We start from the raw sequence: 122,717 nt of genomic DNA, 5'->3' as shown, positions 1-122,717 counted from the left end.
TTGTCCAGCCTAAGTATTTCAGGATATGATACATACTTGGCATATTCAGATATTGTCTGCCACCTACTTAGCCTACTATTCAGCTTCTGTCTAGAGAATAGGACAATACTCTGCCCAAATCACATCAACTTGAAAGACCTTATGAAAGTCTTTAGCCCTATTGCTGGCAGGAGGGCAGAAATTTAGGAGCTTGAAAACAAGAGAAAGTCAATTTATCACTCATTGAAAGATAGGGTTTTCTCATTCTCATCAGTATCTGCTCTTGACCCAAATTCTTAGAAGACATTTAAGGTTTTACTGCAAGTAATTGCAGGTAAACATGGAGTCTTATTTTCTCAATGCAATTCTGTTATTTACATAGAGTGCATGTGAAAACCTCTTTTCTTGAACACAGTGGGAATTGAATATAACTCAGTTTTTGGAATCACTGTTCCAAATACACTTCTGCACAATACCTGCTCCACAAACTTTTCCCTTTCAGACTCCTTTTTCCAGCTGTCTTGCCTTCTGGATCCAGTTAGCTGCTTCCCCTCATAAGCCAATCAGTAACTAGCCAGTGCATGTGTCTTATGTACACGAAAGTTCATTTTCTGATGGGCCTATGTACATGACTGATAATCCCAATCACTTCAGATATCTTGCATTAAAAAAAGGCTTTTAATTCCCTTTTATATTTTCCTTAATAGAGATCACTAAACTCTCCAGCTGCAACAAAGCTTTATCCAGACTCCATCAGTTCACCCAAACCAGGCTGCACGTGTCCTGGTTTCAGCTGGCAAAGAGTTAATTTTTCTTTCTAGCAATTGCTGTGAAGGGAATGTCAATAATACCTATTGGTTTTAGCTGTTGCTAAGTGATGTTTACACTATTCAAGGATTCTTTTTTAGCTTCCCATAGAAGCACAGACAGAAGGGTGGAATGGCTAATTCAGTATTCCATGCCATAGACATCATGCTTAGTTTTGCTGCATTTGCAGCAGCCTTTCTTCAGTCTGCCAGGGAAGTATAAGTTAATCAGCATGTAAAAATTCTGATCTATAACTATCCTCCAACTGACGGCATTAAATAGCACATGCACAGGATGGGAAGGTTTGCACCCATTTGTTTAAAAATTAACTCAGCACCTCTGGCTCCGCAGCTCCCTCCAACAGTAATTGTGGCAAAGTCTTCAGAAAAGTGACTTTAGGTCATCTCGCTCTTCCTGAAAAGGTAAATTTTCACAAAAGGAAAAAAAAACCACTACAGTCACATGAAAAGGCATTTACCTAGAAATTCAATGTGTGGAATTGCCACCAACATTTAAAGCATTCTGGAAAGAACTGTCAATCAAACCAGTGTCGGTCAACTCAAATTCTCACAAATCTTTTCCCTTTTAGAGTCTGCTGTTGGACTTAATCTGCCCCAACTCCACCCATGACACAACAGCACACACAGAACCCAAAAGTCAACAGACAATTCCTGCTTAGAAGATGCAGTCACCAGAAAAAAGACTGAACGTACAACTGCATTCTCCTGTGCAGCCTTTCAACCTCCTCAGGTAAGATGGCAGCCCCGAGACACACTGGCCACGTGAGCTGCAACAATCCGTTCTTATATTTTATGTCCTTACCTTGTCTTGCACATTTTCTGCCTGTTTCTTCAGCCATCTGCTCATCCCACTTTGTACTTCCAACACTTTATTGGAATAGGACCTTATTTCTTGTGCAGTGACCAAGTTCTTGATCTGCCTAATCCCTCACAATTTATTATTTGGCAAGGCCTTTTCATCACATTTGTCCAACCATTATTCTATAAAACACTGTAAGTGGTATACACATATATTCTTTGTTAGTTCTTAAAAGCCAAGGAGAAACCACTCAAAAAAAAAAAAGGGTACTTCAACTGTGTGTTTGTTTATTGGAAACTTTCACTGGGAAATTCACAAGTATTTTCACAATTAAGCACAATGGTCAAAGTATAACACTGCACATGACACAAATTATAAGGGTGATAAAAAAAAGAAAACCCACACAACAGTACTGCCGCATATATGTTGTTCTTTACATCTGTTGAATGACATAATAAAAATACACTGAAGTCTTCTCAAAATAAAGTTTAATATAAATACAAAGCTAACAGAATAAAAGACTAAGTTCTCTAAAATTCTAGACTAATTTCTGAAGTGTACTGCCTCTTCATTTACAGTTTGCATCTTAAAAAATTAAAAATAAAACAAGATGATTCCTCGAGCCTGCTGAATGGAAGAAATTATTAACTTGATACCAAAAGTCGCAGTCTCAGAAGACAGTTACACAAACACGCATTAGTATGTGAGCTAGTTTTTCCCCTCCACCCTAAAACACCCTTAAAAACAATTCTCTAAAAATATAAGTTAAAACAGCACTGTGACATGTGACTTGAAACAGTTACCCCAAGTCAGTAAAAGCATATTGCACATTACTTCTATTGCTGTCCTGAGAACCTTCAGAGAAAAGACAAACCAGGAGTACTGCCTTCAAACAAATTTACAATAGCTGTTGCATATATCAAAACTAAAGTTTCACCTTTGCCAAAGTCCATTTCTTGTAAATAGCTACATTAACAAAGAAAAAAGCCTATACAGTTTTTTGAACAATCATCCCTGGTTTCAGTTGAGAAAGCAGCTTTTGGATATGTGACAGTTGGTGTCTCTCTTATTGCAAATACACAAGACAATCTGCAATTTAACAGCTACATTTTCCAAAGAATGCTAAGATGGTATTTAAAAAACTAAGTCAGCATTGTCTAACACTGCCATCAAACTCTAATTTCACAGTAAATTGTGCCCCCATTAACACCCGTTCCACTGTCCTGAGCCTGAACTACTGCCACAAGTCATTGGGCCCAAAAGTTGAAATAACTGAAGGCAGTGAAACTTTCAAGAGTTTTTGCAAGAGGATTTCTTCAAGTAACATTAAATCCCTGATAAAGCTCATGAACAATTTTACTAACAATAATCTCCACTCTCAAAAGCAGCAGCACATTAAAGATCTAAGAGATGATTTAAGGTTTTGGCTTTGTTTCTAAAATACTTGAAGGAGAGTGATGTTCTGTTCAGCAGCACCACGTTTAGATTCCAAGAAAATTTTAAGTCAAAAATGATTTGATAGTCTTCTGGCCCATTTTTTCTTTTTTTTCCTTTTATCCTAAAGTTTTACTCCTGAACTATCACTCCTGCTCAGAGAAAATAGAAAGTGTTCTATGCATAGATTTCTGCATAAACAAAGTTCACATTTAACTGATACCAATTTCAGTACATTTTAGTAGAAGCTTCCAGTAGTATAAGCTGCCACTGTTCAAGCGACACATCACTGGGAGAGGAGAGCACGCTGTGTTTTCCATCACCCTCTAGGTACGTTGCTACTTGGCCAGAAATTCAACAAGCATTCCAGCTTGAAATAACTCTTCAACATAAGCTTTCAGCCAACTCTGACAAGTCACTAACTGAAGACTAGAAGGAAGTAATCTCCACAGGGTTTCTACGCAGATGCCTTTCAAAGTGACAAGGAGTGAGGTATATTAATGAATTTCTATTTCTCTCTGTTATTAAGAGCCAAAGGTACAACCCTTGGCAGAAAGGCACACAGGTTCCAGTGATGAGCAGATCCAGATCCTCTGAATGAGTGAGCCACAAGGATTCTGTTCCTTCATGGTTTTCATTCAGATACACATCTTGTATCACACACATGGTCTCTTCTTCAGCTTCTATCGTATCATCTTTTTCAGACATCAATATTTATCCATCAAAACACCCAGCTGCATATGAGTGATAACCACTGAAGTAACTACTGCTGTAAGCCGTGGAAATGGGCTCTGTTCCTAATGCCATCTGCAGGGCAATGGGCATTTGGATGGGCAGAGCCTGGGCAGACGGCCGAAGGCTGGCCTGAACAGCTGCGTAGGAGCGCAGTGAGCTGTCAGCACTGGCAGCAAGCAGGCTGCTGGGCCTGTGGGGCTGTAAGGAGTCACGATAAGCAGAGCACAAGTCTTGCACTGGCGACTGGAATTGGGAAAGCGTAGCTGAATGCTGGGCTAAAGGGTGATAACTAGATTGCTGGAAAAGAACTTGAGTGGTGGCTTGATGGCTCAAATTTCCCAATGCTTCCTGTTCTTGATATTGAATTGTTACTTGCTTTTTTACGTTACTGGCTTCTTTGATGTCATTCTCATAATATCTGAAACAAATTATAAGTAAGATTTATCAAAGAAAAGTTCAAAGGTATTGCATATATCCCAAACTTTTCAGCAGCCGCGCTACATCATCAGCTTTTTGGCCCTAGCTGTATATGGTCATCTTCAGTTGCTTTCACAATTAATTTCTAATTAACCTGCTGTGATCTTCACACACTAACAACAAGTTTATGGATAATTTTGCGTCATGAGTATGTTTTTACTGATGGACTGGTTATCTTGGAACCTTAAGTCTACAACATAAAGACATCGTGAAGTAGTCTCTGTAAGTATCTGCAGAGTATTAAAGTGCGTAGCAATAAGGGAACAAGGCAAATTCCTGTTAGATATTAGGAAGAAGCATTTTCACACTTTTGATTACCATGAGAATGATGAAACACTGCAACAAGTTGCCCAGAGAGGTTAGCAAGTCTCCATCCTTGGAGACAGTCAAAAACTTGACTAGACAACACCCCAAGCAGTCTGATTTATAACTTCAGTTGGCCCTGCTTTAAGTAGGGATTCAGAAGGTTCACCATCACTCCCAACCTAAAGCATGCTATTAAACTTTTTTTATTTTCTGTTAAGACTGTATGTGCTCACATACCCGACCAGTATTGATGCATCACAGTCAAGTCCTTTACTGGAGAAAAACCCAAGGAAACCAGTACAAGAAAACATAATGAACGCTAAATTGTGCACTCCATTCCACATTGCAAATATTGTTAAAATGTAGTGTTTAGCAAAGTGACCTGATTTTTTCCTTTTATTCCAACCCCCAAATTGAAGATGGAGATTACCAGTGTAATATCGTACTATTTTAATTCTAGCTAAACAATTACAAAAAAAAAAAAAAAAAGGAGTGGTAACATCTTCCTAAGAGCACAAACAGATTACTTTCTTTCTGATCTTACATGAACATCATTTCAATGCATTGGGCAAGATGTTCCCAGGAATAACATGTTAGCAATTCAAGCTGTGTTGTCCAGGCAGGAGAAATCTGCATACAGATACGTGAGGCGCACACACAAGCTGCAGCAATCAGAGATGGACGAAAACAGAGGAAAGTGTGATCTACAAAAGTAAAAACAAAAGGAAGAATTATACTCTTACTAGTCTCTGCAGTGAGCCTATTATGTGTATACATGGCAAACAGGACAAAATTAAATCCACAACTTTGTTCCACACATCTCAGAGTATTAGCTCGTGACCAGAAGTCTCTCAAAACTGGATGAAGCTTCCCTAAAGATCTCTGTACTACTTGTTTGCAACTACTATCAAGGCTTCACTATAGTTTCTTTCATTTCAGAAAAAGCCACAAAATAGACTATGCTGAAATTTGTAGACTGGTATCAAGTGAACCAAAGTTAGGTATTGACAATTACACACATCTTTACATTAGTGTTGAACCTGGCTTACAAGGATGCTGCAGTTCACTGCCTCTTACACAGGCAGATACTGGAAGTGATGCAGCAAACCAAATCATTAAAAAAAAAGATTCATACGTGAACTGCATAATATAATGTCTGCAACTGACAGTAGTTTATGCTCTGTGGCAGATCAAAACTTAGGCCCCATTTCTGACAGTCTTACCAATTAGTGTTCTAAGCTGAAGAAAAAAATAAATGATCTCATCTAGAGACTTCCAAAAAGAGACAAAAGGCTTATGCATAGTGCAGGGAAACCCTACCGTTTGCCATCTGAAGTAACTTCAAAGAGAAGCCATTCTGCACACAGTTTTGTGCAATCCGTATTATGACAAGTTTTAAAGCCCTTATCTCTTTCGGATTTTTGCCTTTTGCCAAATGTAAGATAGTTCTAGTGTAAAACTAAGCCTCTTACCTTGCACTGAGAAATCAAGGAAATAATACGCATATTTCTCCAGAAAATCTTTGATTTTGGTCAGTGAGGTGATTGGCCAGCCATTGTGAAGGTCATTCTCGCCAAGGGACACATAGAGGTAGTAGTCAATGTAGTGTGCTGGCGTTGGTAGACAGAGGTTCCAGTTAAAGTTTTCCAAAAGCAGCATTTCCATTCTAAGCAAATCTTTCTTGTTCAATACCACATTCACATTGCACAGGTATGCCAGGTTATTTAAGTGCTCCAGCTTTGGAACTTTATCTTCTTTTTCTTCAAATTTACCTGTCAAAAGAGATGGCTTTCAGATAAGATTTATCATTATGATTGAGTGTCCAAAAGCCAACAAAGAACACACTCCAAACCAGAAAGTCTAATGATAAAAGGTGCTTTTTAAAGAGGGATGGGAAAGTACAGTGACACAAGAAGGAGAGAAGCCAACAGACTGGTCAACATATTCCTATATGCTTTTTATGGGTTTGTTTGATTTTAATTATTTGTATAGTATTGATGCCAAAACCAAGATTATAAACTTATTAGGATTACAGATAGCTTTTCTGACAATAACCAGAAGCCGTTTGCTGAAGGGCATTCAGTCAAGTGTGAAGAAAGCAAGCAGTATAGGGAAAATAAGGCAAAGAAAGATCTAATACTGAGGGGAAAAAAACTCCTTTGGATATGGAAGCTAAATGCACATACTAAAAAAAAGGAAGATATTAAAAACCCACGGGCAACACCACCTTTGCCCTTGCCGCTTCAGAATTTCCTTTGTTCCTTCTTGTCTTGGGGGGCCGCATTAGCTAAGGTCACCGGAAGGCTAGGAGAAGTACCCTGTAACCAAGTGATTAACATAAATAATTTCTAGGGGGTTAGGAGAGAGCAAACATTTTCAGCGTCAAGATAGCTGAGCAAAGCTGCGCCTTTTTCTAAATTGTATTTACCAGCCTACGAAACAGCGGTAGTCTCTAGAATGACTCAGTTTTCAGTCGTAGCTACAAAGTGCTGTCATTTTGTACAGAAAAACAGGATCTCATTCTATTCACCCTTCTTTCATAAAAAGCACCCAATATCAGATTCGATTCCCAGGATTAGATCTATCAGTAATAGATTAACAGTGTTCCTTTGCTGCAAACTTAAGAAAGCAATTAAGTCTTAAATTCACACTGTTGGTTTATCAAGCCAAAAATGACGTATCTACCAGACACTCCTTGTTAAGAGCTAGCAACAAACAATAACTAGTAATAAGTTTCCAGTACAACTTAAAAAACATCCCTGCTGCAAAATAAGGTACCCATAGGTACTTAAAAGTAGTCTGTAGTTATTTTTCTCTATGTTCTTGAGGGCATATATTCCACAATTGATTCTTGCTTCAGTTACCCTTCCATTGCCTCTTAAAGAGTCCTCCTTTACCAACACAGACCAATTGACAAGATATTAGCATGTCACGTGGCTTCAGAGTATTCTTGTCAAATCTAAAAACAATTGAGTGTTGTGCTATAAAATTATTTTAAAAGTAAGTAAGATCTTGCTATCCATTTAGGATAACATTTCCATCGCAGCTGTCTCCAGTGTATTAAAAAGTGACAATTTTTGACACTATTAGCAGCTTAAGTGTCTTTTTACCACATTTAAAAATGGATTTTCCATCTTTGAGCCTGTTCAGGTACCGTGGATATGAAATGCATTTAAAGTGTAATATAGCAGCCAGCCCACCATAAAAGAGCATAACAATGAAAAACAAAATTCATCCATCATACGAAGTAGAACAGGAAAGGATTGTGGGCATGTTGTCAGTGGAAGAGCCCTTTAAAATTCAGGAGCCTGTATATGTGTTCATAAATCTCCATATCACCTGAATTTAGAACTGTTTAAGAAAAATGAAATTTGAGTTAACCCTTTGTTTCCCCCCCACAAGGTGATATCACAGCCTGATACAGAAATTTAAGGAGTATGCTAGCAGTAGGAGGAGAAATCACCGCTTGTCCAAGAAACTTAAGGACAAGATCTGTCATTCTGGCATCTGTAAGTTCGAGTTCCTTCCTTCTTCTCACTCAACCTTGGAAATTTCAAAGGGTCAGACTGTAGTCTGGAGAGCAGACTACCAGCACAGTAGTGTTGGGAAAGTATCATACCAACATGGGAGAAAAATGTTTGACTTGATCATTTTTCTTTTAAAGTTAAAAATATTTGAAATCAGCTAGATTTAGTGATTTAGATTACTAGTTATTTATTATTTTCCCCCTTCTGCTTTTCACCACACTAGTTCCTAGCTTTAGTGTTAGACAACAGTGGCCACTGCAGCAGATCGGAGACACCGAATACAGTTAGATAAGCTGAAGAAAGGCTCCAAAACTGAGTTGGAATGGGGTAGAGAAATCAACTCAGGAGTTTTGCTTCAAATAAACTATAAAATTTGAATGAGCTACTTTCCAAAGCAACATAAAAGCAACTTGATCATGTTTTCTTTCCCTACTCCACCTTGACCTAAACACTTTGCTTCCAAATTTAGCAAGTACTTCCCACCTATTTTTAAATTGTAATCTGGAGAACACAGCAAAAGTTAGTTCATTTCATGAAACCAAAGAGATCGGAGGCAAGCTGGGAAAGAATAAGTTTAAGATGTTTTCAAAACGCAGTGGGTCCTTTTCCAGTTTCCTAATTTCCCTAATTTAAAGATACCAGAATATACTATTCCTATTTTCATTCCTTCAGTTACACCAGAAACTGAGGTTCTGTGCACAGCATATTTATGCTGAGAGAACCAGGACCCCCGACACAGTTGCTGCAAGAATATTAAAGGCTCAGACAAGACAGCTGTAAGTCTAGTATTGACCAAACAAATAACACTGACTGGTTTAATCACCATCACACTTCGGGAAGAAAAACAAAGCTGTTTCAACTACATTATCACCTGGAGTCTGTAGTCTGAAGTTCATGAGAATTGTGCATGAGTCATTTGCATGCTTTTGAAATGCCACTGTAGACATCTCAAATTAAGAGTTTTCTATTGTGTTCTGAGCTCCAGTTACTAATAAAACCATTTAGTTGTCACTATTGCCCTCAGAAATAGTTTTGGTTTGAGGTAACAGAATCATAAGCCTTTAAAGCAATGCTTAATTTAAGTAGTAGATGGATACTGCAAATTTTTATACAAGGAAGCCTACTCAGGTCAATAGGATTAATAAAATAAGATGAACATATAATGTAGGGTTTACATTTGTGACCAACTTTTCTGTAAAATCTAAATAGATGGGGGCAACCATGGGACGTTTTTAAGAGTGTGTAGTATTACTGTAATTAACGATGCAAAGATTTTTCAAGTTACTTTAGGTCATGTTCTGTCCCACTCCAAGTTCTACAATCACATGCTGCCCCATAAAAAAAAGTGAATGCTTTTGATGTTAGATATTCACACTTTTGTTTTGATGAATGAAAGCCAGAGTAAGTCCTATTGTCAAGGGGATCAGTCCTGTTGTAAGTTGTCTTATGAAGAGTACATTTCATTAGTACATTTGTCACATTAGCAAAAGAGCCTATCAATCCACGCGAGCTTTTCACTATAAAAAACTAGAGGTCTCAGAGGGGCATCACTACTGTCAAATGTACCCTGAAGAACTGATTCATCCACTGCAGGAGGCAAGAGTCTCTATGTACACCTCACTATGCAGCACACAGATCTGACTGATTACTGGAGGCTAGGTAGATGATCTTCCCAGGGTTTTGTGTGGGTAGCAAGACAAAAGCAGGACATGCAGGCAATTTGTTTTATTACATTTTCAGAGTCCTTGAGAAGACCAAGGAACAAAAAGGACTGCCAATTTAAAGAGTTATTAAAGTGGAAGTACTTTTTGTCCCATAAACAATTAAAATAAATCCAAAAGAAGGATAAACCAGTCAAGCTCATCTAGCCCAGCATAAAGACAAGACCCACAGCTGCTTACACAGCTGAAGGGCTACTTTTCTTTATTCCTACATTGTTCCAGAAGGTGGTACAACAAGCTTCTGAGGCTCTCTCCCATGCCACCTACAGACACAAACACAGCTTCTAACTGTGCTCTAAGCAAGGCAAGAAAGAGGCAGGCTATTTTAGAGATAGCCTGCTTAATTCCTTTTTCTGCAGTGTCTTACAAAGTGAGCAGTCAGGGATTTTTCATCTGTCTGTACAATACCCAGCACACATGCAAACCACTTAGCTCCAGGCACCCGAGTTTTTAATGCCTTACTATAGTAAGGTTTAATTACTAAAGAAAATATTCTGTACATATTACAGCAACAGGGAAATATATAAAAAAAATAAGACTACAGACTACATTTTGCACTAATATATATTTTGGACTGACGCCCACTATTATCTTTTATTGGAAATAAGTAGCTCCGCTGTCTTTGTCAGAACAGTTACCTGCTCATGAAAGTGGGACAATAAATGGAGAATGGATCACAAAGCACAGTCCAACAGAAAAGCTGCCTGACATCTGACAACAGCTCCATGTAGACAGTGGGGAATTAGGTGATAAAGGATTACCTATGTCCTATGCTCAGCCCATTTAGCACAGGCATCTTTTCTTGCTGTAATTTCTTTTATTGTCCTGAGTTAAGTCAGCCACTGAGAATCCACTGGCAGATTAAGAAGCTGGGCAAAATGAAGCCAGGAAAACCACAAGAAGTACCCAGGTAGTCTGTGAAGCAATGCAGCACTGGATGTGCTGAACAGTCAGCTGGCCTTGCTTAAAACAATACTCAAATTTAAAAACTGTTGTCATGTCTCAATAGCAGCAGAACCCTCTTGAGGAAGAGGGGCCATAAGAACTAGAATTGCTGGAACATTCAAAGCCACTGAATGGCTGAGAGAGATGTTGCTTTTATCAGGTACCGAAGCACCTGCTATTGCAGAGGGTTTGCTCTTCAGAGAAAAAAGGAACAGCTTTTAAGACCCAGCTAGGATTTTACAGCAACAAGCAAAAGCTGCACTGCTTTAACTATATTGATACACCATGACACTACAGCCCCCGTATACCACAGTTACAAAACTCACAGAAGCAGCAGTTTAGGACTCACTGCCCAGGTGCTTGCTCTCTCCCCAGAGCTCACTGCTTCTGGGGCCGGACCATCTGAATGCGGTGTCAGTGCATCTCATTTACTTTGAGGCAGCTGGTTTGCACAGCTTTCAGCAGGCAGTTTGAGCCAAGTAGTGCTAAAGCACATCGGATATCTTTACACAATCCCTTTCTCTAACAGAGCACTTCGGGCTCCCGATGAAGACACAGTTTAGAACATTGCAATCTGCTGCTGCTCAACAGTGCTCCTCTACCAGGGGCTGCCCTCTCCCCTGTCAGGTGAGGTGAACTGAAGGTTCCTCAATTCCCCTTCAGGCAAAACATTAGTTAAACTAAATCAATCCACTTCCTGAAAGCATCAGCCAGCTGATTTTTTCTGGAGAAAAATCAGAGCTCACTCAAAGCATTGAGGTGCTTTCAGAGAAAAGGAAAGTAGTAACATTTTCAGTCGCTTATCTGTTTGCAAAAAGAGCATCCATCCGTAGCCAAGTGCGGAGACAGCAATCCTGGCTTCTGTGCAGCTCTACTGCTAACTACCCTGCTCTCGATCCAGCTGGCTTGTCTGAAGCCCACCAGTCCCAGCTGCCCAGCGTTATGTCTCACCAAAAGCCAGCATCTCCCTGACCTAACAGCAGTCAACCAGCCCAATTGCTTGAAGCAGTCTAGCGAGGGACAGATGGATTGTCTTGAGCAATTAAAACCACTGGACTTCGCTAATGCTCTTGCAGCAGCAGGAACCTACAGCCTCTTGTATTACCACAGCTGGACGTCAAAAGGAGGTCCTCTGTCTTCAAATAACATACCTGGCCAAAACATCCCATGTGGACCAGGTCTTTCTGTATTACAAAAACATGTTTAGTTTATGATTCTGATTTGATCATGAAGTTTCCCTTAATGCAAGTGAAAGAGACAGACTATTCTAAATACATTCCTAAAGTAACTGTGACATCAATTTTTCCAGCAACTTTTCCTTCCCTCTCCCAATCGATATCAGCTTACCTCTAGATCGCTGTGAACAATTTTTACCATTCTTTTTCAGAACTGATTCAGAGGAAATAATAACCATTGATGGCATCAGTAAACTTAAAAGCTTTTATAGCTCTTTTGAGGAGCTAAACTATCTGGCAGGAATTTCCAGAGGCCTTCTCCAATAATCACACTGTGCATACACTGCAAAGAAACATACATCTGGCTAGTGAACAACTGGATGATTCGATGGACACACACCCACATTCCCCTCAACTGCAGCAAGTTCAGGCTGAGCATGACTTGGCTGCTAGTGCTATTTGTTTGGAACACTATTATCGTCTCACTCCCTCATCAATTTCACAGTTATTACCAAAGTGGGAAGCACTATCTTCATCCAGTTCCCCCATCGGGGGAAACCGATGAGCCAGTCAAAATTAATTTCTAGAACACAGCAAGAGAAATTAGCTCCAGCTAACTAATGGACATCTGGCAAAATGCTGCGTTCTCCATCGCGACAGCATGGCTGTTGTGTGCTATCAAAAAACAGGCGATGGCAATGTTTGTAGGTAAAGGAAAAAAAGAGAGACAAGCTTTTGAGATCCTTTACATCCAAGATAGAAGCAACAAACTTCAAAGCTAAACACAAGTTTACAACAATTTCTCTGAGCTTAAAAATTGTCCTCAACTGGCATTTAGCTTAGAAGTTTGTTGCATCTCAAAGCTTCTCTATTATGCCCCTCCCAACCCCAAAAAACCCCACACAGTAATTTGTGGGAATAAGTAATTTTGCCTCTAACTGTACCTCATCTTGCTTGTGGTCTGCACAGTACTCAATCTCTTGCTCCTTTCTAAGGAAGCAATCAAGAACAAAACCCAGAGTTTCTCAAAGTGTGTTTGTAACAATTATTGAAAGACAGTCTGCATTAAACATCTTGATATGATGTAAACACCACAACTACTTAAAAATAAAAAAGATAGTTTTTGCTCTCTACAGTCTATCATTTTTTAAAAGTACAAGTGCGTTGCAACACAGCCTGAAGAGCACTTTTGCTGCAATCCTCTGCTGAAAAACTGTGCAACTTCCTACAGTAATGCTTTGCGGGAAGCTCTAATTACTGCATTTGCAGTAACAGACAAGGGACTAGTTTTATTCTTCTTTGCTACAATGAGAACTTTCAAGGTGACTTCAGGCTGATACTTCTGACTTAGAATCTTGTACTACAAAACATTTTTTAAAAGTCATAGTAAAAGTTTTCTTCCATTTCATATAATTCTGAAAGTAACAAACTAAACACAGGAATTCCCATTTACTGTAAAGTGGTTTTTCCTGACTTGACTCGCGTCACTTTGAACTACACATACCAAAAAAGAATATCCTTACTGCACAGTAAGATGGCCCAGACAGTAAACAACAGAGCTCACTATGGTCCCAAAAGTCTCCAAACTGGGCCCTAGCATTTTAAACCTTATCTATAGAAGTTAATTAGGCATTAATTTTGTGCAAAACTGCTTTGGTTCAACTGTTAATGTTTTGTTTCTACATGTTGGTAGGAAAGCTGCCTTTACAGTAAAAGACTTTTTCCCCTCCTTGTAAGGGATGATTTAATTCTGGATCAGAACGTATACATGCTACTGCATTGCTCTAATCTTAGTTATAAGAAGATTCTCACACTCATTTGCTCACTAGGCTTAGGCTTGCTCTTTTAAGTGAATTTTTTTTTTTTAAATAGGCAGAAGTTGCAAAACATTTCCCTCCAGTGTTATCATAGGGCAGTTTGTGAACTTCCTTTTGCTTCACAGTTGCATAGAGGTGGCCTAAAGTTGCATTTACATAAGGAAAAAATCTTTAAAGCTTTTTTGCTTTTTTTAAATCCTAGAAACTACCAAAGTCAGCTAGTCCAGCTCTCCCAATCTCATATAGTGAACCTCTGCCCAAGACCTTACCAGTGTACCAACACTGACAAGTCATACAAAGTTTGAGGGTACCATTTTCATCCTATCTGCATAGCACTGGAAATGTAAACTATAGCTATAAATTCTTCCTCTAAATCCAAATAAGAGGTTATTAGAACTGTTGAAGCATCACTTTTAAGCTGGGGAGAAATGGAGGAGGGGTATACTTAAAATTGTCAAATGTATCTACAGAAAATCCTAGTCTCTTTTCCTGAAGGTAACATTTATCCATGCACTTGGGAAAATAATTTAAAAAACCAAACCAAAACAACAAACTCAAAAAAACTAGCAATGCTGCAAGGCATCTTGTAGTTACGAGGTTACTAAAAAAAAAAAAAAAGAGATGGTGTGAAAGCTGAAGGAGTGCACCTCTGAGCAGGAATCAGCCTCCAGGCTACCTGAACCTGCTATTTCATTCACTCTGATGTGTTTGAAATTAAGGGTACACAAAAATTTTCATAACAATTTACAAACCAGCCCTAGCCCCAATCCCCTCCATTGCACCAGCAGATTTTCCTTTGGCCCCTGTTATAAGAAACCTGTGATCTGCAAGGAACTGATTACGCCCAGTGATCATAACAGAGGTACAGACTGTCCAAGGACGCGTCTCCAGGAGAGGCTGTGTGTTACACGGATGCCATTCCCTACTGCCAACTCTTCCTTGGAACTAACCTCTCCCAGTCTTGCCACTTTCTTCCCACCCCATCCCTCCCTGATCTTCATTGTCCCCTTCCGCTGACCCAGCTTCAGTTGCCAAAACTTTCTCTGCGCATTAAACAGCAGCATATAGATGTGTAATGCAAGCTATGCGGTTGAGCAGAGTTTATTAACAGACTGCTTTATGCCTTCACTTGGGACTTCATTAGGCCTTACCCTAAGTAGGTGGAAGCTGTTAACACAGTGAAAACAGCACATGATATATAAAGAAAACAACCATCTGCTCAGAAAAAAAAAAAGCACCTTAATAAACAGCAGGCAACTTACTTGCTAGGAGAAGACAGGCAAATGAGATGATGTGCAGCTGCTTGACAGTGATATCGTAGCGATCCATAAAGAGGTCCAATAAATAGATAGCGAGATGCCGGGCTGTAGGGCAGAGATTGCAACGGTTGCTGAGGACAGTCAAGAGATCAATGAAGTATCGGCGCATCCCAATCTGCGGTGAACGAGCCTTATACGCAGGCAACTTAAGTTCCTTTGGGGGAAAAAAAAAAGGGAGGGGGGGAGAGATGTACTGAAACAAATACCATTTCAGTGTCTGCAATCCCAAACCAACACCCACCACCTGCTATGGCAAATGCTCGGCACTGCGATTGACACACAAATCGGGGCTGGATTACTGCATGTTTCGGCAGTCAGTTAACCTCTAATACTTTGGTCATCCACCCACTTTCCTCACAAGCATTAAACACGTGGTCAAACGCTGCAACCCAGGAACAACCTGCTGTTGCTTTCTACAGAACTCCAAACTTCTTAGCCATGAAAATCATTCCTGAAGGATTCTGTTTTAAGTTTGTTCACCTAAAGTGGACTGTTAATTAAGGTTTTAACAGTTTCATAGGCAAGATACATTTCTCTGATATTGCCCCTTCATCAGTTGCCCAAGTTACTACATCTTGTGACAAAAAAAAATGCCTAGGTCTTTATAATAAATAACACCTATCTAACATTTAAAAAATTTCATATGGTGCATGGATACAGCAAGAAACAAAAGTAGACATTAAGAATCAAAAAAAAAACCCGAGAATGATTAGGCTTTTCTAATTATAGCAAATTCCAGTATTTTTTATAGTAACCTATTTCAGCATTATAAAACCTAATTATTGAACTGACAGACTGTATTTCACATGTAATATACAAATTTTCATTTTAGAGGCAGAATTATATATGGTTTTGGTCTACCTACGCTAGATCTTCACCTGCAAGGGTTTTTACACACAAGTTTGTAGCCATTATGCAAAGAGAAGGTTAAGGGAAGGAGTGAAGATCCTTGGGAATATCTGCAACAATCTAATGCCACTTAAAAGTTGACACTTTCTCCCTTTAGACATGGTCATATACTAACACAGTTACTACAGCCAGGCTAGAATTAAAATGGGCTGAATACATGTTGACAGGCATGGATTAGAAAAATACCATTTCAGCAAGGTGTATCTCTCAGTAATTTGTCATGGCAATATGTTGGGTTTGTATTACGTATACTTGAAAATAAGTTAGCAGTAGTACAGTGCTGCAAGATAAATGTATTTTATAGTGGAATACAAAGCAGTACATAGCAGTTAATTCTACTAAATAAATCAGGAGGTTTGGTTTTGGTGTTTTGGGTTTTTTTTAAAGAAAAAAAAAAGAAAAGAGTGTTCAGGGGAAGTGTCTGCACTGGCTACCCCATTTACAGAAGTAAGAGGCATCACCTTGCCCAGCTGGCGCGGTGGCTGCCCACTGTCCTTTCATCCCCTGGAAGGAGACATTCCACGAGGAGGTTCAACTTATCAGGAGAAAATAGCTGCACAGTCTGGCTCAGAGGGGCGCGTAACTGGGAACCAGGGCAGCTCCAGAACGAGAAGCAGCTTACAAAGACAGCAAACCGAGCGCTGTTACGGATGATTGCTTCCCAGGCCTTTTTTAAGAAAGTCAGTGGAAAAAAAACACATTCCGGACTGAACAGACACATGCTGTGGACAGGCAAACAGCCCTTTGAAACCTGGGACAGCCTTTACTGGGGGATTATAAAGAAATCGCCCACCAGTAACAATTTACAAAGCAGGGAGACAATGGAACGTGTTCCCCCCTGTTGTTTTATACTCAGAAAAAAACCATAAATTTGATTTTTCTATTGCCTTATGTACAGAGATTTCAATCCATCAGTACAATTGACATACACACGTTCAGAGCAGGAATTCACAGCATACCCATAACATAAATGTTCTGGCAGAAATGGTTTCAAGCTCAGTGCTTACATCAGTTAAAATAACTGCAATTTTTTTAATATGTCTACAAAAAGCCCAAGCTATCATGAGATCAGGTGGCAATTTTACCTCTGAAATATTTTGTTCTTCTAGGCGACTCACAGGAGCTTCAAGTTGTATTTTTTGAAAATAAGTATTTTTTCCTGTTTCAACAGCTAAGTCTCACAGAAAAATTACACTATATACTTTGAAGTCAGCGTACATATTTCATGTGAAATTTACTTTTTAGACCATAACAACAAATGCAAGAAATACACAGTAACTCCAGTTATACATCTAGTCAAAAAATCTGACATGTCTAAATGTTACAGTTCAGTGGGTGAGCATTAGAGGCTCAGAATGAAAGCAGAGATCCAGAGATTTGCATCCGAAACTGAGATGCTCAGAGGCCAGAACTACCCCTACACAGCCCATTGCACTAGAAAATTCAAAGACCAGTCAAAGCACTGAATTTAAGCCAATGGGATTATTCTGCTAGGGGTTTAACGCAGACACTTACTCTCCTGTAAAACATCTGCATTTTGTTGTTGTTGTTATTTTTTGGAAATCGGTTACTAGTAAAGGGTGTAAGTGAAAGGCATTCTCATTTTTTTTTTTTTTTCACCAAAAAACTGCACGTGGGGTTCTGTATAACAAGACTTGACAGCACAGACAAGGTTCAACTTCAGGATTAAGGTTAGGAGGAACAGAGACACATGCTGTGGCTTCTTATAAGATCAAATTCCTAGGTATTAATTGATCCAGGGTCATTATCTGTGTATAGGCAAGAGCCTTGCCCTGCACCACGTAGCATGAAGCAGCTACTGAGTAGTTCAATAGCACTGCTTTTACACTCACAGATCAGTCTGAAATGATGAGATTTTCTTTTATAGGAAAGCAAGTTGTACACAGTGTAACTAACGATCCCAGAGGTGAATAGCAGCCTTAGTTATCAAAACGGCTGTGGGTATGCGCCCGCTTCCATCAACCCCCCACAGGCTCCTTTAGCATAAGTTCATCAAGAGAAAAAAAAAAAAAAAAGACTGATTTCAAAAAATGCCGTTGCTGCTTTGGGGATAGTAATGCAGGATCAGCAAATACAACACTACGAAAAGAAAATGAACTTTTGGGGAGTAAGAATAAAATAAATCCTTTCCATTGCGTAATTTTTTCCTCTAAATTTTTTCCAGTAAAGCAACTGAAAAGAAACCGGGAGTCCTGCTGCCTGCTGGAACTGCCCTTTCACATGCTGCTTCTGCTTATCTTTGACCTGTTCATCCGTATCTACTTCAGCAACTTGGCTTCGGGCTACTGAGCAGTTCCCACATTGAAATGCTAAAAGCAGCAGCACGTAAGAGGCTCACAGGTGTCTTGGAAATTACTTAACAAGCTTTGCTCGACTTATTGATCGGTGTCTCTCCACAAAAAAGCCTCCAGAAAGTCAGAACCCAGCATTTAAAGGGATCATCACTTAATCTCAAAACCTGAAAAGTAAGGCTTGGACTGAGAGACAGTGTTAAGCTGTAGACAATTTTCAAGCTGCCACCTACCAGCTTCAAGACCTGACCTTCCAAAAGAAGGGAATCAGTGTAAACATTTTAAAGTGTTGTTAAAGACGACAAATCATCCTCAGCAATCACATCTGAAAGACAGCCAGGCTCCAGACATGAGCCATTCATTCACCGCAGAGACACAGCTCAACACCAGTAACCTGACCGGCACCATCCATTACCTGAGCTCAGGAGACAAGATTTGGTCTGGTTTGGATGGTTCTGTAACTGGGCTGAGCAAATGCACTTCAGAATCCATCCCTAAAGGAGACACTAGGCAGCAAGACTTAAACTAAAGCTTTTGAGCAAGCCCAGGAAGGTTAGGCTTTCACTGGCCATTTGAACTAAATCAGCCAAACAGCGATGAAAGTGGAGGAGAAGAAAACAGGATCACTTCCTCCAGCTCCGGGAAAGCCGCAGCTGGTACAGGCCACTCTACCCAGCACTTATCTTCATCAGAGTACCACATCAGATGGTTTGGTGTTCAACATGGCAAGAAATTCCACGGGTACATTTTTTTCTGTCCAATTTCTTTTCAGTAAAACTGTTCTCCCACTGATACAGCGCCAGTAATGAACTGACAAGCAGTCAGGAGGAAAAAGTTAGCAGTAGAAGAGTTAGCAAGTGATGTGACATTATGGTAATAAGTCACACAAAGGCAGTCAGTTCCCAGAACAAAAGTGGAATTCATCAAGGTATTTTAGAAAAACTTACAGGCTTTTTGACAAGGGAAATGAAACCCTGTAACAAAGTATGCCTTGGGTTCTGAAATTCGGGGAGATGCTAACTGAATCTGGTTTTCCACCATGTTGGTGGGCTTGGACTTCAGTCAGGATCTGTTCTGTGCCACGGGTCAAACACGCAGCATCTCCTGACTCCCCCCAACAGCTCCGGTGTTTCTTACTGCCCTCCTCCCTCTCTAAGCACCAGCCACCTCAGCTGCGAGGTACCAGCTGCTGCACACCAGCATCTCCAGAGAGCTACATCCTCTGTGGACCGCCAGGTAAATTACCCTCTCATCTTTGGAGCAAAATGAAGCACCTAAACCACAGCTACTCAGTAACAGTACAGCCTGTTCATCTAGAAACAGCTGTTGCAATACCCCCCTACACAGACACAGGTTTCATTTACTACTACGAACTTCACATTTCTCTCGTTATTATTCTTTTTAAATCTTACCTACTTCTGTTTCTGGGTATGTAAACAGAATGCAGCGTATGGTCCCTGCCACCAGGGCTCACAGATGTTCACCACTGATCCTAACCCAAAATCCGAAAAAGTTAGGATCCAGCTGATGAACAAAGATACACAGTGAAGTATAACTTAAATTTCAACAAGTTCTCCATGATTCTTATTAATCCAGTGGAAAAGTATATAAACCCAAGACACCACTTGTGTGGTGTCAATATAAAACACTAAAAAAAAAAAAAAGGGGGGGGCAGGGGCAGGCTACTGAGTATTTAAGTCAGAAAACCAGTAAAAAACCATGGTAACTTTGGCAATCATTTAGCCCTCTGTATGTTGTAAGTTCTGGAAAAATTGCGTGTACGTGACCTCCACCAGATTCTTAAAAAAAATCCTTAAGTAGGAATAAAAAATACTGCGAAGTTGTTGGCATTAGAACCAGAAAAAGAAATGCCTGTAGATGAAAAATAAAGGGAAAGCTTATCTAGCAGGCCATTAACACTTGTTCTTTGAAAGAGACAAACTCCTTCCTGTTTTGTGTTCTAAGCAAACAGTTTTCCAGCAGTGGAAGAAAGGTGACAAATTGATCTCTTCCATACGATTATTGCACCACACATGAGAAACCACTAAAAGCTAACCCCTCTATAATCCATTATTTATGCAGGCAAGAAGATGATATAGAAATAAAAATTTAGAATATACTATTTTTTTAATAGGAGTTTGAAAATTCAAAGCACTCTGCATGCTTCTTTGCATTAGACTAGGTAGCAGGCTACCAATTTAATTCTGCTGTCGATGCCACGCTATGCTCTCTCCCCCACAAAACCAATCCTTCTGCCTCTGCGCTGGCTGCAGCACTACGCCTTCCAGTAACAAAATCATTCATAGGAAACTTGCTGGTAAGCGTTTCTGTGCTTAGGCAGATGACTGCAGTTTAATTAATCGGTCAGAAAGGTAAGAGTTAGTGTGTTTGTGAACAGTCTGACAGCGAGTACAGCTGATGCGTTTAGCTTTTACTAATCTTCACGTTGGCCACAAAAACTCTAAGGGAAGGGCAAAGATAACTGACAGGGCAGTGCTCTTGGGGAACAGCCAGCGGGATGTGTTTCCTTGCAGAGCAGAAACGCATGGTCAGTCTCCAAAAACAGCCACGTCATCTGTGCAAGCACAAGCTACGCCGCCTTGTAACAGAGGCCCATGGTTATACCTGTTAGAAGATACAGCAATAATGGACAGTCTAGGATTCACTGCATGATCTATTACTCCTCTTTTCAGCCTTGCCATAACCATATCTCTCAGACTCCTGAAAGTTACAGCGTTTCCAATTACTTAAGCAACTTTTGGCTGTTTCAGACAAGTCTTAATCAGGTTTTAGAAGTGCCAGTCTTGCACAGCACCTGGCACTACGTAGGAGGAAGAGACAAACCTGACAGAACCACATTTCAAAAAGGATGTCATCAGACAGTTCCTCTCATTATTTCCAGTGAAAGTTTAAAATCAGAGATTTTCTAATAAGGAAGGGTACATGGGCAACATATCCTTTGTTTTCACCCTCAATCAACAGTGACCAATCAGGTAGAAGAGAAGCAGCTTAAACACACTCGTTACACTGCCTAGATCAGTGCTGCCAGCAGCTACCCTTACTGATTTATGATACATTCCACTGGTGCGTGAATGAAACAGCATAAATTAAGGATTTGTTCTGTTTTACCACTGTTCCTGGACATTCAAAAGGAGCAGCAAATTCAAGTGTATCTCCCACAAAGGACCAGAACTCTGGCCACGTAAAACAGAACCTCAAGTTCCAACCCATTCAATGACTTTGGTTTACACTGGGTTGTTTCACTTATTCTTGCAAAGAACCTTCAGTAGTTTTCCCCCCCTCTACCTAGGTTAAAGACCATCTCAGACTATATTTTGTGCTCTTCCTGCATCTCCCCTATCATCCACTTCTGTCTTTCAGAATATCTACAGATAAATACAGACTCCACTCCTTGAGATTTGAGTTAGTGTAGACACTTCAGGCATACTACTGAGATGTCACACAAAAATCCTGTAGCAGACCAAGACAGTATTTCAACTGTACGTAAAAGCTTTTTGTGTTTGAATCCACTCTACCCTTCAGCGTCCTCACAACAGTCCCAGGCATTCAAAATTTGCGGGAAAGTTGAACTAGTATTGTGCTTGAAAATCCACTACTTCACATGTTCCACTGTGGTATTTTATCAATTATTTCATTAAGTCCTTCTTACACACTTCAAAGCATTCAGAAGTTCAGCAGCTAATCTGAGAAAGATCAGAGAAAGGAGTGTGAAAATTGAAATTCCAACTTTAAGGAAAAAAGGAGAGAGATCATGAATAACCATGTACTTTATTAGGACACCTGTTCCTTTCAGCCCCATATGCATGCTGCCATCTACAACATACGCAAATTACAGCTAACAACCAGTAATGCTATCGTTGCTGATTTTCAGAAGCAAGGGGGTTTTGTGTGTGTTTTCCATTAAGTGAATGGATTATGCTTTTGCTGCTGGACTGCCAGTCTTGGATTAAAAAACCTGACATTAATACACCTCAAGGCATGTTACACCTACTTTCTTTTACAGCCAATTCAAACTGGAAGGATGCATCAGAATGAAAGGTTGATGTTTTATCCTCTCTATTAAATGAAATGGAAGAGAGCACAAAACCTTTTGCATGTCCACAGGTATCCGGGACCCCTGAAGTTCTCATCCAGATTTTGTTTTAAAAACAAAACCCAGAAGCAGCACCTACACTATCCTAACGCCATCCCTCTGCTCAGAATGTAACTGTTCTAGTCTGCGCCAATCTCCGTTTCACGCTGTACCAGGCAGATCTGACTATATCAGACTTACCATTTAATTAATTAAGCATTGGAGGGATGACCAGTTTTTAAAATAACAAGGGCAAGAGTGGACTTGCAGACTAACGGATAAAAGAGTACCTGTTACATCCAGACCTTCACGCTACCAGCGGGTCAAGTAAACCAGATGCTTTGGCCCAACTACAGAAAACAGAGGGACATATGCTGGGTGCAGGGAGAAGAGGAAGAAGCTGAACAAAGTTAGTAACAGGATGATTTAAAACTGCAAGAAATGCATTTATAGTGACAGTACTCAAATGCTAGTGAAGAAAACGGCCCCTCACAACAAACCCTGTATGGATTAATTATTCCTCCTTCAGAGACTGCAGTCCAAACTGACACCCATGGACGAAGCCGAGGGAAACACTGCACCTCAAAACGGAATGAAACACATCATGGTGGTAAACAGCATTTCCTCATTAAGATCTTTAAACCAAGAGGAGGTGGGGGACAGGTGGGGAGGAGCTTTCACGTTGAGGAAATCACTCAGACATTTTTACCACTTAACAGCAAAGGGCTGTTTGCTTTCAGCAGAAAGAGGATCAGCTCTCCTCACCTGGCTAAAAGCAACTGTGGACAGTAATTTGGACTACCTTTAAGAAGATCAAGTTACGATTATTAACCTTTTAAATTCATAAGCAACAAGTCCTGTAAAGTTTGGCCCTGCTCTGAGAAGTTATGCAAGAGATAAATAAAAAGGTAAATGCAAACAGCTCTAGTAATACTCATTAATTACAGGAAATGAACATATCCTGGAAGGAAACAACCCAACATAAGCACAAAAATGGGGGAGGAGTAGCAAACAGACATCACTTATTTCTGGGACACTCAGACAGCCTTCTAAAGCAAAGTATTTCCTCAACTTTTAACAACAAACAAACCCCAACACTGCCTTGTTCCTCAGCGTTCCACACTCGAGGAGTGTTCAGGGCTACTGAAGCAGCCAGAAGAGTTTTGCGTGGATGCTGCAGTAGTCCCACATCCATTCGGAGATGTCTCTGATTTTTGACGTGGAAGTCAGCTGTGTGGCACAGCCAGTACCTTTCCATTACCAGTATCGTAGGGCTGTTGTAGAAGTAGCTGAAGTACCAGAAAGTGTCAATGCATACGACACAACACCTTTGGTGTGAGATTCTTCTAGTACAAACAAGCACAGTATGATCCATTTTCCTTCCTGGCTCGGTCTTGCAACAGGTTTAATGTTCTGACCTAATCCAGGGGAATGCTTTAACCTTTCATTTAAAGTCTAAGGATGTGTGTAGCGCTTTTGGAATTTAAGTGTTTTGCTCCACTAGGTCAGCACGCTAAATAACTAACACAAAACAGTCCTGCTAAGCTTAACACTACATCCCAACAATCACAGCACAGATATTTTACTAGTCAGACAGTTCAGGGGCTAATAATTTCCTCCGCGTTGAGCTAGAGCCTTTGGGAAGTCACAAAGCCTCACAGCATCTTTCAGCCCTCTCCGAATTAGAAGCCAGGTATACTGCACGCATTCAGTATCTGCTCTCATGCAGAACATATCCATCAGATACAGCACACATCATCTGTCACAAAGGACACCAGCTTTCAGTGAGGTTAAGAAGGACTCCCAAATCCAGCTAGGGGGATGGGAAGAGTGGCATAACATTTTTTCCAGTTGTAAACCTGGGTTGTTTCATTGTAGGCATACATCTAGCATACATCTATGTTTGTGTGTTTAAATTATTTTAGAAAACAGTGTTTCTCACGTTCCTTTAGTTGTTTCAGGAAAAGAGTTATGTTATTTAAAAGGGACATTTTATTCCTTACCCTAAACCCAGACTTTAAGTGTGTTCTTCAAAAAAAGCAGAATAGCCTGCAACACACATTTCAACCCCTTAACATCTTTAACTTCCCTGTCAGATTCACGTGCTGGAACTAAGACCTGTTTCTTCTCACCCAAGACCAGAGACAGACACTGTTCCAGACTAGGACTCCTCAGCAAGTATCTTAAACCAGAGAGGTCATTTAGGCTTGAGGGTACCATTGCCTGAATTTTCCATATTCCAGTATTAGCATGTTAAAACACTAATAATGCACTAACACACTAATACCCTAGAATGGGGATACCACTATTGAAGCTTATTTTGTTCTACGCAAAGGCCACAGGCATCCCTAAAACTGGTCCATGCTCACAAAACTGAATTCTGTACTTCAAAACTACTTATCTTCCCAAACTTTGCTGAAGGATCCTTTTGAGGAGTTGCACGACATTCTACAGGAAATTCTGACGCTTTAGACTTAAAAAAAAGCAGACCTCAGCAACATAAATTTAAGAGTTGTTTCTGCAGACTATTACGTGGTGGGGAGGGGAACACAAAAAGTGAAACAAAGTAGTTTAAGGGGCTGTGATTATTTTTGCCTGATATATTTGCACTCTGGATTCTCATGTAGCCCTTCCTTCAAAAAGAAAGGTAATCCTTACAAGGCAAGCAGAATTAGGATTAAAATCGTCCAAGCAGGAAGAGTTGTAGACCTTCCTTGCAGCAGCCCAGAGACCCCTCTCCCTCTTTGCGGGTTCTTTGAATTCAAACAATTCTTGTCATTTCGGCTGGCCTAGGTTAGTATCCGCATGCAAAGACGTTTTAGCTATCTAGAGTCATCAGATGCATCCAGAAAGCAGGCTGAAGAATGAAAGAGTTGATTAAATGGTAGTGAATACATTAAAATATATACATATATATAATCACAGCTTCCCCTCACCTTTTAACACCCCATCAGCTGTATTCTCTCAGTTATTCCTCCCCCCACCACAGGGCCAGGAAGACCTGCCTCAGCTGGAGGACATGAGAACAAACCAAGCTCCTCGCAGAGATCTGATAACAATTAACTCACCTGACATAATTTATTGCTAAACGCCTGTAAAGAAAACAAAGGGAACAGAATGTCCAAAACGTTAACTTTGCTAGCTGTGACTTTAGTAACTGAAGAGTTACTAAACTGCATTTAGAACTTCCCCAAAGTTGGGAGCCTACCTAAGGAAATGTGAAAAGTAAATGAACAGCCTTAGTTCTACCTGCCCTCCGTACAAGTACGCACCAGTTCATCACACAGCAACCGGAGTATTTTGCTTATTGCAGGACATTTTACTGGTTTTCTACTCTGTGCATAAACGATTCACTAACTTCTAGAAAAGCCATTACAAGCCATGTCGGTACATCTTTTCGCTCCTCTACAGTCTGCCAGGGAATAGAATCCTGCCTTTTCCTCAAACTTTAGCATTTATCTGTTGAAAAAGCAGCAACGATTTTTCTCCAGATCCTACAAGACGCGGGTCACCATCAGCATCCTTTTTGGAATTAATGCAATGGGTCATCACTACCCCGCCTAAGTGGAAGCTACTGAAAAGTTTCAGGCAGATATTTTTTAGGTAGCAGCTTTCACAGGTTGGGTTTTGAACAAGTCTGGATCAAAAGGCAGAGCACACGGAAGAGCTCTGGGCAAACCTGCGCCTTTGAGACCTGCCGAGGGCGAGATTTCCCACACCAAGCCTCAGCCCGGGCGGTTCAACGGCCCTTCCCTCCCCGAGGGCCGGTGCCCGGGCTCTTCTGCGGGGGAGGAAAGCGCCGCGAGGAGGAGGAGGAAAGGAATAAAGCGTGACCCAACCTTCGTCCTCAAGGTCTGATGGACGTCTGCTGCCAGCTCCCCTTTCCACCACTGCTCCTCCATCCTTTTTCTTCCCATCCAGACAAAGGTCTGGAAGAGACGGGGCCGCTCTGCTGGGAGGGAGAACAAACCGGACAAGTCGCCCGCAGCCCCGCGGCTGTTTCCGCTGGCCCCCGCCCGCCGCACCGGCCCCCGCCCGCCTCCCGCGCCCGGCTAATAATCATCACTTAACGCCGTTGATTTATTTACTACCTTCGAGGCGCTGCTAAACGCCCCCTCCGCGGGTCGCCCCTGCCCGCCGGCAGCAGCCCCTCATCGCCCGGCGTGGCGTGTGCGGGGGACACGGCCCGGCGGTGCCGGCGGGAGCGCTGCCCGCAGCCTCCGCGGGGCGAGGAGGGGGGGAGCGGAAAGGGGAGGAGGACGCGGCTACCCCCTCTGCCGCTGTGTCTCTTAGGTTAATTGGCGCTAATTAACAGCTGGCTGCCCCAGGCAGGGGCAGTTCTTTTCCTCTCCGGGAGCGCCTGTGCGCGGACCCTGCAGCCCCTCGGCGTGGCGTGGCGTGGGAGAGCCCCCTCCCCGCAGCCGCCGAACTGGGGGGCTTTCGGGCAAAACGGCAACACCCGGACACGGCTGTACTTGGGTCTGCTGCATGTAGTTGTCTTCTGTAGTGCAGGCAAAATTGCCGGAGAAAATGAAATATAAAGCTTGTCGCAGTAATGAAGGCTCCGCATACTCAATAAATACGCTCATTATTAACAGAAGAGATGGACTTTCTCCTTGTTTTACAGTTCCCCCTACGAGATGCCTTATCTTAAGCTGCCAGAACCCTGTAGTAGTGCTTGCTTGTGTCTTAGCATAAGGTTTGGCAGGAGCACAGCTCCCTTTTGGGACACAAGTCAAGGCTTCCCTCTCACAGTGCCAGAAAGCAGCTCCGTCCTGCACGGACACTGAGCTGGGATGTGCTTCCCCCCGTTCTCCATACTTTGTCGTAACCCCCATCTTGTGTCTTTGGGACGGGTCCCATCCTTGTTACACAGCAGCGGCAGCACCAGCCACAGCAGGACCCTGATGTGCTGCCACAGAACGTGGGGATTTGTGGTTTGCCATCAGAGCTCAGCCCGGCTGGGTCTCAGGCATTGCTTTGCCCTGGGAGCCCAAGGACCCTCATCCTTTCCAAGTTTTATACCCAAAGAGCCCAAGGCACCACATAGGTTTATTCTCAGGCCTCTTGAGGGCCATGTTTATAGTCCAGGAGATATTTCAGCAGATTGAACTGAAATCTTTCAACAAGTCTTTCTTAGCACTCCCCTTCATCAATTCCAGGAGCCAAAAAAGTCACCATGAAACTTGTTTTATACCCAAATCTCACAGTTGATCCGTTAAGGATGAAGAATTTTCATGACAACATTTACCAGGCCTAGCAACAGCCTTCCCATTTAAAATTTCATTTTCAGAATTAGGCTTTTTTTTTTTTTTTAAATAATCGCCACTCATTCTGCACTGGAATTTGCAAAAGAACCTCACAAAACGTTTGTTCCTTGGTTGGTTTCCTAAAGGAAAGGAACAACAAAAATCTGTCTGCTTCAGTCGAAATAAATATTTGCATTGATTTTAGTGTTCGTGGGAAAATGTTTTTGTGATCAAAGAAAGTTGTTGACCAAATCTTCTGGGGAAAACATACCCCGGTTGTTTATAGTCTGTGTTTGCTGGCTGTCCCCTGCTATAAAAGGGAAGCAGTGAAGTTAAGTGGCAACAGCTATTAAGCCTACATATAAAAGCTGCCACCAAGTGTCCGTCAGAAATAATTGTCCCCTATTTTCTTTTAAGTACATCCCAGTAACCCTTAAACAAAGTATTAGGTGCCTTAAATTAAAGCAAAGAAAAAGCCTATCATGTCTTTTTGCTTAAAACTGAGCACGTGCTTAGCTATTTTGTTGAATAACATCCAGAGCATTTCTTTACAAGTAGTCTGTTCATGGTTCATACAATAATATACTTATTTTCTATAACATTTTTTATATACATGTATTATATCAATATAATTCTCAATGTTTTATAGTGTATTATTTGAAAGAAAGAATATCAGTTCTTTGAAATAATGTTTCAATAATAGGAACATGGTATAGATTTTCCAAAAATCATGTCTATAGCATCTATTGATTTAAAATTTGTAATTTTAAAATCTGAATTATTTTAAAAAAATCTTGAGATTCCATGTGAAATAGAAAACTGTTCCATATAATACTGGTTTTAATTTTGCAGCCAAAAGATATTTTTTTTCCAGACTATGGTCCATGTGGTTCCACTTGAAAATAAATTAAGTAGGATGTATCAAAAGTTTCCTTCAGTAGCTCCATTGATATTAAAAATGGAAACAAATCATGAACAAGATTGTCCTCTCTGTAGCACGGCTGTTAGCAGGGCTCAAATAGACTGCCCTCGTGATTTAAAAAAACACAACTCAACCAACAGGGTCTCTGATATCATAAAATGTTCACAGTAACAAATTAGAGAGCACAGTAATTCTGGATTTGATAAGAGCTCAGACATAGCCTTGAACCTTGGAACTGCTTTATTTTGAAGGAGGGAGTGCCAGCAAGGCCACGGACATAAACCAGGGAATCCAGTACTGTTAAATCTGATAGTCAAATGAATGACACACACACATTATCATTAATTCGTTGATATCATAAAAATTGACTGCAGCTACAGCATATCTTTTTCCATCCAAATCCTCACCAGGTTCTGATATAATGGGTAAAGTTTGGTTTAAAATACAGGTTTTAGCCACAAAATAAATGCATTGATTTAATTTTCGAGTGTTTTAAAAAAGACTGAGACATGAAAGTAAAGTCCCATTGAGATTCCCAAAGTAGGTTTGCGCAGAGTTTGTATTAACTTTGAGAAATTTTATGTTACTCTTTCATCATTAGTAAGGCACTGTTGAGTAAAGCACAGGTAAGCAAGAGTCAGTAAAACTTCACTGATACAAGTTGAGCTTGTAAGTCAACAAAATAGTTAATGTTGGGGGCGTTTTCCCTTAAAAATCAGTTTAACTAAGCAAGTTTACATCTTTAGCGCTACCATTCTGAGTGCTGAGGCTATGAAATTGCTTTTTAGGCAACAGAGCTATCTGAAAATAACCAAGGACACCAAAGTGACCAAGGAGCGGCTCAGGCAGCCCACACCTCACCTGCCAGCAGGACGGGCACGGAAGAGGCCAGGACTCAGCTGGGGAATGAATGCGGTGGAAACACCATGGTACAGAGACAGAACCAAGCACAGAGGGAGCCTGCACCCATGTCAGTAAGGCTCTTGTTTGAGCCCAAATAGAAAAAATGGGCTTTTTAGTCAAGTCTCAGGTATAACACAGGCAGCACCAGCATCTGCCTGTGCTCCTGCCAGAGAGACTGTGTCAGGAAGACATCAAAAAGCCACTTGTTTAGCCCTCAACCTCACCTGCTGCTGGAGGTAGAGAGGAACTTCCCTCAAACCCAGCAAGGACACCAGTACGAGCAGGGACCACCCCAAACCTACCCAGGAACACGCAGGACTCCTCCTTCCCCAGGTGAGCAGCCCAGCTTCTTATTGCCAGGTGCCTCCCATTTCATGAGGATTCCAAAGCTAGATTGGCTCAGCAACAGCTGAGCACTAATTTAAGCCAATTTGGGTGCTTTTACACAGTGTAATGTTTTCCTGCTGATGAGGAGGAAGGGCTCTTGTTCTCCATGTTCATCTATATCTTCCACTGACTTGTTGGTGTGGTTCCTCTGCTGCTCTTTGTGCGTTTTTGTTATCTGATCTGCTTTACCAAGCCTAATTTTTCTACTGGTCTAGTTCTCTGCAATTTCACGAGGGGCATATTAGTTCACAGGGAGACCTGAAGCTAGCGCAAAGAGAGCAGCAAGAGGTAAGCAGAGCTTCTTCCTTCAGTGGTGTTAAACTGTGATGATGCGGTTTGTGGAGTTGCGCCTCAATCTGCCTTCTCCTGTCCCCTCCAAGAACTGGCCCTGGTGGGGCTGGGCAGCAGGGGCCTGATCCAGCAAAAAGAGCAGGGGGAAGGTCCTGTAAGCTGTGGGGAGTTGTGTCCTTGCTTTACTGACTCAGCTGGATCGGGTGTAACACAAACCTATTAGGAAGCTGGTTGGAGGCTGGGGAGCTCCGTGTCCTTGTGGCTGGCAGAGGTGAGGGCAGGGTTGAGAGCAGGGCTGCCCCTTTCCTCCTGGGGTTCATGGGTTGGGAGAGCTGCAACCTGCTCTCCTCTGCTGTTGGTAGAAGCAAGCTATGAATTATATATATATTTTAAGGCAATGTTACAGGGTTATGACTGCCCTTAGAAGCTGTAATTATTAAGCCTGGCTGGCAGGTATGAAGGGCTTTAACCCCAGTGAGCTGCTGTTGGGTATGTATCCATGCCAGACCACGCCTGTGACAGTGCAAGGGAAGAACAACATTACAGATGGTATTCTAGGGTTTAAGGAGAATTCTGCTGTGCTTCTAGGTAGCTCGAAGAGCCTGTTTTAGTCAAAGGCTTTGGAACGGTTGCAGTTCCTAACTTTCTGCTGTTGCTGAGTGGGTTGAATTGGGATGCATGTGCCTTGCCTTGGGGCACTGAAAGCCCCCAGGAGAGGCTTGTGGAACTGTTTCTGCCAAGCAGCCTGGGATAGCTTGAGCTTTGTGCCCAAGAACTGGCATGATGCACAAGCCAGCTCCCCCCCTGCCAAGATGGTCCCCCTTCAAGCACGGCATCCCCTCATCCCTGCTTCTTCCTGGTCTGAGCACTCATTTCCTTGTTCCTCCTCTTAGCTAGTGCTTTATGTGGAAATGAGAAACTCTGTGAATGTGCCTGTCCCTGTAGAGGTCTCTTCCTTCTTGACCTGCCTGCCAAGCACCCAGGGGACATGGCCTCTCCTGCACACCGTCACTGGAAAACGCAGGGAGGAATAACAGGGCCATTACGGGGGTTACAGCTGAGCTTGAGCGGGGCATGGGAAGCTGCGTATTGTGGGCTTGTGCTGTCCTAATGTAACTCTGCAGTTTTAACTGTTGGACCCGGCTTGTTTCCAGTGCAGAAATGGCCCCTGGCAGTAGGAAGGGGCCGGGAGCGGGGCAGTGGCTGCTGGGAGGCAGGACAGAGGGGACAGTGCAGGAGCTGCCAGCAGCCATGCGGCCCCCAGGGCTGGGTACTGTTATCGTGGGCCTGCCATAACATGGCCTTCAGGGACAAGGCGTTACCTAGCAAGGCAGCATTGACAAAACCTGGAAGAACAGAAAAAAGAAACTTTTTTCCTCTTTTGTTTTTTTAATATTGTGATACTGGCTGTTGAGTATTAACTGGTGTAACTGAGGGTGGGCTCACCTGGGGAGCAGAGCAAACGAGGGTGACTGATAAATGTGTCTGGATCCTCCTGAGTCCCCCAGAAGGAAGATGCGATCAAGACTTGAACGCATTGGTCTGCCTGACCGAGTGCTGAAGCTGCTAATCAGCGCCACGCTGCAGGGCTGTGCAGGGGATGTGCTACCTTGCACATATGCCTTCCCTTTGTTTCCAGCTGTGACGTTACATCATTACTTTCCAGGTACTCCATGTACATTGACCCCATGGTTAATGTTAATTTTCCCCAGTGAAAATATTTTTTTATGAGTATTTTTTCTTTTCATTTTTAGCTTCGAAATGTATGGGTTTTTTTTAAAAAAAAACCAACAACAAACAAAACAACCAAAAAAAACCTTGGTGTTCTTTTGTGTAGAGCATCCCTGAAGCAGGGGGAAAGGGCTTTGCGAGGCTGAGTTAACGGGGTGAGAAGCTGCACCAGGCAGGAGGAGTTGTCCTTGAGCTCATCCAGCGCTGAGCGCTTCTCACCGTGCTGATGTTTGTGCAGAGCGCTCGGTGAGTGGGAAATCACGGCTTTGCTGGAAGCGCTCGGCTGCATGGTGTTGGGGATGGATGTGGGAGGGAGAAGGCGCTGTGGGAGTGGAGACAAGCTCCTGTGGCAGAGAAACCCTCCTCTGCCTTGGAGGGGAGCGGGGCAGGCAGGTGTGTTCACAGCCAGGTCACTGCTGCTCTCTAATGAGCCACAAGCTGAACCGGCTGAGCCTTTTCTCTGTCGTGAACTGAGCACTAAAGGTGGGTGCTCCTGCCTTTCCTTGCCTCCCTGCCCTGGATGCTGGATGTGTCGGAGAAACTCGCTTGTGCTAAATCGTAGTGCAAAGGGCAGCTCTGACACTTGTGGTGAAGGAGGATGCTGCAGCATAAGAGGTCTTGTGTGAGGGTGGCAGATGTGGATTGCATCCTCTTCAGCCAGGACATTCCTTTTTCCTTCCTGATGGCCCAGCTACCACCATTCCCAGCTCTTCTCCCACCGTGCCAGAGGTGCCGCAGCTGCCTGGGCTGCGGCCAGCATCCTGCGTGGGAGCAGTGCTCTCTTGAGACAACTTGGCTGTGAAAAACAGAGCTCTTTATTTGGTGGTTTTCCAGAAATGTTGTGTTTCTGGAATAAAAAGTCTTTACATAAATCTCAGATTCATTTTTAAAACAAAGTAAATAACTACTTGGCCAGAGGACAATGTCAGCGCAAACCAAAATGCCGCCTGAAGATGCAGGAGCAAGCCAGAATGTGTTATTTTTAAACTTCTCCAAAGTCTGAGCCAGTCATTTTGAGTTTTGTGTGTTCCCCCCCTTTCAATATTTCAATGATTGTCCCTGTAGTGACCCAGACACACTTGTACCTTGCCAGCTGCCCTCCCATCCCTCCTCTCCTGGGTGAGGCAGGAGGAGGGGACCCCACAGCTGCTTGAGATGATTCTTCCTGCAGGAATGGGCTGAGTGGAGACATTTTGTTCAGTGTGCAAGTTGATCTCAAGACATCATAAGAGGAAATCCATCTTTCAGAGGAACCTGTGCAAGAGGAGCTCACATGTATCACGTGAAATGCTCATGCCTCTTTCACAGAAATACTTATGATATGTGTATCTTTAAATGACTTCAGCCCTATGGGAGACTAAACAATCTGGAGAAGATGTTCCTCCCTCTTGCCTGCTATAATATTTTAGTTTGGCTTTTCCATTGCGCAAAGTCCTTGATAGTAGCAGATGCTGGGGTTGGAGGGCAGCACTGTGACCTGGTGGGGTGGCCTGGCAGGTCTCCAGGGTGGCTGGGAGCAGGCTGGAGCCAGCAGTCCTTGTCTGCTCCTGCGGGAAGGAAGTTGTAGGCCCAAACTGAAAGCAAGCGCTATCGCACTGAGCACTCGGTGGGGGCCGGTGGTTCTCTTTATAATTTGCATTTTGATATTCCAGACTTAAAAGACTCATTTGCAAGTTTTCCTTTTCACTAGAAATAAAAAGGACGCTTTGCCAGACAGTTAATAATTTCCCTTGCTTCTCATCTGGGGAAAACGGCTCATGTCCCCCTGAGGGGGCTGGCACTGGGAGGAAACACTCCCTGCTGGGGCCTTCTCTGGAGATAACAAGGGAAGACTGAGCGCCTGAGCTGATCTAATTGCTCACTGCTGCTTCCCCTCCACCCTCCTCTTCTCAGGCTCATTCCCTGTGGTGCTCTCCCATCCCCTCCTGGCTCTGGTACCTGCCTGGTGCCAAGTGGGTTCAGCTCATAAAATCAGTGAACAACTAACCTGACTACAAAGAAAAAACTAACAATTTAAAAAAAAAAAAAAAAAAAAAAAAAAGAAAACCAGCCTGAAAATACCCACTTTCGGGGATGGGGAATGCACTGAATCAAGGGAAAAGAACTGAGGAAGGAAATACAGTCTGTCTTTTGACAGCAGTGGGCTGTGAGTGCTGCTGGATTAATTAAAGATGTACTATGTAATTTCCCTTTTGGGTGCAGCACAGCTGGGTGGTGGTGTGGAGAGGCAACATCCTCCCATGTGTCCCACCACCTCCCTTGAGCTGCCCCTGGCACCTACAGTTGCTGGGGGACCTGGGTGGGGACACAGACCTGAATTCAACTCAGCTCACCCAAAAAGTGGTCATTTCCCGCTCTGGGCTGCCGGGGGGGAATGTGGGGCTGGGCATTGAGGGAGAAATGCCATTCTTGAACTGCTGCTGCTTTTGGGAAGCTGCCTGCAAATGCACCCCCAGACACCCTAAATGAGGGAGCTTTGGAAAAAGAAATATATTATCTGAGCAGGCACTGCCAAGGAAAGGACACCTGCCGCCTGGGTGAGCTGCTTCAGGGGAACAGGCAGATCCTATTCTTCCACCTTGCAGGTTTCCTTGCACAGAGAGCAGAAAACTCTGTGTGTTCCCCAGCTTGCTGGGCTGGGAGGGGGACAAATACTCCTGTTGCACCAGCCCTTACGAAATCCATTGCTAAATGCAATAGTGTCAGTGGAATCCATAACATAGTTTTGCAATGCTTTCTGGGGAACCACTTTTATAAATATCAAGACTATTCCAGCAGTGCTTTCGTTCAGCTTTATTTTATAAAATAATGTATTTGAAAAGATTTTCGTAAGATATAACACAATTACTGTAGTTCATGAAAATCATGCAAGTATTTTGACTTGTAAAAGTAAGATTAAAAAAAAAATACAATAAAAAAATTTCATTCTTATGGGGTATCCCTTCAATGCCTAAATATGAGGATTAGAGGAGCTGGAAGCTCATGAGGGTTTTTACCAAGTAATAAAGGAGATGAGAAATAAGGCTGCAAAACAAGAAGATGCATCAGATAGCGAGGAAGAGACTCCTTCCATTGGGCTACTGAGAGAGACAGATCTGTGTTACAGGAGTGCTGGGCGCCCTGGGGCGAGGCAGCCAGACCAAGTGGCTTTGTATCAGGAGAACTCTTTGCTCTGGTAATTGCGAACATTTTGGTGTATGTCCCTGCATCAGCTGATACAGAGGAGGAAAAAAACTTGCGAAGCTCAGCTTAGCAAAAGCAAAAAGCTCAGCTGAGAAGAAGTTCAGCTTTTGAGTTTTCTGGGTTTTGGTGGTTTTTATTCCATACAGTTTAGAACCAAAACACTGATTTTTGGACCATCTGTAATATTTGACGTATAACATGAAAAAGGCAAAACAGCAGTAAGATAGGGTCTCGCTGTAGCATTAATGCCTTGAGGAGAGTCTCAGCAGCACCACAAGTATCTCCTTCCAGGAGAAGCTGGCAGGGATGAAGGAAGGGGGTTATTAACGAGTCTGTTTCTGGCATGAAGGTTCACACTGCCTTTGACAGTTGAGTCTTATCTGTAAAGTTCATCCTCCACCGTGGCTCGGAGCCCAGCAGGTATTTGGCTTGCACGGTCCAGTTCAGGCTCTGGTCACAGTTTACCAACGCTTGTCTGAAACCAGGCGCAGGACCCCAACGCTGGTATATCGAGGCTGAAATCTGAGAAACGCCGGTGGTGCTCAGTGCAATGGCTTGTGTCTTACAAGGAATCTTACCTTTAACCTCAAAAATGAGATCTCTCTTTCGTGTCATTTCCTATTTAGACCAGATGCCTTGGCTTATTAGTACTGCTTTGATGAGGCCGAGAGCTACTCTTACTTTTATAACTATAGCTGACAATTTCCTGACTCTTAAGGAGCTAGTAAAGTGTAACTCTGTATTGACAAGGATTTTTACTATTATGGGGTGTAGGGGGAGGAGGTGCAGCAATAGTGTCTCCAGCATCAGTAGCACTTCTGACCTCAGCTTTCAGGAAATGGTTGTTGGTTTCCATGCTTTATTATAATAATAATAATAAAATAAAGCATTCTGTACCAGTATTTGAGTTATGTGTCTGTGATGTGTTGGAATCATCATAGAAAACATAATGGGTGGTTTCGAGATTTAGAGATTCATGAGGCTGCTTAAACGTGAGTCCTACTGGTCCTGGTAGCCTATGGACTAGTTGATTGCATCAAGTAAATATCTAAATAGCCAATACAGGCTGTTAGCGCCAAAAATGTGGAATTGTATGATAATCCCACATGTGTCCGTGTGCAGGCTACACTTTGCTGGACTGAGGTCTCATGCATTTCCTATTTTTTCCCCAGAGGTTGGTTTCTCATCCTATATTTCATTGAGATAATCTTGATCAGGATATATCAGGAAGCCAGTAAATAAGCTGTCTGTCCAGTAGGGATCGTAAAAGAGCCCATTTTGTTCTGAGTAAAAGATCTGCAGCCATACCTCATCCTCCTGCTTCAGAGAAAGGATGGTTGATCCAGAGGCAACATCATGGTTTCCAGTGTTGGCATCAAAAGTCTTGATGCGGTACTGCCCGTTGTGGACCAAGCCAATGGCCAAATGTTTGTTGGCCAAAGTGATGTCATAAGTGAAGTAGTAAATACCTGGGATGCTGCATATAAATTTCCCACTGGAAGCATTGTAGTGTCCTCCCTCGTTCATCAGGATCCTGTCAAATTTGATGGGCAGCCTTTCCCTTGGGTAGCTCTTTGAGACTGCCACAGAGAAGGCAGATTTGGCTTTGTTGGCATTACAGGTGCAGGGTCCTGGCAGCCCGGTCTCGCCCTTGTTCCCTTTGGGCCCTTTCTTTCCCGGTGCCCCATTTTTTCCAGGATTACCCTTTAAACCCTTGGGCCCTCGTGGGCCTGCCTTGCCAATAGCTCCTGCTTTCCCCTTCGGTCCTGGCTTGCCGGGGTTTCCTGTTCTGCCTTGTGGACCTGGAAGACAAATAACCTCGTAAATTTTTCAGTGAAAGAGATGATGTGGCAAGTCAAAAAGGATTATATCATTGCAGCAGTGTATTTTCATTTAGGAGGAAAACCTCGCTGGTGAGAACCCTGATGAAATACCACCTGGGGCTGGACATCTGTCAGGACTGACTAACCATGTTAGGTAGGTTGTTGGCATGATAACAATGGGACTCAGGAGCAGGACAGGCTGTCCCTTTTAAGGACTGAAAGGCTGGTTCAATTATCTGGCTCACTTGAGAAAAAGGAGCAATTAATTATAAAGCTGGCCAATAACAAGCTTTAAATGTTCAGGTTTTTCAGGAGTCGGACAGGTTTGTGAAGCTTTTGGAACCTAGATTTGAGCAGATGGAGTACTTTTAATCTCCTGTCTTCCCCCCACCCCCACCACATTTAACATGAAGCTGCTGTTTAAAAAAAAAAAAATTCAAAAAATCTAGGGGTAGTAAAAAGCCCAGCCTAGCTGGGGGATGAACCAGTCATGAACCAGAAGACACCCCGTGCAGGGACTGCCTTCAGATGGGAAGCGAGTTGGGCTGTCACCGTGATGCTGAAGCTGCTGATTGCGGTAGTGTTTGGTATAGGACAAATTCATGGGGATTTATTCCCTGTCTCTCGACCTGCTGTGGCAAGACTAGATTTAAATGCAGCTGCAGGTGGAAACCTGTTCTCCAGATTCCATTTTTTGGGGGTGGGAGAGGAGAGTAAGATGCAGCTTTGGCGCGCTGGTGTTATGCTGAATCAGGAGTGCACTCTAGTGTGGCAACGGGAAATCACTGCTTTCTCACCATAGCTGGTCCTGGTGCTTGCTGACTGTACGGCTGGATCTAAAGGAGAGCTCTGCCTCAGGATTAAAGGGTGGTTGTTAGCTTTGATTTAGATGGAGCACGGTCAGAGCAGTGCTTGTCACCCAGCTAGAGCGCTCCGGGGAGCAAGTACTTAATTCTTTTCACCTGACTTTGTTTTTCTTGAGAGCAGGAGTCAGAGACCACCACTTTGTCACATCTAAAGAGCATATATCAGAACAGGGAATATTTCACCTCATAACGAAATGAAGCCCATAGGAATTGGACACAGCATTAAGATGCTATCAGCAAATAATGCGAGTCTGAACCCTCCTGGCAGGAGCTGACAAGTGTGAGATTCTGGAAGGGGGAGAGTAGAAGTTTCTAGAAGAGTTTCCTATGAGATGTCTGTCCTGGGGCTCAGACTTGAGGTGACAGGTTGCTGTTAACTGGGCTGTTGCCCTATTGCTTTTACATTTTACCCCTGTTGTGTTAAGAAGCTCTCTTCTCTTACCTTCATCGCCATGCTCGCCTTTATCCCCGTCCTTGCCATCCTTGCCGTCTTTGCCTGGGAAGCCCATCCTGCCGACTGTCCCTGGAGCCCCAGGTGCACCGGGGGGGCCGGGTGGCCCGGGGGGTCCTGGCAGGCTGCATGCCAGCTGGGGACCTTCCTGCAGCGCTCCCTTGGCAAAGCCCCCGAGGATGTGGTTTGCCACACAGGGCACAGTCCAGAGGAGGAGGACAGCAGAGATCATGGCGCAGCCTGTAAATAGGAGACGGGACATGGCTGTCGTGTGTGGTAGTCGGCATGTGTGGGTACGGCGGTGTCCCCTCCACCTGGACAGTGCGTTGTAGAGACTTGCATGAAAGTGGGAGATAATTGGGCTTTTTTTGGCAGGGTGTGGGAGCTGTTTGTTTTGGCGTGACATGAATTCAGGGATTTGGCTCGTGGAGTTTTATAGGTCTAACCAATATTTTTTTCAAACTTGCTCTTCTCTAAGTCTATATCTGTGGCCATCGTTTTGTTCCCCAGGCCTCCTTTTCCCTGAAACCCAAGTAGCGATGGCAGAGGGGTGCAGAAAGCAGCCGCCTGGGACTAGCAGAGTGGAGGAAAGAGAAAGGATTTTGGTGTAAACTTCCCCGGTAAGACCTGCCCTGTGGTTGGGTCACTGGGGTTTCTTAACGAGCACAAAACCCATTGTATGATGCAGGCTGAATTTAGAAGACGGGCTTGCGAAGTCTTTGAGCCAGGGCAGTCCTTACTGCCTTCTGCCTGACAGTGCGCATTGAGCCTCTTGGCTGGCTGAGGATGTCCCGTTCCTTGTCGCAGCTCGGCTGCATGGCGCTGCACAACCTGCAGCCGCATCGCCAGCCAGGTCTCTGGCTCGGTGTCGGGGTGCAGCCGCCCCTGCAGCCTTGACCAGCCCTGCTGCAGCCTCCGACGGGGGATTCCTAACCCCTTGCCATGCTGACCTGCCTCTCTGGGGGGGCAGTAGCTCAGTCTTTGTGTTTGTTACTAACATTCACCTTAGAAAGACGGGTAACTTAAAACCCCAGTGGTTGTTTGTCTCCTGGCTCTGTAAAGTGAGCTATTGCTTTAAGTATAGCAAACACCAAGGGCCTTTTGGGAGCATCCCAGGCTTTGCCTCCATTCACACAGGAGGCTGAGCCTCCTGGGCTTGTCTCACTCTGCTCCTGGGTGGGGAGATAGCGATAGAAAATAATTTCTGGAATAAAGCTATTCCCATGAACCTGCTAATGATACAGAGCAGTTATTATACAGTAAAATATTCCTCTGGATATCTGCGCGTGGAGCTGTCTGCAAATAGCTGTGCTCCATGTGCAACTCCTGAGTAACTCCACTGCATCTTGAAATAGTGCTCAGATACATCAGCAGCTTAGAGAAGATGCTCAAAATCGTGCTGATTGATGAGACCTCATCTTCGTGCATGACCCACCCAAGACTCTGGGTATTAGAGGCATTTAAAACAGGACTGGGGGTCTGCGCATGGTTTCAGACATAGTAAAAAAGAGAGTTTCCCCTGTGGTATCGGTTTCTGACTACCCATGGGTAAAGGTGCTCCTGCCATCCCCTCCCCATGCCCAGGCTGAGGATCTTTTCCTCCCTTTGCTCTGCTGGTGAGGGATGTTAACAGTCATGGCCACCAGCTTCCCAGCAGGGCTGGTGGTCCCTGGCGGGCACCGACCGCGGGCTGAGGGGAGATGCTGATGGAGTCGGGCTCTTTTCCGGTTGTGTGAATACGGAAATGAACTGGTTGGGGATGAAAGGCATCCCCTGGCACAATTTCTTTCTTTCAGCTTCCAAAGCTGGAGTAGCCCATGGAGAAATGAGACATGAAGCCTAAAAATGCCCCATACAAATCTGTGGCCGGTTCACTGTTTGCTCAGCAGCTCTTTGATTAGGAGAGATCAAGCTAAAGCCAAAGGATTTTTTTTTTTAAAGGAATTAGCCATGTATCACTTTGATACAATTCCTACCCCTGGGCTAAGAGGTGCACACTCTTGTTTGATGGAAAAGACTACTATGAAATTTAGTCTTTTCCCTCGTTACAGCTACCTCTGATGGTAGAGGGTTAAATATTTTACAAGAATCATCCATTGGCATGGACTTTCTTATCACATCCCAAAGTCCTGCTAACAAAATACAGAATATAAGCGAGGATTGCAACTGCCTTTCACATCAAGCTTTGGCGCTGAAGCAAATGTGTAGTGCAACACAGATGCAGTAGAAGATGAGCTGGGATACCCCAGGCCTTTCAATATGTTGGTGACCTGTTGGTCAGGCAAGGTCCTGCTTGGCATTAAGACAAATACTGGGAGGCTTTAGCATCTCCCCAGTACTGTTATGTTAAACTCCTGCACTGGAAATAAGATGCTTAAAGTATTGTACAAATTTCATGTTGGCCTTAGCTCTCTCATCCCAGTATCGGCTCCTGAAGGGGGTGGACATGCATATTACATGCTCCAAATCCAGCAAGCAATATGCTCCATATTAATGCCGAGTGGGAGCCCCCCAGTTCTGTGCTATGTATAATTAAGAACATGCAGAGGAGTGGGAAATGCAAAACAGATCTCCGTGCTGTATTTGGCTGCTAAGCCATTTTGTTCTTCAGCTCTCTTTTGCTTTTCTTATACTTAAGTTTATTTGCTGCTGGTGAAAGGTGTCAGTTTAATGGCTTTGTGAGATGGAAATCACCGACCAGTATTAATGTGGACAGTTGAACAAAGGCTTCTCAGTTCACAGAAAGGGGAACAAAATGTTAGAATGCCTGCGGAGTCAGGAGATCCCAAGGAAAGCTGCATCCCTGCTTCCCAGTAACCACCTCAAATGGGGCAGAAGAGAAATGAGAGGCGTCTGGAGGTGGATGACAGTAATAAGTTGTGGCAAGGAAAAATGTCTTTGTGGAGCATAACCTGGAAAAAAGCTGGGACTGCTTCATGTAGAGAAGAAATGGGCAAGAGGGAGCACAGTGCAGGAGGGCAGCTCCTTCTCTTAAAGGCTCTTACCATAAGTACTTCTGTTACCCTCAGACAGCCCGGCTAGTTGACCTGATGGGATAAGAAGCGGCAAATGCAAAATGCCCCGAAGCTGGGAGGTCAGTAGTACCAGTACTTGGATAGATGGGGAACATTTGACTACCTGGAGCCGTGCTGTGGCACAGCTCCCGAGTCGGTGTTAATTAACGGCTCCACAAGAACATTTCATCCCACATCACAGCAGCGCGTGTGGGATGCAAAGCACAGTCACATTCACAAGAGGATCTATAAATAACCTCTTAAAGAATTCTCTTTGAAAGAAAACAAACCTCATGCTGTTCCACCTTAAAAGGAAAATTGCTCCTCGATGTAGCATGTACGATGAGCTCCAAAAAGCAAATTGGAAACAGAACAGCATCTTTCCTCTCCGCAGTACGGGCGGCAGGCCTGGCACTGGAGCCCCTGCTGCACGGTTTCAGCTGAGGTCTTACTTTTCTAGTGGCATTTTAATTAATGTCTTTGTTAATAGGGTTTTGGAGACTTTTTGGCCATGACCGATGCCTGTTGTGTGGGAGTGTGCACTGTGCCCCAGGGGTTAGGAGAGCTGACTGGTGGTGGAGGGGAGGAGAGGAGATCCTGCATCTGACCTGGTGATGGCTGTAGTTTGTACCTGCCATTGAAATGCAAAGGTTCAGCTCCTCAGCACCCAGGGGGAACACAGCGGTACCGGGCACTGATTTCAGCATGGGAAAAGAAAGTGGACCAGCTTCACCTAAACAAGCTAGCTCAGGTGTCTGCAGCATGGGCATGGCTGGCCAGGCCTTAGGGCTGCTGTGCCTCGTCTTCTCCCCAGCAGAGCCTGGGGCAGCACCGGGGCTTGCTTGAGGTTATCAGGTGCATTGGTGCCGAGCTTGGGCCGGAGCAGAGATGCTCTGGCCCTTCATGTGTGGACTGCCTCTCCCTTGGTGACAACAGTTTGGTGAAAGGCAAGATCTCATGCATGCAGAAATGCTTTTCTTCTCAATACTTAGAAATATCCTATCCATCCATTGAGTCACTCTGAAATGATGCCTTCTGAAATATTTAGTGGCAATGGTGCTTTCTAGGTTGCTCGGTTGAAGAAGACCAAGCCCTTTGGCTCAGGAGATGGTGCAACTCATGGTAGGCATGTGATGGACAAGGGCAGCACTGAGATGCTCTGAGGTAGAGGGTCTTGGAGGAAGGACCATTTAGTCTCCCGGATTCTGGGTAGGCTCTGGGTGAGACCTCATGTTGTCATCACAGCTGGGTCAAACCTCCATCCAGAGAGAGCAGAGAGACTCCAAAACGTGCTGCAAATGTCTGGGCCCTGAGGTAGAAGATGAAGCTCAGACTGGTGTCTATCAGGTGGGTTTAAGAGACCATGATTCCCTGTGTCCTTCAGCTGAATCAATCAAAATTTTTGCTGTGGGTCCAGAGCATCCCTTGGGATCAGTGTAGTCTGTAAAACTGTCCTGTGGATCCCCACTGGGTAATTTTGGGGAATACTTGTCAGAAATCAAACCAGGAAGGGAACAATTTTGGAAAGTGTTCACTCCTGAATCTTAGAGCTAGGGCACACGTTTATAGAAAACACGTCAGGGCAAATAAAGCAATAAAGACAGAGCATCTCTGACTTGCAAGTGTGGTACATGCAGAGCTGAGTGATTACTGGCTTCTCTCTTCCTAACGAGCTGCACATTTAGGGGGCTTCACTATAATCACATAATAAAATATATGAATGACTCAAAGAAAGCATGCCTGAAATGGGATGTTCTGACTCTGCCCCATGGCCTTTACGTGACACCTCCTTTCTGCTTTAGGACATTTTGTTGTTATTGCTCATTGCTTTGGTGCATTCTTCTCTTCCTACCGGAGCTCAGGCCCGTGGCAGAGGCTGCCCTGTGCCTTGGGTCTCCCGGCCGCAGGGGCCAGGGAGAATGGGACTTGGGTTTCCCCAGGTGGAGAAATGCTGGGAGCGGGTGGGCAGCCTGGGTCCCCAGCTGCCCCCGCCAGCCTGTTTGAAGCAGACTCTTGTACGATCAGCAGGATTTGAACCCGACCTTCCACGCTGAAACCTGAGCATCACATGAGCTTCTGTAGCACATGGAGCATCTGTGTTGGATGCAGGACTGCAAGCCTGTGCTCTCCAATAGCTTTTCTGTGCACGCCCTTGTTGCTGGAGCTACAGTGCATCACTGTCACCCGAGAGCCTCCATCCCTAGCAGCTGTGTGCCCACAGGGCTCCTTACAGCCCCCAGTCTGGACCTGCAGCATGGGATGGGTCTCTGCTGCTGGAGGGGCGTCACAGGCAGGAGCCTGGGGGGACACGTCTCTTGCCATGTCTCCCCTATAGTTTTGGCTGCCCACGGCATTCCTGCTCTGTGTGGCTCCTGCGAGCCCCTGTGTGACCACCCTTGTCCCAACCCTGCTGCAGGTGAGCTTCCTGACCCACTTCACAGTTAAGAAGCCAGATCAATTCTATAGATCTATAAAAAGGTGTTCCTGTAAGAAAAGATTTTGCTTGTAAGTGTGAGCCCCAGGGATGAAGGATCAGTTGTACTTTCTGGTGCTTACAGGGCAGCTGGGCTGAAATCCTGTCGGAGGGAAAATCCCTGAGGGTCTGCAAGATGTGGGGTGGTTTGGTGGCACGTGTGGTGGCTAGACGGTGACTGTTGGCCAGGGAAGCCACGCTGTGCCATGCGGTGGTGGCGTGTGCCTGCCCATGAGGAGGAAAAACGCAGAGTGGGGAAAGAGGGGAGTCTGCGGGGAATCGGTGCTCGGAGGCAGGAGGAGCAGGGTGGTCCCATCGCACGAGGGGGGACCCAGCAGCAAACAAACAACCGTGACTTTCTACTCTGATTCCTTCCAATACTCAAGGCTTTCTTAAACAAAAGAACCATCTTCCTGCTTCACAATTTCCCGGTAAACCTCAAGGCGTCTTAATTAGTTTTCAAAATAATCGTTATCCCTGTGAGCCTAATTCTCAGCTCTAGTGGTTGCCCTGCAGCATCCCTGGGGTGGAAGCATAAGGAGCCCTTGGGTGCACGGGGCTGATTTAGATATAATAAGGTGTGCCACTGGTGACAGCAGCTGAAATGGACCTATTTAATTTCTGATATAAGCCAATGAAGTAGTTGTGTCAGATATGCGTTTGATCTGTTATCTGCTGTTGCACAAAGCAATGTTAAAGGAGATAAAGGAGAACGACGCATCTTCTATGCCTGAACCTGCATCACCGTCTCCACTTTAGGCAGCCAGGGGTGCCTGTGGCAAACCTTTCCTAGCCCCGGGCAAAAGCCCTGTTACAGAAGCTGCTGATGGATACCGGAGCAAGGGAGAGGCTGCGGTTTCAGCTGTACGAGGTAGGTGCTCCCAGCAAAAGTCTGAGGAATGTTTCCTTCCTGGAGTATTTCTTTTAACTGGCGACTGTTGCCTGTATGGATTCCTGTGCAGGCGTTGGAAACCTGAGTGCTCAATGATCTAGACCTTATTTGGTAAGTTTTCAAAGTTAAGGTTACGAGGAGAGAGAGAAAAAAAAAAAAAAAAAACAAACCGAAAAGTGAATCTACTCACCAGGACTAATCTCTTTAGTGAGATCTTGACAGGCGCTGGAAACCTACACGATTTTAAGCAGATGTTTTGCTGCAGATCACTGTCACATGCAGAGCCCGAGCCCCGTCCTGCCGCAGCAGCGTCCTTCTGAGGGGTGTGCAATATTGACTTCAGTCTTTCTTTTCTATTAACGTTTTAATCCTTTTTGTGCGGATTGCTAGCTTCCAGCAGCAGCTCCAAGTTTTGGCTCAATGTTGCCAAAGGCATATTTTTATTATTGTGTAATGGGTCTGCGCCTCTTCCTCTGTCACGTGGCATGGGAAGAAATCTTTACTCACATATGGCTGGAAAGCTCTTGGTGCTTGGGGAGCTTTTCCCTTTCTCTCTCCCTCGCAGTCTTGTATGAAAGGCTCAGGAGTTGCCTGGATCATTTCCGACCAATTCTGCCTCTCTCTGCCGCTGCTTGCACAAGCAGAATTTGTAAGGCGATGGGTGACGTGGACTGAACTTAGGGAACAACTTTGACACTTAATCGTGGATCATTAGCGGGGAAAGCAGATCTTGTCCTAAGGGTGGAAACTCATTTCTAAAACAATTTAGATTAACAGGCAATGGCAGATCACTCCAGGCTTGAATTAAAGGACATCGTGGTGAAGCAGCAGCTTTGCAAATACGAATTTTGAGAGGAAACTGCATGTACCTCAGCCCTGTTGCAGGTGGATGCACGAGACAAAATACAGAGACTCTGCCATAGGGGTGGCAGGGTGGGAATGCTTCTCCCTTTGGTAGGGTTGGGATTTTGTTTTAAGCTTGTAAAGTAATTGCAAAACCCCTAGCATTTGCTTAAGGTGAGGCAGCAACACCAGAAGCAGTGGCTGAAGCTGGAGTTCAGCTTTAGCTCTGCCAACACAGAAGCGTTGAGCCGCAGTAAATCCCTGTCCCTTCGTGTTTTTCCGCTGCAGCAAGTCACGGTGCTGCAGCTCTGGGCAGTGTTGATATCCTGGCTTAAACCAGCCCATTAAACCCAGAATTTGCCTTACAACTCTCAAAATTGACAGTGCTTCCCTGGCAGCCCCTAGGGAGGTGCAGAGACAGGAACGAGAGGTTGAAGAGTTTCCTGACCCCGCTCCCCCCGGCCCACTCCTTCCCTCCCTCCCCACTTTGCAGGACGCTCTGATGCTGCCGGGGTTGGTACGGACCAGACTCGCCTTTTTAAGGAAGCGATGGGGAGAGTCTAAACAGGAGCTGCGAGATGACCCAGACGTAGGGCCTGGCCCTACATGTACCCAGGCTGGCAGCGTGGGAGGTTATGGGGGACCCGTCACCCTGCTGGGAGGGCAGTGATGGCCCTGGGGCCATCCTCACCCACCCAGGAAGGGTCACTGGTGCTCCTGGCCACGGCCAGGTCCCAGTTGTGGGTGCGTGGTTCCTGCTCTGCCCCAGCCAGGATCCTGCACGGGGCTTGGGACAGGCGTGTGCTCGGTGGCAGGGCTCCAGAGCCTGCCCTGCTGCTCTCCAGCCAGCAAATATTTTCTGCTCGGTGCGGTTATCAGCTGATTGGGAGGATGCTGGAAGTATCATTCCTTACTCTGACAGAATTCGTCCTTATTGGAGATGTGTGTGTGTGTGTGTTTGGTTTTTTTTTAGCTTTCTCCTGCACTTGCTATTGCAACATGGTGGGAATGGATGTACCGTAAAAATGAAGTATGTATATAGTTTGCTTTGGGAGCTGTAATCAGTTGAGCTGCTCCTGGGAGGGGTGGGAATGTTTGGCCGAGGAAGGACAGGGCTGTTTTCCTGCTGAGCCGATGGTCCCACAGAGCTCCTTTGGAGCTGTCACCCCATCCCCAGCTCCCTGACGGCTCAGTGATTGTTCCCTACCGTTAGGAGAACAACCCCCCTCCCCAAACCCACACAGTCATCCCTGAAATTTCACTGGGGTGAAGGCTGTTTTAGAAAAGCTGCCGTATGGCTGCGGAGCTCTGGCGTGCCCATGGGGAGCTGCCCCAAGCCCTCTGCCCCCTCGGCATTGGGGTGAGCGCCAGTGGGGACACCCCCAGACACGGGCTGAGAGCGCCGCTCTCCCCTGGGGCAGCTCTGGTGATCGGTCGGATGTGAATTCTCACTTTTTGCCTGTTTCCATAAAGTCCGTAGGAGCATCCCCCTTCTCTTGGAGAGCCCCCTCTGCGCGTGGGGCTGGAGTCAGCCAAAGGCTGAAGGCATTGCAGGTGCACGGGTCCTGCCTTGGGTTGCTGATGGATGAAAACTTCCTGTGGGCTTTGCCAGGGTGCCAGTCGGATCGGCCTGGGAAGCCACAGTGGTTTCCTCAGACACTAACGGTGTTGAGCAGAAAAAGCCCTTATGCTTATCATAGAATTGTTTTGGTTGGAAGAGACCTTTAACATCCTCAAGTGCAACAGTTAACGTAGCACAACCAAGTTACCACTAAACCATGTCCCTCAGCACTACATCTACATGTCTTTAAAATACCTCCAGGGTATCCTGAACCTGCCCCATAGCAGCTGTCCCGGGGCTTTGGGATTGGCGTGAAACAGGCCCGGGATGAAACGATGTTTGAAAAAGGCAGTCCTGCCGGGCAATTCCAGGTGTGACTGGGGAAGCCGCAGTTACTGGTGATTTTGTGCCTGGATCGGTGGCGTGCTGGAGGCAGGGAGAGCCTGACCTAGTTCGGCGGCGTGGGGAGAGGCAGGGCTGGGAACCTCCTGCCAGGCAGATGGAAAATATGTGTGTGCAGCAACGCTGAGCTGAGCTCACCCGGGCTCCCAGACAGCTCTGCCGGAGAACATGTTTGGCAGCACACTTTGTTAAATAAATACACTGCCCGTTCACAGTGAAACAGAGCAGCCCTGAGACTCTGTTCACTTTGTTTCAGCTAGACGTTGCAGGGGAGCGTTACAAGAGACCGTGTCCTGTCTGTGCTGCTTTTTAGCAAGAGCCTCCTGCCGTGGCTGTGGCAGGTTTCACCTTGATCACGGGGAGCCGGTTCGGGCTGCCGTCCGCCTCGGCAGACCCCCACGGGACGCGCGTAGGACTGGGGGTGCCGGTCCGTGCCGTGGATGGGCTGCTGGGGCCTGTTGTGGTGCTTCCTCCTGGGCAGCGAAGCCGTCCTGTCCGTGCATCCCCCGCACCGGCCCAGGGGGTGCTGGGGGCTGCTCCGGGCCACGGCAGTCCCATCCCCTGCCCGCATCCCCCGTGCCCCCAGCACAGCGGGCTATGCCGTCCCATCCTATGGGTAAAGCTGGCCGGGGGAAGGCATGGCTCGTGTGGCAAAGGGAAAGTGCATCACCCAGCACCTACAGGGTAAAAAGTGTAACTGTAGCTCCGCTGTCTCCTACGGGCGCCTAAAGGTGAGGGATGGCCGGCTCCCACCCCGGGATGGCAGGACGGGACTGTGTCCCAGCAAGGAAGGATTTTTCCCTTGTTTGCTTTCTGAGCGCTAACGCGTTCTACCCTTACAGATACCGACTTTGCAACCGAGTAAAATGACTCAGCAGATGCCAAAACAGCTGCAGTTCACACGGGCTGGAGGCAGCCTGAAATACAGCCTGCCGTAGCACTGGGCGATGGCAATGGAAGCGTGCCTCTCCTCAAAGATGAGTGTCGGTGCTTTGGAGGGTTTTTTTTGAGGTACTAATGGGAAGGAAAAAGCGTTTTTCTAGCCGACAGGCCTCCTGGCTTAGCGTGGACTGGTGATTTGAGTAACTTTTATTGCCCTGCCTAAAAGGAGCTTGGAAGTCTGTGAACAATCTTTAGAGAGTGATTGTCCCTCTCCAAAAGCCCCCATAAAAATGAGTCAAATCTCTGTTTAAACTTCAAGGATGCCCTTGAGACCATTAGCTCTGCTTAGGAACTGCAGTCCTAACCCATTAAGATAAAAATAAATAGAGCTTATTTTAGGAAGAGGGAAGCGGGAACCAGCCCAAGCACCAGTGAGCCACCGCGAGCACAGTGCAGATGATGTGTTAAGGTTGGTTTTTTTTCTTTTGTCTCATGCACCTTCTAATTCAAAGTGAAATTCAGCAATCTTTTTCACTTGCCCCAGTTGGCTCCTGCCTAGGTATCTGATAACACAGACAAGAAAAGACTCTTGTGAAAACGCCCTGTATTTCCCAAAGTACTCTAGCCCCCCTTCTGGAGTCTGTGGCATCATCATCAGCAATCGAGTACCTGGGGACATGGGCAGCATTCGCCCAAGCCAGGAAAGCCAGCGACAAATGTCACTCACCCATGTCGTGGTACAGTGCCTCTGTCCTTCAGGGCAAAGCAGCAGCCCCCAGAGACGAGTGAAAAATGACTTCCATCGCGTGCGAACAGTGACAGCCTGTGCAGATAGTAATAGCTACAGATGAAAGCCCCTCTCCTGCTGCTGCTTTCCAAGCAGAGAATTTTGCATTAGAACTGGCTTTTCTGTTCTCAGAGAACTGATAATTTGCTAAAAATGGTCTGTCAGCTATTCCCCGAATATTGAGACAATATTAGTGTATTGTCAGAATATACGGTGGGGCTGTGCTGCCTCTCTGGTGTTAAAACCCACAGCCCAGGGCTTTTCCTTCTGCACGTGCCCAGCATGACTCTTGTTAAAGCAAGGAGGGAGAGCCCAGCAAAGCCAGAAGCCAGCTGAAGGCACCATTTCCCTCCCCCAGCTTAGGTCTCTTGGGCATAACCCCTTCCCAGCCAGGACGTGCAGAGCCAGGAGCCCTGCTGGTGCCAGGGGACTGCTCCGTCACCGTGCTGCTGTCAGAGCCACCGTGCTGCTGCCAGGGCACTTCGTCCTCAGCCCTTGCGCTCCACAGCCGTGTCCCCGATGCACCGCGAGCGTGTGTTCTAGCAGCTTGTGAGTAAAGAGCAGCAATGGGGTAAAACTCTGCTGTGAGGTGGTGTGGGAGCCAGATTTGTAGTTCTTAGCTGTATATTAAAAATCAAGAGCAAATGCGTGTGCAAATGCGCTAAGGAAGTAAATGCATCTGAAAAAAAGGTCCCAGTCTTAAGAGAGGTGGTGGGAGACAGAGAGCAACAGGCCAAGGACTGTGCTTAGATCCAAATGCAGCTGGGTGGAGGCTGTTTCTACAATGCCTTGGAATTACTGGGCTTACTTTTAAGATTTTGTAGCTTAGAAATTTCGGGTTTGCTCATGTGTCCACTGAGCAAGGTTTTCTTGGGCAAAGTGAATTTTTTCTCTGTTCCCCTGAGGTCTGAGATGCGTTTTGCAGAAGCAAAAATAGTCACTATCTACTACCCTGGTGGGTTTCTGGTTGGGTCAGCTAAGAGATGTGAACAAATTTGCTTCATGTAGAATAACTAGTTTGTTAGAATGATATCTCTGTCTGTCTCTCTGCTGCACCCGGCACAATGGATGCGAACAGGAGTGCTGACAGAACGACGACGAGTTGCCTGCACGTGGTTCAGGCCACGGTGCTTTGGCCTGAATGGAGTAATTAAAGTTATCCCCAGAAGTGGTGTGGAGATCTGCTGTTACTGGGTTGCACTAGGCACTAGCAGGCGCAGAAAATCCTCTCTCCTGTTGTTTTTCCTTTTTCCTAAAAGCTGAACTCTGTTTCATCCGTAACTAATTGCTATCATTCCTGCTTTTTTCTGATCCCTCAACAGCCTAAAACAATTATGCTTGCATAGAACAGTGCATCGCTTTCATTAACCCACTCAGGAAAGCCATAAAGATCCAATTACAAAGAAATGTGGAGACAGTAAAAGAACTACCTTCTGGCAGGGCTTGAAAGATAACGCAGAATGCTGAACTTTTCAACAAAAAAATAAAGGATAATGTTTTAATCTACGTTTTAAAAATGCAAATGTCTTCACGTCAGCAGGCTAGTGCACAGTTTGCAGACAGAGTACACTGCAGACAACCAGCACTCAACAGGATGAAAAAAGAGGCAATTGAAGCAATTGGTGAAAAGGGAATTGAGAAAGTAATTTTTGAGCTTTGCTGACGGCAAGATGGAGCTAAAGCCACCCTGGCTGTGCTGGGAGGGGCTGCCTCGGATCGTGATTTGAGAATTTGACTAGTCTGTGTTACCAGGCCAAGGAATTTCCTCCGGCCTTGCTTCCGTCTTTGTGCGTGCAAGAAACGGGAGTTCCCAACCCCAGCTGCCTCTGCTAGAGTACGCTCGTTTCCATTGTTTTGTTCATTTGTGTCCAAGCTAGCCTACAAACTGGTTTCACACTCATCAGAGAAAGGAAAAATTCTTCTTGTGCAATAGGAAGCTGTCTTTGGAGATGCACAGTCATATTGCATGCCAAATCCAAGGGAAGCAGATGGAGGAAAAGTAATCCTCATGATCGGATCCACAGTGTTCTTTAACATTTAACCTTTATGATATAAATAGGACACGTTTTAAGCTCTATTTGTCCTTTAACTGTTGAGACTCAGGATCTACTCTGCATCATTCACAAGCTCAAGGAACCGTATTTTCAATAAAACACTACTAATTGCTTTTTCCCCTGGAGCTGCCTTTCTGCTTCACCGGAAACCGGCCCATCTTCCCCACAGGCTCTCTCCTGGCAGAGCGAGACAGGGCACGTCGGAAAGTAAGTTACAGTCACGTCTTCCAGTACTGAAAAGAAAATCCATCCACAAGTGTGCTTTAGGTGGAATTCAGCATGTTTATTCGTAATAAACGTATCTCTCTGTAGCACTGAACACGTTATACTGGCTTCTAAAATACATGCACCTCTCCATCTGTCTCCATTTTTCTCTTGAATGGAAGAATGCTACTCCCCAAACAAGTTTAAATCTTCTTTGAAGCCTGAACTTTACAGGCTGCCTAGACTGATGAATTATTTGTTTATTCTAAGTTGCTCTTTTTCAGTGTTATTTCTGAGTTGCAAGTCTCTAGCTACTTTTAGAAAGGTATCTAAATAGCTCAAGGAAACGGTAACACGGACCCTTCTCACATCTCATCTTCCCTCAGACTGAACTGGGCGCTGACTACAAGAGCTCCGGTTGGTATCTCTGCAGCTGGAGGTATGCTGGCCAGGGCTCCGGTGGTTACAGCCCGAGACGAATAACAGTTTATAGTTCAGCTAGTTCAGAAAAATCATCCAAGGATGGTCTGCATTCAGGTCCTACCAGAGGATCTCTGGAACCCGGTAAATACTCAACCTAAAATTTTGATTATCAACGAGAATATCACGGATAGTTTTAATATAGAACTACATTGCAGACTAATGCAGAATGTCCAGTATTAGCATTTCTGTATGCTAAGTAAAATACTCAGTCCTCAAAGTGGCTGTGAAATCATGCACGTGATACTTAAATGTATATTTATTGTATGTAATTACTTATGGAAAAGAGCAGTTTTCCCTTGAAATTATCCATAACCTAGAAAGGTCAAAACATGAGCTAATGTGGAAACCCAGAATGTGAGTCACTAGTATAGCAGAGGGAAAATTATATTCCTAATATTTTCCCCCCTCTGACTGTCTAAATACACATTGTTTGTGAAGACATAAAAGCGATTTCTGCAAAAGCTGATTTCTACTTTTAAAAGTTTCTCCTTCCTGGTACTTGGTTGTATTAACAATTCCACCCCCAGATCTTTGATCTCACTACTTAGTTATATTTTTTGCAAGTGCTAGGAGGATTTTAAAATCAAGTTTTATAAGTTTGACTGCAGACTTTTATTTTATTAGTCTTACAAAATAAAGTCTGCATTCAGAATTAGTATTTCTGTAATAAAATTAAAGGGGAAGCAGACTTGGAGAAAACCTAATAAAAGAAAGGAAACCAGCTTTACAGGTGGAAAGGACAGGTACATCACATTGCAGGCATAACATACTGTTTCACTTGCTTCCAGTAACTTTAACTTCCTTCATTGTTTACAAAGTGGAAATTGTAATCAGGTTCTTAATTTTAAAATAAAAAGCCAGGATTATGGTGTCTTCCTGTCCTACCAATAATATGACCACATTAAATGTGGTTATAAAAGCCATGTTTAATAAGACAGTTTAAGTCATAACAGAAACAATTCTCAAGTCTTCCAACATTGAAGTTGTGCTGTGAAGTTTTTCACCCATTACTTCAACTTTTGATAGTTAAAGGGGAAAACTCCCAGTTTAAGGACTACTATTGCCAAACACAAAGCAGATGCTGCTTCACATTCTCACAAGGTACTAGAGCCTGGCACTGGGTATTACACCGCGTAACAGGACTCTGGAAGTTATCAGGGTAAGATGAATACTGTTATCAAACAGCAAACCAAAGAACTCCGATCTTTGCAACTGAAATTGCAGAAACAGAACTTAGATGCTCTACAGTCGGCTTCTCCTAACCTCTTCATTAAAAAGGCTAGATAGCATTTAAGACCTTTATATTAATTTAAACAAAATTGTACAAAGCAATCAATTTTTACACTTCCAAAATATTTACTACAAAGTGATCAAGAAAGAAACTATTTTCCTTTTAAAGCCATGACAGGCAACTCCCTTTACAAATAAGAGGCTGCAGGAGCTGGATCAAATTGTTATTTAAACAATTTTTGTTCTGCAGACACCTGCTGAACATTTCTTCTGAGTAGTCAGTTTTACTGAATGTATCATGACTTTATGTGTGTATTAGTTGGCCAAACAAACCTAGAATTCCAGCCAATATCAGATCTTTTCTCTTCCAATAAAGAATTTTCAGAGTAGGTATATGTATTTTATATATACATATAATTTTTTATATATATGTGTATATATATACATTTGTGACTGTATATATATACATATGTATATAAAATTGCTGTAGGTATTGGACTGCTTACGTCTGCTGAAAGAAATTTTCACCAACTTCTTTGATGCAAAAAAAGGTGTCTGCTATTTCTGGCACTTCCCCACGTGGAAGGTAAGCAAGTGCCTACAGAGTTGTAAACAAGTATGAAAAAGAGAGTCTCGTGTATTGGAATGATTTTCACTGCAACTACTGTCCAAGAAAAGAGGCCATGGGATCATCAGGTCTCTGCCGTTTCATTCTATAGGCTTCCATTTCCTCTTCTGTTGGCTCCCTGGTTTCATAGAGGCTGTTGTATGGTCTCTTCCTCTCATCTAACTGCATGATTTCTTTAACGTGGAGAAGACGAGCCTCTTCTGCGTTTAGTGCCTGAAGTGAAAGCAAAGGAAAAAAACCCCACAATGAAAGCTAAGCGAAAGAACGAACGCAAGTTTGTATTAGATTCTAGTCCAAGCAGCAGGTAGAACGGTGGGATAAGCAGTGCGCATCTGTCTGGCCCACCCACAGCACACTTCAGTTAATGCATACTTTTTAGTGTTTAACATAAAATGATGGTAAAATGATATTTAGCAAACAAGATACTTTAATCTCTTTCCAGTTGCCCAAATCAAGTAAGAAACTCCTTAGCTTTACCTAAAATGTAACCATGATCCAGCAAGTACAAATGCAGATAAGGAAGCATGTGGTCTTATGGGTTTGAGTTTGTTGGGTTTTTGTTTTTGTTTTTTTTTTCTTTTTTTTTTTTCTTTTTTTCAGTCAGGGTGCATTTTTTTTTTTCCAAATGTTTCTGGAAACACATTATCCCATTCCTCAAACTACTTATGTTGCTCCTCCTTGCTACTGAAAAGAAGCTTCATTTGTACATTGCTTTGATTAACCAGAGTTTAAGATTAGTTTCACGCCGTGACTGCCCAGATGCAGCCGCTGTGCTTGCGGCAGGGCTGTTGAGCAGCAGTCAGTAGATAGCTTGGTAGATGGATTTATTGCATCAACTGTAAGACTGGGCCCAAGTCTGGGATAAAAAGTGCTAAGTTAAGCTTTGACAGGGCCTTTGATCTCTCCATCTTTTACCCAAATCATTGTGTTCTGCAATGTCTTTTATAGATCTACAGCTCTAATAGGTGCCTAGAAAGGAAATGTTCTAAATCTTCCAAAACTAAGTATTTATTGCACGTTTGCCTGAAAACCTGGGAATGTACTTTAGAACATCTAACAGCATTTTAAATTTGCTTTAACTCAAAATTAGCATCAAAGAGCATCCCACAGAACACCACAAGAACTGTGTTACAGGCTTCATAAAACTGACATCATTGTAAAATATATTTCCCAATCTTTTCGCCACAAAACCACTGAAGAATGCAGTGCACCTTTTTAAGTTTTTCTTGCTTCTTTTTCTCTTCACCCTCGCTATCTGAATTTGAGCTCTTCTTGTGCTTCTTCTTTTTCTTCTCTTTCTGTTTCTCTTGGTGAATCTGTAAGGTGGAAAACCAGCTGCTGTTAAGATTCAACTTGCAAACATTACTAATGTTCAAGCCATTAAATCCCAAGCATCTATTAATGCTCTTTTAGAGCTTAGTTTTCAATAGAGATGTTAATGATCTAATAATGCAGCCTAATAATTTTCAGACTCATTATGACTTACAGAATTTTGTAGTTATATATATGTTTCCATCTCTTAAGATGCTGAGGAAAAATATCTGCTTTCCTGAGAAAGCAAAACAGCCTACCTCCATCAGTGTTTTGGGTTTTGTCATTTGTTCTTCCTCCCTGGGCTGCTCTTCCAGTAAGCTTGCTTCGCTATTCTATATAATAGACAAGAGGAAGGATACCCATTTACTAAGCACATTTGAAAGGGGAAGGACCAAAAAAAACCACCCCAAACAAACCACAACAACCAAACCTCCCCCCTGGCCCCTGCAAAAGCAAAACTGCCTAAAACTTAGGTAGGAAGATGAATGTTTTTTAGCTCTTTCCAAGTGACTAAATAAGACAATACTTACAACAATTTCTTTCCCAGCTTCTCCTGTACAGTATGAGTACTTGACAAACGAGTGGCAGCATTTGTAACCCCACTTGCCTTCTTTCCAATATGAACCCCAAATGCACTGCAAGAGAAGACACCATAACGGTTATGTCCACAATGATACTCCTGTAAGACGCAGGCTGCAATTCATTCTTGAGGTTATATCCTGATAAGTAAATTATTCAAACAATCCAGAAGGGAAAGTTATGAAAATACTTTTGCTATTTCACATTAGCCTTACAAGTACAGTTTCAAAAAGAGAAATGCAACAGGATGCGGTCAACTTGTATTAAAAATCAAAGAGAAATACAATAACTTCCCCTTCAGTTTAAGATTGCCATCACAACTCCTCAAATTCACATTGCAACCATGACAACTTGAAATTCGTCCTTAATAGAAAAGGGAGAGAGTCACATTTGAAAGAGGAGAAATTTATTTACTGTATTAATTATATTGTACTGTATCCTACCGTACCTCATTCCCTTCCAGTGGGAAGGAATCTAATTTTTTTTTATAATTTTTACATAAGCTAGGGCTTACTGTATGGTTGTTGATCTTTACATCCTCTTCATATTTAGAGCAAGCAATAGCTTTCTCTTGTCCTTTGATGACTGTTCCATGTCTAGAGTACTCCACGTAATCTTCTGTTTGAGCTAACAGCAGTTCAGCTGGTGGGGCATCCAGATGTTCTTGTCCTCCATACTAAAATGCACACAGAAATGACATATAATAGTTTTGCAAAAAACCCCACCTTTTTTAAGCATACACTTAAAAATCTTCACTTTCAGTACCTTCTGAAGAAGACACACAAGAAGTGGATAGAAACAGTTTAGTGAATACTTAAGAGAAAAACATCTCCTATAGCCACTGTGGTGTTTTTTGGTGGTGGTTTGCTGGGGTTTTATTTTGTTTGTTTGTTTTGGGGTGGGTTTTTTAAATGCCTGAAGGGTTACAACAGTGATATTCTTCACTCAAAACAGGAAAACTTTTCAGGTCAAACCAAGAGGCTGTGGTATAACCACAGCAGTACATCATGTTCCCTTCCAAACTTGAATGTTGAGAAGGTTAGAATGGATTATCTAGTTCTTTATCAGTTGTCCAAGAAACCAGTAGCAAAATATAAAATAAATATTTATCTAGAAGACTGCAACCAAAATTCAAGCTGAAGATTCTGCTTTTCGCATTTAAGAGAAAAGAAAAATTTAAAAATAGTTTTGGGAGACAGTTACTTGGGTATTTTATAACAGATACCACTTTTAAAGAGCAGAAGGATTTTTTCAACCACTTGTATTATTTAAAAAAAATAAATCTAAATGTCCACTCCTCCATACATACTTTTTCACTGAAAAAATTCTGACAGTTAACAGAACTCCCAAAAATCCAAAGAAACACCAGCAGATCTCCAAAGGTTCCTATATTAAATAACATAATGAATCCAATTGATGTGATAGTGTGTATAGATATAAAAATCTTTGTATGAATCTAAACTGCTGAGAACAGCTGATGCATTTTCACATAGCACTAGTAACCCAGACTTCAAACTCAACAGAATTCTTATTCATTAAAACCAAATGTCTGTTACCTTCTCTAGGATGCTTTCTTTCTGCTGTGCCTTGAAATCTTCTTTTTTCACTTTGAAAGATTTATAAAGTAGCTCTAATTTTGTAGGATCTGCTTGAAGATGAACTTCAGAGCCTTTGTCGTAAGCCTCCCAAGCAAACACTGTGTACACAAGAGGTTTCACTCAATATTTATTCTAAAACTGACACATGCATTCAAATTACAATCTTTAATTCTGTAGTAATTTGGAAAAAAGCCTCAATCTAAAAAGATTAATTTCTCTTTTGCAAGAAAGAAGCATTATTAACTTAAGTCTTTTAAGACCATTTCCTTAAAGAAAAAAACCAACAAAACCAACAAAAAACCCAAAACCCACTTACACTGAGTCTGTGCCATTGAAATGGTATCTCCAGTGTAGCGAACAAAGTTGTCACCTGCGTAACCAACTCTGCAGAAAAGAACAGTATGATTCTTAGCATTCAAGTAATGTGACTTCCATTTAAACACAATCATAGAACATCAACAGGAAAGTAAAACTTCTTCTTTGTGCCCTGAGAGTTAAGAATAGAGGGAGAGGAAGGGGCATTCAACTCAATACATGAAATGAAAGTCTAGGAGCCCCCTGGACTCATGAAAGTATTAGACAGCAACTCAGAACACTTGATGTCTGTGTTTATACAGGAACATCTTATGACACAGACCTGGAGTTTTGTCTGGGATACCAAGCACTATGAGTAAAGCTTGTATCTAACTGCAAAATAAATACGCATGAATGGTAAGCGATATTCTAGCGTAGTGACTCTCAGCTTTTGGATTTATGAATCTCTCCTCCCACCCAGACCCAGTGTATTTTACTGGATTAAAGCCTGGTAATAGCTTTAGTGGTCTCAGTTACCTTTTGCACGCCCCTTAAGGAGATTCACAATGAGTACACGAAACACAGGTTGAAAATCAAATAATGTTAACAATCCAATTTCCCACTGTGAAAAGTTTAGAGTCTGCATTGCTGTGGCAGAAACACAGATTCAACAAAGGTCAAAGTATGACTCTGGAGAGAACTGAAAGCATCTGCATTTAAAAAAAAAAGAACTGACTGGCATTATTCTAGCTGGGGGCAAGGAGAGGTAGAAAGACCATTATTTGCTAGCATTTAGCCACTGCCATTATATTTCAGGCAGTGAGCTAATCCAATTACTGTACTCTAAATAAATGTTTCTGCTCACAGCCTGTCTACTCTGTATGTCCACAGCCCCACGCAGGTCACAGCAGGGTCACAGCTCAAGTGCTTGACTCGGGTTTTAAGTGAGACAGGCCTATGTGCAGCCAAAAGCCAGCCTATGGCATTCTTTAATTAAGTTGCCTATCTAGAAAACACCAAAGCTTTCAGACCTTTTCTGTACAGACTCCATTAATATAAGAGGAGCTTTGGCTCCTAATCGGGCATTTAGTTAGGTACCACAGATACTGCATGCTGAATGCCTCCCAACAAACAAGAGATGAAGTTTAAGATTTGGTTACTGAAATACTTTACATAATCATCATTATTGTTCACAGATATCACCTCTAAATACCGCAGAGTGTTCTAATCGTTGTACAGATCATTATATTAAACAGTGCTCCACATATCCCTGAAGATTAAGGGCCAGTCTTACTAAAATACCACTTTCATATACTAAACCAAAAAGTGCTGTTAAATAAAACAATTTTTCCCATGTTTACTACTACTTCTATCCGTAACTGACTAGAGATTCATTAGTAAAAGGATATACAGATAAAAGAAAATATAAGACTATTAATCTCATTTTTAACAAAGTTTTTAACAAGCATGACACTGTTTTAACTTACTCATCTGGATTCTTGCCTGTATTGGCATATGGGTTCTCCCTCATTGCTCTTGTTTTGGGATCATAATAAGCAGAGTTTGGATCTAGATTCCTCAAGTACTAGGGAAAGAAAACAGTATACAAGACATTAAATATTTATTATTTCAAAAGAACTGAAGTTACTACTATATCCCCCAGCCTAGACATTTTAAAAAGGTGTATCTGTGTAAAAGGATGACCTTAAAGTCACAATGTGAGCAGGAATAGAACTGAGAACTGACCTTAATCTCCCAACCCCAAGACCCATATGCAAACTCATTAATAATTAAGCATAGAATTTTTTGAAATTAACTCTCATGAATACAAAAGAACATCTGTAAAGAATTCTTTACTCACTTTTGCAATATCTTCCCGGATACGTAAATTTCGAACTGTGATACGTCTTTTGGAGTCAAAGTTCTGCCCAGGCATATCAATGTCATCTGCATATTTATCTTCGTCTTCATCTTCACTGTTATGATCTCTTTCCTGAGGAGAGATGGGAAACTTGTAAATAGAAGAGGACATTCATTCTAGAGACAAGTAGGAGAATCTGATTTTAGTGGTTTCATTAAAAATTCTGCAGTCCTGTAGTTAAAAGTTAGCATCATATACTTAGGCTTAAGTGTGCAGTCATGCTAGTAACGTGCTAATCTAACATTCAACAGTTTTCAGAAATACTCTTGTTAAAGGATTTCCACTTCCTTGTATGGAAAGAGCTACAAAAACATAACTGTGATGGTATTAAGAAAACAGTTATCTTGGGCAAAATATACCATATATTAAAAACTAGTTATTTGCTTGCATCTTTAAGGTTTGACAACACATAGGAGTTAAAAGCAAAATCCCCTCTATGAAATCCAACAATCTCTGCCCAAATGAACAGGCAGCCAGTGGCATGAACCCAACATGGAAACCCTTACGCTACTCCTGTTTCACTAACTACAGGTATTTTTTCTGCCCGTGGTGTGATGCAGTGGGTAATCATCTTACTGTCTGTGAATTTGGTTCCTCTTCTCCCCACTGGTGTCTTGGGGAGTTCTGCAGCAAACAAAGAGCACATCAGCGGAGAAGACAAGACAGTGGACAGAGGAAAGATGTCAGGGAGATAAAGAGCAATCGAAGCAGAGCTTTGATGCAAAATACAATTTATCCATGGCACAAAATGCACAAAGACTGTTATATTTTGAATGTTCTAGTAAAGAGCTTAGAAGCGTCTCTATTACAGACACATGTTGGAGACCTTTTCACCCAACTAACTTTCCAAGCCTTTGCAAGAATGGCAAATTCTAGAACTGTCACTGTTATTTAGAGCCTGCTACGCTTTTGAACACTAATGTTTTAGACTAGAATATTTCATATCATACAAATATAACCAAGATTCAACTCTGAAAGCTTAAAAAAAAATAATTAAGAAGATATGCCTATGCAAGTATTGAGTTAGGACTGACAGGAATACTGAGCATGAATCAGAAGCCATAATTTGGAGCAACAGAGCCAGAATTTATTTTTTAACCTGCTTAGCCTCTAACTTGAGAAAACTTGCAGCAGTGAAGATGGAAACAACTGCAAGTCCTGGAAGACTGACCAGCAAATCGGCCAGCACTGACGATGTAAATTGGCATCGGTCTTTGTCCTCTCCATGAGAGAGGTCTTATATTTCAAACATGCTTTTCTTCTTTCAGCTCCACTTTGTAAGGACTAAGTACATGAAGCCAACAACGTTGCCCTGTGGTGAGAACAGGCATCAAAAAGAGAAAGAATCTTGTCTATCGTCAAAGTCAGAACGCTGTAGTTTGTGCTGGGTTGGAGATTAAGCTCACTCTGCCATCTAGTGACAAAATGCAACGTGACAACCTCTGGAAAACCGAGGCCCAACCGTATGTAGTCTTTTGCTTGGTGTTTTCTCCCTTACCACATTGATTAAAAAAAACCTACTTCTGACCAGTAACAGTCTCTACTTTTTCCCCATTTTATAAACTTAGAATATTCTAAGAAATGCCTTTTAAATTCAGAATTTTATAAGAGGATCTTGTAGTAGTGGAAGATGCAAACTCTGCAGAGTTATAAGCCAGAGAGAAATACACATGCTCACTCAGCCTGCAAATAACCAGAGACACTGCAAATAGTCATAGCAATGACTGAAGAAGACACAAGTTCTAAGACAAAGAAAATACATTCCTATTCCAATTTATACTAAGCATTACTAAAACAATCCACAGTCACGTGACAGTCATTACCTCAACATTAGTCAGACGTAACAATCTTTAAATACAAAAAGCAATTCAGTACATAAACAAAACTATTACATGGAAAACAAGTTTTTCTGAACGAAAAATCCATATTGTTAATTTTAGCAAGAATAATAATCACAGAGAATTTTTGCCCATAAAGGGAAAACAAAGCCACTCTCATTTGAAGGAAGATACTTCAAATTCTTGAACGTTAACACAGAATATCCTGGTGCTAGGAAAATCTTTAAATTACTGAAGGGCATAAAAAACAATAGCAAACCCTGTATAGACAATAAAAGCATCAAAGAGCAGGAATAACCTGTTGCGTTTTTATTCAGCCTCAACAAAAATAAATTAGGGTTTAGTTCACTTACCACTTGCTCCAGCTTTCCTGATGCCAGCTCTTCCTGAAGCTTCTGGGCTTTCAGTGTACGTTTGGCCTGCGTATTATGAAAATGCATTTGTTTTAATATTTCTTTTAAATAGCAAGTGTGTAGTAATACTTATCATAAGCAGCTCTTGTGACTGTTGTCATTTAAAACGTACTCCTTATTACAAAAAAATTAGATTTTAATTCTCTGGGTGCTGGTAAAAATCAGCAGCCCAAAGCTTCTCTCCTCTACTCCTATGCTTAACCATATTGTTTTTTGAGCTTCATGGAAAGGAAGCTATATATACGTTAACCATTTTAGTATTTTATGTTATACTGTTAAAATAAAATAGTTTACTATTTTCATTTTAACTTACAAAGCTACACCATTACTACGTGCATCCTAATTTAAGAAAGAGATAGCTTATTTTAGTTCAATAGTGTTTAAGAACAAACATATTCTATTATTGTGTCCTCATAATCTAGTTAGGAACTTCACTGCTTAAGGTACTTCACGACTAATACTTCAAGAATGTTTCATCCCGGAAGCACCAAAGTCTACCATCTAGAGTGAGATTCTAAAGCAGCATGTAGTGAATTTTTGTATTTGTTTTACATCATAGAACCACCGAATAGTTGATGTTGGAGGAACCTCTGGAGGCCACCAAGGACAACCCCCCTGCTCAAAGCCGGCTTGCCTACAACAGGTTGCCCAGGACCGCGTCCATGCGGGTATTGTTTACTCCAAGAATGGAGACTCCCCAGCCTTATTGGGCAAGCTGTTCCACTGTTTGATCACCCGCACGGTAGAACTTTTTTTTTTTCTTATGTTTAAATAGAATTGTTTGTATTTCAATTTGCACCTACTGCTTCTTGTTCTGTCACTAGATATTACTGAGAAGAGTCCGGCTGCCTTTAAACTCTTTCATTAGATATTTATACACACTGATTAGATCGCATTTAGCATTAGCTTTCCTATGCACTATAGGAAAATATTGAGGACCAGGCACCGAAGGGAGTTAGTTAGACGCTTAACCACCTTTTGGAACTGGCCTAACATCCAGCCAAGGTAGTGAACTATTTTTTTCTTCGTCTAAAAAGCTATTAAGCGTCCACATTGATTTGGTGCAAACAGAAAGTAGGTTAACCGCAACAGCAAGGTGCCAATCTGCACGGCGACAAGTACAAACAGTCCACTGCTTCATCATGGTAATGAAAAGGATTCATAAGTAAAAAAACTTCCTCTCAGCCAAGCCATAACACTGAAGCTTTCCCCAGTAAACCATAGCACCTACATACCAAATCAACCTTGGAATATTCCTCTACAATCTTCATGTGCTCTTCTGGGTTATAACCATTCCAACGATCTCGCTTTCCATCATAATCAAACATCAGTTGAGGCTGCACATGTTCATCTGGTGCAATGTTCATGCCTGTGTATTTTGCTCCAACTTTCCTGGGTCTCTGAAAGGAAAAAAAAAAAAAAAAAAAAAGAGAAAAGTCTGGATCAGTCCATTAGACTAAAATATATGTTACTCACTCAGATATCCCTTTAAAGACAGTTTCAATCAAGTTCTTCTACAGCCCTATTCAGCACTATAAGCCTGTGAATTGTAAATAAACACAAGTAGTTAATTTCTGTATTTTAAAGTAGTGCAACTGACTCCAAACCTGATGAATTTCTAACTCTATTTTCCACAATTAAGAAAGCAATTAAAGCACAATTTCTGTGTATGGTTTCTAGCTGACATGAAACAAAGACAGGCACAGCAGCACTTGAGTTAATGCAAATTAACATGAAGAGCTAAACATTTTCACCTATTATTGCAGTGCTTATCACAAATAGAACTGGTGAGCAAAACCCTGAATAGTAGCATTTTTCCCCTTCATTTTTCCTACATAACAATTTCTTTACAAATTTTCAAGCCACCTTTCAATACTTGTAACATTTTTCAAAACTAGTGATCTTTATTTTTTCTAAAGCTAGCTATTTTTCACCAAGATGAGAATTCACATTGTTTTCAAAACCATTAAAACATCAACAAAAGTCAAGTTTACCTCCATACAGTCTTTCTTTTTGTGTGTCAGTGCACCACAGTTCTCACAAGCTCCTTTGCGATATCTAGTTGCTATAGCGTGCTAAACAACAAAAAAAAGAGTGTTGTACATACTTGTGGCAAGATTCATATACGTGTTCCAATAATTAATTTATTTTTTCAATGAAACTAAAGTGTGCACAGTCTACCCAAACCCAGAACACATATTTTGATTATTACCAAACACTGCAACTCGCCTGATGAATAAGAATTCCCAGCTCCTCTCCCTCTCAAAAACATGTAACCAGAGTTATGTCTTTATAGGGAGTCAATGTATCTTTTCTTATTTCCTCACAAAATCAAACCAAGTCTTTATTTTATGACAAAAATATTTTGCATACCTCTTGAACGCCTCGTTTGTACCAATCTCCAGAGGAGCTATACTGTTTCTGCTTCTCTGGCTGAGGTCTCTGATGCTTTAGTGTAGGTCTTTTAGAGGGATCTATGTACCATGGTACTGAGGATATGTACTGAGGAATATGAGGATTAATATCTCTGTAAAAGATGTTGTGTAGTAAGTAGAGGGCATATGGAAAAAAAACCACAACTTAGCCTAATAAATAACTCCCACATTAAAGTTCAGTGCTTTAGGAGTGACAATAAAATAATCAAGTTGTTAAAATGCATTGCAAAATAAGCTCTAATTTAACTAGAAAAACACCAACTTTCATTGCAATTTTGTTGCCATCTAATTCACCTAAAATCCTGTCTCCAAATCAAACACCTTATTCTATACAATGTTACAAGGCACAAAAAGAGGAACATTTCTCAGAAACAAGGAGCCTTGTAGAAGCAAGAGAGAAGGAACAGATAAAGTAGGCAGTGAAGTTCCCCAGCACTATATTTTGGTCACTTTTAAAATACCACTTGTAACTAGCCTCACAGATTGGACTTTTCAGCAACACTGTCAGCAGACTGCAGTAGATAAACACTGAACCTACACTTTTTTTGAAAATATCTGTTTCCTGAGGGTGACTGTAATATTAAAAGCAAATTCACAAAGTTCAACTATTTACTTCCACAATGACTAACGTAGAAATCATGTACCACCCTCATGATTATTCTGTAATCACAACAGGAAATAAGACATTTTAAGCAATAGCTTTAGAATAACCATAGCTTTAATAAAACTTACTTTCCTTCTTCATCCACTTCAGCAGGTGCATTTCCTAGTTTTCTTTGTTCTTCTAATTCCTTCTTTTTCCTCCAGTCTTCCCTTGTCATCTTCTTTGGTTCCTCCAGGCTCACATCATTTGATCCTCCTGAAGAAGTGGCGTTCATTACCGTCCCTGATGCCATTTTGCTTTTTCCCTTTATATCAGAAAAAGGAAAGTCCTACAGATCAATTCCATTTGACAGCACAGTTCTTCAATGTGGTTTTGTATCATCCAGTTAAACCTGTAACCCTGTACTATGCTTTTCACAAATAAAAGTACCAGTACTGAAAATAAAATTATCTTATTAATGTTTCACTTCTCTAATTCAATACACAATGCAGAGAAACAACAGCAGCTCTGCACACAGCCTCAGGACACGCACTATCGGGCCTTCCCCGCCGCGGGAAGGGGGACACGGACTCACCTACGGCCGCAGGGGCGGGCAGGGTCCGCGGACAGGCCGGGGCTGACGGAAAAGGCCGGGGCTGACGGAAAAGCCCGCGGACAGGCCGGGGCCTGCGCAACACGCACACCTGGGCCTACGCGTACCTCCAAGGCGGGGCAGGACAGAGACTGCGGGGAAGCACCCGGCCAGGGCCCAGGCCCCGAGAACACGGGTACTCCCTCGGGGCTCAAAGCAGCCACCCGCCGCCCTCCCGGCCACCCCTCGCCGCCGCCGCCTCCCGTGTTTACCGGCTAGGCCGCACCGCAGCCCCACAATGCACCGTGGCCACGCCCCGGCAAGGCCCAGCCACTACCGGGGCGGTGCCACGCCGTCACCATAGCAACGCGGCGGCGGGGCCTGACCCCCCAGAGCGCAGGGGGTGGAGCCGCGGAGGGGCCAGGGGAGGCGGGGCGGAAGCGGCGCTACTGAGCCAATCGGCTGCTGAGCGTCGGTCGAAGCAGCCAATGGGCGATGCGGAGCCGGTTTAAAAGCTGCCGGCGGTTGGGGTGGGGGTACCGTGGCCTTGCTCTCTGAGGTGGAGTGTCCGTGGCTCTGCTCGTCCTTTGCGCGGCTTGGAGCTGCCCTCACACTTGTTTTTGTGGGTGCTGTTTTCCTGCCTCAGCGCTCGGAGCTGCTGGTAGCTCCTGAGGTGAGCCCTGGCCCAGGTACGCGCGGCTGGGTGGGGAGGGCGGCTGGTGAGAGCTAGGTTGCACGGGGAGAGGGTTCCTGGAGCTGCGGCCAGGGCACCTAAGCAAGGGGAGCAGTGAGACGCGCGGCTGTAAGCCTTGCTTTAACTTTATGCTTAAGCTTTTAACTTCAAGCTATACCAAGCTCTTTCTGCAGGCTTCCTTCCAGTGAGGAGTCCCATGCCCATTAATGGCAGTCATAAGCTCCAGGTGGGAGCTGCCTGGCTGCTCGAGCAGTGCAAGGGAGTGCTCTGATCTGTTGTCTCAGATAGGGCTGAAAAACAGTTGTGGACTAACCCATTTCTATAGGGTGTCCTCAAATGGTTTCTTTTTCTGGTAAAAAGACGTCTCTGCTAGTAAAATAATTGGTAATACTCTTAGCTGCTCAACTGTGACAAGCTGAGCTAAGGACTAGATTGTTAAGCTAGGAGATGTACTCCTCTCTCGTACTGAGGAAACAGTTAAACACTACAAAGAAGTGACAAAAACAAACCAAAGGTATTGATCTTCCTGTGTAGGATTGCTAGTGAGACCTTGCAACTTTCTCAGACTCCTTTGGGGCTATAAGCCCACCACATGCATTAGTAATGCCTTCAAACATAAAAGTCTGTAGCTAAACTACTATGAAATGATGTGAAGTGTGGGTTTGGGTTTGTTCCCCTTCATCTAGGGACCAGCACATGGCAGCTATGTTGTCTTTAATGTAGTTTGCTTAAAAAGTGTGCTCTGGTGGAAGCAATTACAATAATGATTTTGTTTTTTTGCTGTATGGACTATCCAGAGTGGTCTTATCAACGTGAAGATGGCAACACTGATCCTTATCGATAAGGAGAATGGTGAAGTTGGTGCTACTAAGAATCAGCTAAGACTCCCTTCAGGATCTTGTGCGTATATGCTGCCCTAAGCTAGTAGGGGATCAAGTGGTGTGCATAAACCATGTTTTGTTATTCACTGTTTTGAACAGTAATAGTTTTCTTTTTTACATCTACTCATCTAACCAATTCCATTAAGTTCATGAATTATAAAATTTGCTCTGTGCTTACTTCTTTTGCCATAGATGAGGCTCTTGTTCCTGAGTTATAAATGGTGAACAATGATTTTTATAACAACTGAAACAAGTTGGTATGGTACTAAAGTTTGCTTTTTTCTCCCCCTGGCTCACCAGCAAAAGTCTTCTCTGAAAGAACACAAGTTAATACTCCACTTCCAAAAAAAACCATCAGTACGCCTCCAGCCACATCTCACTCTGTCAGAAAAGCTCTTGGAAATGTGAATAGAACTAAGGGGGTCACAAGCAAGACAGAAAAGATAGGACAGAAAAATCAGCCTTGCACTGCAAACAAAGTGAGTACAACGGACTTCTACAGGGGATGGCGAGATGTGGAGCTTATCTGCTGTTGTGGGTTAACCTTGGCAAGCAGCTACTTGCACTACGCAGCTGCTTTCTCACTCCCCCCTCAGTGGGACAGGGGAGAGAAGTGGAAGGGTAAAAGTGAGAAAACTCATGGGTTGAGATTAAGACAACTTAATAATTAAAAATCTCCAAGAGAAACAAACCCCACTTCTTACCACCAGCTGACTGATGCCTTGCCACTCCCTGAGCCATGGCAGCCCTGACAAACTTCCCCACCAGTTTTTATTGCTTAGCGTGATATTGTATGGAATATCCCTTGGATCAGCTGTGCCCCCTCCCAACTTCTTGTGCACCCCCCAGCCACCTCACTGGTGGGGTTGTGAGAAGCAGAAAAGGCCTTGATGCTGTGTAAGCAGTGCTCAGCAATACCCAAAACAACTGTGTGTTATCAACACTGTTTTCATTATGAATCCACAACATGGCATCATATGAGCTACTAGGAAGAAAAATAACTCCATCCTAGCCCAAACCAGTACCTCTACATCGGTACAAGGAATACAACAGCTTAGGGGGGCCCTAATGGCAAAGAAGTGGCTCTAGAGAAAATAGTCTGTGTTAATGTCTTGTTCATGTGTTAAGCATCAGGAGTTTAATATTATGAGCCTAAAGGTTCTAGTGCAGTGATTTGTTGCCACTATATATAGAACTGCACTAAAACTCAACTGGAGCATTTGCCCATCTCCAGCTTATTTGCGTTGAAGGTATTAGAATTTAGGCATAACTGAGGACTGTATGGCTGGCATTCTCTAGACCTATATAGCACAAGAAAGCCACTACAAAGGTGCTATAATGGGGAATTATAGTAGGTCAAATAATGTGACTTTATCTTTAAGATTACTGAAAAGACTGCTGGATTAGAAAGCTGTGATGCAGTGGCTGAAGAAGACTGGCCAGAAATAGAAAATATGTTTCCTTTTGATCCTCAAGGTAATACTACTGGTGTAATTATTAAAATGAATCATCAGGCTTTCATGAGTGTGGACATTGTTGTAAGACTTCGGTCAAGCTGTTGTGGCAAACAAGCTAGCATAAGCATTTCTCCGGAGTCCTTTCTTAAACTGAAGGGTGCTTGCTATGTCTAAAATACCATCTCATTCTTCTGTAAATATTTCTAACTGCTATAGTTGTGCTCCAGATATGTAGTAGTCTGAGACCAATATTATGTTGGCAGGCAACTAGTTCCAAGGAACCATGTTATAGCCTCTTAATTCATTAAATGGCAATTTAGTAGACAAGTATTCAAAGGAAAACTTAAGCAGTACTAAAGAGCAGACTTCTCTTAAGAGTGTATACCAAGATGGTAAGTTGTAACTGAAGAGATTCCTACTGCTGTAGGATATAATAGTTTAAGATGAAACTTCTAAATCTGTTTTTAGCACAGCACACTGCAGGTATTCTATCTCAGTCCTTCAAACTGTGTCCTTAAACCATCCAGTTCATGTGGAAGTGAGTGTGCAAAAACTACTGTACCAAAGGCTACTTCAGTGTTGGTGAAACATAAGCTATGCTTGATGAAGTTAACTTAGTATAGTGACTAAAAGAAATTACTAAAACTTTCTGCTTTACGTTAGCAGTTGTTATGCGGTCTAGTCTTTTGGCAAGTGCTAGTGTATGGAATTTTATGAATGGGTAAGGTGTAACTGCAAGTAAATACCCCTTAAGAGGGGACTGTTGGGTTGTGCTGTTTTGGACCTGCCCCCACTTCACTTAATCTATGAGAATTTGCAGCTTCCCAGGCTACTGGTACTGTACACTGTTACTAAACTAGTTTGTGTCTCAAACAGACTTTGAGAGTTTTGATCTTCCTGAAGAGCACAAAATAAGCAATATTGACCTGCGTGGTGTTCCCCTCATGATATTTGAAAGGACATATGACAAATTTGTGAACATGGTTCCTTCACCTGTGAAGATGGAAGAGATTTCATGGGAGTCTAGTAAGTGGAAGTACATACAGTGCTCATCAGTAGTTTGGGAGGGAAGCTAGTTGGCTGCAGTAGTGAATGGCTACTGCTGTCCTAACTACCAGAATAGCACACTAATATCAAGCAGCTTTTGGTGTATAGTCAAGCTGAATTTAACCAGTCAACCCTACTAGTACAGGTAGTGGTCTCAAAGTGATGTTGCTGAGCAATCTCTTGCAGCGTGTTGCTAACTGATCAGTTGGGTGGAATTGGCTTATGCAATCAAAGAGTATTTTCCTTAGTCATTCAAGAGGCTTATGCTTATCTACTGGGAGCTGGCTTATGTTAGAGAGTATAAATTCTCATGAGAAACTGATTTACTCTATTTCTAACTTTCAGACTTGCTACAGTCAACTGCTGATTTCCTTGCTACCCTGGATGAGATCATTGACATGCCACCTCCGAATTATGACCTTTAATGCATATTCTGAAGCTTCTATTGAGTTCAAATTTCATGTAGTTTATATTTTAATAAAGGGTAATCTAATCTGTATAATACTGACTTGTCTATTTTCAGTAGACCCAAGATGTAGGTAATAAGAGTGCTTTGAAAAGGAGACTATCTGACAAGCAATTAAAGCAGAGCCTGGATAAGCTTCTAAGCAAGACTATAACTTACTGTTGTAAACTATATCCAGGACTTAGTATCTGCTGATTAGTCTATGTGGTCATGATAGGTTAAGAGGCCCTTCTGAGCGTGCTGTGTACATAACATATCCTTTATGTCAAACATGAAAGGGTTTTAAACTAATTTACTAGTGTAAATTAGTACTAGAGCTAGTACTCTTCTCACACTTTTCTTTTCTTGAACTTGTTTGATCTTCACAGTGGTTGCCTAAGATGGTATATTGGATTCTTATGCAGCTGTAGACTACTCTTAAGCGTCATGGCATTATGTAGCTCTCGCTGCTGTGTACTCTGTGCCCTGTGAGGAAAGGCTGGTGGAACCCTATCCTTCGAATTATAAGCACAGAGGTTCAATAATCTCTTCTCCTGCATTGTAATGGCCTCATCTACAGCTGTTCATCACAGAAGACAAGTAGAGGCGGTCAGCCTTCACATTAAGTTAAACTGCTTTTACAGTTCCTGGGCAGTACTCTGATCCAGTCAGATTACAGCAGCCTGAGTTGCCTTCAGCTTTTAGCTCATCCTTAACATGAATCACAATGTGGTTCCTGTGTTCTGGTCATCTGCTAAGGTAGAAAGCCTTTCTGATCTTTTAATATATACCTGAGCTCTGAACAGGAGGAATTGCCATCTCAGGGTTACCATGAGTATACTGTGGCACTATGTAACTGCAAGCAATGGCAAGACCAGCTTTTCAGCTTACACTTACAGTAGTGTCTGAAATAACAAGAAATATGCTTTAATGATTGCAAGCTGACTAAAAGATGAAAATGCTCCAGCTAAAGAGTGGGGTTAGTTTGGTGTGGGTCAGTGCTGCATCCCAGTTCTGCTTCTTGGAAGCATACCATGGCTGCAACCCGACTGCACGTGCAGATGGGATTTGAGTGTGTAACCATGTGCTCCTCTGTTGTGTAACCACGCTGCTGTTTCTAGGAAACCTAAAAATGCAGACAGCAAAGGAGCCCTTGTTTTCCAATAGGTGTCTGGTTTGCAGGTGCTGAAGGGAGTGCATTTGCCCTGCTGTGATGACATGTAATGAAGGCTCCTTTGGTCTTAAGAAGGAAAATGGGCTGAACAGAGAATACCTGTTTTCACTGTTTCCTAGTTTTGGATATTTATTTTTTTACTCATCAGGAGGTAGATGGGCCTTTTGGGAATTGTCCTGTTGTAAATTCTGACCTTCAATCGATTTGCTGTTTCTGAATTATCAGGCATCTGCTGAAGTGAAACCAGGCATTCATTCTGTTTCTCCCTCAAACTTGTCAGGGTATCAGCTAAAGTGTTAAATTGTAATGAATTATACAATACCTGGTCTTCTCTTTAGTTTCTTGTCTTTGGTTTGAAACCTCAAAGAGTTCAGGGGAATCTCAAACCAAACAGAAGAAAAAAGATATAATTAAGGATGATAAGATATTAATATAAATCATCGTATGAAGATATATCATTCTGTATGGAGATTTCAGGTTTTGGCTGATCCTTAACTGCATTTCAATAGTTTTTGATACTAAAATAACTTGGCCATATCAGCTGGATGGAAGTTTGATGGGTATAGTCTACCAGCCACATAAGTTAAGCCATAGTTATAAAAGCAAGTGACAAAATGCATCTTCCTTTGATTTTTTTTTTTGTCTTTACTAGTTAAAAAGAGCTGGGAGAAAAGAGTCTAAACTCAATTTTACAGAAAAACGCCTGTGAGAAGGCGCTGAAACAGGTTACACAGTGCCATCTCGTGGCTGCTTCTTATGCAGCCACACAGGTAAAAATTGCCACTTGTACACAAAACACCAGGTAATGCAGTATGAGAGGCTGTAAGGTTATGACACTAAATCAACATAAATGTAGGTTGTAAGTTTTTTTATGTACAAAAATATCTCATCTGGAGAGAGACACTAGTGCTTTGTATGTGTTATGGATGCTTATAATGGTAAAAACAATTATTTTGTGTTGATTTAAGATATTTGCTGTGATCAAGCACCTACATCTATTATTCAAACCTTCAGAAATAAGCTTTTTGTGCCATGTATACACATAGCGTGTGTATACATGCACACGTATCAAAACATTTAAAACATGCTTGTGAGTTGTAGGATTTCATACCAAAATGAATTAATTTCTATAATGTTTGTAAAGGTGATAATTAAATGATTCTGATAGGCCTCTTGGTACGGATAGACTTTTAACTTGAAGCTCAAAAACTTGATACCTGTGGGTGGGGACAGTGGAATGGGTGTGCAGAAAGCACAGCGTGAGTCAGAGACTTGAGGCTATTGCTGGTCTGTCTGCATGAGAATGAATGCTGCTGCAGTGGAGAACACACGGCGATAATGCTAGAATAAACTAAATGAGTTTACACTAGTGTAATCTTATTAAATGATTAAACCCTTTCAAAGTCTAGGGAGAAAGAAACGGTGATAGGTTTTGTTCGTGTCCTTTCGTTCACCCACCCGTAATTTTCTTTTTTCTGTAAAAATTATGAAAGTGTGTTTTGGGTGCAGAGGAACACTTTCTGTAGGATTCTTTTTTGTGTGTTTCATCTGATTTTCTACAAATACTCTCTCTTATAGCTGCTGGCAAGCAACATGAGCCAGTCAAAGCTACATCTGAGTAAGAAGCAAGCAAGGTTTTCAAGATTTTATCTGTAAATAGTTGAGATCAAAAGCCATGTTTCACTATGTAGCCCACCTGAGCCAAACCAGGAGTGTTGCTAGGAATCATACGTATGGGAGATAAATCTGTATTCAGCAACACAATGCAAACCCCAGTTTTCTTTATACTACCACTATAGCTAATTAATAGTGTTTAAAGATTGATTAGCTTTTTAAAATGCTGGCCGTGATCCTTTTGGTTTAAAAGATTAAAAATAACTAAATGTTAATGTCCAATTTCAGACACATCCATGAAAAAAACCAGAGTTAAGTCATCTCTACAGCAGATGAATGATGAAGTTCACTTCAATTTTGGTTAGATGTTAATTCTCAGCACCAAATTTTAGGTGACTGGGGATATTTTTGTTTCCTACAGTAGTGTACCTCATCTGGGGCTTTTTATTCTCATTGGGATTTCTGGTTAATGCAGGTCCAAGTTTTTTGCTTTTACAAAGCATGTTTTTGTAAACATTCATCAGAAAGATCCATTTGTTTCAGCTGGCTTTCATTTTCCCCCTTTTCAACTCGGCTGGCTGGGGTTAAAGGGAAACGCATGTTCCTGTGACTTACACTAGAACAAAGCTGTGATGAGACTCCATCTGTGGATTGAGCTTCCTGCCTGCAGTGACTCGAGATCACAGTCACAAAAGTGTAGTCTCTTATTTAGAAAATGTAGACTCTCTTAGGCTCAGAACTGCAGAACTGGCCCGTGAAGTGCTGGCTTGCTGAGGTGCAGGGGGCCTGGTTGCTGGGAATTCTACACTGTTTCTCACCATTTCAGTTAGATGTCACTGACTTCTACTGGTGACTGAAAAATAAACTTCCTTAATGGTTTAAATGTTGATACAACATACACAGCCTTTCATACTTACAAAATTGTATTTTCTGTTAGGGTATTGTCAGGAACAGATGCAGCTTGAGTTCAAAATGGTGTCTGAGCAATACCCTGCGCAACATAAGTCCTACTTAAAATTGCTTGTAATGTTTTGGTTTACTTGCTTGATCAGTTTACGCTTCCTGCAAAGATCTGAGATATTTGGGATTTTAAATGTGTGGCTGTGATGAAAACGAATGCTTGCTTGGTGGCTTGTTCTCAGTTTGAATGAGCCTTAATAGGCCAGTGTAACTGTGTACCATGACTGGGAAATCTGGATTATAACCAAGTACACAGAGCAGGTACCTTTTTAGTTGGTTGTCACCCTGTGAAGCATCTTCTTTGACAGCGTTCTGGCTGTGAGAATCACTTTAAATCCTTACCTGAATTTCTGTAAGGAGAACTTGGAGATTCATATAAAAATAATATCTTAGCAAGCTGAGTAAAATTACTTCAGCGCGCATCAGATAATTCATCCCATTTGTAATGTTCTGGCAGCGGGTGGCACCATGGTAACAGCATGTATTATGGCTTCTCACTCCTGCAGCCTGACAGCTGTGGCGTGATGATGTTTGCCTTTGGTACATCATGCACAGTGCGGGCATCTGTAATGGGTTTCATTGCTTCATTAGTGTGAAATGGAGGATAAGAGTCAGCACTAAGGAATTCGGTGTGCCTTTACTCTGTGACTACAGGGAATAGGATATCAGCCAAGGGCATTTTTATCTTTCGTTGTTTAAAAAGAACAGAAATTAGAAGCCTGGAGGCAATTGGTCTCTCTAGGGTTAGCAAAGTCGTGAATCTTGTAACTTTTAGTTTCGCTGTAGTTTTATTAGTGTTAGTAAAGTACTGTATAGAAATGCAATAATGTCCCTCTAACTAGCCCCGAAGTGGTACTCCAAGAGACACAGGCACTGATAGGTCAACATGTCTATAATGAGGTTTATATACAGTTTATATACACAATATATATTTAGTAACTGGTTCTTTGTAAAGACTGGACCAGGGGAGAGCTCGGTGTTTATAATGTATATATTTGCTTCGAAAACTGTTCCAAGTCAGTATTTTTCCTGCAGGTCTGAATTCTTTGCTTAAGGGCATCATACCGTATCAGGTATGTCCTTTATGTGTTTGATATCACTATCTGAAGTGACCTGAACCCATCCAAATACTAACTTTGGAAAAGTTCAAACCAGGAGCAAGGTAAGACTTGGTTTGTTCTCGTTATAACTATCAATGATAATTTACATAGCACTGAAAAAAATCTAAGATCCAGTCTGCAAGGATATCACTAACCAAGATGCTAACCTTGTCTTAAGACTTGTTGAGGACCTTTACGATCAAGGAAGATGGAGGTACCATTGTGGTGATGGATGTTCTTCTTCTCGTATCATTTTTCAGTTACTTAAAGCAGAATTAGGGATGCTACCTTTGAGATGGTATAATGACTTGGTGTAGCTGTACACAAAGGGGTTTGAAAGATGGGAAGGAAAGCTTTTTTTGCATGGGACACTGAAGATTCAAAGAATAGCTAGCCATAATGATGCATGGTGATAGATAAAATGTCACCAAGAAGGATATGTCTCCACACACATTACCCTTGTTGTATCTTAAATTCAACTTCTAGCTCCAGTGTGGCCTTACCCACAGCCACAGTGGTAAAGTAAGAGGCTTACAGAAGTAAACCTCTTCCAACATGGCCTTAGCCATGGCTGCAGTCCCTCTAGGGGTGTACCTGCTCTGTTGTGGGCTTATCCATGACCACAGGCTTTGAAGTGCTCTAGCATGCCCTCACGCACAGCTGCAGATGCTTCGAGGTGTACCTTCTCCAACATGGACTTATCCATGTGACACAATCCCCTCAGAGGTATGCTTGCTGTGGCACAGACACAACCATGGCTACAGATGCTTTGAGATGTACCTGCTCTGGTGTGGGCTTATTCACGGCCACAGATGCTTTGGGGTGTCCTGCTCCCACATGGACTCAACCACGGGTTGCAGTCCCTTTGCTTTGAGTTCACGCTGGAGTTCCAGCCTGTCCCAGTACGGCAGCACAGAAACAGCAGCGCTGCCCTGGCCATCTGCCAGCCCAGGCACATGGCCATTGCTGTTATCAAAATGTTCCCAGGCACAGCAGGGTAAGATGATGGGCAGTACAGCAAGCAGAAAAGCAAAACGCAGCCACTGACAAGCACTAGACTCTAATATATAGCAAGGTAAGCAAGCTCCACCGCAAGCACAGGAGTCTGCTGATTAATAGCTAAACAGCAATAACAGCTGTAAATTCTTTCTAGCACATTCCAATCAAATCTGTCGTTATCTCAAACCCTTCGAGCCCCATATTAGGTGCCAAAAAGGACTGTCATGGTTTAACCCCAACACCACGCAGCTGGTTGCTGAGCTTCCCCCCAGCAGTGGGGCAGCGTGAGGAGCAGAAAAGGCTTTGATGCTGTGTGAGCACTGCTCAGCAATAACACAGACATTCCCGTATTATCAATACTGTCCAAAACATAGCCCCATACTAGCTACTGTGAAGAAAATTAACTCTATCCCAGACAAAACCAGCACAGTAAGCTTCATCGATATTAAAACAGCCAACAGAATGTCCCAGAAAACACTGATTTCTGACCTGACAAAAACCTTTATTACCTTGCCATACCGTTGAGGCATGTTCTGGCAGCAGCGCCCAGTTTAGATAGCACTAATTGTGCTCACAACCATGGTCTTTGGGGTTCAATATTTTCCTTAGTAAGCCAAGTCCTGGAGAAAATACCTGACAAACAGCTGTTTTTTGAGTTATTTAAACATTTAGGAAAGAACATTTTACATCCAGGCATTCGGTTTGGCTTCAGGTATATGCATTTGGTTTCATTTTGACAATTAACCCTGGGTCTCCTTGATAAAAATATCTTTTGGAGCTGAACTGTCAGCTTGCTTCTCTTTGTGGTAAGAGCGTGTTTCCAACTTGAAACAAAGTTCTGCAGAAAAAATTAAAGGCATGATTGGGGCAGCTCTGAAGGTAAATATGACCTCATTTCTTCTGCCCAGCAGTCCAGAGGTAAATCATCAACATAATTAAAAATGACCCTTGGGGTGCGGGTTGTAAATCTGGCCTTTCCCAGCATTGCAGCCTTGGCTTCACGTGGGTTCTCAACGATTCTGTGGCATCTACTTCAGTGTTTCCTAGAGACCGCATCCTGCATCTTCTGCTCTTCCCTAATCCAGATAAAATTTCTGTCAGCAAAATTTTCACAAAGCACTGAGTAAAAGCAGTCAGGAATTTCAAAAGGGCTGCAGTCAGGAGGGGATAATTGCAGCTTGTGTGGACACATCCAAGCTCCCTTTTGCCTCACTCCAGACCTGTTGAGCCTCATGGCTTACATGCCTTGGTCCTCGGTCTGTCCTCCCTCGCTGTCTGGCCTCTTTACCCCTTGGTGACTGGCTGCACCAGCGGCGAGGTTACTCCCGGGTGTTTCTTCTGGGCCTGTGGCCACAGCGTTGTCGGTACCTGTGAAGTGTGTAGTGCTCATGTGGGATTTTCAATTCTCCTGAATTGTGTTCTAGCACTGCTTTGGGAATCCTACCTTTAGTCCTTCATATAATAGTGACACTGGCACATCGCAAAAACCAGACTCCTGTGCAAAGCCTCTGCAGAGCGAGTGTAGCTGTGCAGTACTCGTGGGAGCTGCTATTTTCCTGGAGTCTTTTCCCCCTCTTGCCTGCTGTGGGTTGAAAACAAGTTGAAATTCTGAGGTTTGCAGGTGTGGTGGGAAGGCCTGCAGGGTGAGCTTCATGTGTAGAGGCAGAACTGGACGTCGCCACACCAAGAGCGTGGTGGGGCTGGGACAGGCAGCCCCTCGCCATGCCTGGGAGGTGGTGGGACTGCGAGAACTGGGCCATCTTCACCACAGCCATGAGGTGGGACCTCCTGGTGCTGGCAGGAGAGGCAGACCTCATCCCTTCCCTATGGGCGGCCTTTTGCCACCACAGTGGCGTGAGGGACAGAGCTGCTTTTCTGAAGGAAGGACCCCTCCTGCCAGACAGCCACCCAAGGGGAAGGCCAGGCCCTTGTTATTGCAGTGATGAGCAGGAGCTCAGCCTGGTGGCAGTCCAGCCTTCACCTGTGAGTATAGAAGCTAATATGACTTTAAATGTGGACACGTTTGTATGTACTTAATGCAAAGATAATTGTTTGTAATTCCTATAACGTCATAAACATATGCACCGACACAGGAGTCACAAGGCAGGGCGTTTGCTGTCTGGCGAGGCGTTGAACTCGCTGCATTGCTGCTCAGACAGGTCCCCGGCGGATGGCAGAGCTGAACCCTGAGGAAAAGCGGAAAAGTCGGGGTGGGAAGAAGAGGCCGATGACACGATTTGGGCTATTTGAGGATAATGTTTTTCACCATGAGAAAGGGCATCATCACTGTGAATGGTTATGCAGGATAGCAGCGGAAGGATCTGAAGACCTCCATAATGGCTTCTGAGGGGCTTCAGCGTGGGTGCTGTGGAAGGATGAGAGAGGTAAGGACGTGGCTGACAGCTCTTGGTGTTAGGAAGGATAAAGGCGGCTAAAGGAGCCAGGGATAGGAAGTGGCAGCCTGTGCCTAGCCCAGGGGTGAGCAGGTGGTGGGAGAGGAGGAGATGGAGCAGGAGGCTCTCAGCAGCCAGGGTTTTCCTGGCTGTCAGCCTGTCAAGCTGAGCCGCTGGAGGGAGCCCCTGCTGCTGGATAGCAGGAAAAGGAAGACAGGAATAAGCTTTTCCTAAATTCGTCCCGTTGTGGGGCTGTATTGCTGAGGCCTCAACCCGGGGAGGGCCACTGCCGTATGGGTCCCGCGTCCATTGCAGCTCCCTGTGCTTTGCCAGCCACGTGGCCACAGCTCTCAGCAGGGCTTCCCGGCCTTCCCCACTGCCATTTCTGTCTAAGGCCGCAGCAGTCTGTGTGTGTGACATGGAGCCAAATAAGAAGAATTCTCCTTGATCCTGGGTTATAGACCCTTGTCTTCCCAGAGGGCAAAGGTTGACCCTTTCTTCAAAAACCAACCAAACATATTTTCTTGTGAACTGTGACGGTGTGGTTGCTGTGCAATGGCAGAGAGTGCCTTTTAGTATTTCTCTGTCACTTTTCTCTCTACTGCTGCTGCTCAAATTTCTTCTGACATCCAAGCAAGCTGCTGCTGTTAATCTTCCGTAAATAGCCAGCTGGGATGCTGGATATTACTGGGTTTAAACAAAAATCCCTGGAAATGTTCACATTCCCCGCAGTGTTTTTTTCCAGCTACAGTGTGACTGTGCCTCTCAGAAGACGGAGAGAAAACGAGCTGTGCCTCAGCGTGAGCGAGCAGAGTTCCTGGGGAGGTGAAGTGCAGTCATCCTGTTCTGCCTTCTCTGGTAAACTCCCAGCTATCCACAGAGACACAAAACCAACGTGTGCCTGTCCCTGCAGCGAAGGGACAGTCCCCTGGGACTGTTGCAGGGAAATCCCAACCACAGGGCCCTGCAAGCCCTTACTGCTCTCCAGAGCAAGAGGCAGCTCTCCAGCTTGTGGGGTGAATGCCGTGGCCAGCCTTCCTTCTGAAGCAGCTCGGGCAGGTGTGAGAAGTCCGTGTGGTGAATAGGTCCCTGCTGGTGCCTGAAGAGCAGCACCGAATACTTCTGCAGGGCAGCGATAAAAGGGCTGCTCCACGCGCTGGTGAATCATCTGGCTCGAGAGGGACAGGCTGTGGCATGCGGCGGATCTCAGCAGGCACAAACGCCCTCTGTGCTGGGATGTCCCCATCAGGGGATATCAGCTTTCAGCACAACTGTTTCCTCAACAGGAATATTTTCTTTGGCTGTTGTTACAGTTCAGTTCTGCTGAGTCTCTATGACTCAGTTTTGTAACAAGAGAAAAAAACCCACAAAACCCAAACCAAAATCAAGCCTGAATCAGTTATTCTTTGGCTTCAGTCTTCTGAAAGCCAGTTAAGCAAAACCATTCCAGCTTCAGGAATCAATAAACTAACATCATGTTTAGCTAACCTATCATCTTGTTCCTTAATCAAATACAAGGTGCTGCCGGAATGTATTAGTTCAGAGAGTTTCGCATTTCATTCAGCATGGTAGCAACCTCCTTTTAAAATCTGATTAGCCAGGGTTGGGTTCTCTGTACCTGCTGCTTGAAGAAACTCCAGGCAGGAGAAACAAGTTGTGATTCTCTCTGATGGATTCTGTTTATTTTCAGGGAATGTACCAAGTTCTGTTTGTCAAAACATAACCCAGCAAACAATGAATGACAGTTACTTTGCTCTCAACCTCTTTTCAGCTTGAAAGCTTTGTCCATACAGTTTTCTTCCTAAGGCTGTTTAGGTATTGCCTAGTCCTGGCCCATCACCTTCCTTCCTAAAAAATACACAACACTTGAGAACTGTTTTTAGCAGCTGCATGATCCTGTGCTTGGAGTAGAGCCTGTTATGTGCCTGTTATGTTTCATTTCCTGGATTTTGTGAAGGAACTTAAATTCTTTTTAGATATTTAAAATTGTCGGCTAAGTGTCCCATTCTTATGAAATCAAGACGTCTAATTCCAAAGCTGACTTACAAAATCTTACTCTGTAAAATTTAGGAATGAAACTTCATTTAGTAAAAGCAATGTCCCCTGGTTTCAGAAGTGTGATGACCTATCAAAGCATGTGTGAGAGAAAAAAGACAAAACCAAAATGAAAATGGAAACATTCCTGTGGGAAATAGATTCCAACAGCACAGCACTTTTCTAAGAATAATTATTCCACTGGAAGATGTTCAAAACTGGCAAGTTGCAACCAGGTACTGGATTTTGCTTTTTACCTTCTACCTAGTCTTGCCCCAGTCTTTTTTTTTTCAGATAAGAAGTTCTCAACAGCTTCTTTCAGTGTTAGTAAACCTTCCTCTGAAGCGTTTTGTTCTTCTGTGCCCATCTTCCCACGCCTTACTCTGAGTTTCTTTTGAAACTAGGAAGGATCTGGAAATGCTTTGCATTGCAATCTAATTGCCTCAAGGAAGCTCATATTCTACTTCAGTTGTGTCCTGACCATGCTCTGACTCTAAAGTCTTCTGCTACAGTGGTTTTCTGCTTTATAGAAAATTATTGTCAGAAAAAGCAGAGGGGCAAGGGCCTTTTCTAGTGCTAGAACTCAGCCAGTTCTGCCTGTCCTCCAGATTTTTTTTACTTATATTTTTCAGTTGAAACTAGCATCCTGTTTTTCTGATTAATACAGAGCAAAAAATTATTTGTCCTCCTGATAGCTTCAAAAGTGTGCTTGAAAGAGAAGCCAACATATTAGGAACCTGGTGCACTACCTGTAGAACAGATAATTCTTTTAGCTATTTTGCCCTGTTTAGGAGCCTGCAAAAGCTGGTGGGTGTTTGTTACCCATCTAGGGTCTCGGTGCTTGTGTGACTGTCCAGGCCTAAGGGCTGAGTGTTATTTCCTGGTACTGCAACTGGTAATGCAACATTTTTGTGTGATGGGCAATACTGTCAAATATCTAGGGTACAATTTTCAAAGCTGTCTGTGTGACTTCAGAACCCAGGTTCTATTTTTAGATGTAATTTGTGTGTCTGGAGGTACACCTACGAAAGGAGCTGGGCCCCTTTTGTACCTATCCACAAAAGGCAGATCCTCAGAACTCCTGCCATAATGCTGCTGAGCTGCGGTAGCACTGACGGCTTATGGCTCTTCTGTTTACTCCACATGAATTCTCTGATAAGCATCTGTTTCTAGGCAAGCAGCTAGAGTCTTCTTTACGCCTAAGTCCTGCTAACGTGTTCCTTGCCTTCCTTGTGCTTTGGAGGCTGATGTGACAGTGTTTTCAGAGCAATTTCCTCTCATGAGGGACACAGGCAGAGTAGGATGGCAACTGAGGAGGAGGTGTTGTTGTTTCTATTTCCAGTAGCACAGCACTCATCTGAGTGCGTGAGAAGCCAGCATTCAAATTTCAAGATGCTTGAGGGGACTTGAAATCCCCATCCCAGCTGAGTTATTCCGGAGGACTCGACTCAGCCACTCCTCCGGAGCAGAACTGTGCAGGAGGCTTTGGTGTGCCTGGGCAGGGAGGGGATGGTGGCTTGGTGCTTAGGCTGCTTCTACAAGAAGCAAAACTGGTTAGAAGACAGTCCTCTGCATGGAGAAAATCTTTCCTCCTTTGGGCTGTGGTCAGTGAGGAAGGGTCCCTTTTCCTCTCTGTTCCTGCCCTGCTGGCACAGGTTGTCTCAGGTTCTTTCACTCCAGTTCTGGACGTCCGTGTCCACGTCCCGTGGCTGGGTGTCTGCAGTGGAAGGGGTTGCTGTTTGCTGTCCCTCCTGCTCAGGGCTGACTCACTTCCTGCCTTCGTAACTCATTTGAAACCTTCCTGTTTTCTTTAACTTCTGACTGCAAAGCATCTAGTGAAGCCATCTATGAAGCTTGTCACAGAAATTGTACCGTGCTGCCTGATACTACTTTGCATCATTTCTTTTCGCTCAAGCTGACTGATGGGGCAGCAGTAGATTTTTTTTTTACCCGTTGAAATGCTGCATTTGCCTTGGTGACAGGCATTTGTCACAAGTGCGTGCAAGCCCAGGGCTTCAGCTCTCAGGCAGGAGCAGGCAGCAGGGGTGCTGCAGGCCAGCACGGCGGTGCAGCAGCAGGTCTGAAGGTGCACTGTAGTTTGTGTGGGGTCTGACTGCGTTGTCCTGGCTCTCACAGTCTTGCTTTCACAGATGTTAAAGCCAGTCACAGCAAAAAAATTAAGAGAATGATAAACCTGAATAGAATAACTCTGGCGGACTTTTAAGACACTAGGACAGATAATCTGGCTCTTGTGGGGGATCCTGAGCAAAGCTGCAGGGGTTGAGGGCTGTTCTGGTAACATCCAAGCCCTCTGTGCAACTACGGAGCAAAATTCTTCCTTTAGGATAAGAAATATGTGCATGTACATGCACTCACGTACACAAACAGACTCTGGGGGGAAGGTTAATGCCTCTATATGAATCTCTGCAGGCATTTCCTACTGGGAACATTTCCCGGTTTAGAAAAACATGTCATGGAGGGTAGCTGCAGCTCCTGTCTTGGCATGTTCCTCCCTCTTTTGTGAGCCCTGTCCACGAGCAGAGCTCTGCAGCTTCTGAAGGCTGCACAGGTCATCAGGAGTACGCAGAAGGGCGGTTTCTACCATCCCCTATCTACCCAAGCATGCCTGACAGCTCTTCACTGCTTGCATAAGAGGTGGGAGCACTATGTCCTAATTTATACGCCCATCACAATGCAAAATAAAAATTGGCTAATCAAATCCTTCCTGGCTTGTGATATGACTATAGCCTTTGTAAATGTGCAAAGTGGTCTACGAACAGTGCATGATTTACAAAGTATTTCCTAGGTTTCTCTCTCAGCCCGATCTCTTTTTGAATCAGTTGTATTGGATATTAAAGCCATGAGACGGAAATCAGTAGGAGAGCTCATAAAATTTGTAAGTCAATTCATCTTAAAGAAACCTGACAGCTAGATGCACAAAAGTAAAAAATAATATATTTTTATATATATATATATATATAGCAACAGGACAAGAGGCAATGGGCACAAACGGGAACACAGGAAATTCCATCTGAACGTAAGGAAACCTTCTTTCCTTTGAGGGTGGCAGAGCCCTGGCACAGGCTGCCCAGAGAGGTGGTGGAGTCTCCGTCTCTGGAGACATTCCAAACCCGCCTGGACACGTTCCTGTGCAACCTGCTCTGGGTGACCCTGCTCTGGCAGGGGGTTGGACTAGATGATCTCCAGAGGTCCCTTCCAACCCTGACGATTCTGTGATATGTTTGTATAAGGCTCTATATCGTAGAAAAAGACCCACAGAACTCATCTTTCAAGGGAGACCAAGTGGAAGTTTGCTTTTAACAGCATTGAGGGAGAAATCCCAGTTTCTTCAGAGGTAATGTGGATTTTGCCATAGTTTTCAGTGGGACCAAGATATGGCTCCTCTTGGAATTCATAAATCACAGTATTATCTCACTGTCTGTCACAAAGAAATACTATAAGCAGGGATGGAAGATTTATGAAATCATGCAAGAAGTGACTATATGTCTACTGTGCTTTCTGAAGGCTATGTTTTTGTGAAAGTTATTTTATATACAGGACCTGATTTATCTCTGATGCTTGCATGTTTTATACTGCTGTAAAGATTTTAACTAGCTTGGGAGAGATCCTCCCTTCTGGGAGGACCTTCCTCCCCAGTGACAGAAGGAAATCAGCTCTGTATATTTATACAGAATACAGTGAACAGCAATAAATAAAGCAGAGAAGCTGGAACTACCTGGTGGTGATGGTACCAGCACCTGGGCTGCGATTTTATGCCGTTAGAAAGCACTGCATGGCCACTTATTGTGTTTCTGATAGTGCTGCACTCAGGGCAGTAGTGTTGTTTTGTTTGGCCTAACATAACATTGCCTCAAGAAATTCCAGCCACTGAATTAGTGTAAGATCTAGACTTCCTGTCAAAAAACAAATTCAGTTAGTCAAAACTTTCCAGATGAGATGTTAAGATGATAATAACCATCCTGACTGATGTCAGCTGTCAAGAGCAGTGCACAGAATATTGTCTGTCTCTTCCCTTATCAGTCACTGCGTACAAGCTTTCTTTATTTTCTCCCCTTTAATCTTTGCTTTTGTTTCACAAAGCGAAGTGGAGAACCTGTCCTGTCATCTTTCCTTTCTAAAGGCCTGTGTACATGTTTAGGCTTTACTGGCTGCTTTTCTGCTTTTGCTGGGAAGATACGCCAAGAACTGAGGAATGCGATTCTCTCACCATGGGACTCAGGTTGTTTAGTTACTTTCTGCTTTAGGTTATTCAGCTCTGACACACACACATAATGAAACCTACCTTTTGGGACCCAGGAAACTTGAATAATCTTTGCTTAAAGAACCATCAAGGATGTATGGCTCAGCAGGGAACAGATTAATTTAGTTCACTGTCTTTTACAAAGAGGTTTTTAAACCTGGGGCTAGAGTGAGGATGCATTTTGAAAGTCGTACCAGTGAGCACTGCAAATACAGCTGAATCCCAGCCTGAAATATGACCGTTCCTCTCTTCCTGGGCAATGACTCATGCAAATTAATTTAAGCATCCTTATTGATAGGTCCTACTAGGGCCTTTGCTTCTCCGTGCCCAAACTTGACCTAGCGCAGCATCTGAGAGCTCAGACATGGTATTTTATTAGCCAACACCAGGTCTCTCATGCTGTTAAAAAGCAAAATCCCAGTTCTAGGTGCTTTCAAAACTTTGGGATTATTTCCCAGCTGGGTCTGCTCTCAGTGTCAATGGATCTGCCTTCCAGTATGAATTACTGCTGTTATATATTTTCAGTAATTCCAGAATTACTGCTGTTATATATTTTAACACGGATATTAAAATGATGAGGGTTTTTTTTACCTGAAACCTGTGCTCCTGTGAAATGTACCTTGTGTATTAGCCTAGTTGGAGACCTGTAAACCAGGTTTTGGGATGAAACAAAAGATGGTACATACATTTGCCCCGTGTATGGACAATCTGGGCGACTTGAAGGAATGTGGTTATTAGCAATAAATATCTTCCCCATTTTCCTCTTCTTCAAAGTAGCTGGTCCATACATGAGCTTGTTTTTGTGGTAGCCCTTAGAGAGAGTATAGCAGATAGCATCAGAGCTCTCAGGAAAAGCATTTGATATGTTTTATGCTCTGGGAGTGAGTGGAAAGTAGATTAAGCCCTGACTGCTTGCAGACCTGCAATATCTGGGAAAATGTTCTTAGTTGCTTCCAGACTTGTCGATGGAGTGAGTTTCTCCAAGATCTTCAGAAGTTGTGTGTGAAGGAGAACCTCTTGGAATGTATCCTAGAAAAGCTCCCTGGCCTGAACTGAGATGGAGACCAGTGGAGTGGGAGTGATTTTCTGTGGGTGAATCCCAATTCAGTACCCATCCGAATTGGAAAATATTGGGGGTTCGGTCTGTGGTGGTGGAGATTTACTCCTGCAGAGCTAAATCCACCGATCAAAGAGCAGAGCCTGCTCTTAGCCTATGATGAGTGGCTGTGAAATGGGTTTGGAAACATCTGTTTAATGCCTGTTAAACAAGTGTCTACAGTGAACAAAAGAAGGATTGCTGCACTTGCCAGCTTTGCGGGAGAAGTCTGTGGGATGAGTGGGCACCAGAGTTTCAAGCACTCTCTCTCTCAGAAACAATCCGCCTCAAGTGAATGACGTTGGGATGGGGTAAGCAATCCCTGCTGCTGCTTCTGGTGCGTTATTTGTTTGTGGATAAATAAAGGCATTTAATTAACCAGACATATAATTCCACTCCTTTTTAATCAGCTTGAATGACACACACTGAGCATCTTGATGCAGGTATGGAAAAGTAGATTTTTTTAATGCCAGTTTTAAACATCAGTCATGTTATTTTGGATACCAATGATGTTAGACTACAAGTCTAATCTCTTTTCTGTTAGGGTCTTGCTTTTTATTTAGATTTAAAAACTGTATTCAGATGAGACTTTGACCGAAACTGAATCACTATGTACTTGAAAGCTAAAGAGCTTATCATGCATCTGATAATGTTTTCAGGATTTCCCCAGATTAGACCGCGGAGTGTACAGACAGGAAGCTGAAGTATTGAGCGCCTGACCAGAGCTTCCTCCTGCGCAAGAGTGGGGGTTTCTCTGACTTGAATCTTTAGCTCTACATGCATGGTCTGAGCCTTGAAACCTAAAGGATAAAAAGCACCCAAATCTCCCAGTTGCGTCCTCCGGGCACGGCGAACGGAGCGCTTCATTTAAGCGCTGCTTGCAAGGTCAGCAAAACAGTTCTCACCTCTCCCCACTGTTGCATTACCTTCCTGGCTCTTTATCAACCAGGGAATCAGAAAGGGACTTTCCAGAGCTATAAACATATGAGCTGAATAGATGGAATGAACCCGTATGCAAATGAGTTTTGATTCCCTTCCCTTTATAAAGTTAAAATGTTTTTGAGAGAGAAACAGATCCTCCAGAATGTGGGTGTCCGAGATTGTTACCTTGGACTGGCTGTGTTTCTCTCCCTGCTGTCTGTCTGCCCTTCTTTCTGCCTGTCTGTCTTTCCATTGTAGAGAACAAAGCGGAGTGATGTAAAATAGAAAATGAGAAATGCAAACCTGTGGTGATTGAAGAGGAGGAAGGAAAATGAAAGAGAAAAAGCTGAAGAGTGGGAAAAAGATAAAATAAAATGAATTTTGGGGATTCCACTGTGAGTAAGAGCTGAAAAAAAAGTAAGCTGATTTATTACATGCTTATCTTCTGTCTGAGAGCCAGTGCGCTTTGTATACGTGAAAGGCAAATTGCACATTAAAGATTGAATCAAAATGCCAAATTCTTCCTCAGTTCCTCCAGCTTTAAACCAGAGTAATTCTGTCAGCTTCGATAGATTTACGTTTTGTAAACAGCAGCAGAATCAAGATCAAGTGTTTTAAGTCATTTTGAGTTATATCTCTGCGAAAGCGATGAGAAATTTAGAATGACTTTAAAATACTGTTGTGTCAGGGAAGCTGCACATTTTCTAATGCTTCTCTTCACCGGGCAGGAATTTTTTGCTATTGTCCTTCCAGCGCTGTTATTATTTTATTCTGAATCCAATGGCAATTCAGAAAGAAGGGATGGTGGTAGTGTTATGTGCATTAATATTTTACTTGCATTATGATTTTTATATATCAATTTTTTCTTTTAAATCTGTATCTTAACACACTTAAATAACAACTATTTAAACAGGGAGAGGATGTGAGTTAGCTGATGTATGTATTTTTTTCTCTCGCTCCATCAAATGCCACTTTTTGACATTTGATTTTGAATGTACAATGTTTGATTGCAGCCGAGGGGTTTAACTGGCTATACCTGGTTTTGTTTCATATTGATCCTTTACTTTTTTAAGGATGATTTATTTATTTTTTCTGCTGTGTGCTCTGAGCTTGTCTAGGCATCCAAAAGTTTGTTTTACAGCATGGAAAAAAGGGATGGAGGAAATGCTGCAGTTTTCCATGGTCGAATTTCCAACAAATTCCCTGTTGAGTTGGAAAATTGCAGAGATGGGTTTCTGGAGTCTGCAGGATAAAGCAGCTCCCATCCCTCCATCTATTAGCCTGATTAGAAACAGGCAGTTTACTCCTCTCTTTTGCTGAACAGTTTGCTTGATGAAAAATGCAGTTTTGAATGAACTGAAATTATTTACAAAGCTCAACAGAGTGCAGCAAATAGTAGCACGTAAATAATCAAAAAGTAAAAATAGTCTAACATTTTCAGAATTAAACCTTAATTTTTTCTTTAAAAATACTGTTTTCATTTTCTTAATTGCTCTCATGCAATAATAATAATAGCAAAAAAGAAAAAAAAAGCTTTTTGTTTTAGGCCAAAAAATACCTTGTAAAGTATCTAAAATCTAAAACAAATGTGTTTTTTTCTTCAGAAAATAATTTTTAAAAATAATAATTCCAGATTTGTCCAAATAACATTTTTCTTTTGCCTTATTTTTCTTCTTGGCTAGTGGATGAAAAAATTGCTAATTGCCATAGCTTTGGTGCACGCTATTATTGGGACCAGCTGTACTTCACGGTCATCTGGGAGAATGTTGAGATCTTATTTTCTGTGATGAAAATATGAATTATTTTGATGATAAAAAAATATATTTTGATGTCTTTTTAGTGGTCAAATTAAGCATCCCATCTTTTCCCATAATTATAAAAGGGAGGTGGGGGGGAAGGAAAGTCAGTTTTCATTACTGAAATAGACTTTGTGTATCATTTTTGAACCAATTCCCTAATGTGGTGAGCAAGGCTTCAGCTACTCTCTCTTTTGCAGCTTTTCAGGTATCTGTACTCCATCTCAGTTTGCTTCGGGGACGGGGCTTCACAGGTTCTTAAAACAGTTTTGTTGTTGGATAAGCAGGGCCTGGGAGCTCCTGGGGGGAGCAGGAGTTTGAAGATTGCTGTGGTGGCAGGACAAGGGCCTGAGATTGCAATGGGGGCTCTTTTGCAAGAAAGAGGTTTCAGATATGTCAATGAGTACCTGTGACCTTCTTGTGAGGATTCATTAGGGAGAAGTCTGAAAAAATTGATTCAAAGCTGCATTTAATCCTTTAGTGGATACTGGAGATCCATGTCCCTGTTGGCAGCTCTAGTGATCTTATGTTAAAAGTCTGTGCTTGCATCAAAGAATGTCTTTATTTTTCACTGTAATTATTAGTTGTACTCAAAATACTTGACTAAATATTCTAGATGTCATTATATTGAATCTAAATAGCAACTAAAATTATTTTCTTTAAAATCAGATCTGGTGAACTCAAGGGGAACAAGATTTAAAAAACTGAATAGGAGGTGAGTGTATCCCAGAGGAGGACAGGGTCAAGTCCCCGCAGGCTGCCTGCGTCAGCGTTTCTCGGCCTTTTCTAATGGAGCCCCTTTGAAACAAAAATCCTGGACCATTTCACATGCCCGAAAAGGAGCCGTCTGCACCTGCAGGCAGTCCCTGGCAGCATCCAGAAGCTGGCTCCCAACACTGTCTGCCAGTGCTCGTGCATCGCTGCCAACAGTGTGGGGATAGATGTGCATTTTTTTAATCTTCTAAATGAGATTGTTCATGGACCAGTTTCTGGTGTCTGAGAGCAGTGGTCCACAGCCCACAGGCTGAGTAATGCTATCTAAATAGCTTGCAGTGGTTAGGGTGCCTTAACTGGGTCACAATTCATTGCTCTCAGACTACTTTATTAACCGTCATGTACCTTTGTCTGAATCAACTATGGCCAGTTTCCACAGTACTTGACCTGTTTCATTATTCTAATATTACACTGGTTTATTTCAATGAATTAATATTGAAACAGGCCTTGTATGCATTGAAAGTTTGCTATTCATAGACTACTTTATTTTCAATAACTACAGTATAGTTACAATACAAAAAATAAATACAGTAATCTTTTATATTTCAAGTATTTATATATTGCACCTGTTTGAAGAAAAAAATGAATCTCTGACTTCTAATGGATTACTATCATTACAGTTATTTATTACAATGTGCTTTTCTAAATAAACTGCTTCCTGGGACACATTCCTTTTCTAAGTAATGGGAGGGTTACAAAAAGGTGATTAATTGATATTTGCCTGTTTGTTTTTTAACTGCTTATACAGAGTCTAACCGTTTTGGATCACTAATATATAGTACAGTGGTTATGCAGTGACAAATACTGTAAATATCTGCGTACTTTCAGCAGTTGAAACATGGCCAGTTCTTTTGAATTATTAAAAATGTGGAAATTGGAAGGGAACAAGAAATGGCCATCTATCATCTCCTGTTTACTTTCTTCCCTCTTCCTATGTTTTTGGGTGTTGAGAACACATCTGAAACACATGGATTGATCAGTCATTTCGAGCTCACTCTGTTCCGCTACATTTCTCAGGAATTGATTCAGATGAACAGTTCATCTTATCACCCTGCCTGCCTCTTCATGGGCTGGGAGACAGCACGTGTCACCTCCAGCATCTGCCGTGGGTATGGTGATCAGATATCCCGACCACGGGAGGAAGTATTGCTGGGTTTGGAGACAGCTCTGTATTTGAAGAGGTAGGCCTTTTCCTTCATCCTCATCCTTATTAGTCAGCTGGTATGAAAGTTCTTGGTTGTTTAGAGTAAAAATTTATTGCTGAAATTATAAGGAATAGATAGAGCTGGGGTTTCACAGAGCTGCAAGGGCTTTTAACTTCTCGGTTCTCGCTACCCTTATTCGCACACTGCAAATTGGCTCCTGTTTCTTACAGCATCTGGGCACTGTTAATACAGCTGTTACTGCAGTTGTGTCAACGTGCAAAGTATGCGTTTTACACAGTTTACATTCCTCTGCACTGTGTTTCATCCTGTCATCTGAGAATATATACAAAAAATTATGGAGCTCATAAATGTTTGTATTTTTCAATAAAAAAACCAAAACCCCAACCTTGCTGAAATTGTGTCTTCAGGGCTGTGACGTATTATGGCTTAGTGTAAGTATAACTGAAACTATACTATATAATCACTATACTGTAAGTATATGCTATAGAGATTACTAAAAATAATACTTAGTATTAGAAGTCTTTATTATTATTCCTGATGGCCAGAACTTTTTAGAAATGTGAAATAAGCTTTTCATTATGCGATTTTCCCTATTACTCTTTTAACCAGCTACAATGTACATACATGGCAGTCTAGGTGTAAATATATGTTTTTCCTAGTGATTTATGCCTGGTATGCATTTTGACATGTACTTTTTCTTTAAATTAGTGAAAAAATGCAAAAACCAGCAGTAAATTTTAGGCCAAAAAATGAAATGGAATATGCAATCATTTTTATCTTTCATGAAGGAAAATGGTCTGTTGCACAAAGTACTGTGTTGTTGGAAAATGTGATTAAAATGGAGACAGCAGAATTGAACCTCCAGATAAGCAGAGTGGAGTAATTCTACAGGAGAGGAAATTGAATGTTTGTTATTCTTGACGTAGACATTGTCAGTAGAAATATAACCAGGGCTTGAAATTAAAAATGCATCCAGGAAATAACTGGGAGTTTCAGAAAGCATATTGGGAACAAATGCAGTTGCTTCTGCCAAGCCTAAAATGTGTGCTTGGGCTAATACCAATTCATTATGAGATGTGATTTTTTTTTTCCACATACCAGTTAACCATTCCTTTTTTAAAAAAACCCACCTTTTTGGGGGGTCAGGGATGGTGGGGTGGGGAGGGACAGACAGTGAAAGTGTCTGTGTAGTTCCTGGGCTGAATCCATTATGGACCTGATGCATTTGGCATCTTGAAGGGTTCAGGAGAGGGAATACCTACAGGCAGTTCTTCATCTGACACTGCTGATAGTCTTCACTGATGTGGTGAGAGCCTGGGATGTTGTTGTGGAGCAGGGTGCGCTTAGCACCAGTGTGTCGATGTCTGATGTGAACTGTGGATACTGGCAGAGTTTAGCTCAAGAGCAAATCTTGGGTGTGCTTTTCTTTAAGCCTGCACTGAAACTTCGGACTTGGATTTTTCAGTGGTGAACATGATTTTCATAGAGCGTGGAAAGATTAGTAGCTTCTCTGCATGTGAGCCATACTTGCATGTTAGGTCTGCTGAAAGGGATTAACACTATTTCAGGTGCGTTAAGATATTGGCAACATTTGCCTTATACCTAAGCAATGGTGTCAAGACTTCCTTGTTGATCCTTAATTCATGAGCAGAGCTGCTCAGCTGTCGGTAGGAGTGATGGAAGAAGACCTCTTCAGTGTAGAAAGGGCTTGACTGGTTTTGGTGTGGTGTGGTGTAACCCTGAGAGGGGACAAGGCAGGCTCCCCAAGACCCCGTGCAACAGTGAGTTGGGGAAAAAATCTGAATTACCGTGGAGAGCAAGGGACGCTGCTTGCCGTGGGCTGAGGAGGGACAGCCAGGCCAGGGTGAGGAGCCGGCCTGGTCAGGGGACGTGGGGACGCTTCCTCTGTGGGAAAGTTCAAGAAACATGGCAAAGAGAGAAAGTCAAAGAAATGGTTTTTTTTAAATGGAGAAGACCGTAAAGTTCAGGTAAGGGTTTTAAACATTGCTGGTCTGGAGTTTAAATGTTGAGGTTTGGGTTGATCATGCTGAGCGGAAGTTTCTCGCTGACCAGTGCCCTACCAGCAAACGCGCAGGCGGGCGTGAGGCCAGTCTGCAGCTGCACCTGGCAGTGCTGTCATGGGGCATGAATGACATCTGCCCAGCAAGCAAAACACCCCGCTGCTCTGCAGAGCATGCAGCCCACGGCCCCGCTTCCGAAACCCTCAGCTCTCACGCCTTGCGACATAGTAGGCCAGTTTTAACCTGAGAGCTCCTGCTGAGTTCGAGTGTATGGCCACCTCTGGTGTCACTGTGGTCCTTTCTGGCTGTGAGCTTTCTTTTCTTTTTAATCTCAAGATCTCTAGAATGACTTCATCTTCCATTTTGCTTTCTTGTTTCAACTAACCAGAGGTCAGTGTAGCTGTGAGATATGTATTTTTCCACTAGCTGTGGGGAAAATGTATTTAACTAAATAAGGGTGAAGAAGATACATTATGCTTCTAATGAAATGTGACCATATTAATATTTTATTCCAAGTTCCCCATCGGTGCTAATTAATTACCACCCACGATGAGCTCATTTGAATAGTATCTGGATTTCATGTGAAGCTGCAGTAGATCATTGACTGGTTAAGAAGCATTAAAATTTCACTCTTTGGTTGTATGTTCAGACAAATGTAGATGTTGTATTAAAAAGAAAGGTAGTAATGGCAACATAGAGAGTAAAAGTAGGGGATGATAAGGAAAATGCAGAAAATTTACACATTCCATTAACTTGATGGCTTTAGGATCTTTATGTTCTTTTCCTGTTAAAACATATTTAATTCAAAAGGAAACTTATGGAAGAATAGTCTTCAGGCACTTAACAATAGTTAATCACTCTAAAAAGGTTTGCCCTTTGGTGTAGCAGTAAAACTTTATATGATGATTGCCTATTAAGTATCTGTCCTGTAGGAATAGTTAATTCTTGTGTAATAAGATCTCCAAGCTATGAGGTACTAAGTGACCTTGCTGGAATAGGAAAAAATAATGTTTTTTCAAGAGGTAGATTTATGGCCTGTTGAAAAGACTCACCTCCTTGCTGCTCTTGCAAAGGCAGAACAATATAATTTTATGGGCTATCTTCTTGTTTGCAAATACATGAATTTAACACTTGAGTAAATGAGTGCTCAGAGGCAGGGGGACACTCCAGGAATGACACTGGAAGGATAGAGGATGGCACACATGAATTTGATAAAGGGTCAAAGCAGAACGTGGCTGAAACTGGCATTATGTTTTTTTAAGATCAGAGAGAACTAGTGCACTGTGACGGTATTAAACTCAACAGGCAAATTGAGAGAGAGAGTTTGACCTTTTCTCCTGCTTAGTTAAAAAACCTCTAAAGCCAACTTACCTTGAAAGTGACTGTGGAATTATGAGGATACACCAATCCATACCTGCCCTTTAGGGATTTCACTAAAACGCTGGCCCAGCTGGTAAAGAGCTCAGCTGGGCTGTCCTCCCCAGGAACACCTTTGGGACAGGTCTGTCCGAGAGCTTTGGGAGGGAGCAGAGCTGCTGCGGCAGCCTGAGGTGGTAATCTTAAAACTTATTCATCTACGGCCCTGTCTGGGGTTGTCTGTGCTCCACGCTCGTCTTCCTTGGGAGACAGCAGCTCCGCAGCAAGCGGCTGGGTCAGCGCTCGCCTGGGAAGTGAGAGGGGTGGGTTTAGCTTCCCATGAGCACAGGGCTGGGAAGCAGCCCACGCTGCGCCCCATCATGCGGCTGCCCTTCTGGCCTGGGTGGGGGCTGGCGTGGTGTGGTCACCAGCAGTGCCCGAGCTAGCTAGCTTAGATCTACCGCAGGTCCATTTACTGTGTTTTGTGGAGGGGGATTTAGTATTTTTCCTAGTCGTTAGTGTGCCTGATTGTGCAACGCAGAGTGCCAAAGTTCAGTGTCCCCAGCTGCACATGCGGACCACACTGGTGCCCAGGTAGTGCCAGCTTCTCCCGGCTACTCTACAGAAATGCCATGCACTTAACACAGTCAGGGGGACTGTCCCAAGGGCTGGGCACTTCCATCTTTTGTTCTTCCAAATCCTTTCTCTGTTTCACCATAATATATTTTCATTGATGATGGTTTGATTTTTTTCCTGCTTGAGAGTGGAAGACTGACTACCACAGAAGGGATGGGCTGCTGGCAAATGTCTTAACGTCAACAACACTATCCTTAGCAAGCAGTACTCCAGTGAACAATCAGAAACATCAGACAAGTAAAATATGTTGCTGTAGTACCCTATTTCAAAGTGGCAGATAAAGTTCCGTGTTATTTGAGGACCTTAACAAGAAGTTATTTTTGTTAATTTGTTTTTTCTTTCGTGTAATAGAAGTCTCACGGAGTCAACTGACAGACCGGTGGGACTGAACTCGGCTGTGGGTACCACAGGACAGTTATTTTGTAAAAATTTTTGTTCAGAGGTTCCCCTCCCAGCAAGTGAAATAGTTAAAGAAGCATATTTTTAATTTCCGTTGTTTGGTTGACTGGTTCAACAGCCTAAGAAAACAATTACAGCCATAAAGACACGGGCACACTGTTGGATGCCGCAGCAGAGGAGCTGTTGGATATCCTGCCAAACAACGCGCTCTGCCCTGAGCCTCTGCTGATTTGGCTGCGTGTGTCGCTAATTTAGCTGAAAAAGTGGCACTGGGTGTTATCAAGAATCATTCATTGCAATTTTCTCAGACATTTGTTGTTCATTTGGGATGAAGGTTTTAGAGATAAATTTAAGAGCTGTTCCTAGTTAAATTAAATTATTTAGGAAACCAGATAGTAATTGCTCTAGGACAGGCTGTACAAAGAATGAGGTTTTCATATGCACACAGTGCTGGCTGCACACTCACCGTACCCCTGTCTTCGGCTTGGCTAGTGAGCTTTACTGGGGAACCTTTGAATTCCTGCCAGGGCTGGGCAAATTGTAGGTTTGAGTAAGTTGGGCTGTTTCTAGTTGAAAAATTGGAAATATTTTGCAGCTTTGAATCAAATTACTTTCTCAGGGAAAAGCTAGAAACTCCTTGATGCTTTTTGATTTTTTTTTTCATTCAACATTTTTATTTCCAAAAATATTTATACTTATTTACGTTTTAAGAAAAGCAATACTAAAACAAAATAATTAATTCTCTTTGAACCATTCTGTTAAATAAATTTACTTAAATTTAGTTTTTAGGGCTAAAAGATTTAATCTGAAACCCTCTTGACCTCCAAATATTTTATTACAGACCAAATATTTCTTTTCATTGAACTTGAAGGGATTTTTTTGGTGATGCCTTATCTCACTGGAACATGAAGAAGTATGTTTAAAATGTTCCAAATAAATCTGAAATGATTTTTTTTTTATAACTTAAACAACACTGTTTATCATGGTGCTATGCAGACATAACATCTAATTTACAGAATAATGCTTCATCCAACATCTTATCCAATCTATTTTTCCTCAAAAATTCTGAGTTTGGGGTATGAAGCTTAATGAAATGTGTGACTTCTCTTAGGTTTGTAAGAAGCGACAAGGTGTTTCCTGTCTGAGATGTCAGCTTTGATCTTCAGTGTGTTTGAACGGTATTTATCTGTAGTCCAATACTCCTGCCTTTGGATGAGATTGTCACCCTGGGGTGAGCCCATCACATCAAAGTTGTGTCGGAGCACAACTGTGCAGCTACAATACTGATGGCTTCTGCTTGCCTTTTTGCCACCCAGACTCTGACAACTCTGAAGGGATGCACCAGTGACAGATTTCCTTCTTTTTGAGCTTCTGGATGGATTATTTTGTTAACAAAGATTGCTGTGCAACTCTGGAAGATTTTACCTCTGTGTCTGTGTCGTCGTATTAATAAAATAAAAAAATAAAATTAAAAAAAAGAAGGAAATTTATACCTTACCTCTTTGAAATTCTCAAAGGCTTCCAGAAAAGTGCAAAATGTTATACTGTTATACTTCTTGGCTATAAATTTCAGTTTTTATTACTAAGAATTCTGCTATGTGTTAGGGCACATTCTGTCTATATGTGTGGCCACTTCTGGTGCTGAAAGAAAACATAAAATAGCCTATTTTTCAATATATATGTCCTAAAGCCATTATTCTGCATCTGACCTACAGTCTGGGTAGAGTTGCTTTGGCTGCAGTGAAGGTTTCACTCTTCTGTTTTACAGCACCTGGAAGAAGGCCAGGCACTGGAGAGAGCAAGCAGGAGTATGAGATACTACTGTGCGTCAGGACAGCCTTAAAATGAATGTCGTGTAATCTCAGCTTTGAGAACTGAATTCCATGGGTTGTAATTGAATCCGCTGTCAGACCCATGGGGCTCAGTTCTTCAGCTTGGATATTTCTGTCTTCACATACACGGGAGATCAAAGCAGCACTTGATCATTTGCTGACTCTTCTGGATGGTGATAGCAGCAAGTAGGAGAGAAAGAATAACTGACGTGAATCATTTTAACAGGGAAATTTCATTGCAAAGGCTAGGCGCTCTCATGTTAAATACCTATATAGTGATTGTATCTTCTTAGCTGATAGGCTCTGTCTTGCTGCTCGCTCTTTAATTCACTCTGTTCTTTCCCCTCAGTTTTATCAAGGTTACATATAAATCCGTGAGATGCCGTTGATTGAATGACGGTCCCCAAATATTGCAAAGTGGCGCAGTGCTCTTAACGGCACCTATGGTGAGCTGCACTAGGCCAGAGACATCCTGGACTGCCCTGCTCTGAACACCAAGTTTGTTAACTGATAATCTGCTGTAACCTCCTCTGTCCGGTACTGCTGCTGTACAGTTATTGTTTCTTTTGCTTTGTCTTATGCCAAACACCCATTTTCAGCAAAAAAAAAAATCTCATTTGTGACTGTAAAGAATATACATTTGCACCAGCCACCAGCATGCTTACATGAACACAGATTTGTTTTCCTGAAGATGGTAATGTGCTTCCAAAGTGTGTGAATTAGGGAGCTTCTAGAGTAATCAGTGATGGCAATGCGTGTGCTGTTTGAAGGCTCGGCAGCACCAGCATCCCCTTATAGGGGGATTCATTCAAGTCACACGTGGATGTTTTATTTCTTGGAGGATCTATGTTCAAATTTTTTGTTTAGGCATCAGGAAAATAATATTTGTGTTTTTTAAGCATGTAAAGGGTTATCGTTACCAATGAGCTTTCCACCTCTTTCCTGCAGTAATCACACCTTCCTAAATTATATTTTTCCAGCTCATTAAAGTGGATCACACACTGATCTTATCCCTGTGGTACACTGCTCTTAAAAGCATAGAAATATTAAAATCCCACAGGTGCAGGAGCAGCGCGTTCAGCTAAGTAGCTTAAAACTCTCATGTGCCTTTTATTCTGAAAATGTATTTATACTAAAAATGATCAGATATAATCACTGTTGCCTTTGGATACCGATGTACCTTCACACTGATGTGTCTTTCATGTAAATTTTTATTTTAGGGGTTGAAGAGTTTCTTTGTGGCTGTCTGAAATGTATCATGCTCACCAGTCTAGAGAAGGCTTCTTGGAGGAGCTCACCAGTTCCACCAGCTCCTGTTGCAGGAATATCCATTAAACAAGAGGGAGAAATGCACAAAGCAAAGGATGATACTGAAGCTTCTCTTTTTTTCATTTGGCTGAAGGCGCAAAACTTCATCCATTTTCTTCACTATGAAGCCCAGCCTCCAGGCAGTGATGCAGCAGAGAAGATGATGTTTGTATGGTGGTAACCACACAAGGCCTCTAATGAAATCAAGATGGTCTTTGGTACAGGAGTCTTTGCAGTCCCATCTCTTTGAGGGCAGGCCTACAAAATGTGGTGTAAGTAATGCGCTTTTTTTTTTCTCAAGTCTACAGTAAGTCTTGAACTAATAATAGCACTACTGATGTTATCTCAAATTAAGCTTAAGTAGTTAAAACATGGCGGGGTGAACAAGTCACTATCATTTAAGTGAAGGAACAGATATAGGGCTGTTGTTACTCTGATAATGGCTCGTGCCTGCGATTGTACTCGCAGGAAGGGTGAGAGGGTTCCTGTGGTGGGTCTGAGCCATGTGTGTGGACCCCTAGAGTGGGGTTCTTCACTCCCTGCAAATTCACACACCAGATTACTGCACCTCCAGTGCACTGCAAATGAGATATCACTACCAAATAGTTGGTAGATATGTCTGCATGGCACTGAACGTCCCCAAGTGCCACAGACTGCCTGTGTCTAGGTGAAAGTCATGAAACTTCTCTCCAGCTCTTGAGCTCCAGTTCTCCATGAATGCTGGGCTTGCATGTAGGAAAACAGTTCACAGCCCCTGTGTAATGAAAAAGTAGTTGGTATTTGTGTCCTGAGCAAGCGTATGTTCTGATCATAGCTGTCCATGTGAAAAATAGCGAAGGAAAAAGCTATTCCCAGAGTTTATTATTCTCAAACCTTTTTTCTCTCAAAGCTGCCTAGGTGTTTTCTGTGCTCTACAACTGATGCTTGGTGAGAAGGAACAGATTAAAATTATTAGACACAGAGCTATTTTGAAAGCAGAAGCAAGCCTGCCTTTCAGCCCCATGGTGACCGACCATTCAGTGTGTTCTCCCTTTGCTACAGGCTACTGTAGTTACTTTCAAACCTTGCTTGCCCTGGATGACAAGGCATCTTCCTTCTGGATATTTTTAGGATCTTTAAACCAGATAAGTTTTCAAGTCCCAGACTGTCCTACTGACAGTGCTGTATCTTTCCAGCAGAATAGAAAATACTTTTAGCATGCGGTTTCAAACCAATGTACCTTCCGTCTGTCTAATTATGCTGCCTTGCAGCGTACACGTTTATTCTACTTCACTGTAACCAGGGCAGTCCTCAGGTTGCCCCAGCCTGCAGCTCACACCCCAGCCAGCCTGCACGGGGATACGTGCCTCTTGGCACACCAAAGTAATGCAGAGTCACAGTGCCGAAGGTAAAGCAAGTCAGTGACTCATTTCCTGATGCTCTGTCAGATGCACGACGTGTTATGTGTATTAATTGATACAAGTCCTTACCGAATTCACCAGCTTTGTGCACAAGCACCAGAAATGAAAGCATCGCAACTCTGATGACTGCATTTTTTCATCTTCTCCTGTTCCCTGACTTACAAAACTGATCTCTTTAATCCAGTCCTCTAAATGCTTCATTTCAGAGTGAAATCTGTATTTTTCATTGTACTTATTTTTCCTCTTGGCAGAATAATTCAGGTGAATTCAGCTATATTTGTTAGTGCTGCTATAGATTTGAAACTTGCTTTTGGGACAAGTAAAGCATTTGCTAAATAGATACACCCTCTCTATCTTTTTCAAGCTGATTTATGACATATTCTGGTGCTCATTCACAGATCTTACTCTGTTTATTTTGTTCTGAATAAATCAATGGGCCGAATCCCCCTGGCACAGCTCTGTCAGACCAGCAAGGCTGCCTACATTTTGCAGGCGAATAAACTGACAGTCCAAACACTTAAAATGGAGAAGGAGCCCTGAATTCTGTTGCATGCTTGTTGCTCTTCACTTGTGGCTTTCTGCTTACTATTCACAACAAACAAATGAGGACAAACTCCTACACCCTTTGTCTTCTGGTATCAGCATGCCCCAGAGTCACCCACTGCCTCTGTTTGTGCTGTTTGCTGCCTCCCCTTCCCTTGGCTGACATTCTGTCCACACTTTTTGGTCCTTGATCTCTCACTGCCTCTCTTGGGGCATCTCTCTTGTGGTTTTTTGGCTTTTCTCCTTTTCTCTCCCGTAGATTGTGGGATTGGCTTTTTTTTTTCTTTTTCTTTCTTTCTTTTTTTTTTTTGTAGCTCATCCCCCAGGATTCTTTTCTCCCTGCTTCAAGATAGTGCTTGAATCTGGTGAAAAAAAGCAAACGTTGTGAGTGCTGGAGGGGCTTGTGCACTACTTCAAAGGCAGAATGGAAACCAAGAGTGAAGCAACACAGAGAAGGGAGTGGACGGAGGCAGACAGAGAGAGGAGCTGCCGCAGCGGTAACAGGTCTGTAGGTGTTTGCATGTTTCGCATTGCAAGTAAGGTGAGAAAACTGCCCTGTGGCATTAAGCACTGCTCCCTTTTGCTGCCCCTCACCCATCATCTTCTCCTTAAGCCTCTGCATTTCTTCTTTATGCCGTGTGTGCCTTGTCCAGTGAATGCTGATGAGAGGCGTTAGTGCAGGCTGCAGACAGGCATTTATTCTCAGCAAATGGTCCTAGGCCTTTTCAAACGACTGGCTGCGCATTGCACACTCCTCTAGAGATGGCTCTGCGCTTGCTGCCCTTTGGTACCCCAAGACAGGTTAGCTGTTGCCGACTGTGGCTCATCTTTTTGGCTAGCATCCCTTTTTGCTTCCAGGAAAATGATGAGTTTATATCAGGTTCAGTAATCCTGGTGTCTGCACAGCTGAGAGAAATAGCACTTTAATGTGAGCGTGAGTGTGCATGTGTATATATGGAAACTACAGCTTTGACAAGCCTCTCATCTGCCTTGGAAAAGAAACAGCAGGGCGTAAAAGCTATGGAGTCACAATATGCTGAGTAAGGTCACCAGTTTTCAGTGACTCGCAATCTGTTTTTCTGGCAGCCCAACCATACAGCAGGTTGTGCTTTTTTTATCTTCTGTTTCTTTCCTTTGAAAGAATTATGCATCAGAAAAGTTAATACCTAAAGATGTCTTGGAAGGTCTGTCCCTTCGACAGGATACATGCACTCCAATATAGAAATATCTGTTCCCTGGCATCCCTCCCTCACTCTACTGTAATAACCTATTTTTGCACTGGCAAAGAGACACTTTTTAAATTTACATTAAGTTAAAGTTATTATGAAAGATACTTGCAAGGTTGTGTCTCTGGTAGTCATCCTTATTTTCTGTTTTCTGACCGCCCACTGCCAACCTGAAGAGGAGTGTTGGGCAAAGCCACCTGAAGCCGGCCATGCCATTGTCTCACTAAGGCACTGAGATGTTTCTGGCTACCATTAAGTTCCTGATTTCTAAAATGAGGGAGTTTTTCATTTTTTTTTTCTTTTCTGTGCCAAAGATAGGGCTTACACTGTCTCAGCATTTAAGGATAATATAATCAAAGAATGTAATTTGTTAGAAGAACGTGCAAAGATAGGATTTTTTTTACTTTCATTTTTCTGTTTTTAAAAGCTTTTTTTCTGAATTTCCCCTTTTGTTTTCCTCTCTCGTTCTTTTACCCCCACAAAAAATTTGTTGTCTACTACATGTTGAAAAAAACATATATTTTGGAACAAACAAACCTACAGTCATTGAGGAAGGCAGCTGTTTCATTTAGAGACGTGATGGAAATTTTTAAATCAGATTTGAAATAAAAATACACCGCCCAGAAGATTTGTCTGCGTTGATTAGTATCTGTTGCTTGCCTGTAAACCTTGAACTCTGCTGCTGTGCAGGTGATGGCAGAGCACCGCAAGCCTTCATGCATCACCACAGAAGAATCAGGCAGCCCTTCCACCGCACCATGGAGGTATCTCTTAGAAGCAGGCCATAGATAAATGAACCAATTTGTATAAGAATAATCGTCACTGGGATGATCCTTTCAGATTCATAATAGTGTATTAAATAATGATCGTTAATTTGTTGTTGGGGAAAAAAACCTAACTCAGCCAAGCATTTCCACTTTCTGTAGATAGCAATTCAATTACTATTGTGCTGGAGTTAAATCTCTTTGTATTCCTGTGAGAAATTTTATTCTTTATTTATTCTCATTTTATAGACTGGGACATAGGGACATACTTGGCTGAGAACATAAAATGAATCTATTTGAAGTTTTCTAGGAATTTTGCCATAGTTAATATCACTGGTTGAAAGGCCTGAGTATAAAGGAGGCTGTCAATGTTTTCCGTAGCCTAGCCACCTCTGAACAGATGCCCACCGTGCAGAAATGCCCATTTTCTGCTTGCACGGTTGCTCAGAAAGTTGCTCTGCCTATTCCTGCCAGGGAGGGACCTTACAGGAGAGGAAAATGCCTCCCGATGCCCACGAATCACCAAACACCATCGGAGGCAGGATCACCTAAATCACAGCCCCACTTCAAAAGCCTCCTGCTAACATTTCACAGTTTCACTTGTTTTTTACATTTCCTCCTTTCTGTGTTTTCTAGTGCAAGCTCAGGCAAGGGAGAGTTTTTCCTGGATACAGAAATCTGCAGCTCTCATGGCATTTTTAGGTGCGTTGCTGTCAATCAACTGGTTCATGCAGAAAGCTCTCCAGAGCGGACCCGAGGCCACAGCACATCCTTCAGTGCCTGGGCACTTGCACCATGGTAGGGGCTTAGCAGTGGAAATTTTTATCTTTTACAACGTGAAATCAAAGCTCTTCTCCTGACTGAGATCTCACGCAGCGCTGACAGCATTTGCTGGGGTGCTGCCAAATAACAAAGGGCAATATTTTCTTTAAAAAGCAGAAAGCGTATTAAAAGTTTCTATGCTGTGTGAAAATCTCAGAGTCAGTTGATTAGGAGCTTGAAGTTGGTCGGACTGCTTCCAGCTTCCCCACTTCACCCTCGTTTCTGGGTGATACTGCAGCTGCTCTGATGAAAAACAGTTATTTAAAAATTTGCTCGTAGCTATGGCAACCTTCATGCACTGTATTTCAATTGAAACTCTAAAACAGCAGCAGAAGTTTCTTAATAGGATATTTATGAAGATTTTAGTTTTTGTACATTTTAAAATGGAAATATTCCATTTTTAAAGGGGGGTTATCAAAATCTCATTAATTTTGGAACTGCTGCTGCTTAGCTCTTTTTTTTTTTAATCGTTGATTAAGATTCCTCTGGTTTCTTTAACTCTTGAGAGCCTAAGACCTGGGACACTTTCCAAATGCCTACTCCTCCTACCTGTGCCTGGCCTCCTGCTCTCTCTAGCAGAGGGCTGGTTTTGTAGTGGCATGGTGGAGGGACAGGGCAACCAGTTGTGTTGGGCTGGAGCATTGCCAGGGATCTCAGACTGTACCTTCCTGCAGTAAATAACCCAGGTGGTTTATTTAGCCCTTTGCCCACACAGTTGCCAGGTGTCTGCCTGCTCTGAGAAGCAAACAGGTGTGCTTGCACTTGGATTATTTCGTACCTCAATGATATTTCAATATTTCTTCTGAGAGGGCATACTGTTTGTCTAGGTACAGCCATGGTAGGTTTTAGTCTCACAGACAGCTCAGTGTGCTAGCTGCACCTCGGAAGGGTTAAATTTGCAAAGCTGCTATTTTTCTTTTGTTTTCTTTGTGCATTCACACCTTCAAAATCATGAGGATAAAATTAAGGAAACCTTGCTGAGACATACACTCTGCTGCCCTAAACCCCCTCGAGCTGTGATGATATGTTCTGGTGCCTCCGGAGTGTGGATTAGGTCTAATTAATAATGTTTCTTGATCAATGGTTTTGACACAAATGCGTCGAAGGGATTTACGTCATTACAGCTGAAACAGCAAGGGCTTTTTGCTAGGAAGCTCCCAGTGCTGCGGCGCGGAATTTTGCTCTTTCTGATGGAGTTTTTGGCCTCCAGCCGCTGTAGGTGTGTGACTGCCTCGTCACTCTTGGGTTTGGTTTTTTTTTTCCTGGGGCAGGTTTGAAGCTACTGGTTTGCACTGGAAGATGCCTGTGGTGTGGATAGGCACAATCCTCAGCTGGCACAGGTTGTTATAACTGAGCATTGGCACCTTTTATCTGTACCAACAGGATTATTCCTGACCCATACGGTGAAATGTTCATTTTTGGAAATACCTCACAATAGGTTATAATGAGCCAGCTGAGGAGGTGTTATCAAGGTAATCAAAGAGGATTTTTGTGTTTCTTTATTCTAATCTGTAGAAAAAAAGAGTTGCATTGATCACATTTCTCACAATACATCTAAGAGAAAACATGCAAGGGATGTGAAACATTCAACGCCCTCTGGCCCTCCCATTCTGCGTTTCAGATGGCTGACATTGTCTCCAGCCTCCTCTCAGCACAATGGACATCCCAGTGTCTAATCCGTATGCCACCTCTATCGCTGTGATCAGACAAAACAGGACCAGGACACAGAAGAATATACACCTATTAGATAGGCAGGGCTCTAGGTGGGGAATTGCACTACAGCAAAAGAGATTAAATTAAATGATGGAACTTTGCAGTCCATTGACTGTGCTAAACCAACTACACTTTATTCAGGGTTTTGAAGCTCTAATGGAGATTGGAAAAGCTGCAAAAAAGGTCTGGAATTACATCTGTATTGTAATGGGAAATTTCTGGCTCAATAAGAAATGAGAAGGATCAGAGAAAATTAAGGCTGGGTGGAATCTTAAGAAATCCTCTAGTCTAGACCATACAATGTGCTGAGAGGCATTGATAGACATCAAGGAGATGCAGGGCTTGGGCTCAGGGCTGGATCTAGGCTTTAGCAGTTCTATGTTGTAAAATTTCCCTATCACAGTACAACCACATATGAAAGGATTTGCACAGCCCTGCCTGCTTTTGGCATGGAGGTGAACACGCAGGAATGAGGAGAGCTAAGGTGTGTCTGTCCTTCGCTGAGTAGCAGCGAGGCCTTTTATACACCAGCGCAGCACGAAAGAGGCTGGAGGTACAGGGCTGCAGAGGCATCATCCAGTCACGTCTGTCCTCTCTTCCACTGGATCTTATGCAGGGAATGACTTGGTCAGCCTGAAGGATTAAAGCTCTTCTGCCTATTTTGGAAAGTGCCACGTGCAGCATGCAGACACACAGGGCTTCACTGCATTGCCGTCCGTATGCTGTGGTTATGGCAGGATCAATGCCAAACTGCGGATTAAAATAGCATTAGCACCATCTACTTTGGGACACTGTACTGAGGCAGTTGTACCATAAGCCGAATCTTTCTCACTTTAGAAAAAATGTTATCTTCAATTTGCATAGGGGCAGTCAAGAAGGTATGTTAGAAGCTATGGCATACCTTGTTATGTTTTCCTGGTTTGTTTGTTGGTTTTAAAGTCAAATTGGCTTCTTTCAGCAGTTGGAGAAAACGAACACAATTAGAAGGCCAAAGACAGAGAATGATGCTGGGATAACTTGCTTCAGTAGCATTTGTGCCCTATATAATTTTACTTGCAGCTGGCGATCCACCTTTGCTTAGATTTCATCTTAATGGGAATTCTCCCAGTCACTTTTTGTGATGAGAAGATGTAGATAGATCTATTCTTTTCAGCAATTCAGTGCTTTTAGCTGCAAAACTATAATGGAATGAAAAATGCAATTTGGAAAGGAACCAGCAATGTTTGTTTTGTTCTGTAGTTTCCCACTGAAAAAAAGGACTTTTTTCCCCCCTGCTACTCAAAACACAGAAACAAATTCTAACAAGAGCTCACAATTGGAAGGAATTAACCAAGTAAATACATGAACTACAACTTATGAAAGCTGTTTTCAGAAACTGCATGCAGGAAACACTGAATCACTGCACCTCCTCATTGCTCACCGGGTCCTGCTGCTCTGCCGGGGCAGCTCATGGCTGCTTGCATTGCTCGGACCTGCTGCACCGATGGCCTGCTGGGGCTGCCAGGACAAGCTCTTGCAGCATATCTTACATTGCAACAAATGTACAGATATTTGTAGAAGCCTTTAAAAATCTGTCACCCATCTGGCTTCCTTGTTTTGGATATAATGTGATGATTCCATTATATCTAGTCCCTCTCTAATTTAATAGATTAAGAGTTTTAAGACCCACTACTCTCCATCATTTCATAGAAGCTATCTATCTGCTGTGTTGGCAACTGTGAAATTCGTCTCTGTAATTTTCTTAGCATTCAAAGTTTCATTACTCCATCCTGGGTATACACATGGCAATCTCTGGCCTCATGTTTCTGCTCTTTGATTTTACTTTCCTTCAGGGATTTTCCTCTCTCCCCTTACCCTTGCAGCTCACATCCACAGAAAAAAAAAAAAAAAAAAAAAAGTGCTATGAACTTCAGGTTAAATAAAACCATCTTGTATGAAATGTTTTTGAGGTCCAAGAAATCTTGTGGTAAAGCCTAATTCTCCGATGCAAACTCCTCAAAATTGGCTGAGAAACTGAAAAACGTGTGTATTTATTTGAGCAGAACAAATATTTATAGGTGCCTTCTGAGCTCTGCCTGCTGCCATCTGGCACCGGAGCCTTCCCGGCCCCTTCGGCCCTGGCGCACGCCCGCAGGGGGAGCGGGGCCGAGCCGCGGCCGGCATGGGGACGATTCTGCGCCTTCACTACTTCGGGGCTTTTCCTCCCTTTCCTCGGAATAAAAAGAGACGTTGCGAAGCTCCTTTTACCCATTAGAGGGCAGAAATGTAACAGCAATGACCGTGCAGAGCGTGGCGCGGGAGCTGCGCACGCCGCACCGCGCTGTACCGCACCGCGCTGTACCGCACCGCACCGCACCGCGCCGCGCCGCGCCAGCCGGCAAACCCGGGTGCTACCGCAAACCCGGTGGAGTCTAGGCCGGGATGCGTGTTAATGCACTCCCGTTTCTCAAAAAAGAAAAAAAAAGCTCTTCGTTTCAGAAGGGGGAGGGAAGAGAAAGGGGGGCAAACGGGGGTCTGGGCATCTAGTGAAATAGGTTGCTAAGTGTCTGTCAAGAATTTTAGGGGAGGAAACAGAATGAACCTTTGCCAGTTAATTCTATTGGTGGAATTGTGAAGGGGAAGGCGGTTTTGCTCTAAGAATATTAGTTTTAGCAAAGAATTTACAGGTGGTATTGGAAGAAGGGGTAAAGTCAGTAAAGGGGTATTTTCAAAACCATTACTTCCACTGACTGGCACTGGGAATTTGTCCCACTCCTTTCCTGGACTCCGCAGGAGAAGAAATTCAGTGATCGCAGGCTTGTTTAATCAAAATAGCTCTGCAGTTGCCTTTGCTTCAGGGATTGTGTGTTTGCACAGAAGATTGCTCATCTGAACCTCAGATGCACTCACTCCATCTCCTTCCCCCTTCCCCGAAGAAGCCTGGTTTGCAGCAGCCTGTAGCTCCCTTTTGTCAAGCTGCCTGCAGAGCTGCTTGGGAAGCTGAACACAGCTCTCCAGATTTATTAAAATGCATTGCTTGCTTTTTGTCAGCAGTGCTGATGTCGGTAAGAACAACAGGGCAAACACCTTAATAGGCAAGCCAAGAGCCTGTGTAGTGTTTATCTCACGCACACACAGAGTTTGGATATGGCTCAGCTATTGCATTACAGACAGTGGTGGTATTAGCTTTGAATGGTGTTGGAATTAAGTATGACTGCGCCTGTGTAGAAGCCTAGATAGCTGCTGAGCTTAATACTGAGCTGCAGAGCCGATTGCCTCCAGGGCTGGAAGTCTGACCCCAGACGCAGTGCGGAGCATCCTTACGGATGCAGATCTTTGGGGGCAGCATTGTAGCGAAAGAAAACTTTTAGCTGTCTTGGACTGGACACAGAGGCTGAAAGACCCTGTCACCATGGAGGTGTGGAGTGCTGTGAGGGCTGGTACTGTGTGTCTGTCACTCTCCATCCACACTGATAAAATAAAAGAGAAAGAGGCAGCTCTTCAGGTGCTTTGCTAGGAGAGCATATTGCAGAATAGAAACAATTCACCTGGCATTGCCCTCCTGTGGGTAGAGCGGCTTTTCCACAATGCACAGTAGCACCAAAAATGCTCCTTCTCCACGTACAGGAGAAAGAATAGTCTCTTCTGCTGACCGTACTGCAGAACTACTCCAATTAGTTAATAATTTTAATGGTAGAGGGGTTTTTTTGGATCTGAAAAGCTATGTCCGCTGTCCAAATCATCTAGGTCTTTTTTATGTAAATAAATATTATAAATATACACCAGACAACTAAAGAGCCTCACTGAATAGCTGCACAAAGAGGCTGAAGGATAGCACTGAATTGATGGAATAAAAATACATCTGTGGATGTAGATGGATCTCACCTGTGGGAGTTGAAGTCCCTTTTGTCTGAATGTCTAGTTGTGACCAAGTGGGGTTTGCATCCCACCTGGAAAGGTAGAGACTTCTGTTTAAAATGCTTAACCTTTGTTTAAGAGTTGCTTCAGTAATGACTCATGGAGGAGACTGCAGTGAATTGAATCACTACTCAAATTGTCTACTGTGTGAAGAATTTACTTGCAGAAAAAAGGTTAGTGAAAAACTTCTAAAGTCTAAGGTGATCACAGCCCAAACTGCTGTAATTATTTTAACTTGCTAACTGCTGCGGGCTGGGCTCAGCCTCACTGCTGATGGCATTTTCCACTGCAAGATTGTTCTCCTACTTTTTCTTTGGATCATGTTGGTATTGCCCAATGTCAAAATATAGAGTAACTCAATGTTTCCACTCAGTGCTTTTGTATGTAAAATGTGTTAATGTGTTCTAGGCAGCAGAGCATCTACTATAAGTGGATATTTTGGCACCTCCTTTGGTCTGTAGCTATTTCAACTTTTCCTGAGCTGTTTGAAGGGGAAACATGTCCTGGCACAGACAGGAGAGCTGCAGCGGTCCCACTGCTCAAAGGCAGTGAGGTATCTTCAGCTGGTGGGACTTCTCCATCAAAGGACTCCAGTCCTACGTGGACATGCTGAAATTGTGGTGGTAACGTTGCAGATGTGACTTCCTGTGTCAAAAAGGAGGTGCTTTGTTCCTAGCAGGTGAAGGATTGGATCAGAAAGGTGAGGACTTTCTGAGGAGGTTGAAGTTTTAGTCTTGAAGGAGAACAGCTATTATGGTGAGGCTGGGTCTAAGGATGGCAAGGGCAAGAGGATAATGTCTAACCAGGGGTGTCTGTGAGCAGTCTCAACAGAGAGTATCTAAGATATCGGTGACTCCAGTAAGCCATATAGGCAGCGCTGCTCCTTTCTGTGCTGTTGAGTAAGCCAGTCCTACCCAGCAGAACTCGCACAGCCTCCCACGGCAGAGCAAACAGCCTCCAACACCTCCATTTGTACCCAAAGAGGGGTGCTGCCTTGGAAGCTGCGAGGGAGGAAGGGAATCATCAGATGGCTCTGTCTCCGTAGGCAGAGCTGCCTGGTACAGCCCGTGTCCTGCAATCCTCTCAGCCTGTGCCGATCACGGGCTGTGGGAAGGACCTGCACGCAAGGCAGGGCTGTCTCGCTGTCATATTCCATCAACTTGCCTTGCTCTTAATTGCCTGAGCGTTGGACATCTAATTTTGATTCAGGCTAGGGAGAGTCTTGCACCTCCAAAGTAACTAGGTGGAGAGACCAAGCATTTAATGGGAATCTGAGTAACCTGTTGGATGGTGGGGGGGTGACAAAATCAAGTTCCCACAGTGAGTGATGAAATAATTACATCATAACTGGCAAAGCTGCTGATTTTAAGGAGCATAAATTTCCCAAGGGCAATACTAAGGTGACAAGCTTTCAGCTCTAGTGTGTCATTTACTGCTCTTCCTTGTGTTGACTCTTATAGTGGTTCCTGTGGAGCAAGTGGCTACTCAGCAAAATTAATGTGGCAGAATGAGACCCTCAGATGGGGTCTGGGATTTCATCATTAAGCTTTTCACATATTTCAAAAAACACATTAAAGTTAGGCGAGACCATTTATCAATTCTTTACGAGTTTGTTTCCCAGCCCACACCACAAAAAAATTCACCCAGGGGTTCTTGCAGTGCTCCCAGGAGTTATTGGCAGAAGCAGCTCTCGAGCTCAAGTGGAAGAGACTATTTAATGTGACTAAAGTTCAAAAAATGCTTCTCTCCTTTCTGATACAAATATCCGCGATGAATTACCACTCCTCCTCGGGTTAGAATATAAGCCCAACAGCTTCTACCTGGCAACCTTTAATAGCTGTGCATATGCAGCCTCTTTGCGCTGCGACCCAGGAGAATGGCTTCTTAATATTCCTCTTAAAGACTTAGTGCTTGTGTTGGGCTTCCTGTAAATTCATAGTGTTTCATTTGCAGCCACACTGCAACAAAACCCACACAACGATTAAGAAGCCTTGCACGTAGATACAGAAAATGCAGTCACAAGATTGCTAAATAGAAATTGCTCTATCTTTAAATGATCATGAGCTGTCAGCTGTTCCTTTGTTTGGATTATTATAGACACACATAAAACATTTGATTGAATGCTCAAGTTTTCACCAGCTAGAATCCAGACGGATGTCTGATAAAATAACAAACACACCCCACTCCACCCCTCCTCAAAATCCCCTTCCTGCTTCAGCTGAATTTCTCCCTGCATTGAAGCCAGTATTTCACGGACTAAATTGGACAAAGCAAGCAAACAATCTCCTTCGCATTGATTTCCAAATCAAATCATTGTTAATCACATCAATATTCCCAGCTGATTCGACAGTCTCGGAGGCCAGCTTTCTGGCTCAAACAAGCTCGTCTGTATGGATGCCATGGAGCCCTCTGTGTGTGCCGCCCAGATTCGCTATTAATTATTGTTGGAAACATTCAGGTCTGATTCTCTCACCTCTTCTTTCTCCCCCCTTTCCCCTCACGCACCAAGGAAGAAACAGAAATACCATTCTTCACTTGACATCAGATTTCTAACCTCTCTCAGTGATGTGAAGAGGGCAGCTGCCTACTGCAAAAATGCAGATCCAGGTACCGCTGGCTTACCTGTAAGAACCACAATACCTCAGCCGCTGGGAATCGTGGCAGACATTTCTATGTGGCGAGCTGGTAATTTCTGGGGCTAAACTGTGCTATTTTGTGGTGCAACACTGAAAGGGGGTGTGAGAGCTTAGGGGGCATCAGAGCCTGCCTCCTCAGGCTGTGCTGACTGTGGAGCAGAAGCCTGCTCCTACAGACATTTGTCCAAAGGATTAATTTCAAATGTGTGGGTATCTCTTTAAGTTCAGTGAGGCGCCTCTCATGCTTAAACTAAGCAAGTGCTTGTGCTTTTGGAGAGTGGCAACTGGGGCAGAACCAGCGGAGCTGTGGGCTGGCGGTGGCAGAAGCAGCACCGGTGTTGGCAGCCCGCTGCGGGAAGGGATGCTGGCAGCACCCAGCAGGAAGTCGGAATCAGCTCCTGCCCCACCAGCAGCAGGTCAGGTCTCACTGCAGGTGGTGAACAACTCCTTCCCTCCTTTGCAAAAGAGGGACCAGAAAGGAAGAAACGGTGGCAGGTTCAAACATGACCGTTTCCAGCAATAACAAGAAACCCCAGCAGTGTGTGCACACACTGGCAAAGCAGCACACACAAACACACACGCAGCACATCATGGTCCATTTTGGTGGAGCCTGTCTGGTACCAGATTAATGGTTAGTCTGAAATGGAGAGAATGAGCATTGGAGACTGAAATACCTTCTCGTGCTGAGCCACAGCTCACGGGAACTCTGGCTATGCACACGTGGGCACAGCTGGTTGGGAAAGCATATGCTGCCCATTTGACATGTAATAAATTTACCCTATCCGTTAAGCAAGACTTCAGGACTATATCTGTGGCATCTATTAAGAATGGCAAATTAATTAAAAGTACGAACTAATTAACCTCGCTGCTCTCTGCCTCTTCCTTTGCCAGGGCAGTGAGACTCATCCTGCTGTAAGCCCTGCAGCAGCCTGCGCTGTGTCCTGGGCAGCCCCGGTTTTGCTAATGGCCCACGTGCTGCTCCCGGTGCATCTGGGGACTGAGGTGCCCTCTGCTTAATGAGGGCACTGACAGTTTGATTGTGCTTTCTGTAAAAGTGTTCTCCCTTGTGCCTTTACTGAAATTGTCTGCGGACTGGTTATAATAAGGCCCTAGACCAGTGTGTGAGCTGTAGAGTAGGGTCGCCAGCAGAGGCTGAGATTGGAACAGGGTTTTGAGGGGTCTCTGCCTTAGAAATGGAAACCTGATGAGGCGAAGAAGGCTCTAGAAAGAGACATAAAGTTCTCTTAAGATGGTTGAGCTGAATTTACGGAGTGTTGGTGCAACATACAGCCCTTTGAACTATCCTTTAGCAGAGTATTGTTTTGCATACCCTCAAGGAAGCTTTAGCCAAGGGGAAATTGGGGCTAACTTCATCTCCGCCGCGGCTAACCTGCTAGAGACCACTGTGTCCTCTGCAAAGCGCAGAGCCTGCACACACGCCGGTGAGCACGGCGGGAGGCTCTGCAGCGGCTGCACAATCAGTCTGCGTCAGCGCTACAGGTGGCTTCACCCCGTGAGAGCTAGCCTTTATTCGCTTGCTGTCACATTCTCCTGTCTGCTCGCTTGTAAATCAAATTGCCATGTTCTCTGATGATAATGTTTTACTCCTCCAAAAGTTACTGTTTGCACAGTGGCATCTATGCAATGCTATTTTCCCCTCTGAATAATCATTTTCATAATCTGAAACTGAAAAGAAAACCCAAACAACTACCATGGAAGAGAGGAAAATTCTCACAGAATAAATCTCCATAGGCTCAGTTAAATTTCCCTGTAAATGCATATTACTTCTGGAGCTTCCCGTGAAGGCAGCAATGAGTAGAATTATTCTGCTCAGTTTTTACCTACTGACCCTACCAAATACTTGCCTCAGCATGCCATCAGAGGTGGTGTAGAGCTGATGCATTCGCTATTTTCTGTTTAATAGAGCTGATATTCAAATCGAGTGATATCCCTTGTCACAAATATAATTTCATCCTTCTACCACACTTGCCAGGAGCAATGCAATGGCCTCGCTGTTAGGTACCGTGCTCGGTTCATTACTTTAAAATATGTTAGCACTTTGTTCATAATAGGTTTGATGGCTTAAACAATATAGGTGCTGAATTTTTAATGGTAATAATAAGGTATTTGAAGAAGGAACAGGAAGCACAAGTCCCTTGTGAGAAAGCTTGTTTTTGTGAGACCAAGTCCAGTTTTGCAGCTGTGCTGGATCATGCCAGCACCCTTTTTTGAGGTGACCCAAAAATATAGCAATTACTACAGGTGATTTGTCATTTAAGGGTGTTATGAGAAATACTTCAGGGGCTCTCGCAGCACATGGGTGAGTTTTACCTTTATCCTTGCAGCCCAGCAGAGAGGGTCTGGCCAGCCATAGGGTCCAAGCTGCATGCAGAGGGAGAAAATCTTGCCAGTGCTTAAAGCATCTGTAAATCAGTGGCAGAGATGGTTCTGGTGGGGTGCTAAATTTGATGTAGGATCACAGGCATGGGTGGGGATTTCAGGATCATGTGTCCATTGGTACCATCTCCCCTATTTCCCTCTGGTCTGTTGAGTGCTATATTCAGGTCTGGTGTGTCCAATTGATAGTGAGAGTGAAACCCTACTGAGCGTCCCAAAATCATCCCGCAAGGAGCAGAGCATGGAGCTGCAGCAGGGTAGGAGGGAGGGGACCAGCTGAGGGTCCTTGCAGCGTGGAGCAGCTCACAGCGTCCCATGCTGCCCAGGTGCCGTGTTGGCTGGCTCCTTACTGAGGAGTTTGGAGGTACAGCCAGTGATAAATAGCATTATGGGATGTTTCATAGATAAAGCATCACTGCCTTGCAGGGCACCAGGCTTCCTGGAGAGCAGCACAGGGGCATTTCTGGACGTGATGGCCAGTCCCTCTGCTCATGGCGGGCCTTCAGCTCCCCCTGCATGGCTGCTGCCCCTTCTCCTCCTTGCCCAGCCCCACACCAGCCCCTTTCCTCAGGGCAACTGCATGTTCTTGTTGACATGCCCACAAATGGCTTCACTGGTCTTTCCCCTGCTTGGAAAAAAGTTCAGAGGCTGCACAAAATTTCCATATTGCAACAGGAATCTGGGGGTTCCCCTGGGCAGGACTCCCCAGTGGCGTGTGGGGAAGAGAGGCAATGTTCTAAGGAAGGAACTTTTGAGAGTATTTCTGCAAAAAACCAGAAAATATTTTACTTTTAAAGCTTTATGCACAAATTTTGGCTTCCTCTGAAACTGGAAATTGTCTCACAGCAACATATGCTAATTCATTAGATGAATTTCATTCATTGAAATGCGAACTAGAGTAATTTCTTCCTACTTTTGAATGCAAATTGCAATTCAGCCTTAACTATGGCGGTATTCCCATTACACAGGGCTGAAGAATGTCTATAATATTTACTTTATTCTTGCTTTTAACTTAGCAAAATCTTTTCTCAATAAGCTTTATCTCATCCCACAGAAGCCTTTTGTGCTGTTGCTCACATTGCAGTTTTGCACCGAGGGGTCGCCTCAGCCCGTCTGGTAACAGCACCGCCTGGGACATAAGTCTCCTGGACACCTGGGGGGACCAGAAAGGAGGTATTGTGACTTACAGTTCCATTCTTGTTTCATTCCTGGTGGGAACTGGGTCAGTCCAACCTGCAGCAGTCTAATACCCGCAGAGCAGGGGCCTGCTGAGGCATAGCCAATATCTGGCATATTTTCACTTTGATTTAAACGAGTAATTAGTTCGTTAATAAATAGAGGAATTTGCTCCTATTTCAGTTTGCAATTTGAATTAATGATTCTTCCAGCAAAAAGTAAACTACCCCAATAACAGTGTCTTTATAACCACAAGGCTTCTTTTTGAACTGCTTATGAAAATGCTGCATAACCTCCATCAGTACTGAACTTGTACTGAGCATCGCAAGCATTGAAAGAAAGAAGAGGAATAGTGAGAGGGAGAGGAGAGAGATAGAATGAAGTAATGAAGTTTGCTTCCCCCCATATATTAGGTTTTTTTCTTAAAAATTGTGTTGATAACTTTTTTCTTCTCACAATAGACTTGCCTGTGTATTTATGTGTGTTATTCTCTCTGTGTGAGGCTAATGACTGCCTGAAATCATTCACTGAAAACAATTGTTCGGCCATCCCTCCGTGTACTTTAAAAGGTGATAAAGTACAAGATTTTCGTTATTGTTCAGCTCACATCTGGAGCTGACTCCAGCCCGTATCTGGCACTCCAAGTCAATAGCCTCACTCTATATTCCACCCGCACCTGTTCCTTTCCTGAGCTTATTCTGTCTGACTTGATACTGCCGGGTGGTGTAGTCACAGGAGGGATTGTGTGCAGGAGAGAGCACTCCGGTTTGTGGTAGGAAGCTGGTGTGAGGAATTGAAGCTCCCGTTGTGACAGAGATGGCAACAAAAGCAGAAAACTTCCTCATGCAGAAGGAAAAAAACATCTTTGTGATAACTGAGACAGTCAGAGGTGATACATGGGTATCGAGCAGTGGCTTTCACACTAATTTCCAAAGTGCTGTTAATGTCAGGCTAGGTCAGGTCTTGAAACTTCCTTGCCAAAGGCTGCTGCCTGGTGAGGCTGCTTCCCACTGCTGCGGCTGGCTGACAGGACTTGTTCCCACATACATTTTAGCATAATGGGCAAGGAGCAAACAAATCCTCTCTAATGCACTCCCCTCCCATTCCAAAATCCTGAAGGTTTTGTGTGCCAATTGCAGATAAGAAGGGAAACAAACCCAAGCTTCCCCCTGGCCACCAGAGCCAGGGGGCCACCAGGCCTGTCAAACAACAGGAGCTGCCCCTTAAACGACATAATTTCCCCACCATATAGCATCATTGCTGCAACCTCCCACTGCCGTCACCCATCTCTGAAGGGCTGTTGTTGCCCAGTCTGTAGATGCTTTAAAGAAAATCCCTCAACCTTAAAATTGCTTATGGTAAAAAGCTCCAATTTGTCGATGTCACTGTCTCAACAGACCAAACCGTCTCAGGAGTTTAAGAATAAATCTGGTGTACACTGGTGTGACTGGTTATGGGGTGAGGGAAGGAGCAAAGACTGGCAGAGAATACAAAGAAGTTGGGTTTGAAGGAAAGGCATCTTAACAAACAGCCTTAATCTTCACCTTTCAGTATTTAAGTCACAGAGCAGCTTCCTGCCATTATTAGAGCAATTAAAATGCAATTACTTTTTCATCTTTATTTCAGTTGTTGAATAATTAAAGCCACTTTACATCAAGGGTGATCCATAGAGGAAGTCATTTTGCATGTGAAAAGCTGCAACGAGTGGAAGACTTTGGGGTATCGGCAGTCAGCAGTGAACAACTGAGATTGGTAATGCTACAGTAAGCCGCCTCCTTTGCGCAGCTCCACAGGATCATGGAAGGAGGCCAATTGCTGGATTTCTGTACTTTATCTTGATTAAACGGCTGTTTCAATTTGGTATTCACTCCTTTCATATTTGTAATCACTTTAAGATTTTCATTTTATAGTATTCACTTATTTAACTGCTTGTTTCCTGCCAAGTCTAAAAAAAGAAAGGCTTTTCCCTCCCTTCTCCTTTCTGAGCTGCAATAAAAGCAAGAGTTTACACAAAATTACTTCTATATTTAAAGTCTCCTGATGTAAATCTCTGATCGCTTTAAATAGTCAGGGCTGGTAGATGTTGCAAGTAAGTATTGCAGTGAAAGATCCTGAGCTGCTGGGGGAGGCTGGCAACTCCTGAGTGCGTGGGCAGGCTGATGGGTATCCCTGGGCATGGGGAGGGGACCCGTGGGACCTGTGCAGGTGCCGCCCCCCAGATCCTCCAGAATATTTTGGGGATTGCTGTGATTCCTTTTCAGCTATGTGCTGTGTGCCCCCCCCCCGAAGGCTCCTGCAGCGCTGCGGGATTGGGAATGGGAGAGCCGAGGCTGCCGGAGGCTCCGTGTCGTGGGCACTTCTCCAGAGATGCAGGAAGAGGAAAGCTCTCCCTACGGAGCTCCAGTGGTTGCCAGACTGCCAGCAGCAGAAAAACAACTCCCTTTGGGTTCCTTATCACCCAAATTAAATGTCATCTGCCTTGTATCTTACCCAAGGTAATGGGAAAAGAACAATCTAAACATGCTGGGAAGGGTGAAACCCTCTTAGGTTTTAATTTTATTGTTAGAGACTAAGGAAATATATTCTCATGCATTTACTGGACTAGTTAGCTTTACCACACTCATTTGTGAACACTTTTTTATTGATATTGAAGGAAGTAGTTTAAAGAAAGTGAGCAGCAGGAAAGTTAGAAATCATCTGAGCTGCTTTGGAGTGAGTCAGAAGTAGTGAGCAAATCCTGTGTATTGCCTGTTGCCCAATGGGTTCTGCCATTATTGTCCCTTAGCAAAACCAGTGAAATGCTTTGGGATCTGCAGAGGTGGTGGCATCGAGTCACGTGAGAAATCGGTATGATCAGGTGAGGTAAACTCAAGGGTCACCACTAGAAATTTCTCCAGTGGACATATCACTCAGCTCACCCAGGACACAGTTTTTCAGATTACAACCTAATAGCTACGGCAGCTAATCTCGTCTGTCCCACAATTGCACCATGCTGTAAACTGTATTTTAGGGACAAATAGCTTTTGAACTGCCTGTCTCACTAATTTGTGAATCCAGTCCTGGGGAAACTTCTTATGAAACATTTTTTGTTTTTTTGCTCCCCAGTGTTGACTCATTTTAGCGCATACCTTCCGAGGGCACAGGGAAGGGCAGGAAGACTGGCCAAATTGCAGACTTGCAGAAAATCAAATTGGTCCTAAAACTTGGCTGGTTGCAAAAATTTATCAAAAGAAAAGGCAGCAGTGGCACAGCCCTGCCGTAGCTGACCCAGCGACAGTGGGGGCTAAAGTCTGCTTTTGCCTGTGCTCAGCTGCAGTGCTGCAGCGTGGGGTTTGCTGGACCCATTCCTGGTGTACGTGGGTACGAGAGTCTAACAGGGTGCTGGGGAAGTAGCTACCCAAAGAAAACTCTGGTTTCTTGATATATTCACTAGTCAAAAGCGAAAGTTCCTTACTTACAAAAGGAAGAAGTAAAGTTGTGAGCCTGTGGGACATTTGAATTTAAAATAGGATCTGGTTGGGATCTGTATCTGGTTGGGATTCGTATCTGATTGCTGGTAGACTTCCAGGAACTGGTCAGTCCTTGGCACAAAACTGGCGTAAAGGACCAGGACTGTGTAACTGCGGGGACTGCATTTTTCTAGATTTTCCTGACTATCGAAAGTCTCATTTTCTTTCTTTCTTTCTAAATAAATGTACTCAGAAAATGTTACAAAGAACAGTGAGTGGTAGGCCTGTAAGTTGTGAGTCTCCTGCTTCTTACTTCTCTTAAGTTGTAGCAAGAAGGATGATGAAACGAGGGACAGATACTGTGAGGGGAAATCTAAAATCTGTAGTAAGAGTAGTTCAGCTAAAAATGCTGGATTCCAAAGGCTCCTTACAATATGTGGGTTCTTCACATTCAAAAAGCAGTAGTGCATTTGTGGCCTTGACGGTGTCTGAGGTCTGAAAAACCCTCGCTATCCTTTCTATGGATTTTCTTCAGCCTTCTAAATCTCAGTGATATGAATCAATCATATCTGAGCACCTCTGTAAAAAATCTCACGTCCTTCCCACTATGAGTTTCACCCATCATTCCCTTTTTCAATCAATAGAACAAAAGCCAACTTCAATCTTCATTCACAATTGGTACAAAAAACAAGTTTGAGGTTTGAAAAGAAAGTTTTGCTCATTTCTTCTTAACCCAACGCCTTTCCCTTCCCTCTCCTTCCCCCAGTATATCTGGTTTCTGCCCAGGTTTGGTAATGAGAGGGGCCTGGCAAGAGACTGTGAGTTCTCATGGGGTTTCTGACGCCACGGGAAGCAGCACCAGCCTCGCCTTTCATGATAACTGAAAACATTTTAAGGACGTGTGATCAGAAACCCTCTGAGATTTACCAAGATGGAAGTGTTGAATGACCAAGCAAATGCTGGAGCGGTCATCTGAGCTGACACTCCAGAGGCACCGTCACCTCTTGGTTGTACAGACTGGCACAAAGCTTCGTTAAGTCAGACGCCAGGTAATACCTAACCTGAACTTTTTATAGACCACCTGCTCAGGAAGTTTCATGGACAACACCAGTGGTAAGATCAACATTTAAAGGGTTTGTGGGATTTCAGGGGTGTTTGGACTTGGGAGATGGAGTTTCAGAATTTTCATGGCTCTTTGGCACCACAAGCATTGTGAAGCATGGGCACCAGGTCAGAGCGATCTCAGGGTCATTCGTAACCATTAACGAATGGCCCAACCTTTCTGCACAGTGGAGGTTTGGCTTTGCTGTGATTTTTGCAGCAGGGAGGAGAGTTAAAGAGCAGATAAAGGAAAATACAGATTTGTGTTTGGTTTGTACTTGAGTGACTGGAGCCCAGTCCCATAGCCCAGGAGCCGGCATCCCTGTAGCCCTGTGTGCTCAGAAGGAGGGGACAGAAAAGGAGGTGGTATGAGTAAGGACAGGATGTCACTGCTGCGGAAACGCTGGGAGCTTTAGGTGAAAATTAGAGCAAAGCTTGGATTTTTATGCTCGTTAATTAAGGCTAGCTGATTCCTTCACTTGTTTTACTAGACGCCCTGGCCGACAAGCAGAATAGCCACGCAAATTACCATCGTCACAGACAACCCCTGACTTCATCCACTGCCTGGTCTTGCAGTGAAGCAAGCCTGCTTGGTTTTACAGTGAAACTGTAATTCTGTCCTCTGTATCACAATCACTGCAGGGCACGAGGCTCCTGGAGGTGACAGAGCCGGGGGCTGACATTTCCTTCCAGGCTGCCATGCCTGGCCTGGCTGTGCTGCAGCGAGAATCAGCAACCACGGGAGGAGGGTGGAAAATTACCTGCCAAGTCATTTGGTTTCCATACGAGTGGTCCCCTCTCAGTTCACTCCGCTGCAGAAGTTTTCTCTAAACACGTATTCCTGCAGCTCGCAGCCAATTCCACTTGCTTTCCCTCCTGCAATTTCTCCTGTCCTTGAATTTGATCGAACCAAACTGTAACCAGTGCGGTATTCAGGGCTCGGAGGATATCGTTTCATGAGCTGTGCTCCGAAAAATTAAAAGAGTTGACCCATTGCTCCTCCTCACCCGTCGCCCCCAGCCCCAAACATGCAGCAAGGCCTGGGCTTGACTTGGGGAGGTGCTGAAATTTTGTTATCTTAGGCAGTTTTTCTCTGCAGATTGATTTCCGTGAAACACCTCAGGATATTTACTAACATAAGCATTGCTCCAGTGGCACAGGCTGTTTGTTTACATCGATAGGAGGAAAAGAGCCCTTATTACTGAGATTTTGCCTTATTCCCTCAAGCTTCTCCCTGGGAGCCAGCACGTAGGCAATATTGATACCTGCTTTTTTAATTTAGAGCCAATTTTCTATATAGATGGATGTGACGATGCATAAATAATACACCGCTTTGCTGCATGGATTGTTTATTCCAGACCTCATTGGCATGCACAGCGCACAGGCAAACCGAAAGCTTCTCTGGATGGGTATTGTCAGATAACTTGCCAGGTTGTTCCCTAGAGAAAATCGTCAGGCACACAGAGCTGGAGTTTGTAAAGTCCTTTTATTTTATCCTTTCAATGTACTCTGTGCTGGTACAGCAAAGTTCAGGCTGAATCAGCACTCCCATTAAAATTCCTTATTTTCAGGAGTTTATACATTGCCCATGAAAAGAAAGAGAGCAGGACACAATGTGCGAGAGCGGAGCTCCCGGGATGAAGTCGTTTGCACTAAATTTTAAAAAGCAGACAAAACCAGAACGAGAAAAGCTGTTTGTATAGCTCAAACCGTCGTGCGGGGCGCTGGGGAGATCGCGCCGCGTGACTCGGAGTGTTTGGCCTTCTGGGCAGGCACCCCCCTGCCTGCGCCCCGTCGTCCGCCCCTTGCCCCACGGGCGGGAGAAGGGGCCCTTCGCGTTTCAGAGGGCTTCTGGGCTCCGAGGGGACACAAATGCCTGGGCAGCTTGTTTGCTGTGGAGTTTATCATGGTACATGAAACATTCTACTTAAATAGATTATGGAAGGCCCAATTTTCCCATTAATTGCAAAAATCTCAAGAACTTCATTATAAGCAGGCCTTAAATGTGCAGTTTAGTGCCTTAATCACTTGATATGCCATATGCCATTCCCCAAATCAAATACTGTGAGCAAAACCTACTCCTAAGTGCTTTATGATGAACTCAATTTACAACTGGTACCAAATAATGTTCAGTTCTTTCTTACTGTCTCACTGCTGGGAAGTATCTATATCTGCTGCATTTTTTTCTATGGAAGTACATTATTGAATTTGCTGAAATGTGGAGTGAAAGGGGGTGGATTTAGAAATGTTGGATACTAAAGTCTGACCTGCTCTTAGTCTGAGGGCAGTCTTGGTGTTTTCTGAAAAAATGGGGAATGGCGACCAACCCCTCTGTCTCTGCCTGGCTCGCAGAATACTGGTTTGCATAATGACAGCATATTAAATTTACATTAGGTTTATAGTTTATAGCAGTGCCTCACTGGCTGCATAATGAATGGAAGCAGCCGCAGCATCCAGATGCTGGAATGGCCCATGATTTTGGAAGCTAACGTGAGTATAAAGCATCTTCCTCAGCTGACTGCATGCTGCTTGGTGTTAGATGTTTCAGATTAGCAAGAGCCCACCTCTTGTCCCAGCACCTAGAGATGACAAGGGAAAACACTACTGACTGGATTAATTTTTTTTTAAATATTTGTTATTAAATTTTGAAAAACGCAAGCGTGGAAATATAGGCCTGAGAAGCTTAGTCAAAGCAAGCCTATTGCCCAGAGGAAATTACAGCGGTCTTGCATGTATTAGTGGGGAAAAAAGGAAAACAAAAGATATTTTGTTAAATGAGACTTGTTTGAGTTGTCTGCTGGAATCGTTTTTTTGTTTAGGAAGTAATTTCCAGGCTAAGCTTCAATAATAATATAAGCATGGTAATAAGATAATGAATGCTGATGGATATCTGACGTAAATTTAGATGAGTGATCCGACTGGCCTTATAAGAGCAAGGTGTCCTAGTTAATGGGCAGGAGAGGCTTGGAAAAATGAGTATGTAAAGTATGTTGAGTGAGGCATAAGAGCCAAGTTAAATGCAATAATGTTTTAGACCTACTTTCTTCTGCGTGGTGGCCATCAACATGATGCAGTCCTGTGCCATCAGCCTCAGGTGAGGAGGCTGCCCGTTGAAGACGACTGGCAGGGTTAAGGTGTTTGCTTCTGCATCTTGACTGGAGGCACCTGATTTGATTTTAGCAGCCAAGCTGTGCTAACACATGTGGCTTGTTTTCTGATGCATATACATGAGGAGGGCTTAGAGGGACTAGTCAATGGAGAGAATGGGAGTATTGGCTCTTTTTTATACTATTTTTTTTTTTTAGACCCGCAAATTCTGTGTCTAAGTTAGGCTTTTAGGCTCCCTCCATAGTCATCAGAAACAGTTAAGCTGCTTCTACGGGCAACTATTCTACTTGCTGCTGCCATTCCTCGTCCTCCTTGTCTCAGAGCCCCTAACCAGATTAGCGAGAGGAAATTAAATCATTCCCCAGAGCTGGCCAGGGTTTCCTACCCACCCCAGATTTCTCTGGGAGGCAACTGAAGCCCTTGTAGGAGCAGAAGGAGAGCCGTTAGAGAGTTAACACGTCAAACCTGGTACTGTCTGTCACACACAGCTACAAACAAACAAACAAAGAAGTAATTCTAATCTAGGTTAGACCAACCTGTTAGATCAATGGCTTTGCTCCTGCCTATGGCAAAATGCTCCTCTTCCTTGCTGTATGCTGAAAAGACTTGTGTTGTCTCTACTTTCACCATTTTAAGCAAGCTTCCCCCTTCAAAAAATACCCTTTTTTAAAATTTTTATATTTCTATAACCCTTCAGCTGAGGAGCAGGTCCCGGAGGAGCACTCACACAGCCAGTGTCACAGCTGCTCTTACGCCAACAACCCTGCCTGGCCGAAAAACTCCCACGGGCACCGGCACACCTGATGCAAGCAATGCAGAGCCCTGGGGGACTTGGTAAGCAGAGCTCATAAGGCTGACAGTGGGAATAAATGTACTTTGGGTATAATAGGTGAGCTCCCACAGCTCCACGTTAGCCCCAC

The 122,717-nt window shown here is 43.3% G+C and overlaps 4 protein-coding genes and 2 long non-coding RNA genes across 16 annotated transcripts; 3 read left to right on the top strand and 3 right to left on the bottom strand.

The window, feature by feature from the left end:
- Positions 1 to 1,711: 1,711 nt before the first annotated feature.
- On the bottom strand, positions 1,712 to 26,664 carry CCNJL (cyclin J like). 4 transcript variants are annotated; one of them, XM_074604358.1, is made up of 6 exons: positions 26,467 to 26,608; positions 26,215 to 26,324; positions 15,005 to 15,215; positions 6,030 to 6,329; positions 5,102 to 5,261; positions 1,712 to 4,192 (listed from the first exon to the last, which is right to left on the bottom strand). In XM_074604358.1, the coding sequence occupies exons 2-6, from the start codon at positions 26,290 to 26,292 to the stop codon at positions 3,754 to 3,756; spliced, it is 1,188 nt and encodes a 395-aa protein (XP_074460459.1). In that variant the 5' UTR covers positions 26,293 to 26,324; positions 26,467 to 26,608; the 3' UTR covers positions 1,712 to 3,753. The 4 variants fall into 4 exon arrangements, with proteins under 4 accessions (XP_074460459.1, XP_074460460.1, XP_074460461.1 ...); XM_074604359.1 differs by having other exon boundaries at positions 26,215 to 26,327; positions 26,467 to 26,597; XM_074604360.1 differs by lacking the exon at positions 26,215 to 26,324 and having other exon boundaries at positions 26,467 to 26,664.
- A 7,972-nt stretch (positions 26,665 to 34,636) lies between these two features.
- On the bottom strand, positions 34,637 to 45,012 carry C1QTNF2 (C1q and TNF related 2). Of its 2 annotated transcripts, XM_074603648.1 has the most exons (4): positions 44,751 to 44,979; positions 38,173 to 38,421; positions 36,350 to 36,843; positions 34,637 to 35,563 (listed from the first exon to the last, which is right to left on the bottom strand). In XM_074603648.1, exons 2-4 carry the CDS (start codon positions 38,411 to 38,413, stop codon positions 35,393 to 35,395), a joined length of 906 nt encoding a protein of 301 aa, XP_074459749.1. In that variant the 5' UTR covers positions 38,414 to 38,421; positions 44,751 to 44,979; the 3' UTR covers positions 34,637 to 35,392. The 2 variants fall into 2 exon arrangements, with proteins under 2 accessions (XP_074459749.1, XP_074459750.1); XM_074603649.1 differs by having other exon boundaries at positions 34,637 to 36,843; positions 44,751 to 45,012.
- Positions 44,466 to 62,383, top strand: LOC141749706 (uncharacterized). Its single transcript, XR_012589466.1, has 3 exons — positions 44,466 to 44,539; positions 60,609 to 60,803; positions 62,151 to 62,383. It is a non-coding gene; the product is annotated as an uncharacterized LOC141749706 (long non-coding RNA).
- Positions 53,517 to 65,539, bottom strand: SLU7 (SLU7 homolog, splicing factor). 4 transcript variants are annotated; one of them, XM_074603644.1, is made up of 16 exons: positions 65,474 to 65,539; positions 64,759 to 64,934; positions 63,965 to 64,118; positions 63,586 to 63,666; positions 62,827 to 62,991; positions 61,532 to 61,597; positions 59,917 to 59,964; positions 59,281 to 59,412; positions 58,907 to 59,004; positions 57,442 to 57,509; positions 57,084 to 57,223; positions 56,042 to 56,203; positions 55,479 to 55,583; positions 55,206 to 55,280; positions 54,846 to 54,950; positions 53,517 to 53,847 (listed from the first exon to the last, which is right to left on the bottom strand). In XM_074603644.1, the coding sequence occupies exons 2-16, from the start codon at positions 64,920 to 64,922 to the stop codon at positions 53,668 to 53,670; spliced, it is 1,743 nt and encodes a 580-aa protein (XP_074459745.1). In that variant the 5' UTR covers positions 64,923 to 64,934; positions 65,474 to 65,539; the 3' UTR covers positions 53,517 to 53,667. The 4 variants fall into 4 exon arrangements, with proteins under 4 accessions (XP_074459745.1, XP_074459744.1, XP_074459746.1 ...); XM_074603643.1 differs by having other exon boundaries at positions 65,205 to 65,538; XM_074603645.1 differs by lacking the exon at positions 59,917 to 59,964 and having other exon boundaries at positions 65,205 to 65,538.
- A 162-nt stretch (positions 65,540 to 65,701) lies between these two features.
- PTTG1 (PTTG1 regulator of sister chromatid separation, securin) lies at positions 65,702 to 69,776 on the top strand. Of its 2 annotated transcripts, none has more exons than XM_074604120.1 (6): positions 65,702 to 65,874; positions 66,693 to 66,795; positions 67,077 to 67,255; positions 68,159 to 68,252; positions 69,110 to 69,259; positions 69,626 to 69,776. In XM_074604120.1, the coding sequence occupies exons 2-6, from the start codon at positions 66,714 to 66,716 to the stop codon at positions 69,703 to 69,705; spliced, it is 585 nt and encodes a 194-aa protein (XP_074460221.1). In that variant the 5' UTR covers positions 65,702 to 65,874; positions 66,693 to 66,713; the 3' UTR covers positions 69,706 to 69,776. The 2 variants fall into 2 exon arrangements, with proteins under 2 accessions (XP_074460221.1, XP_074460220.1); XM_074604119.1 differs by having other exon boundaries at positions 65,707 to 65,890.
- A 28,423-nt stretch (positions 69,777 to 98,199) lies between these two features.
- On the top strand, positions 98,200 to 117,012 carry LOC141749769 (uncharacterized). 3 transcript variants are annotated; one of them, XR_012589477.1, is made up of 5 exons: positions 98,200 to 100,012; positions 102,135 to 102,296; positions 114,018 to 114,136; positions 115,766 to 115,891; positions 116,401 to 117,012. It is a non-coding gene; the product is annotated as an uncharacterized LOC141749769 (long non-coding RNA). The 3 variants fall into 3 exon arrangements; XR_012589475.1 differs by lacking the exon at positions 116,401 to 117,012 and having other exon boundaries at positions 115,766 to 116,150; XR_012589476.1 differs by lacking the exons at positions 102,135 to 102,296; positions 116,401 to 117,012 and having other exon boundaries at positions 115,766 to 116,150.
- Positions 117,013 to 122,717: the final 5,705 nt, after the last annotated feature.

The sequence above is a fragment of the Larus michahellis genome, chromosome 11 (assembly GCF_964199755.1).
Source record: "Larus michahellis chromosome 11, bLarMic1.1, whole genome shotgun sequence".
NCBI classification, from domain to species: Eukaryota; Metazoa; Chordata; class Aves; order Charadriiformes; family Laridae; genus Larus; species Larus michahellis.
The sequence above is the reverse complement of the archived record's forward strand: the minus strand, read 5'-3'. Positions and strand labels throughout refer to the sequence as shown.

Bases quoted from the DNA above. Each gene is read 5' to 3' on its own strand.
- PTTG1 (XM_074604120.1), top strand. From the start codon at position 66,714: ATGGCAACACTGATCCTTATCGATAAGGAGAATGGTGAAGTTGGTGCT. The intron at 67,256-68,158 runs GTGAGTACAACG...TTTATCTTTAAG, and splicing joins AGCCTTGCACTGCAAACAAA to ATTACTGAAAAGACTGCTGG. The intron at 68,253-69,109 runs GTAATACTACTG...TGTCTCAAACAG, and splicing joins GTTTCCTTTTGATCCTCAAG to ACTTTGAGAGTTTTGATCTT.
- C1QTNF2 (XM_074603648.1), bottom strand. From the start codon at position 38,413: ATGATCTCTGCTGTCCTCCTCCTCTGGACTGTGCCCTGTGTGGCAAAC. The intron at 36,844-38,172 runs GTAAGAGAAGAG...TTTGTCTTCCAG, and splicing joins AGGCGAGCATGGCGATGAAG to GTCCACAAGGCAGAACAGGA. The intron at 35,564-36,349 runs GTATGGCTGCAG...GGCGTTTCTCAG, and splicing joins CTCTGAAGCAGGAGGATGAG to ATTTCAGCCTCGATATACCA.
- SLU7 (XM_074603644.1), bottom strand. From the start codon at position 64,922: ATGGCATCAGGGACGGTAATGAACGCCACTTCTTCAGGAGGATCAAAT. The intron at 56,204-57,083 runs GTAACAGACATT...TGTGCATTTTAG, and splicing joins AAGAAAGCATCCTAGAGAAG to TATGGAGGACAAGAACATCT. The intron at 54,951-55,205 runs GTAGGCTGTTTT...TCCACCTTACAG, and splicing joins AACCCAAAACACTGATGGAG to ATTCACCAAGAGAAACAGAA.
- CCNJL (XM_074604358.1), bottom strand. From the start codon at position 26,292: ATGGGAAGAAAAAGGATGGAGGAGCAGTGGTGGAAAGGGGAGCTGGCA. The intron at 15,216-26,214 runs GTTGGGTCACGC...TTTCCCCCAAAG, and splicing joins ATCAGACCTTGAGGACGAAG to GAACTTAAGTTGCCTGCGTA. The intron at 5,262-6,029 runs GTAAGAGGCTTA...TTACTTTTGTAG, and splicing joins CCTTGATTTCTCAGTGCAAG to ATCACACTTTCCTCTGTTTT.